The sequence below is a fragment of the Vombatus ursinus genome, unplaced genomic scaffold, assembly GCF_900497805.2.
Source record: "Vombatus ursinus unplaced genomic scaffold, bare-nosed wombat genome assembly UNPS02015255.1, whole genome shotgun sequence".
Lineage (NCBI taxonomy): Eukaryota > Metazoa > Chordata > Mammalia > Diprotodontia > Vombatidae > Vombatus > Vombatus ursinus.
Genome location: NW_020955033.1, coordinates 23,456,043 through 23,574,613, shown reverse-complemented (window position 1 = coordinate 23,574,613; position 118,571 = coordinate 23,456,043). Strand labels below are relative to the sequence as shown.

At 39.4% G+C, this 118,571-nt stretch overlaps 2 protein-coding genes across 4 annotated transcripts; one reads left to right on the top strand and one right to left on the bottom strand.

Annotated features, from left to right (window-relative positions):
* Positions 1 to 11,745: 11,745 nt before the first annotated feature.
* LOC114031703 (regulator of MON1-CCZ1 complex) lies at positions 11,746 to 44,804 on the top strand. Of its 2 annotated transcripts, XM_027846861.1 has the most exons (20): positions 11,746 to 11,943; positions 15,536 to 15,612; positions 18,361 to 18,445; positions 19,925 to 19,981; positions 22,840 to 22,926; positions 24,061 to 24,201; positions 24,561 to 24,664; positions 25,845 to 25,934; positions 26,029 to 26,134; positions 27,687 to 27,798; positions 29,615 to 29,659; positions 30,427 to 30,480; positions 31,126 to 31,254; positions 32,318 to 32,424; positions 41,964 to 42,083; positions 42,498 to 42,575; positions 42,842 to 42,946; positions 43,222 to 43,290; positions 43,387 to 43,612; positions 44,651 to 44,804. In XM_027846861.1, the coding sequence occupies exons 1-20, from the start codon at positions 11,839 to 11,841 to the stop codon at positions 44,728 to 44,730; spliced, it is 1,977 nt and encodes a 658-aa protein (XP_027702662.1). In that variant the 5' UTR covers positions 11,746 to 11,838; the 3' UTR covers positions 44,731 to 44,804. The 2 variants fall into 2 exon arrangements, with proteins under 2 accessions (XP_027702662.1, XP_027702661.1); XM_027846860.1 differs by lacking the exon at positions 15,536 to 15,612 and having other exon boundaries at positions 11,836 to 11,943.
* On the bottom strand, positions 44,485 to 96,449 carry LOC114031702 (NPC intracellular cholesterol transporter 1). Of its 2 annotated transcripts, none has more exons than XM_027846857.1 (25): positions 96,371 to 96,449; positions 84,752 to 84,874; positions 83,932 to 84,038; positions 74,872 to 75,047; positions 73,758 to 73,925; positions 69,958 to 70,207; positions 68,940 to 69,013; positions 68,222 to 68,643; positions 65,959 to 66,185; positions 64,011 to 64,111; positions 62,990 to 63,092; positions 61,985 to 62,174; positions 60,864 to 61,046; positions 59,535 to 59,649; positions 58,416 to 58,543; positions 58,173 to 58,313; positions 57,992 to 58,081; positions 57,064 to 57,254; positions 56,711 to 56,826; positions 53,637 to 53,766; positions 52,161 to 52,361; positions 50,060 to 50,291; positions 49,024 to 49,137; positions 46,413 to 46,575; positions 44,485 to 45,413 (listed from the first exon to the last, which is right to left on the bottom strand). In XM_027846857.1, the coding sequence occupies exons 1-25, from the start codon at positions 96,422 to 96,424 to the stop codon at positions 45,331 to 45,333; spliced, it is 3,882 nt and encodes a 1,293-aa protein (XP_027702658.1). In that variant the 5' UTR covers positions 96,425 to 96,449; the 3' UTR covers positions 44,485 to 45,330. The 2 variants fall into 2 exon arrangements, with proteins under 2 accessions (XP_027702658.1, XP_027702659.1); XM_027846858.1 differs by having other exon boundaries at positions 68,222 to 68,592.
* Between the last annotated feature and the right edge of the window lie 22,122 nt (positions 96,450 to 118,571).

Below are 118,571 nucleotides of genomic sequence, written 5' to 3'. Positions count from 1 at the left end.
TATCCAACAAGGAGGAACTAGTTGCTGAAATGTAAGTAGTAGGTAGAAACTTTGGGGACAAGCAAAGCTGGTGGTGTCTGACAAACTAGTCTTAATTTGAGGGAAAGCAGTTTTCAAAAGCCTCAGAGACTGGGGAGAGGTAATCCAACTCCCTAAAAATATATAGGGGAATTCATCCGGAAAAGGATGGGAAGCCCTCAAAAAATAAAACTTCAAAATATAAAAAGAAACGATTCCTAGGAGGAAAATGGAACTTGTCTAAAGAGGTCAGTATAGATTCACAGGGAGCACTTGGACTAACCTATTAAGAAAGTAACGGGGGGGGGGCAGCTAGGTGGCACAGTGGATAGAGCTCCAACCTTGGAGTCAGGAGGACATGAGTTCAAATGTGACTTCAGACACTTGACACTTACTAGGCTATGTGACCCTGGGCAAGTCACTTAACTCTGATTGCCTCACCAAAAAAGATAAATGAAAGAAAGAAAAAAGAAGATAGGGCAGGTAATGAATGCCAAGGAATGGCAAATTCTGTAAGAGAAGCAGCATGGAAGAAGCTGAGGCTGGTGATGGACACCAAAGGCACCAAAAAGGTCATTTTTTAATCTATGTTGGCTAAGAGGGAGCTCAGCAACATAGCAGAAAGGCAAAATAGTGTTTGTTAGCTTGTGTTTTCTCTGCAGAACTGAAGGAATGAAATAAAAAACAAAGGAAATGTTAGGGCAATATGCCCTCAGGGAGTTCTAAGACACTGGGCCCAGGAAAGCTCCATCAGAGGGTTCCGACAGAACTGATAGATGTGGTTGCTGAGCCCCTGATGTATGTCAGGCGCAGAGATTGGCAAATATCTACAAGCATGATCATAATTATAGCTAATATTTATATAGCATTATCAAAACACTACGATTACTGTTAAGATGTGGATGGATTGTGAGTGTGTAGAGAGAAACATTACTTAAGAACCAACATATCTGACAAGAACAAGTAATGCCAGGTTAGTTCATATGCATTTTTAAAAAATTCATACTTTTAAAAAAGTTTCTTTTCAGTTCCAAATTCTCTCCCTTTCTCCCTCACCCATTGATAAAAAAACAAAAACCTATTACAAGTAGATATAGTCATGTAAAACATGCCCACATTGACCTTGTCCAAAAAAAAAAAAGGAAAAGAACATAAACTTCTATCTGCACCTGGTCCTTCACTTCTCTATCTGGAGGTGGGCAGCATGTTTTATTTTAAGGCCTTTGAAACTGTGGGGTAATTGTGTTAATCAGAGTTGAACAAGGAGCATGTACTTTGTGCAAGGCATTGTACTGAGTGCTGGGTAGACAAAGGCAGTAACAAAGCCCCTTACATCAAGGGGTTCACCTAATGGAGTAGACAAATGGGGGGGAAATAGTATGTACGTATAAGACACCTGGGACAAATGGGAGGTAGTCTCAAAGGCACTGTCTGCTGTGAGGTGGGGGGACAGGAAGAGGAGCCAGGCAAAGCGTCTTGCAAAAAGGTGGGATTTGAGCTGAGACCTTAAGGAATCCAACTGAGGGAGAGCAAATCCAGGCATAAGGGACAGTGAAAATGGATGGAGTCAGGAGAATGGACTGTCATGTGGGAGATGATGCTGCATCACAGAGGGTGTGGTTTGTGTCTGACTTCATGATCTGGTGGACCACACTGTCTGTGGGGTCTTCTTGGCAAAGATACAGGAGTAGTTTTTCATTTCCTTCTTCAGTGGATTAAGGCAAACAGAAGTTAAGTGACTTGCCCAGAATCATACAGCTAGCAAGTGTCTGAGGTTGGATTTGAACTCAGTTCTTCCTGACTCCAGGCCCAATACACTATCCATTGAGCCACCTAGCTGCCTCCAAGGCAAACAGGTTAAGTGACTTGCCCAAGATCACACAATGTGTAAAGGGGAGTAAAGTATAAAAAGATTGGAAAGGGAGGAAGGGGCCAAATTGTGAAGGACTTATAAACCAAACCTGCATGTGAACAGGCCGTTTTCAGATGAAGAAATCGAAACTATAGTAATGGAAAAAAAAATGCTCCAAATCACTATTGAGTAGAGAAATGCAGTTAAAACAACTCTGAGGTACCACCTCAATGCCTTTGTGGGCCACAAAATTCCAATTTACAAAAGTCACTGACGTAGAGTTCTGAGCATGATCAAGGGATAATGCTTAGGGAAACCAGTGGTGCCTAAGCAGTTGTGTCCCAGACCTTCCTCACTGTCAAGGACCCTATGCTCAGGGGCCGAGGTGGTTTTATAGACCTTGGGGAGTCCTTGGAAAGTCCCCTGGTGGGGCAGCTAGGTGGCGCAGTGGATAGAGCACAGGCCCTGAAGTCAGGAGGACCTGAGTTCAAAGCTGGTCTCAGACCAAACACTTGACACTTAACTAGCTGTGTGACCCTGGGCAAGTCACTTAACCCCAATTGTCTTAAAAAAAAAAAAATCTCCTGGTCCTGGGGAGGTTCCTTCAGAAGCATGGAGACTCCTGATAGGCTAATCTTCAGAACTGGGGAACTCCCATTATTGGCTAAGGACAATGTCCATCAACCACAACTACTTTGTCAGCAGTCTTTTCTCAGGTCATCAGCTATAGGCTGTCTCAGCAGGGGCTTTTCATAGGCCATCAGACACTAATGTTTGACCAACAGTAATCCTAGAGCACCAAGGAAGTTAGAGCACTTAGAAGTGGCAGGAGTGATTCATAGGAGTGAGGGGGGATTGCTGAGGCTTATGAACCTTATTTCAAGCACAGTACATTTAGAAGGGCGAAGGAGGAGAGGTAGTACTAATCCTTTTAACAGTCCTAACTAAAAATGGTATGAATCTATCTGATAAATCCAATGCAATTAAAATAACCATCAATATATAGTGGATTAATGATAACTTATTGTAACAGCATTAATTAAAATAACTAACAAACTGAATTCTATTCTGATTAATTCACTATCACTGATACCAATTAAATCACAATGAACTGAAACAATACTGATTAAATTGAGTAGGGGTATCAAAATGATCTTCACACTATCAGATTAGTTAATATGACAGAAAAGGAAAATACCAAATATTGGAGGGAATGTGGTTAAACTGGGACACTAATGCACTGTTGGTAGAATTGTGAACTGATCCAACCACTCTGGAGAGCACTATGAAACTATGCCAAAGGACTATAAATCTGTGCATACCCTTTGATCCTGTAATACCATTAGTAAGTCTAAATCCCAAAGAGATTAAAAAAAAAAAAGGAAAAGTCATATATGTACAAAAACATTTATAGCATCTCTTTTTGTGATGGCAGAGAATTGGAAATTGAGGGGATACCCATCAATTGGGGAATGACTGAACAAGTTGTGTTTTATGATTGTGAGGGAATACTATTGTGCTATAAAATGACGAGCACAATACTTTGAAAAAAACTTAGAAAACTTACAAGAACTGATGCAGAGTGAAGTGAGCTGAATCAAAACATCATACACAGTGACAGCAATATTGTATGATGATCAGCTGTGAATGACTTAATTATCCTCAGCAATACAAAGATCCAAGACAATTCTGAAGGACCTATAATGAAAAATGCTATCTATCGCCAGAGGAAGAACTAATAAAGTCTGAATGCAGATTGAAGCATACTGTTTTTTACTTTTTGGGGATTTTTTTTTGTCTGTGTTTTACATGATTAGCATGGAAACATGTTTTGTAAGACTGCACATATATATCAAAATGCTTGCCGTCTCAGGGAGTGGAGAGGGGAGGTAAAAAGGGGGAGAATTTGGAACTCAAATTTTTTTTAAAAGAATGTTAAAATTGCTTTTACATGTAATTGGAAAATGTAAAATATTAAAAATAAAATTTAAAAACAGGATAGGTAGTTCATACAAAAAAAAAGCCAAGGGCAGCTAGGTAGTGTAGTGGATAGAGTCCTGGGCCTGGAGTCAGGAAGATATGAATTCAAATTTGGCCTCAGACACTAGTTGTGTGACCCTGGATATGTTACTTAACCTTGCTTGCCTCAGTTTCCTCCTCTCTAAAATGAGCTGGGGATGGAAATGGCAAACTAGTCCAGTATCTTTGCCAAGAAAACCTCAAAATGGGGTTACGTAACAGTTGGACATGTCTGAAAATGACTGAACAAAAAGATTTGATATTTGATCCTGGAAATAATGTGGAGCCATCTGTGTTTATTGACTAAAAAGATAATACGATCAGAGATATTTTAGGGAGAATATTTTTTTAAAAAATTATTTTTTTTATTTTATTAGATATTTCCTAATTACATGTAAAGTTTTTTTTTACAATCATTTTTAAAAATTTTGAGTTTCAAATTTTCTTCTTCCCTTGCTCCCCTTCCCTCTCCTTGAGAAGGCAAACAATTTCATTCCAAATATACATGGAAGGCCATGCAAAACATATTTCCATATTAGCCATGTTGCAAAAGAAAAAACAAAACACTAAAAATAAAGATAGCAAAAAGAAGTATACTTCAGTCTGTATTCAGAGTTCACTGATTCTCTTTTTGGAGGTGGGAGGAACATCATTTTGGCAGCTGAATAAAGATGGTCTGTAGTTTAGAGTGCTGTAAGCATGATATACTTGGACTTCAGCAGAGCACATGACAGAATCTCATCCTGTCATTGGTGATGAGGTGAAGAGTTACAGGTTTTATGATGGTATAGCTGGATGAATTCAGAGCAGGCTGAATGACCTGAACCAAAGCATAATAACTCACTTGGAGAGAGTTCTCCGGAGGGCACAGTCTGGGGATGTATTTTTATTCCTCTAAAATTCACATTTAAAAAAAAAAAAGCTGAAGGTCTTAGCAGTTTGCAAGCTCAATATAAGCATTATGACATGGCAAGAACAAAAAAATGTAATATGATATTAGGCTACCATTTCTAGAACCACCATTAGAAGCACCATTTCTAGAACAAGGGAGGTGATGGTCCCACTGTACTCTTACATGCCATATCTAAAGAGTTAGGGAGGCAGTGTGGTATAGTGATTATATGACTGGACTTGGAGTCAGGAAGACCTGGTTTCAAATTCTACCTCAAATACTTACCTGGGCAAGTTTGATTTGCAACAATTCATTTAACCTCTCTAGGCCTCAGTTTCTTTTCTATAAAATGGGGGGGTGTCTACACTTGGTTATCTCTAAGTTCCATTTCATCCACAAATCTGTAATACAATGTTTAGTGCAGGAAATGTGAATGTCAAAGACAGATCAGACTTTATTTTTCTTTTTTCCGTTGCTTCAGAAGGCAAAATTAGGGAAATGAGTTGAAGTTACAGAGGGGCAGATTTTGGTTTAATCTAAACTTTTTTTTTTTTTAAACGACTCCTAACAATTGTTCGGTTGTTTTTCAGTCATGTCCAACTCTTCACGACCCCATTTTGGGTTTTTTTTTGGCAAAGATTCTATGGTTTGCCATTTCCTTCTCCAGCTCATTTTACAGAGGAAACGGAGGCCAAAAGGCTGAAGTGACTTGCCCGGGCTCACACAGCCAGTAAGTGTGTGAAGCGACATTTGAACACAGGAAGATGAGTCTTCCTGACTTCAGGACCGGCACTCTGCACTACGGCGCCGCCTAGCAGTGGTTCCTTATTGTCTTTAGGACCTAATATAAACTCTTCTATTCGGTTTTTAAAGCCCCTCACATCCTGGCCCCAACCTACTTTTCCAGCCTCAATAGACATTCCTCATCTTCCTGGACTTTCTGTTCCATATATCTATAAAACTCTATCTCTGGACCTTTGCACTGACTCCCCATGCCTGGAATGCTTTCCTTTCACTCTGCCTTATGGATTCATCTTCCTTCCTTCAAGATGCAGCTGAAACATCACATTCTTTAAAAAGAAATTCCTTTATTTTAAAGATTTATTTAAAAATTTTTTGAGTTCCAAATTCTGTCCCTCCCCCCCACCCACTGAAAACTCAAGCAATAAAACATCACCTTGTGCATGAAGACTCAGCTGATTCTCCTATACTGTTTAGTGCCCTCTGTCCTAAACTATTTACGTAACTATTTGTATTTACTTATAGTTAACTATTATGTTAAATTCAACTATTTGTATTTACTTACATTTAGCTATCACATAAAATTAACTATTTGTATTTACCTATATTTAACTAGTACATCAAATTTAACTATTTATATTTACTTACATTTAACCATTATATTAAATTTAACTATTTTTATTTACTTATATTTAATTATTATGTTCAATTTAACTATTCACATTTACTTATATTTAACTATTACATTAAATTTAACTATTTGTATTTACTTATACTTAACTATTATATTAAATTTAACTATTTGTATTTACTTATATTTAGCTATCATATGAAATTTAACTATATTTGCCTATATTTAACTAGTATATTAAATTTAACCATATTTACTTATATTTAACTATTATATTAAATTTAACTATTCATATTTACTTATATTTATTAAATTTAACTATTTGTATTTACTTATATTCTCTTTACATTTATTCTTTATATACATATATATGTGTATCTATATATTTATTCATTTCTTTCTTTCATGTCTTCCCCATTAGAATATATGTTCCTTGTGAGTACACACACCATGTTGTCATTGCTTGTATTGGGTTTTGTTTTTCTTTTCTTTTTCAATGGTGGGATGGCAGAGAGAAATTTGATTTCTCCTAATTGAAAAAAAATAATTTAAAAATATTTTATAAATCAGTGCAGTTAGGTGGAACAGTGGATAGAGCTCTGGCCTTGGAGTCAGGAGGACCTGAGTTCAAATGTGGCCTCAGACACTTGACACACAAACTCCTGGCACATAGTCGAGACTTAACTATTTGTTGATTGATTGATTGACTGGATACAAGCAATGTATTGTGTATTGTATGCACACACATACACACATATCAGTGACTCAGAAGTTAGGGAAAATTGATAGAAAAGGATGACTAGGAGTATAAATGAGGGTGACCAGGAGGCTGACAGTGCCCTCAATAGAAATACGGGAGTTTGGAGAGGGATTTGTGAGGATGACAACAAATTCTATTTGGGGCATCTCAAGTTTGAGATGGGGATGTTGCATCCAGGTGGCAATGCCCTGCTGGCAGACAGAGATGTAAGGCTTGTTCAGGAGAGAGATGATTAGGGGTTCATATTTCAATTTGTGAGTCATCTGGGTAGAGTTAAATTGAACCCATAGGATCAGATGAAGTCACCAAAGTTAAAAGCATAGAAAGAGAGAGAAGATGATTTGGTTCAGAACCCTTAGGCTGGGGGTGCATGGATGCTGATCAGCAAAAGAAATGGAGAAGAATTAGTCAGAGAGGTAAGTGATGAGTCAGGACAGAGGGCCAGGGAAGTAGAAAGTAAACAGTATGACGTAATATTTGTAAAGCACTTTGCAAACCTTAAACTGTTATATAAATGTTGTTATCCACATAGCTCAATACTGGACATGGTCACCATTTTTATGTAATTTCCTCTAGTAGCAGTGGGTAGCTCAGGAGTAGGGTGGTTGTGGAAGAGTTAGGTGGTGAGGATAACTAATGGTTGTGGGGTGGTAGGGAGTTTGGCAGTAAGATAAAAGAGGAAGGGATTAAGTGGACAGAGGACAGTGAATAGTTGACCAGGTCTTGGTAGGGCCAAGACAGTGAAGGAAGAAAGTGAGTCAGAACAGACTCTTGAACTTTAAGAAAACTAGGAGGGACAGAGGGGCTGAAGGTCATGGTTAAGGCTAAAGAATGGGTTTCCGAGTAGCAAGGCAGAAGGAGACAAATGCACCTGAACTTCAGGAAATTGTTCCAGCCTAATGGCAAGAATGCTGAACTGGAAATTCAGGAGGGCCCTGTCTGAGTCCTTTCTCAGCCACTCATTTTCTGTGAAACCTTGAGCAAGTCTCATCTCCCTGAGCCTGAATTTCTTCATCTGTTAAAAAGAAACTGTGAAAGTCTGGAGAACTCAGATCAGATGCTCAATAACCAACCACTATTCCAGATGACTGATGATAAAGCATGTTACACCCACCTCCTGACAGAGAGGTGACAGACCACGGTACAATGCTGCATGAGACATAGAGTTCTTGGACACGGTCAGTGCAGGAATTTGTTTTGTTTGACTATGCATATTTGCTGCAAGGGTTTTGTTTTTCTGTTCTTTTTCAATGGTGGGGTGGCAGAGAGAAATCTGATTTCTGCTAATTGAAAAAAATTAATTTAAAAATATTTTATAAATCGGGGCAGTTAGGTGGCACAGTGAATAGAGCCTCTGGCCTTGGAGTCAGGAGGACCTGAGTTCAAATGTGACCTCAGACACTTGACACTTACTAGCTCTGTGACCCTGGGCAAGTCACTTAACTCAGATTACCTCACCAAAAAAAAAAAAAAGCAAAAAAAAATTTTATAAATCAACTTAAATTCTAAATTGGTGTTGCTCTTGGCTGCCATAACTAACTGCTTAGAGAAGAGATTAGGTGCTTGCTGGCTGAAGTAGTTTCTAGGTTCTTTGTCCTCATTGATACAACTGATTGACAATGGAAAAACTTCCTTAGAAAATTCTAATAGTGTTATCATCTGTTGTTAATCTATTTCTCATTTTTCAGTATTAATAACTTGTTTAACTAGGCCAGGTTTAAAATGCCATTATCTTCTCATGTATATTTATCTTTCATTTTAGTATTGACATTAGTTTTATTCTAATCATTCAGTGGTCTGAACTTACAAAAATGACTGCTTCCAAAATGATTCCCATGGGGCAGCTAGGTGGCACAGTGGATAGAGCACTGGCCCTAGAGTCAGGAAGATCTGAGTTCAAATCTAGCCTCAGACACAAAACACTAGCTGTGTGACCCTGGGTAAGGCACTTAATCCCATTGCCTAGCCAAAAAAAAAAAACCCAAAAACACATTCTACCAAAATAATTCCCACATCAGTAACAAGTCAATCCTTTCTGTTTCTGCTAAAATATACTCAGTTTCACATTTTTTTGGTGAAGTTATTTGTCATTTGTCATTCCAGATACCTTATAGTTCTCTTCTTGAAGGAAGTATTCCTAGGAGTCTATAAATATTTGGTTTCTTTTGTTTCTTAATCCTGAACGATGTTTTCCAACATATTTTGTCATCCTTCCCTGTGCCTACATTTTCATTAAAGTCTTTGAGTATTAATGTTAATTGACTTTGGAGAACCTTTTAGAGCCCATTGCATAATTCTTCTATCTCTTCATCCTCTGCAACAACTGTTGGCATAAAGCTGCTATTATTTTCATGTTGGTCTTTTGGCAAATGCTTATCACGAGCTTTTCTGCAATCCAAGATAACTAAATGTCCTATGGAATGAGGTTTCATGTTGCCCTTGGACACACTAGCGAGTCAATTTCCTTATTTGTCTTTCCAAAGAGCACCAGGGAGCCATCTTTCCATTTAGCATTTTTTCAGGATGGCTGAACACGAAGAGTTTATTGAGTAAGGGAATCACGTGGTCAGATCTTCACTTAAGGGAAACAACATTGACACTAGTGTGCAGAATGGATCGGAGCCGTGGGAAACGAAGCAGGGAAACCAATTAGGAGGCTGTTGTAATAACCTAAGCAAGAGGTGATGAGGGAGCTGTGTAAGGAGAGAGGAAGGGTCGGATGTTGGAGCGGTAGAAACACAGCAAGATCTGGCAACTGAGTAGGTTATGTGGGATGAGGGAGGGTAAGGAGTCGAGACTAATACCAAGGTTACAAACCTGAGAGCCTAGGAGAGTGGCATCTTTGACAGAAATAGGGAAGTTTTAGGGTAGCTAGGTGGCGAAGTGGGTGGAGCGCGGGCCCTGAAGTCAAGAGGACCTGAGTTCAAATCTAGCCGCAGACACCCTGGGCAAGTCATTTAACCCCGATTGCCTCACCACCACCAACAAAAAAATAAGGAAGTTTGGAATAGGGGAATGAGTTTGGTTTTGGATGTGTTATGAGATATTTGTTGGACATCCAGTTTGAAATGTCCGGTACACAACTGGTGATACAGGACTGGAATTTGGGGGAGAATAGACGCTAGACATATAGATATGTGAATCATCTTTTCTATTTAATTCAATAAACATTTATGAAAGGCTACTATGTGCCAGGCACTGTGCTGAGTGCTTTACAAATATTATCTTATGTGATCTTCACAACCCTCTCAGTCTCAGTTTGAGTAAACTGTAAAATAAGGATGCTATTAGCAACTACCTCCCAGGGTTATTGTAAGGATCAAATGAGATAACGTAGGTAAAGTGCTTTGCAAACCTTTAAGCTATATGTAAATGTTAGCTGCTATTATTATTAAGTGCAGGTTTGACCATGTCACCTCCCTTTTATTTAATAAATGTCACCTCCAGGATCAAATATAAAATCTTCTGTAATACCATATCTTTTTTTTTTTTTGGTGAGGCAATCGGGGTTAAGCGACTTGCCCAGAGTCACACGACTGTATTATGTGTCTGAGGTCAAATTTGAACTCAGGTCCTCCTGACTCCAGGGCCGGTGCTCTATCCACTGCTCCACTTTTTAAAGCTTTTAAAGCCCTTTCTAACCCGTCTCTCCCTACCTTTCCAGTCTTCTACCTTACTCTCTTCCTCTCTCCCTCCTCCCCCCCATACAGGTCTCCTTGCTGTTCCTTGCACAAGAAAACATCACTCTGGGCATTTTCACTATCTCCCTTTGCCTGCGGGGCCAGTGCCAAGCGTCTTGACTTAATGTCTCTCCACCGGACTCCAACGACTGAAGGAGAGAGCGAGGCTTATGACTTGGCATAGCTCTGCCTCACTTAAACCCAATTCACTTGTCACTCAAGACCTCACCCTGATGATGTCATCGGTCCTCTCCTGGAATAAAACAGCCCCTTTGTCAGAAACACTCTCCCTCTGTCTCTGCCTCCCGGCCTCCCTCAAATTCCCACTTGTACCAGAAGCCTTTCCCAAGTCCTCCCGGATGGTAGTGCCTTCGCTCTATTATCTCTGTATCTCACATATACACATATATCAATATGTGTGTCTATATCTACCTATCATGTGTATCTAGTTGTTGGCAGGTTGACTCCTCCCACCATTAGACTGGGCACTCATTGAGAGCCACAATGTCCTTCACCTTTCTTTGCATCCCCAGTGCTTAGCCCAGTGCCAGGCACTTAATAAATGCTTGTTGTTACTAATGTTGCTATTAATTCTTATTGTTAATCGAGGGATGGGCTGTTACTGTTGTATCATTGTTATCCTTGTTGTGGTTGTTCATACAGGGATGGGTTGTTGTTCACTGTCGCTGTGATTGTAATTGATCGTATTAATTGTATTGTTGTTAATCACATTATTTGTTGTATTATTGTTGTTATTAATTGTTTTCACTGTTGTTACTTGTAGTATTGTTATCATTAAACGATGTTTGTTCTGTTACTCTGTTACTGTCGGAGCCCCCTCCTTTCCGAGGACAGCAGATTCCTCCGTCGCATGCTGGGATTCCCGTCCGCAGCACGAGGAGGCCTCCGATGTTAGGGCAGAGCCTCTCAGCGGGTGGCCCCAGTGGCGTGCCGTCACGCCACGTCATCCGGGCGCTTGGTGGACCCCGCCACCGCCACCACTCCAGCGCTGGGGCCCTCGCCCTTTTAAGAGCAGAGGCGGCCCCGGGTCACGTGGCATAGAGGGGTGGGGCCGAGGCACCAGGAAGCGGCCTCCTGCTCCCGGAGCCGTAGCCGGGGCCGCCGCCGCCGCCGCAGCCCCTGCCGCCCCTCCTGCCCCTCACGCACCGCCCCGTGTGCTCGGCTGCACTCGAGGACGAGCCCCGGGTGCTCCGGGGGCTCGGAGCGGAGCTGCCGCCCGCCGAGATGAGCGAGGAGGAGGACTATTACCTGGAGCTCTGCGAGCGGCCGGTGCACTTTGAAAAGGCGAATCCCGTCAACTGCGTCTTTTTCGATGAGGCCAACAAGCAGGTCCGGGCGGGTTGGGGGGAGGGGAGCGCGCCGGGGGGGAGGGGCCGGAGCGGCGGGGGGGGGCGGGGCGCGCCTTCGGGGAGTCCGACCGCGGGGGCGGGGAGCTCCAGCCCGGTGCTAGTCACTCCCTACGGACTGATTTAAATATCAAGGGCTTTCCTTGCATAGTTTCCACCCGGACCTATGGAGGGAAACTGAGGCTCAGAGAGGCGGGGCGATTGGCCGGTGCCCACACAGCCTGAATGAACAGACCTCGGAAACAGTCACCTCCATCGCTGATCTGGACCGGAACCCCGGTATCAGCGTGTACTCCCAGCCGAATCTGCTTGAAGACCTTGAGGGACGGGGAGCTCACTACCTTCCGAAAGCAGACCGTTCTGCTTTGGGATAGCTCGAAAGTTTTTTCCCCTTGGAACTTTCCACCTGTTCCTCTTTCTGAGTGGGGCAAGAGGAGCGAGTTTTCCAAGGGATAGCCCTTCAGAGACTCGGAGACAGCTCATAGGATCCTAAACTTAAAGCACAAGCTACTGTAGAAGTGATCCTGTCCCAGCCAGTCATTTTACAAATGAGGAAACTGAGCCTGAGGGAGGTTAAGTGATTTGCCCAGGGGCATACAACTACCAAGTGTCTAAGGCAGGATTTGAACTCGGTTCTTAGTGACCCCACTCATTTCTATCTACTATGTTACCTACCCGTCTTCCAAAATAAAGGCAGTCTGGCTCCTTCTCTAGGGTAAATCTCCGGTTCTTTCATCTGATCCGTATCGGATTTAAGCTCTCTGTAGACCCTCTAGCTTATCACTGCCCTTCCTAAAATGTGACAACCGGAACTGAACACAGTACTCCAGGTATTGTCTGGCCAGGTGTGAATAAATGGGGTGATCATCACTGTCCTAGTCCTGTACCCTGTGCTCCTCCTAGTGAAGTTTAAACTTGCCTTAGTTGTCTGCTTGCCATATGAAAGTGTTGATTCCTTTTGAACTTAAAACTCCACAACCCTCATTTTTTTTTCAAACTATCTCTCCCCTCAGGTACTTGTAAGGTTGATTATTTGAACCCAAACATAAGAATTTATATTTATCCCTTTTAGATTTTTATCTTACTAGATTTATGGCTCAGTATTGTAGCTGCTTTTTTTTTTGAATCTTGACTTTCTTACTCTGTGTAAACCCCAACCTTTCTAGCTCTATGGTGTCAGCAAAACTGATAATATACCATCTCCTGCTTTATCCAAGTCACTGATAAAAATTTCAAACATTGCAGGAAGAAACAGAGGTTTTTAGGTCACTTCATTGGATTCTTCCTTTCAGACTGTCAACAACTACTGCTCTTTAACTACCACTACTCTTTGGGTTTGGCCATTCAGCCGGTTCTGAATCCATCTAAATCTCTCCCACATCTCCATTTTTTTCTACAAGAATAGCATGAAAGACTTTATTAAATGATTTGCTCAAATTTAGATAAACTTTAGTATTTTTCTTGTCTGTCAGATTAGTGGCTCTGTCAAAGAAGGAAATGAGTCTAAAGATGGGCAGTGGTTTAACAATCTTACTTGCCAGTTTTCTTGCCCCCAGGACATAGTTGATCTAGACAAACTACTCTCTTACTATCTTCCAGCTTAGTTTGGGCATCATCTCCCTATTTTCGACTTTTGGGCATGCTTTGTGTCCTAGGCTTAACTCCAGAAGCTTAGGTTCTTTGGGGGAAAACAGGATGTACGTAGAAATTTAAACAATTTCACTGGATTTGATTTTGTGTATTTGGAATTTTATTCTTGAGAGCTTCCCAGCCCCATAAACTGACATCCCCTGTAGAATTTCAGTCAGTGGGATTCTAATGATTTTTATTCAAACCCCTTGAAATCTGCTTTCCTGAAATCTAGGGTGCAAATAAGACTATTCCTAATTTCATCTCCTCTCTTACAAACTCTTAAGATGGAGTAGTTACCTCCTCTCAAGGTTCCCATCATTTTCACCTTTGCAGTGAAATCCAGGTCTCTTGACAAGTCTAGGGTTGTTTCTACTATATACAGTACTCTCAGATTTGCAGGGTGGTTGTGTGGGTTGTGAATGTGGAGATCAGTGGCTTTATTGACCTGAATTTGGGGGTACATTGAGGAGTTGTGAATTGAGGGGGAGGGTCAGAGATCTGGCCTGGGCAGGAATGAGAATAAGTAAAGCAAAAAAGATAGAAGATGAGGATCAGAACCCATTGGAATAGGTATGTGGGAGAAGGTACACAGAGGAAGGCTACAGCTGTATTGGGCTACTCATAGTGGTTGAGTGCTAGGATCTTAAGACAAATTCTGTAGGGGAGAATCGAGGCGTTTCTGTTCCACTTGCTTGTTTCTTGACAAGCCTGCCCTGGTTGGGTCAAACCTAATAGAATGTGCTGAAAGAGATCTTAAAGATCATATAATAATAACCAATTCCTCATTTTACAAATGAAGAAACTGGATTATGAGTATCATTTCTTACCCTCTTGTTCTTTTCAAAGTCTTCAATTCCGTCTACTCCCATTGGAAAAAAAAATCTGACCATATTTCATGTCTGCCAGGAAGAGGCTTGGAGGAGGCAGTATGGGAAGAAGCCTGGGGCTAAACATTCTTAGTTTTCTATATGCTGACCCTGCATGGCTCCATCTTTTCCAGAGTCTTAATATCAATTTGTTTCTTCTAGTAAACAAGTGGGGGGAAATGATTTCCTGTGATAAGGGATCTAATTTCATCACTGTCCAAACTGAGCAACACAGATCTAGCTCACTTTTAATTTTTTGCGAAGCTGCTGCTTTCATAGAAGTTAGAGAGGGGACTCATAAGTAATTTTTAGCTATGTTTTGTTAGTAATGATGATTTTTATTAGTTTAAGTCCTACTTTGGTGCCTCTAAATTATGTAGATGTGACCCTGGTCTCAGAGGATATACCAGAGAAGAGCAAGCTCAGACAGATCCTATCAAACTTGAAAGGCTTTGAGGACTGGCCCTTTCATGGCCAAGGACCAACCAAGCTAAATTCCGAAGGAGTTATCACCAAGTTGACTCTGGAGCAATGAATTTTTTCAACCACAACAACTTTTGAAGACCAACAATTGTATCATCATGGGGTTTCAACCAGCATCCATGGAGGGAGGACCCATACCCATGAAACCATGGGTATCTGAAGTACAGAAGTAATGGCTTTTGGTTAAACTTTCAATCAGGGATTTTAAAATTCAAACTTGTTCTATTATCTGTTTTACAAAGGGAAACAAAATCTAGGGAAATCCTATTCTGTGTTCAAGTCTGCAGGAGAAACCAGTGATGGATCATCCTTCATTTCTCATCATCTTGTGTCATATGGGATGTTAACATTATGGTTGTGATATTTTGAGCCGACGTACTCATTTCCCAAAACACATTTGAAATCACCCACCTATCAGTACGTGCACTTTGTCTAATTTAGAAACATTTTAGGTTAGTTCTATGTCAGAAACCTCAAACTGGGTAAAAACACACTTAAAACTAGTAAGTATGAAATAAAACTGAAATAGCACTTTTGACTATGGAATAGCCTTTGGAAGGTCAGATACTAAAATGAACTTCAAACCTTTTTCAGGTTTTTGCTGTCCGATCTGGTGGGGCTACTGGAGTGGTTGTTAAAGGACCAGAGGATAGGAATCCCATCTCATTTAGGTAATAGCGCCAACTGCATTATGGGCTTTTTCAAAATTTAAGCAAAATGTGGTGATTCCCCCTGCCCCCCATTCAATAATATAGTTCAGATTTTCTGTCCTTCTCTGTCTTCTTTTCCCCTCCTCTCCCGGGATGACCTGTTACTAGAATTGCAGCAGTCATTGGGACAAGGGAGTAGAATGGGGAATTTGGGTCTAATATCCTACCATTCAGGTAATAATGCTGGAAGTTAGTGTCCCTGGGGACACCCATTGGTGGATTTATTGACCTCCAAAGAACTCTTCTCTCTGCTTCCTTATCTGGCTTAGGTCTTCCCACAGCATTTGGTCTGTGAGGAATATTGGCTGACATTTATATAGCAATTTAAATTTCACAAAGGGCTTTACATACATTATCTCCTCTGATTCTCACAGCAGCCCTGTCAGGTAGGTATGACAATTTTTTTTCCAGTTTTACAGATTAGGAAACTGTGAAGGAGGTTTCTATGCCAGTGTTTCTCATGTAACAGCATAGTAAGAGAAAAGTGTTTCCTCCCTACAACATAAAGAGAATATGACTGTGATTATTGTAGGAAAAAAAAACTATTCTTATTTCTCCCACTCTGGACTTTCAGTCTACCTCCTTGGGATGGAGATGGGAGACTTGGATCTGGGGCTGGGTTGTGTAGGTTAAGAACTTGAAGGCAGGAATGTTGTCTTACTCATCTGTTTGACATACTGTCTTCTACAGTATTGGTCAGGATGTAGGACATCCTTGAATATGGGCTGTATCTCTTTAAAAGGAGAAACTTCTTTTAGTCAGAAATTCAGGCAACTATTCAGAAGCACTTATTAAGCACTATGCTGACTGCTGAGGATACAGATACAAAGAATGAAACAATCCCTACTTGCAAGGGCTTATGCTTTAATGGAATTATTAAAAAATGATCTTGATCACAGGCTTGAGTTGGTTTTCAACAGATTAAAGTGATGCCTTAAAAAGTCTTGCATTGCGTATCTGTTAATAGGAGATAACTTTTGAATTAGAAAAATTAACTTTCCATTGCTTGGGTTCTGCTAACAATTGCATAAAGATGTTTGGCTAACAAAAAAATGCAATCTCAAATGTAGTTTTTGAGTTACATTGATGCCTTTTGTTTTTCATACCTTAGTCTTCCTGATAATAACCCTGTACCTCAATAGAAGCTTCTCTTGTAACAACAAAAATCAGTCTGGCAAAACCAACTGATGTAGCAGCCATGTTTGACTGTATGTGCAACATTTCCTACCCTTAATCCCCAGTTTCTCGGGGGCATGGAGTATGTTCCATTATCCACCCTCTGGAACCAAGATTGGTCATTACCTTTTATCTGAGTGCATTTGCATTTTAGTGTTATTTTTATTTGAATTAGTAAAGTCATTATGGGTATTGTTTTCATGACCTTTTTCCCCCATATAATGGTTCATTTAAGTCTTCCAACATTTCTCTGAATTTCTCATGTTTCTCATTTCTTACAGTATGATAATAAGACATTACATTTATGTATCACATTTGTTCAGCCATTCCCTAACTGATGGACACCTATCTTGTTTCCGGTTTTTTGCAATCAAAGAAAGTGTTGCTACAAATATTTTAGTGTATGTGATACCCTTCTTTCAGTCTTTGATTTTGTTGGTGTATCTTACTGGTAAGGAGATCCCTGGGCCACAAGGAATGAACAGTTTGGTGTCTTTTCTTGCATAATTCCAAATTGTTTTCCAGAACAATTAGACCAATTCATAGTTCCACCAGTATTGTGTTAATGTGCCAGCCTTCCCATAATCTCTCTGACATTGACTATTTCCATCTTTTATCTCCTTGGTCAGTTTGAGGGACAAGCAGTAAAACCTCAGAGTCATCTTAATTTACATTTGCTTTTTAGTGATTTGAAGCATTTCTTCTCATAGTTATTGATAATTTTAATTTCTTTTGAAAATTCTGTATTCATATCCTTTGACCACTTACCTATTGGGGAATTACTCTTAATCTAATAGGTTTGTGACAGTTCTCTATATTTACACGGCATAGTAAATTTTTATTGGAGATATTTGTTGAAAAGATTTGCTCCCACTCAGCAGCTTCATTTCTATCTTAGCTATACTGATTTTGTTAACACATAAGTTCTGATCTTATATAATCAAAATTATGTTTTATTCTTTGTGATTTTTTTTCTATCCTCTGCTTATGAATTCTCCACCTAACCATAGTTCTGAAAAGTACCACCTTAATTTCTCCTCTAATTTTTGTAATGATGTGACCTTATGTTTAGGCTGCTTATCCATTTGGAACTTCCTGTGGATATGTTGTGAAAGCTGGTCCAGCCTTTATATCTGTGAAATTGCTTTTCAGTTTCCTCATAAATTCTTGTAGTATACAAGTTTATATACAAGTATACAGGCTCCTAAAAGTTTGCATTTTGGGGTTTATTGAATACGGGGCGAAAGAGACCTTTTGCTTTTAGGTATTGTTTGTCTGATCTGTTGCATTGGTCTACTTTTCTATCCCTTTAGTTACTTGTATTCTATAATAGAATCTGTTTTCACATTATTGCCAGTTAGATTGTTTGAAAAATGATTCTACTGTGAATCTGGTGGTTATCCTAAATATAATTTTAATTTTAAATTAAAGCACTGTTTTTTTCCTGAATATCTCTCATGTCTTCTGAGACATTGATAATCCCAAGAATTCTCTGCTTCCACTGAAGTCTTCCTGTATCCTTTCCTTTCAAAGGATGGAAGACAAAGGGGAAGTGAAATGTATCAAGTTCTCCTTGGGAAATAAGATATTGGCTGTTCAACGAACCTCAAAGACTGTGGTAAGAATCCTTCTTGAGTCCTGTATGAAGTAAAGTACATTATTGAAATTTTGGAATAGGATGAATTGTAAAAATCAAATGTTATGGGGACCTTTACCTTTTTGGTGAAATATATATATTTATGTTGCATGATTTTGGTTCCTATGAATCTTCTAGAGATTAGAGAGGCATTTGGTTAAACAGAAGCCTATGGCTTAAATAATTAGTCATTTTATGACTTCTCAGCATTCTTTTTTAGTAATTTAGACTTCCTGCATGTTATGTTGGTGTCTAATGACAAGCACAAATGTCACACATATGCTTTTTTTGATTGGATAACATGAGTGAGTTACTTTAGCATTCTTTCTCTGACTAGAAACTGACTTTAACCAGGACAGGAGATCTAAGTTAAGGGTACCTAATGGCACACCCTTAGGGGTAAAAATTCATAATTTGGAATAATAGGAAGAACTTTCCATTGATGTGTAAATATTAATTCATTAACTTTGTTGCTGGTGGCTGTGTATTACCTCTTCTAGTAAAAATCAACTGTAAGAAACCACTTTTCAAAACTAGATTATTCCAGGTAGCAATGGGAAGATTGTATGAACACTATTTTGTTGAATTGGATACTTGGGAATGTAATTTTCCATATTATTTCCATTCCATTTTTCATATATGAGCCATCTGAATTGACTTGGGTCCATATATTAATTAATAAATGTGTGTGGTAGTTTTTTCAAAGTGAAAATACAGGTAAGTTCCTTCCACCTCTAAAATACCTGAGGTTAGTAATTTATTGAACATTTTCCATTAACATAAGTGCTTTAGAATATTAAAGAATGAATGTGATTTAAAAGTTATTTTATTTTCTCTTAAATTTTACCTGGGAAGAATGGATCTGTACTTTTTTCAAAATCCTGTAGTAATCTTAAAACATAATTCACTTCAGCAAACACTCAAATGCCCAAACTCCATCGTACAGTGAGAAGATCCCTGGCCCTGTCAGGCGTCAGAGGGCTGCCTCTGTCACTTAACTGCCATTTTGTCCTTGGGCATGTCACTTAACTGCTCCTGGCCTTAGTTTCCACATCTATAAAATGAAGGAGTTGGCCTAGATGAGTTGTCGAGGTCCTTTTCAACTCTAAATCTGTGATTCTCTGGAATGAACTCACTCTCTGAAAAGCCTTTTAATGAGAGAAATCCAGGCTTAAATAAGACACAATCCTGATCCCTGTTGTTATTGAACTTTACATACTCATAGAATGGAGACTGTTTATCACTCAGATTTTTGTTTTGTTTCCATTTTCTTGAATGTCACACTCTTTCAGTTGCTGAGTGAGTATTGTCAAAATTTTTAAGTATCTGAATTTGTTATCAGTGTTGTCACATTGTCTTTTTCTTCAGTAAGACAGTAAGAGCACTTCTGACCTTGGTCTTACTGCTGGTATTCCCAAGACTTTGCTTTAGAGAATTAACTGTGCATTTTTTCTCTTTCAGGATTTTTTGAACTTTATCCCTGATTGTCCTCAATTGGAATACACACAAGAATGCAAGGTACATGCATGTGTTTTCAATTTGTTAGCCTTGGGCAGGACAGTTCCTTGAGTCTGCCTTTTTAGAGTGATCTGTGGTAAAATGTTCTTTATAATGTAATTGGCTAGAGATTTTTAGAAGTTATTTTTCACCTGTGTCTGTACTCCTGCATTCCAGTTAAAGCCCCCCAAATTTGACTTTTACTTCGTTTTTATCTTATTCTGGTTTTTGTTCCCTGGTTCAGCTTCACTAGCTGGTAGCTGGTTTTATTGATAGAAGAGTTGTAGGATCCTTAGCCAGCAGTGGTAAAGTGGCATGTGCCTGGAATGCATTTTTAGGGGCGGGGGTTACCTCCAGTAAACCTTACAGCAGGATAGGAATTCTTCCTTCATTAAATCAGAGACAGAGTAGGCTCCCCCACAAGAAGGGAGGATTTACTCAGTGACTGAATCCCCTCAGCCAAGATCCTCTATAGAGAACCAAGAGCTTTTTTTTTTTAAGAATAGAACCATTTAATCATATTGTTCCTGTGCACCTTTCTTCACCCTAGTCTGATTCTGACTGACTATTAACTTAATTTCCTTTTTTTTTTTAAATGAGTTTCTAGACTGGTAGACTAAGGAAATGTTATTGAAAGAGTGAATTTTTACTTTAACAAAACATTTGGCAGAATCATTCTTGAGATCCTGTTAACAAGATGGAGAAATGTTTCAAATGGTTGTACATTTAGGAAAAATTCATAACTGGTTGAGTATGTCCCCCAAGAATATGGGTTGTTATTTCTAGTATTGTGCCACAGGGCTTTGTCTTCAGCCCTCACCTATTCAGCTTTTTCTTTTGGCATTTTTTTAATCAGCTTGGATGAGGAATTAGACTGCTTATCCAGTTTATGGTTGATAACACAATTAGAAGGGATAATTAATATATACATATATAGTGTAATAAAATAAGGGTATAGAATAGGATTTCTTAACTTTTTTGTGTGTTGTGGACTTCTGTGAATTTCTGGGGAGGCCTTTGGATCCCTTTTCAGAGTAGTGCTTTTTAAATGTATAAAGTAATACTTATTATTACAAAAAAATCCAAAACTATGTTGAAATATAGCTATCAAAATATTTAAAAAAAAATAAAGATCCCTAACTAAGAACCCCTATTTGGAAAGATCTTGAAAGACTCGAAGGGAAGGCCCAATCTAACAAGATAAAATTTAATCAGAAAATGTAAAATCTTATACGTTACAATTTTAGTTGTATAGTCAGTCGAAAAGCACTTATTAACATCTGCTCTCTGCTAGGTATAGTGCTAAGCGCTGGGAATACAAATACAAAAGCAAAGAGAATCTCTGCCCTCCTGGAGTTTACATTATACTAGAAAGATGCGGCATTTTCAACAATAAGTAAACACAGAATGCCCTCAAAAGTCTACTGGATCTTGGATCTCAGTAATTTGGGTATTCCTTCAGTGATGCAGGACATAGACAAATAATTGCAAAGTAATGGGAGGAATATGACCCACTTGGGGAATCAGAAAATGTGACCCTTGAATGAGGTAGCCCTTGAGCAGAGCCCAGCTAGTTAGGACTGTGCCTGCATGTAACATGCACTTGAAAAATGCTTTGTTGAATAATTGGATGAATAAATGGGACCTCTGCTTAAATAATAACATAAGAACAATAACAGCAGTAAGAGTAGCTAACATTTATATAGCACTTACTGTGTGCCAGGCACCTTACAGTTAGTGTCTCAGTCTAGCGCTTTATCTATTGCTTCCAGTGCATACAAGATACACAGCTTATAGGAAAGAAGGTATGTGTACAAACAGCTAATACAGAATAGACTATGGGAAGTGTGTAAGAGAGATACAAAGTACTCGGGGAATTTGGAGGAGGGAGAGAGATGACTCCTTGTTTGGGGGGTGTCAAGGAAGTTTTCAAGGGAAAAGGGCTTCTATCCTAGATTTTGGAGGTTTGGGGTTTGGTTCTGAAAGTTCATAAGTTACAAGTTAATGGGATTTTTTTTTTTAAAGCAAAGATTGAGGGGAGGGTTTTATGGGATGAGAGAATAGTATGGGGGGGGTAGGGAGCCTGCAGCCTCGAGGCCACATGTGTCCCTCTAGGTCCTCAAGTGCTGCTCTTTGACTGAATCCAAACTTCATTTCTGTGAACTCAGAATGTATGTAAGAAGTATTTAATAAGTGTTTGTTGAAATAATGAGTTCCATTATGGTCACAGATATGGTAAGAGGAGTCATTCTTGTGCTTTAGCAGTGGTTGTGTAAAGCTGAGGTGTCAAATACGGGGTCCTCCACACTTCTGAGTGTGGCCTGAACCAGATTAAAATATAATTGGAAAATATTTAACAGAATAAATAAAAACCCATTAAAACACAGATAATTTTACATTTTACAACTAAGATTATATGTGGCTTGTAAGGATTCTCATGTGTGGTTTAGTAGTCCCCTTTTCTATCTGAGTTTGGCCCCACGGATGGATTTAGCAGCAGTGATCATCTCTAGTAGAAGTCAGGGTTATTGCATTCTGCTCAGTCATCATCTGAAGTGAAGCTTAGATCTGTCCACGGTTATCATCTATGAATCCAAGACTCTGATTTTGGATGAGGTGTTTTGAATGAAAGAAAAGATTCTATTACAAATAATGTAGTATGATAATTAACAATTACATTTGAAATATTTTCATGACATTATAGTTCTGTTACGCTAAAGGGCCAGTAATAAACTATATAGTGTTTTGAGCCTTTGATAAAAGTTGTAAGTTAATTTCTAGGCTTAATAGTTGCATTTTGTGGGAAGCTTTAAAATGTATTTCAGTTTTTAAAAATTTATTTTTAATTATTTAAATTTTAAATATGTCATTTTATCAAGACGAAGAATGCTAACATACTAGGATTCTGCTGGACCAGCTCCACTGAAATAGTCTTCATAACAGATCAAGGAATTGAATTTTATCAGGTAATAATGACTGTCAGTGAAAGGATAAGTTTGGCAGCTTTGTAAATGGAATAATGGATATGTTAAAATTCCAAAGTTACAATATTAGCAATAAGTCTGTTGCTTAATTTTCAATTCAGATTGAATGTCTTAAACCTTCCTATGCTGGGCATTTTAATCATTTTTAAAAATGAGTTTTTATTGATGTCTTGGTTTTTTACATCAACATAATTCCCCCCAGTATCCTTCCCCTTCCTTTTCCTAGAAAGCCATCCCATGTAACAAATGTTATTTTTTAATGACAAAAAAAGAGGGAACATAGCAGCATGGCTAATCAGTACATTGAAAAAAATCTGAAAATGTGTGCGGTATACAGCACTCATATGTCTTCTTCTCATATGTCTTCTTTGGAGACATGCTTAATCTTTATAATTTTGCCAAGTGTTTCCTTTTGATTTTTTTTTGCAGTTCTTTTTAATCATTTTCAAAGTCATATCTTAGGTAGTACTGACTGTATCAGATGAAGAGGAGGGAATAAACATTTACATAGCACATACTGTGTGCCAAGCACCATGCTTAATGCTTTTTACAAATATTATCTCATTTGATTCTCACAATAACCCTGAGAGGCAGGGGCTATCTCATCCCCATTTTACAGTTGAGGAAACTGAGGCAAACAGCTGGTAAATGTCTGAGGCCGAATTAAAACTCAGGTCTTCCTGACTCTCCTGCACCACTAGCTGCTTTAGGAAGGAAAAGAAGATTTTTTTTTAACCTATGCATGTATTGTGGCCTAGTTTTAGGAGAGAGAGATTAGAACTCAGAAGCTCTAGGATTTGAATCCTGGTTTGACCCTTTCTAGCTGTATGACCATGAGCAAGTCACTTAACCTCTTAAATCAGAACGTCCCTCCATGTCTATGTTAGGGTTAATCATAGTTACACTGTATGCCTCACAGATTGTTGTAAGGATCTAATAAGATAAGGAATATGAAAATATGTGTATGTAAGCATTTTATAACTATAAAGTGCTATGGATAAGCTTTTATTATATAACCTGTATGTCTAACTTCTATTCTTTATCAGTCTATTAAATCAATCTTCTAATACTTAATGATTCTTTAAAGAAAACTGTAATCCTTGAATTTTGTTTCAGGTCTTACCAGAGAAACGAAGCTTGAAACTCCTGAAAAGTCAGAATATCAATGTAAATTGGTACATGTCTTGTCCCGAGAGTTCAGTCATTTTGCTGTCTACCACTGTCCTTGGAAATGTTCTCCAACCTTTTTATTTCCGAGTAAGCATGGCATTGTGTTATAGTTTAAAAAAAAAAAAGTTAACGATTTCTCCCCATCCCCAAATCATGTCATATTACTGAAGCACTTTGTTTCAAAGGGTGTTTGTAGTTCAATAGCAGTATGATTTTGTGCCTCTTGGGGGCATTACTCCAGCTGTGGTTTCCAGGAAAGCTTTAATTAATAATTATTTACATTCTGCTGTGAGCACAACACAGTAGCAGATGCCATAGGGAGTTGCAAAGTAAGTGAAAGACACAATTAGTTATCTGTCCTTGAGAATCTTAAAGTAAGAGTGTTAAGATATAGGAGGTTAAAAAAAAAAACTTTTCTAAAAATTATTTGTGTTTTTCTAAAATAGGCTGGAACTATGTCGAAGCTATCCAAGTTTGAAATTGAATTGCCAGCAGCACCTAAGTCAACTAAACTCAGCCTTTCTGAAAGAGATATTGCAATGGCTACAATGTATGTCTGTCTGATGAGAATTCCTTTTTATAATTGTTTCTGGTGATTTAAATTATAGAAGAAGTATACCCCGGTGCAGAGCACTCAAGTGATTTTCAGATTCTAGCCCTGCCACATAGCTAGTTTCTGCGGGTAGCATGTTCAGGAAGATACTTGCCAGCTGTGTGACCAGGACTATCACTTAACCTCTTGGAGTCTCAGTTTCCTTATCTCTAAAATGGGGATATTATTCTGTCACTACCTACCTCACAGGGTTGTTGTGAGGATCAGTTGAAAAGATGTCTATAAAGTACTTTTCAGACTTCAGAGTGCTATGTACAATGTCACCTAGGCTGTATCACTGTGGCATAGCAGAAAGAGACCAGGACTTGAGAGTTAGCCTGGCTTGGAGTAAATAAATAACGGGCTTAAAAAAGATGTGAACTCCACCAAAGTCTGATTCTGTTGCCTTATGGTGTCATGGAGGTGACCCTGTGTTCTTGAAGGCCATGACAAGGCCTGTCAAACTGGAAGAAAGTGAGTTTGGACCCAGGGGTAGGCTTAGATGTCTCTTGGCCCAGGATTGATCTCTAAATGCAGAGAGTCTCCTCACCAGGTTAGCCACAAGGCCATTTTTTTGGCCACAGAAGTTCTTGAAGATCATCTTTTGAGTTGAAGAGGGGCACAGATGCTCCCACATCGAGGAAATCATAGGTCTTTGACATTTTATGATGATTATCAATATCATCTTGATCATCATAATCATCTTGTGATTCCCTCATTCCCCTGTAAATACCACTTGTTCTTTATAAATACGGAAAATGCTATTGTCTCTTCAAAACCATTTGCTAGTCTCAGAAATTTTTTTTAAAAATATCCAAGGAGATAGGATAATTGTTCTTTTCATCATAACAATAAGTGTATCCTTTATTCTCTTGAGTCTAAATGTCATGCTTAATTTTCATAAATAAGAAAGTAAACTAAGTTCTGTAATCTGTCATGGAAGAAAACTATTCTCTATTTTAAAAAAAAAAGTCCCTACTTCCATTTGGAAAAACCACCTATCACTTAGTTGACTTCTCTTTTTTTCTCTAAGTTCTTACTATACCAAACACTCAATAATCTAAAGAAAAGTTTGTGAAATGGTGGCTTCCTAAAGTGTGAGATGTGATTGACCATGGTCTCGTTCTTCCCTGACCAGCTACGGGCAGCTCCACGTGCTCTTCCTGAGGCATCACTCCCGGACCTCAAACAGTGCTGGCGCAGAGGTTGTGCTCTATCACCTGCCTCGGTGAGGCTGGCCCTCCTCTCTACTTTGGCTTTTAAACTATAGGGAGAGAAAAAGAGTATGTTGATCTGATTTTTTATCTTTCATTGTTCCATAGAGAAGGTGTCTGTAAAAAGACCCATATATTGAAGCTGAAGAGAACAGGGAAGTTTGCATTGAATGTGGTGGATAACCTGGTGGTAGTTCATCATCAGGATACGGAGGTATGATGTGGACGCTGTGGAGACGTGAATTTAACTTGGGTTCCTGAGAGCCAGTAGTGGATTTTTTGTGCTTAAAAAAGCTTTGGACATCTGTAGTGGGTAAATAGTCCTCATTAAAAAAAAAGAAGTTATTGGGGCAGCTAGGTGGCACAGTGGATAGACCTCTGGCCCTGGAATCAGGAGGACCTGAGTTCAAATCCAGCCTCAGACACTTGACACTTAACTAGCTGTGTGACCCTGGGCAAGTCACTTAACCCCATTGCCTAGCCAAAAAAAGAAAAACAAAACAGAAAAGTTCTTTTTGCTATCCTTATGTTAAAAATGTTGACCTTACAGATGCAAATTTGGGATGAGTGGTTTGATTTCCTCCTCTATGAAGCAGAAGGAAATAATAACGATTTCATAAAATGATATACATGAGCTTTAATACATAAAATATTGTAATACAGCTATTCATAATACATAATAATACATAAAATATTGTAATACAGTTATTTAGAGTAGATGGTCATGTGAGTGGTCAAGTGACGCAGTAGTTGGGGTGCTGGACTTGAAATCAGGAAGACCTGAATTCAAATTCTGCCTCTGATACTTGCCAGCTATGACACTGGGCAAAGCACCTAACTGCTATCTGCCTCATTTTCCTTATCTGTAAAATCCTCATTTTACATAATCATAGCACCTACCTCCCTGGGGAAGTTGTGGGGATCAAATGAGATGTTTGTAAAGTGCTTTGCAAACTTTAAAGTGCCATATAAATGCCAGCTACTATTGTTGTTTATCCTTCATTCTCGAAGAGGACCATGATATCAGGAAGGTGATGCCATGACTTGTAAGTAAATTGGATTTAAGTCAGGGAGGGCTGTGGAAAGTCACTGGGTCCAGTGGCCAGATACAGATCAGGATGACTGGAGATGGCCCTGTAAATGCTAGCTACTATTAAAATGATGAAGGTCATATAATCTCATGGTTGTACTGTATTTCTGAAGTATTAAACTGTGTCATTATGAAGCAGCCTCTTCAGATTAAATATACATTTGTAGGTAATAATGATTATGAAGCAGTAGTACGCAGACTTAGCACATTAATCATGAGCTCTTAAGTCCCATTTGGTCATTGACTAATTTGGGGACTTTAAGCAAACCATTTATTCTTTATTCCCCGTTTTTCTTATTTTTAAGGTGTGCATGATAACAGCAACACTTCTTTCTTGCCAGGGATGCTGTGAATGATACACATGAGAATGCATTGAGGTCTTCAGTGGAGGATGTGTATAAATGCAAGATATATTATTTATGAGAACAATGAATAATTAAAATGAGGACTTTGGATTCTAGAAAGGCAGCAATATTCACATATTGTGGCTAATTCTTAAATCAGAAAGAGCCTGCTTAATTTGAGGGTAGGGTGCTTGTACTCATCAATGGTCTTTAAGTTTAATTGTAATAATATTCATTGAAGTGTGTCTAGGTGCTGTAGAATAATACAGGCAGCTTTCAGCTATATCTGTTTTGGTGTCAACAATCTTCTTTTTCTCTTCTTCCCACTTTAGACATCTGTAATATTTGACATCAAGTTAAGAGGAGAATTTGATGGCACAATTACCCTCCATCACCCTGTACTTCCAGCTCGATCAATACAGCCCTATCAGATTCCTATGGCAGGTAGAATTATTAAAATTCTATAGAGAAGCATTTCGTATTTGCTAAAGGTTGTGTATAGTTGTATTATAGCAGATGTTATGTGTTTACCCTGACCCTTTGGGGTGCTTATTCAAGGTAGTAATGAATAGATATGTATACATTGTCACCCTTCTTATTGGATTGGTATGAGTTTTTTTTTTCTTCTTTAAAAACAGTGGTTCTGTATTTACCAAAGTATAGTGTCTAGAATGGCCAGGTGTCAGTCTGTTTATCCCCAGTCTCTAATACTTTGTTCATTTCTTAGTGCCATGTTTTAAGAGAAACGTTGTCAATGCCAGGAGGGGGAGGGGAACTGAAACCATTTTTCATGAAGAACAATGTAGGGGAGAATGTTAGGTTTTTTATCTGGAGAAGAGAGAACTGGAGAAGCTTTCTTTTTTTTTTAAATATCATTTTTATTTCATTAAATATTTCCCAATTACATGTAAAAACCTTTTTAACATTCATTTTTTAAAAATTTTGAGTTCCAAATTCTCTCTCCCTCTGATCCCTCCCCCATCCACTAAGAAGGCTAGTGATATGTCAGTCATACATGTAAAATCATGCAAAATGTTTCCATATTAATCATATTGCAATAGAAAACACACACACGCAGAAATACCCCTACCCCCCGCAATGAGGAAAGTTTAAAAAAAGTCTGCTTCAGTCTGCATGCAGAATTCATCAGTTCTCTCTGGAGGTGGACAGCATTTTTCATCAGGGTCCTTTTGAATTAGAAGCAGGACAGCTTTCTTCAAATATTCAAAGGACTGATGTGTAGAAGAATTAAGCTTATTATTCTTTTCTTTCTGAAAATACTACCTTTTGGAGTTGCACATCTCCCTTCTGCAAGCAGATTAAATCTCAGGATGAGAAATAGCTTCCTAGTAACTAGAGCTATCCACAAGTTGAACAGAATGCCCCATGGGACAGAGTCCTCCTCGCTGGAGGTATCCACACTGAATCTGTGGTCAGCTATACTGCAGAGGGGATTCCTGCATTGGGAAGATGATTAGACTTGGTGGATCTCGAAGGTTCCTTTTATTGTCTCTGAGATCTTTTGAGTCTCCACGTTTGGAGTGTCAGACCTTCATGAGGCCAAGCTGTCCACTGTTTTCAGTGTAGCTGATTGCTCCCCACAGCTTCTCGATTTTCTAGAACACCATTTACTCTGCTAGTTTGTTGCATCTTTGGGTAACATCAAAGAGCTTTACTGTCTGCACAGTTGGACCATTAAAGGAAGTGGGAGAAGAGAAGAGTTCTGCTTTCAGGAATTGTCTTTCCCACTTCACAGAGATTTGTGTTAATGCCATATGACCAGTAAAGCTGGTGCTTTGGGTTCTTTGGCCCATGACTTAGCTGCAGGAAAAAAAGGGCATAATGAATGAAGCCAGTCTAGCTTTTTGGTGTAGTCCTTTTTAACCCATGGTCATGGGTGCTTTGTAGAGAGACAGCTTACTAAAGTGAAGAATGGGGCAGTTATTTAGATAATTCAGTCTACAGAACTCTCACTTTTGATGTCCAAATCATCTAGAATATCTGAACTTGGTTTGTCTTCATTTTCTCAGTCCTCTCCATATGTTTTGTAGGACATGTAAATGCTGATTTCTTAATCTTCCTGTATACTAAACACACCACAGCAGGTCTGAATTGTTTTCTAATGGTGGGGATAGATACATGCTAATCCATCCTCATGGGGCTCTGTTTTGCTCATGTGTCTTTAATCTTCAGTAGGTGGAATTGTGTTTTTGGGAAGCATGTTTTCAGCTTTTCTATATTTTTACTTTCAAAAATACAGGCCCTGCTTCTGTGACCAGCCAGTCTCCTGTTCCCTGTAAACTCTGTATCCTTTGAAAAGAGCAGTTGACAAAGTGACCATGGAAGTGAAGTATCTCTCTCTTTTCATCTCTCTGCCTTATCTTCCTGCTTAAATTAGCCAACATGTAACCTCCCAAAATGATATGAATCTTTGTAAAATAAAATTTTAAAAAGTGCCATTTTCTGAAAGCTGTCATTACACATGTCATTAAGGAATCCTCTTAGCTCTCTCAGGCATTTTGGAGGGGGCCTGTTTTTAAACATACACAAGGGGTAGATGTGTGATAGCTGTTAAAAGACTAAAAAAGCATTTATTAAGTGCTTACCATGTATGAGATGTGCTAAGCCCTAAGGACATAGATAAAAAATCACAACAGTCACTGCCCTCGAGGAGAGACAACATATGGGAGGGTTCTGCTTCAAGACAGCAGAAAAGGTCCAGAGGGACCAAGGGTCTAGTGGATGGCAGGTAGAAAGGCCCAGGTCTTATTAGGCTATATCAGTAGATCAGATAGCTGTGCCCAGGGGTCTGGAGTGTGTATAGTAACAGGGCAGATAATAAGACAGCCCAGAAGACTCAAGGATGCACTTGCAGAACAGACAGTGATGCCTCGTACGAGGCCATCTTACGCAAGGATTATAATTGATAACTTCCTGCTCGTCAAACACTGTGAACCCCCACATGGTGGTGGTGGTGGGTCCAGGGGGATCTGGCCCACCCACCGCTGGAGAGGGAGGGGCTCAAAATAAGCATGTATTCCTTCACTTTTTGGAACTTCCCTTGACATTCAGATTCATCATCCTGGATCGTCTTTCAGCCTGACATCATCATCAGTGCAAGTCAGGGTAGGTCAGAAGGCACAGTCTTCCGTCATAATGTGTATGAATTTCAGAAGGCAATAAGACAATGTCTAATGAATTATGTCTAGATAAAATTTTTAGAAATGTCTCGATCAATCTGTTTTACTTCATTGGGAAATCTTAATGAAGTTTTTACAGAGTGACCTTATTAGAGTAATAGTAGTAGAAGAGATACCAAAATATGTTATTTGGGATTAGTGTTATTTATTAAGGACCTTTTTCAACTCTCCAGGCTCTTCCCTGGAAAGTGTTCGATAAGTGATGGGAAATCAACGCTATGATTGATTGAGTACTGCCCAGCCCCCTGCGTTGGAAAAAAGGCATCAGTAGTATACAGAGTGTAGAAGCATTCAGTCCTGTTGACCTTTCTCTAGTCTCTTGGTTGACCTAGTTTTAGGAGTTTTCAAAACATTCAGAAGTAGGTCAGATGTGCTGTGTTAAAATTTAAACCCTAAGGTCAATAGGTATTGTTCGGAATAACTGAGATTGCTCTTTCAATGACAAAAAAAACATGGTTATCGTTGTTATTTTGAGGATTTGTCACAAGAATTCAATGAGATCTGGTTATGTGTTTGTTGTGTTAGCTCTGGTTTGGATCAAATTGTTAAACCTACTGCTTCTTAAATCTAGGTTACCTCTGGACTCTTCAGGTAAAACTTCAGCCTGTAGTAAATCTCTTGCTAGATAAAGGAAGGCTGATGGACTTTCTTCTCCAGAGAAAGGATTGCAAGATGGTCATTTTGTCTGTCTGTTCACAGAGTAAGTTTGTGCTTACTAATTTCTTTAAAGGCTTTAAAGTCAAGAACAAATACTGCCTACTGTGTGCAGGGAATTGTATTCTGCAACACAGTTGCTGTCCTTGAGAATTTCTAATTGTGTGCATATGACATCTGTACAAATAATTATAATAGAAATGAATATTACTAAGTACATTGGAGAGTAAGGTAGTTTGGCATAAGATATTTGAGGATAGAAAAATAATTTGTCTTAGGGATGTGGGAAGGCTTGCTTGAGTTGGGCCTTGAATAGAAAGAGCTTCAAAAGCCAGAGATAGGGAGGGTAGACTGTTCTGTGCATGGAGAGCAGCATGAATAAATGCCAGGGGTGGGAGGCTAAGATGAGGTTGGGGAACAACAGCAAATGGTCCACTTTGCATAGAACATTGAAGGGGAGTCTTATCACAAAAAGACTTTCAAGGAAAATTAGACCCAGAATGCGGAAGGGCCTGCAAGTGATAGGGAATCCTTATTGTAGAGTAGAAAAATTGGAAAAGCTGATGAATTCAGGTTTGGATGTGGATTGTGTGAGATGTTGGTAGGACATCCATTAGTATCCATTTTTGTTTTCCCAGGGTTGAGGTTTTTGCCACCTGCCGCCTGTATTTGGGTACTGGGCCACATTTTTGTACCTTGTCACCTCTTGGCAATAAAGGTACAGAAGAGACTCCCCAGAAGTATTTGGTCTTAGAGTAGTTAAACAGGCATTAACTGGAATGGTTCCAGACTGAGAACAGTAAGGAAACCCTGAATCTGGTCACGTTTGCCTATAGTGAATAGAGCTGTTACTCAGCTCTAAAGCAGTAAGACTGTTTTTAAGACATTCTGGATGAAGATAATTATACTGGAGCCACCCCTTGCAATGTGATTGAATGAATGTTATCCAGGCATCTTCTCTGGATTATATTTCAGCTATCTACTCTATTTGCCATTAGGAGATTTGAGAATTTAAAAATATATCATGAGTGGGAGTGGTCTTTAAGATTAGATTTTTATTAATTTTGTTTATAGAGTTTACATGTGTATGAATGTTGCATTTCTTCTAGTGTTAAGTGAATCAGACAGAGGAACATTACCTGTGATTGCCACTGTTTTTGATAAACTCAATCATGAATATAAAAAATATTTGGAAGCTGAGCAGAGTTACACAATGGTAAGTTTTTTATACTATGGTGAAGAGATTTCCCCTATTAAATATGGCCATGTCTAATTTAAATAAAATTCACATGAGTTAATAGTTTTTAAATGTAATATTTAATCTTATTTAAATTAATGAAATGCCTACAATTACATTGACTTTTCTGGTCCAAATGTTACAGTTAGGTTGTTGGACTACATGCCATCTTACTTTATGTAAAAATATGTGATTCTGTATCGAAACCAAAAGGGAAAGCTATTATTGATAATAATAGTCTAGGGAGGCTGAAACACCTAAGTATTTAAATTAGTTCAATTTATTTTATTTCAAATATATTTGTGATTTTTTGCATACTGTCTTCCACCAAAATAAAAGTTGTAACAATAAACTAAACTACTATTCTTATCATCCAAACTGGAGAGTTATGAGCCTGGCACATCATAGATCCTTGAAATATTGAAGTGGATCTCATTTTATTTAGTAACCTCTCCCCCTCTAGATTTTTTATATAGTTATATATTATTCCAATTTTATAGAACATGAAGCTGAGATTTTGATTCTTTTATTATAGCATGCCTCTATCTTGCACGGCCAGAATGGACGGATATTTGATAAATTAGAAAAGAAAATGTCACCTTTTTCTCCTCACTCCTATTTTCAGTTGATAGTCTATTAAAATAAAAGATCCATCACAGAATTTAATATCCTGTTGTTGTGATCGATAATAGCTAGAAGGCTGTCTTTTTCCATTTACTTGTTAATTTGAGAGAAATGTCTTAACAAATTTACTTTAATAGCACATTTATATTGTGTATTTTTTTTACACCAGCTTTCACTGATGTTTCTTCTCAAAGCCCTAGTGTTCTTTCTTTTGTAGAAATTGTAGTTGCTATGTGTATCCTCTTTAAATTTATTTTTATTTTTATTTGTTTTAATTAATTAATTTATTTATTAAGGCATGGTCAGGTGAAAGCAGGATCTCAGAGTACCCATACATATTCCTCTGCCTAGTGTGACCTATCTCCTTATGGTGTCTTCTAAACTCCTTCTTTACTTGACAAAGGGTCAGACAGTTGACACTTTCCAGTTGTTTGAGTGAGATCATGAAAGGGACTTCCCATCCTTTACTTGGCTCCAGACATTGCAAGTGTTTCCCAGTAGGTTGTATTGAGGGGCAACTTTCTGTTCTGAATAGTGTAAGACACCTTTCCCTGGCTTCGAAACTGTGATCCCCAATAAGTCAAGTGAACTGGAAGGAAGAGATGGCTTTCTGTCTATTAAAAGGATGACATTTCTTTGATTCACAACTGACTCCATTGGCAGAGCTTGTAACGGATGACTGAATGAATAAATGAATGAAAATCACTTTTGAGCTTACTAAAGAAATGGAGGAACAAATACAAGAATGGAGAGAGTCCCTCACAGAGTTTACATTCTAATACAGGAGACAACACATATGAAAGAGCGGTGGTCAAGGGAAGAGAGTTGTAGTCTGTGAAGTCCAAAAAGACAAGTGGGACGATAGGACAGTCCACAGCTCTACCCTTTCCGGAGGCAATGTTAGTGTTGATTTGGTTGGGGCTGGACAGTAAGCATGCTTTGGCCAGGCAGAAAATGGTCAGGGAGAAGATGAGAACACATGGTCTTAAGGATGACAGAACCCAGTGACTCTAACTGGTCCAGTTTGGAGTGTGGACCAGTGGTAGCGGCAGAGCAGAAAGGAAAAAATAGAAACAATATTACACCGCTCCCTGGGGAAGAAGAAGTGGAGATCAGGGCAGCGGCCTCGGGAGTTTAGCTTATTCCATATATATTTGTTATCGAATTGATCCTTTCCCCTATGGCCTGTGTGCTGACAATTCCTTCTTGGTCAGAGTTGTGAATTTATTTTGAGTGTGCTGTGTATGGAAAAACGTGGAAAAATGCCCAGAACCACCAACAAATGTGAAGTGCAGGCAGGATCAACAGGAGCCGAGAATGCAGGGAGTGCCTGCCTCCCTCTCCCATCAGCCATGGGAACATCTTCCTCTCCAGGACAAGAAGGCTCCACCAGCCCCAGCCATCCTCAGGTCCCCTGCCTTGTTGTGCCTGTAGCTGGTAGGATAAAACTCCATTGGACTCTGAAGAGGGCAGCAGGTGCTTCAGCTACTTCCCTGAAGACTAGTTTTTAACATCGATTTCAAAGTCAAGGAAATCAAGGTTTCCAAGATGCTCCTCGACTGACGTCAGTGACTCCAGTGGGGCTGTCTTGGTTCGTTCCAAACAGCGGCTTTCTTAAAAGCCACTCTCAGCAACTGCATTCATAACAAGAGGCTGCTTCCAGAAAAAGGGGGCAGGTGGGAGTGATGTACAGAGTCTTTGCTCTTCCCAAACCTCTAAGGTCAGATGAAGCCAGCTATGGGCCTTCACTCATGTCTAAAATGAAATTCTGTGTACAAAGTCTTCCTTTCTCAGTGAACACAGGTTAGGGGTGGTCAGCCCTGAGGAGAACCCACAGGGATGAGTCTCTTCTTATAGCTGCCTTTGGGGGAGGGTCACTGCTAGTCTCCTGCCTTGTCATTGCTGACTTTCTCGCCTCCACCCAGACAGCCAGGACAAGGCAACTTGGACAAACTGTTGATGCTATGTTTCCCGTATCTTCCCAGTCAAAAGTGAAATCAGTCTTCAGGGCTGCTTCTCTTCATGTTTCTCTTGAGTCTTGTATCTAAAAGTCAGATTTTCTATTCAGCTCTGGTCTTTTCATCAAGAATGCTTGAAAGTCCTCTATTTTACCGAATGTCCATTTTTTTCCCCTGAAGGATTATGCTCAGTTTTGCTGGGTAGATGATTCTTGGTTGTAATCCTATCTCTTTTGCCCTCTGGATTATTATATTCCAAGCCTTGTGGTCCCTTAACGTAGAAGCTGTCAAATCTTGTGTTATCCTGATTGTGTTTCAGCAATACTTAAATTATTTTTTTCTGACTGCTTGCAATATTTTCTTCTTGACCTGGGAACTCTGGAATTTGGCTACAATATTCCTAGGAGTTTTCCTTTGGGGATCTCTTTCAGGAGGTGATCGGTGGATTCTTTCAATTTCTATTTTGCCCTCTGGTTCTAAAATATCAGGGCAGTTTTCCTTGATAATTTCTTGAAAGATGATGTCTAGGCTCTTTTTTTGATCATGGCTTTCAGATAGTCCAATAATTTTTTAAATTATCTCTCCTGGTTCTATTTTCCAGGTCAGTTGTTTTTCCAATGAGATATTTCACATTGTTTTCTATTTTTTCATTCTTTTGAATTTGTTTTACAGTGTCTTGATTTCTCATAAAGTCACTAGCTTCCAATTGCTCCATTCTAATTTTTAAGGAAGTATTTTCTTCAGTAAGCTTTTGGACTTCCTTTTCCATTTGGCCAATTTTGCTTTTTTTTTTTTTGTAGTTTTTAGGCAGTTGGGGTTAAGTGACTTGCCCAGGGTCACACAGCTAGTAAGTGTCAAGTGTTTGATCTGAGGGCAGATTTGAACTCAGGTCCTCCTGACTTCAGGGCCAGTGCTCTATCCACTGTGCCACCTAGCTGCCCCCAGTTTTGCTTTTTAAGGCATTCTTCTCCTCATTGGCTTTTTGGACCTCTTTTGCCATTTGGCTTATGCTATTTTTTAAGGTGTTATATTCTTCAATATTTTTTTGGGTCTCCTTTAGCAAGCTGCTGACTTGTTTTTCATGATTTTCTTGCATAACTCTCGGTTATTCCTCTACTTCTCTTCTCAGAATCCTTTTTGAGCTCTTCTATGGCCTGGGACCAATTCATATTTTTCTTGGAGGCTTTGGATGTAGGAACTTTGACTTTGTTGTCTTATTCTGGTTATATGTTTTGATCTTCTTTGTTACCAGAGAAAGATTCTGTGGTCTGACTTTTTTTGCAAGATTTGGTCATGATCCCAGCCAATTACTTGAGTTTTAAACTCTTTGTTTAAGGTAGGGATCTGTTTCCAGTGTGGAGAATGTGCTGTCCCAAGCTTCAGGAGTTTTGTGTCGCTGTTTTTAGAGATACTTCTAGGGAACTGTAAATTTCCAGTTCTTTTAAGGTGCTATGATCAAGGGCGAGGTGTTTACTCATTTCCTGGCCCGTGTTCTGGTCTATGAGTGACCATAAGCACTCTTTTCTGTCTTGGAACTGTGAGGAGAATTTCCTCTCCACAGTCACTACAAGCTCCACCATGCCAGTGCTCCACTTTGCCCCAGGACTGCCACCCAGAACTGTGACCCAGATCCAGGCATGGGTAAAGCAAGAGAATCCTGCACTAGCAAAGAGATCCCTGCAGTCCACCTTTGATCAGCCACTCGTCTCCCCCTCAATCTGGGCTGGAAGCTCTGGAGGCAGTCGCCGCTCCGAGGCTGGGCGTGGGGACTGGGGCTGGGACCAGGACGGTGCTTCTCTCTCATCGCAGACACAGACTTTTCCTACTGACCTTCTAAGTTGTCTTTGGCGTTCATGGGTTGAGAAGTCTGGAAACCACCACAGCTGCCTGTGATTCAGTCCTCTGAGGCCTGCTCCAGGTTTGCTGCGACCTGTGCGCCCAATGCCAAACTGTGCTCCTCTCCCCACCTGGCGAGATATACCTTTCTGATCAACCATCTAGGTTATCTTGGGCTGGATATTTGTTTCACTCTGTCTTTTTGTGGGTTCTACTGCTTTAGAATTTGTTTAGAGCCATTTTTTACAGGTATTTGGAGGGGTTTGGGGGAGAGCTCAAGCAAGTCACTTCTTTTACTCTGCCATCTTGGCTCCACCCCCAAAATATTTTTATTTTTATATTTTGTATTTTTCAGATAAATATTCTCTTCAGATTATTTAACCCAGTTTATAATTTTGAAGCAGTTTACCTTCTGTGTAGATGGAATTGTTTGCTGCAAATACTACTCATTTTACAAAGCACTTCAAGGATTGCAGAGTGCTTTCGTCACAACAACCCTTTGGGATAAATAATCCAAGTTTCTCATCCTCATTTTACAGATGAAGAAACTGAGGCCCAGAGAGGTTAAATAGCTTGCTTATGGTCACATGAGTCACATTAATAAGTGAGTGTCTGAGAGCACACCAGGGGAAAGGACTAGTATGAGGCTGCAAGTGGCGCCAGATGGCCCAATACAAAGTGTGTCGTCACCCCCGCCCCCGCATATAGGACTCTTAGTCCAGTGCCTGGCGAAGTCTGGCCCAGAGAAGTTAGCTGAGGCATTGAGGGGCGCCTCCCGTGTTGTAGTTTCACAGTATCTTCTTGTTCTCTTCTTTGAGTCTCGTGGACATTAAAGACAAAAACACTTTGAAGTAACTGGTGTCACTTAAAGGAAGTTTCCTTTTGTTTCTTCACCCATCTTAGTGTCATACTCCCTATTTTTGGCTACAGAAATCTTAGCCTGTATTGTGAGTAAATTCTTTCCCTCTGTTCTTCCTAAGGAAGATGTTAAAGAAATCTCTGTAAAGGAGAGAGCAGGAACAACTTTCACAATGAAACTCCAAAGCTCCTTTCTCAGAGGGTTTCTTCCAGTCCTCACCACAAAGTCACCAGACAATTCTCCTTTTTCCCCAGGGGACTTTGAATGCCTTCCTCTTTTCTTTCTTCTGGACTGTCTGGGCCAGGCATCAGCAACTTCTTTCCATAAGACAAAGAGTTTTAAAACTTAATTAGGCTATTCACATGAATTGACACTCCTACATAGAAACAGACCTGTTGTTATTTAAGCCATCTCTTTTTCTGGGCCTGCAGGCTAGTTCTAGATAAAATTGGTTTTTCTTTTAGTGAATTTAGGCCTCATGATCTTAAACGGTTGCTCTAGTTTCTTCTTTTTAAAAAACTTTTTTTTTCTTTATAAAAATTTAGTTTTTCTTTTTCCCACCACCCCCACGTCCATTGAAAAAGAATGAAAAAACAATTGTGACAAATAGGATTAATAGTCAGGCAAAACAAGTTCAATTCGTTTGCCAAGTCCAAAAAAAATATGTCTCATGCACCAAGTCCATCACCTCTTTGTCAGGAGGTGGGTGGCTTGTTTCTTCATGAATCCTCTGGAATTATGGTTGGTCATTGCATTGATCAGAGTTCTTGAGTCTTATTTTTTTTTTGTTTGTTTTTTGGTGAGGCAGTCAGGGTGAAGTGACTTGCCCAGGGTCACACAGCTAGTAAGTGTCATGTGTCTGAGGCTGGAGTCTTGTTTTCAAGTCCTGAGGTGTGTTCCCTTTGGGGCAGGGACTGACTTTTGCCTTTCTTTGTATCCCCATCGCTTAGCACAGTGTCTGTTTTTGAGTGATTCTTTGTAATTAGTCATCTGTATAGCCCTAGGGACTAAGCTTCCCTTTCTGGTTTCAGAGCTAGCTTGTATCTTCCACCAACTTTGAGCTTCCTGTGGTCATTAAGACAAAGTCTACACAGCTGAAGAGACCCCTGGGTCTAAATAACTGTTGGAGGGGAAAGAACAGGACTAGATAATTGGGATAGACTTGGTACTCTTCCCACTTCTAACATTGACTCAGTGTGCATGTGTGATGTTGGTCAAATATCTCCCTGGCCTCTGTTTGCTTATCTGCAAAATGAGTGGATTAAAATAGTTAATCTATAAGATCTCTTCTTTCTCTGACAATTTATGATGGATTTTCTTATTATCCAGCTCCCAAGTCAATCTGCTTCCTTCCATTGACAGATAGATGAGTCAGCTTACTCAAGGCAAATGAATATCCAAAGTCCCATCTTAGGTTTACAGTATTGTAATACAGTAAGTCAGTCAATGAGCATTAACTAAGAACCTACTATGTGCCAGACACTGGTACTACAAAGACAAAAATGAAATGGAATTACATTCTATTGGGGAAACATACATAAGCCGCTGGGGGGAAATCTGGGAAGACTTCACAGAGGTCTTGCTGGAGCAGTTTGATGGAACTGAGGATAGGAAACAGGGGTTAGGGGAAAGTTCACCAGGCTGGGGGAGGGGAATGGTCAGTGCTAATGCAGTATATGGTGTCATGTGAAAACAGCAAGGCCAGTTTGACTACACCACAGAACAGAGGAAGCGGGTATAATACGACTAAAAATGGTGGCTGGGTACAAATTGTGAAGAGCTTTAAAGGCCAAATAGAGGGGCTTAGATTTGAACTTAGGGGCATTTGGGAAACATTGGAGTTTATGGAGTATAGGGAGGCGACACAGTCAGACCTGCATTTTCAGAAAATCACTTTAGCAGCCATGTAGTTTGGAGAGGGTGAGCGAGAGGCTGGAGGCCATGGAAGAGGGTATTGCATTAGTCCAGGTGAGAGGTGCTGAGGAACTTGGGTCATGGCTGTGCAAGCAGAAATGGGCAAATGTGAGAACTGTCATGGAGACAAATGATAGGCGGTGGCAGCGAGTCAGGCTATGTAGGATGAAGGAGAGTAACAAGGGTAATGGCTAAGATTGCAAACCTGGAGAGGAATAGGGGAATTTGGAATTGTGGTCGGGGTGGGGATTGAGTTCTGGTTTGGACACATGTACCTATGGGACATCCATTCTGAAATCTGTAGTAGGCAGTAGATGTGCAAATGGAGCTCAAGATAGATCTGGGAAATAGATACATAGAGATAATTGAACCCATGGGAGAGCGGATGAGGTCACTGAGCGAGAAGAAAAGTGAGCTCACGACAGAGCCTTAGGGTACGTCCACAGTTATAAGGGGCAGTGTGGATGATGAACCAGCAAAGCAGTCATGAGGGTAGGAGAAAAGAGAGCAGATGTCAGCACAAGTAGCTCCCCAACATGGTTTTTTCAGTGGTTTCATTAGAATTCCTAGTCCCAAAATCTTTTCAGAAGGAGAATATACGTAATAGCAAATGCACAAGTTTTTCTGGTGCTAATTGACAAAATAAGATGAGGGCCACCCAAAAGAAGGAAGTCTGAGGTCAAATTATGAAGCTTGGTCAAAATGTTACTAGTAGCCGCAGTGCTGGGGGAGTGTTAGAGAGTCAGGTTATCCTCATCAAAAGGTCAGATCAAAGCACTTAAAATAGAACCTCCTTGGAGGAAAAGGAAATGCAGCTTCAATGAGGGGATGTCCGGTGAGGGGAGTTAGTGTGATCTGATCGACATGGAAGGCCTGTGCTGAGGTGCCACCTGAGACATGGGCTCAGTAGGAGGGAAGGAGACCATGAGACATGGTAATGTAGCACCAGCTCCAGGCTAGGAATGATTTTACTCCATATTTATATTAACTACCTAGAAGTGAAGCCCACACTGAAATCTTCAGGTTTATAGACATTGCTGCTGAGGCAGTAATTCAGACTTTGGAGTGTGGTTGTGAAACAATGAGACCTCATAACCCACACATGGAAACCTGCCTCATGACTTAATGTCTTACATTCTTCCTCTGCAGTCTCTCACATTCATTCCCACCTTCTGTTTTCGCTGCCTTAGAACAAACAAGTCCTCTTTGCTTCTCACTGGCCTGTTGTAGTAGGCTCCTAAAGTAGGTCTTTGCACCATCTACCTCCTTTCCTTCCCACTTCCACCAAATTTACCTTTTTTATCTGTAGTTTAGATACAATTTTATCTTTAGCCCGGAGTGCTTCATCAGTTCCTCCCTGCCTACATAGGGAATAGGGACGACTTGTAATTTGTTGGTACAGGGTACTCTCCGGTCAAGGAGACTCCTCTACCAATGGAGGTTGGCACCTTCTCTGCTTTGAGTTGCCTGGAGTAATGAGGGGTTAAAGTAACTTGCCCAGGATCACAGAGTCAATATGCATCAGAAGCAAGACTGAAGTCTGGTCTGCCTGGCTTTAACAAAGCCAGTTGTCTCCTGTGTCTTGCTGCTTACATACAAAATATCAATGTGTGCCTGGTATTCCAGGCCCTGCACTCTGGCACTAACCTACCTTTCCAACCTTACCTCATACCCTTACTGTGTGTTCTAGCTAAACCTGATGGCCATTGTCCACAAAACTTTCAGTGATCCAGTCAGTACTGCGTGACCTTGCCCCTGGACCTCCCATTTTCCTAATTTTTTTTTTTTTTTTGGTTTTTGGTGAGGCAGTTGGAATTAAGTGACTTGCCCAGGGTCACAAAGCTAGTAAGTGTCAAGTGTTTGAGGTCGGATTTGAAATCAGGTACTCCAGACTCCAAGGCCGGGGCTCTATCTACTGTGCCACCTAGCTGCCCCGCCTACAGTATTTTTATGATAGTCCTCTACCACAGTATGAGTGACCTTAGGAAGGGTAGGAAAGCTTAACTACACTTTGGGCCTAAGGCTTGCTTTCTGAAATCTTTACCCAGCCATACAGTTCTGGAGCTGGAAGGAACCTCAAAGGTCATCTAGTTCAACCCTCTCATGAAGAAGCAGTGTCAGGGAAGCTCAGTGACTCGCTCAGTGTCCCACAGCCAAGAAGACTGACTGGAAGGAGGATAGAAGCCTGGCAGGCACTTCCTCCTGGCTCTGACTCCAGCCCTCTTCCTAGTGCACCAGGCTGCCCGGCATACTGTCCTATCTCTGCATCTTGAGCTTGCTCTGAACTCGTGGGCTGGTTGTCAACTATTCTCTTCCTTCTACTTTAGGTAGTGGAGACAGGGCAGAGCCGAAGCAATCCCCTCCTAAAAAGACCTGTTCGGACCCAGGCTGTTATTGATCAGTCTGATATGTACACTCATGTTCTCTCAGTATTCACAGAAAAGAAGGTTGGTAAAGAAATTTTTCATTTAGTTTATCCATTGCTCAGTGAATAGTATTTCAGGAAATAAAAGAATTAAGTTGGTAGTATAACTCATGTTTCTAATACCTTGAGTTAATCATGAGAAAGAATCTAGAGTGGTTTTCCTGTACAAGGTGATTTAGCAGAACCCAAAAAGTAGTCCCCTGACAAAATGGTCACCTGTGTCATCCACTCTGAGGGGTGGGGGGAATGGAACTAGAGGGTCATGATCAATAACCTTGATAGCAAAATCAGATTTTAATTGACAGAACCCAATGAACAAGATGACACTATTGACTTTCTCCTTATTTTACTGTGATCCAGACCTATAATTTTATAGCTCTCCCTTAGTTCTATTAACATGAAATCCACATTAGTAAATTTTTGTTCTTGTTTCTAGGAGATGCCGCATAAGTTTGTGATAGCAGTCCTAATGGAATATATTCGCTCTCTCAACCAGTTTCAGATCCCTGTTCAGGTATTTTTAAAGCAATATTTATTGCCAAATTTTTAAAAATAATTTTGTAACTTTAAGTGTCACATTTAAAATTTAAGACTGTTAGTCTTAAATAGTCTTTTTCTCTTTTAATCTCCCTTCTGGATATACTAAAGGAGCATCAAACATGCCTCAAGAATGCTAAGACCAACTCCCCTAAAAAGAACAGGGCGTTCTCCCCCTCTCTTGTAGTCATTGCCCTGCACAAGGTGAGGCAAAACAGCCTGTAACCTTTTTCTCTTCCTCAGCATTACCTACATGAACTTGTCATCAAGACACTGGTTCAACACAACCTCTTTTACATGCTCCATCAGTTCCTGCAGTACCATGTCCTCAGTGACTCAAAGCCTTTGGTAGGTGTCATATAACCTAATTTCTTTATTGTTAACTTTTTTTTTTTTTTGGCGGCTAGGCAATGGGGTTAAGTGACTTGCCCAGGGTCACACAGCTAGTACGTGTTATGTGTCTGAAGCTGGATTTGAACTCAGGTCCTCCTGAGTCCAGGGCCAGTGCTCTATCCACTGTGCCACCTAGCTGCCCCTATTGTTAACTTTTGATTTCAAGTATTTCTTAGTCACATTTGTGTTTTTCTTTAAAGTTGAAAATTATCTGAAAAACTCTCTTCCAGGCTTGTCTGTTGTTGTCCCTAGAGAGTATTTATCCCCCTGCTCATCAGTTGTCTCTGGACATGCTGAAGGTAAGGGTGACTGTGCTGTGTCAGTCAGTGCTGTGGGGAGTTTCTAGCGGGGAATCAGATCTGCTTGTATTTCTACCATCTCTTTTCTCCTTTCAGAGGCTTTCCACGGCCAATGATGAAATAGTAGAAGTTCTTCTTTCTAAGCACCAGGTGTTAGCTGCCTTAAGGTTTATCCGAGGTATTGGGGGACATGACAACATCTCTGCTCGAAAGTTTCTGGATGCTGCAAAACAAACTGAAGATAATATGCTTTTCTATACCATATTCCGCTTTTTTGAACAGCGAAATCAGCGTTTACGAGGGAGCCCAAATTTCACGCCAGGTGAGTAATGAAGAGCAACAGAATTTGAAAACTCTGGGTTTTGGTTTTTGTTTCTAAGTAGCTGGTTGAGAAGTTATATATACATCATGCCTCTTAATAAAAGAAAAAAGGCCTCCTTGAAAATTAATTAGTAGCCAAGTTTTAGTCCTATTCTCTTATGAGAGAACACAGTCTCCATCCAACAAATCTATCCAAGGCTTAGCCAGTAATTCACTTAAAAAAAAAAAAAGATTCTAATCTAATAAAGAGCTTATAAGGAGAACTGAATAATGGATTTTTTTTTTTAATGGGCCCAAGAAATTCAGCTAGACTTGAGATTACCCATTATGGCAAAACACCTAGATATGAAGAACCTAAAGAAGATAGTTAAAATAGCAAATTATATGGTGGTCTGTTTCCTTAGTTCTAATTGATTGCTCAAACTTCATCCCATTTCCTTTAGTTCCATACTCAGTGGTAAACAGCTTCTCAGTACTCTCATACCAAACTGAAAGCTCTCTTTTCTCTAGGTCCTTTAACATTTCAGACTCTTAGCTTCTGTTAGTTCACAAGCCTGTGAGCCTTTGATCAGCAACAGCATTCTAGGTTAATTTCTGAAAACTAACTGTGTAGGCCTTCATTCTTTTCTAAGATGGATAAAGTAGTCGAAGACTTTACTTTTACTTGCAAGTCAAGGCACAAAGTTAAAAACAAGCGTGCTTTTTCGGTGGTGATAGGTTAAGTCTTGCATTTCTCCTTTCCTCTCCAAGTAGAAAAGAAGGGTTATATACTTATCTAATTGTCTCTCTTTACTGACAGGAGGTTTTTATATTAAGTAGTTGTGAAGTTACGGTAAAGATACTAGTGTCTTGTAGAGAAAAGGAAGCTCAAAGCCTAAGAAAAACATAGCATTTTATTAAAGAAAATAAGTTAAAACCCCTCATACATATGTACCAACTGCAAGTGTTCATTCTAGGCTCATTTTTCCCCATCTATTTTTAATCTGTGAAATTCCTTTAAATAGTGACCTAACAGACTTTATTTTATTTTCCTTTACAGGAGAACACTGTGATGAACATGTTGCTTTTTTCAAACAGGTTTTTGGAGACCAAGCTCTAATGAAGCCTACAACTTTTTGAAGTCATTTGCTAGTTTTTACAAAAATTGTACAAAGTTAATTTATTGCATTAATAAAGCTCTTTGAACTATAAAATGTTATAAAGTATATATATGTATATATATATATATATATACACACATATATATATATATACACACACACACAATATTCTGGAAGGTTACTAAAAATATGGTACAGAATCTGTTTGAATGGCTTTTTCCCTAAAAGTAGAGAGAGAAAAAAACTGCATTGATTTGCTTTTTCTTTAAAAAAAAAAAAAAGAAAGAAAGAAAGAAAAAAGAAGTGGCAGTGAGCAGTCTATTTTCTCATACCCACCAATATTGGCCATCACTTTTGGCTTGCTGAGAAGTTAGATGTTTCTTCTAGCTTCTTCAAAGTGTCTCAATGTCCTATTGATGCACTCAGATTTAGTAATGCTGCTTCACCAGTCCAAGTTGAGCATTCCTGAGTTTAAAAACCATATCTGAAGCTGTTGGTGTTAAATAGTGGTGGTATTCAGTGATGTTCAGTGCACAAACTAGTCACGCGGACACCACAGTTCCCAGAACATCATGACTGTCCCATGCTGAACCACATGACCTTTCAGCCGCCCAAAGGACTAGAAGTTGAGGAGCCGTTCTCGTTCAGTTCCTTTGTTTCGTTCTTGAGCAGCCTGACTTTTAGCTTTATTTACTGATGGCCCTGTAGGGGGAGGAAAATAAGTAAGTTACTGGTTTTTCCCCATTGTCATCAACTGAGTGTTTCTTCTTAGCAGAACCATTTTAATAATAAAAGGTAGGTGCTACTATTATCCCCATTTTACAGATGAGGAAAGTGAAGCAAAAAGAGGTGAAGTGACTTGCTCAGGATCACTAGTAAGTGTCTTGAGGCCAGATTTAAACTTGTGTTTCCCTGACTGCAGGCTGAGTTTCCTCTCCTGCACTACCAACTATTGAATGCTAAGGCTGAAGGGTTCTGAGTTGACCAATTTCATCTCTTGTTTTCCCTGGTCACTAGGCAGTTAAATGTAACCTCACATAGAAGGTGAAGAACATGTCAGTAGAAGAAAATTGTCTTCCAGCCTCATTTCAGTCTTTAGGAAAATGCTATCAAGTAAACTAGTAATCTTCCTTTTTATCCTCTTCACTCATGCTTTGCTGAGGCTGGTTCACACAGGGATTTGGTCCAGACTCATAGCTGACTCAGTTTAAGCCCCTATATCTGAAAACAGTTAAAGGTAGGGGTAATGAGGCCTCTACTTCAGTGTTCTTATTCTCATCCCCAAAAAGTAAAGCTAATTTACCAGTACAGCATTTGTTAACACCATGAATGATCTGGCTGCTTATTTATTCTTCACCACTCATTTACTCAAGAACATTAAATGCTAGTAGAGACTCAAGTGGCATTGAGCCAGAATTTGAACAATGTCTCATCTAGGGGCCCTTCTGCTTCCCAGAGGACCAGCCAAAGGAGGGGAATTAATAGGAATTCTTACTTTAAGATCGTGTATAATTACTGGGTTTGGCACTGTAACAAGTAACAGTTGTGGCAACAAATCCTTCATGTAAAAATGAGAATTCCTTAAAGTGAATACTGAAAATCAAAAGCCACTGGTAAAAACTTTGAATATGTTTGTAAATGCTTCTGTAGCACCAAGTTCTTCCCATTTTATGCCCATAAAAACAATTTAAGAAACCTTACCTATGTAACTAAGTAAGACTGGAAGGAATATTAAGCCATGGGCGGCTCCCAACAAGACCATAGCTAAATACATCCGAAAGTAAAATATCTGGAAAATTTGAGATCTGGCAAAGGCCAACACCACAATCCCTCCAAATTTTGTTAGTGTAATTCCACTAAAAACCTAAGAGGAAATATGGAAATGTTAGAAACAAGTTATATTATATCAGTGTAAACAACTGTACCCCTTCTCCAGTCTCAAAATCACATATCCCTTAGAGTAATAATTTAAGAGCAAGAGCTCAATTTAATATATTCTACTCAATGATCAAAGGCAATGGGGCAAGAACAGCATGGTCAATTACAAGCCACTGATAATCCCAACTCTAAGCCAGTAGTTTTAAATCCCCCCTACCCTCAGTTAAAACTACCAAAGTAATGTCATAGACTGATTTTTTTATTTATTATGTGTCCAGCTTCAATACTTAATGAGCACTAGAATAGATAAAACAGTGTGACAGAATTTAAAGTCAACAGAAACATATGAAGCATCGATGATGCACAATTGCTTCGTGCTAGGTATACAAAGATAAAACAGTCCTTAGTAACCAAAAGCAGAATCTAATGCTGTGTAGTTAAGGGGTGCGGGAGAGGAGAGTAGCAAGTGACACAAACAATACAAATCATACTAAACTAAGTACCTAGGAGAGTTAGAAACAGTGGTATGAAAGAATCAAGACGGGAGAGATCACTTAGAACTGGAAGAGTTTAGGGAATACTTTCTGGAGAAGGGGCCACATGAAATCTTCCTTTCTTCCAACTCAACAGGCAGCAATTTGGAGCGGACCATCCAGGCATGAGAAATGGTATACATAGAGGCATGCATGTAGCAAAGGGCAGGATGGAAAGAATAGCCAGGCTGGATTGCCTGGGGTTTGGAGTGTATTAAGAATAACATGCAGTAAGAATGAAAAGGTAGGCCCATGAGATATAAAACTAAAAGGAACTTTAAAGGACTGTCTGCTCTCTAATCCCAACATTTTACAGATGAGGAAACTCAAACCCACAGGTAAAAATGATTTGCCCAAGATCACACGCAGTAGTTAAGTAGCAGTGCTGGAATTTGAACCAAAGTCCTATGACTCCAAAACCTAGCGCTCATGGGATCATGCTTTTGGGAATCAGATTGTGGCCTGACCTTTAATGCCTGGCTAAGGAAGTTGGGGGTGGGGTGTGAGAATGGGGGTAAGCAATGGGAAATCACCTAAATTTTTAGGAAAGGAGAATGATGTGATAGGAATTGTGCATTAGGAAACTGCTGACAGCAGTGTGGTGTATGGAATGGACAGGACAGACCGAAGGCAGGCTGACCAATTAGGTAGTTATTAAAATAAGGAAAAGGTAATGAAAGAGGCAATGGGGTTCAATGGAAAGAACATGCAGGGGCAGCTGGGTGGCGCAGTGGATAGAGCACCGACCCTGGAATCAGGAGGACCTGAGTTCAAATCCAGCCTCAGACACTTGACATTAGCTGTGTGACCCTGGGCAAGTCATTTAACCCCACTGCCTAGCCAAACAACAACAACAACAACAAAAAAAACAAAAACCATGGAGTTGAGTCAGAAGACATGAGTTTAGATCACGTTCCTCACCTGTAAAGAGAGAGAGTCTCTGGTACCACATCACTTGTAAGGACCCTTCCAGTTCCTATTTGTGGTCTCATGCCAGAACTCAGCTGGCAGAAGGGGCAGAAGAGCGGCAGTGGGAAGTGTTACAAACGTCACTATATCCAAAGGCCTTTTTTCTGTCCTTATCTTCTTTGTACTCTGTAGCACTGGACATCGTAGACACCACCCTGCCCCAACTTCTGAGACACTGCAGCCTTATGTTTGGACCATGTCTCCTCTTTCCTCATCTCCTCCATTTCTTTAAACATGGAGGCTCCAAGGTTCTGACTAGGCCCTCTTTGCTCTACATTTTCCCCTTGGTGATCACACTTACTCCCATGGCTTCAATGATCACTTTTATATAACTGACTTCCAAATAAAAAGGGAGTAATGCCCTTTTTCTTGTTTGAAAATTTTTACTTTATTCCCAAATCAATTATGTTCCCATTTTATCCAAACTCTAGATAGAAAAGAACTGACCTATCAACCAAGCATCTATTGGGCACTTAAAATACTTAGCCCCATCACCTGAAAATGACCTGTAACTCATATTTTCTAGTCATGGGATGAATTCCAAAGTTCTGTTTCAATACTGAATTATGAATTACCTTCTTTCAACCAAGCTGTGGTGTCTTATTAGCCATGTTAAAAAAAAAATGAAGCATCTACTGTGAGTAAGCACTGAAATTTTTTTCAATCAACAAGCATTTATTAAATATATATAGTATTTGCCAGGACCTGTGCTACGTGGTGTGGATATAAAGGGAAAAACAATCCCTAACCTCGAGGAGCTCATGTTCTAACGTGGAAGACAACAAGTAAACAACTAGGTACAAAACCAAACCTATATATACTAGACGGAAAGTAATCTGAGAAGGGAAGGCACTAGCAGGTGCTGTAGTCAGTGAGGAGCACAGCATCCCCTGCCCGCCTTTGTTGTCCTAAGGGCTACTCAGAATACTTACACAACTGCCCATGTGGGACAGCGCCTCCTCAGCACGCGCTACCCGACTCCTCTTCCTGCTCATGGTAAATGCTCTGGTTATGTGACTACAGAACTCCACAGAGATACCACAACTCTGAAACAAAAAACAACTTTAATGATGGGTAGCCTGAAAATGGCCAGTCTTATGCACACACTACTCTATTCCTTAATCTGGAGCTTGAATGAGGTTTTCAGAGCATTGGGGTGGCAAATTTGATCATCATCATCAGAATCATCATCTTTCTCACACACACCACCACCACCACCAATCACATCATTACTTTGGGAAAATCACAATGCCCAGTTTGGCATTAGGTTTGCCTTTGCTAAGAGGCCAGCGTAGACCCCAGAAAAAAACCACTGAGAGACATAATAGAAATGGCCTACTCCAGGCTTAAACCTTTTTCTATGTGCTTTATTACCAACCACTAGAAGCAGTGAAGATATAAGTGCTTAGGTACTTTTCCTATTCGTTATTTGATCCATTTCTGAATAATGATGTATTTGCTATATCTTAATCTTATTCTGAGGTGGGCCAAACAAGCATGGGATGAGTCCTTTCCTGAGCTTTATATTAGGATGCTGGAACTATTAACAGGGATCTCAAATCTCTCCCTTACACTGCACCCTGTTAAAGAGTACATAACTGTAGAGCAAGAACTACTACATTTACCACTGTATGCTGAAACATTTGACAATGTTAAGAATGATTCACAAATGTAGCCACAGAACGGACTGGATGTGCCCATGTATTCATCAGTTTACTATGGCTACACATTAATACTTCAGCAGCATCTTTACAGGGAGGAATAAAGAGGGAAAAGAAAAAAAAGTCGTATTTCCAAGTAGCTCTTTTCAAGGATTCCTCTGTTGGCCAACCTTAATGTCCTCATTAACTTTCTCTACAATTACTAAGACCACGTAGCAGTTTTTTCCTCTTACCTATTTTAAGACTTATAAGGCATCCTTAAAAAATAATCTCTGGGTACCAAGGTACAGGGGGTCACAAAACTCACCATTACCAAGTTGACCAAGGAAACAGCATTCAGACTGATGCCCCAGAGCCACATAACTCCAAACATGTTGACCAAAATCATAGCAATTGTAACACACATGATCATTGCAGACCACAGATCACAGCCTAGGAGTACTGTAGTCACCAAGAATATTGCTCCCAGGGATACACCAAGGTTAAAGATTGTGTCCTCCACGATGGTCAGGTACTGCTCATAGAAGACGTAAAATACACTGTGTGGAGAAGACAAGGAGCTTGAGTGGAGGCATAGCTAAGTTTTACTTTGTTCAATCATTCTTGGTTGACTATCTCGAATGTTACAAAAGAAGTATAATGAAGAAAAACTTACCATTTAAATTTTTTGGCCTTTTTTGACATATCGTTTTGACATAACTTCCTAATTCCTCAACAAAGTACATTTCAGAGAAAGTAAGCAAAACATGCAAAAGCCTAATAGTGACTGACCAATGCATTTTCCATTTTTGCAGTTTACTGACCGTTAACAGAATGACAGATTATTCTTACTTCAAATAAAAAGGTTTGAGGTGTTTAAGGCAATTAAGTTGCAACTTCAATCTTTTAAGAGAACTGATCTGACACCCGTTGAATATGTTTGTTTTAAAGTGAACATGAGAGAAGCAACATGGGTCAGCGGCTAGAAGACCGGTCGTGGAGTCGGTCATTACGCGATTCCCAGATAGCTCTAAGAAGATACAGAGTAGTTACCCATCTGTACGGGAGAAGGGATTCTCAAACTGGGGGTTCTCCTTGCTCATAAAATTACAGGTTTGGAAACCCCCCACGCCCCTAAAAAAACCCCCAAATTAACTCACACTATTCTTGGAAAAGGGCATCCTTATAGTGCTTCTCCTGATACGTTACAGTCTATTTTGGACCCCACTTGAAGTGTCCTGGTACTGAGCTGTGGCTACCAAAGTTTCCCAGAATACTACCTTTTCTCCCAAACCACCTGCCAGCAATGAATACTTTTAAAGACACGCCAAAGCAGGCTGGTCTGCTGCTCAGAAAGGAACCCAAGCCAGTAAACATGAGCTTAACGTGGTTTATGTGCCACTGAAGGGGGAAAGTCTATGGCCCACAGGCCGATGGACTGAGGACCTATGGAGAGGCCAGGGTTTTATTTATTTCTCTGATATGAACTATACGACCCTGGGCAGCTCACCTCCCCGGGCCTTAGTCTCTTTATCTGTAACTTGGGTTTAATTCACTACCTCACCGGGCTATTGCAACAAAAGCACTTTGTAAATCTTAAAGCACCATTATATACACGTGAACTACTAGGCTGCTGTGTGTGAGGGGTTTGGGTCACTCCTACTACTACCTCTAAGGGCTTACAGGATCACAGAGGGACCTAAGGGACCTTATTTTATACAGGAGGTAAATGAGGATCAGAGGGGTGAAGTGATTTGCCCATGGTCACACAGCATGAGAGCTGAACACAGGCCCTCTCACACCGAAAAACTTGGCCAGGGAAATGCAGTCTGTTTCCCTCATTCAGAAAGGCCAGGATCCCCTAGGTGGAGGTTATAAAAAAATCCAAGCCAAATAAAACCCAGCCCTTCACATCTGTGCAACACTTTATATTTTTTCAAATCCCTTCCACATGTATCATTTCATTAGATTCTTGCAATAACCTAGGCCAGGTGGACACAGTGAATATTAATATACACTCTCCATTTGCTAAAAAACTTGCTTGTCATCCAAAAGCTAGTGAGTGGCAGAACTCCTCCCATCCACTTGCACTTTGCTGTCTGTCATTCAAACGGAGTAAAACAGCAACAATCCAAATACAGGATATATCCTGCATTTAGAGCTGGGAGAAGCCTTGGAGACCACCAAGCCCAATCCTCTCTTTCCTTCTCTACAAAAGAGGAAACTGAGGCCCAGAGAGGTTGAGGGACTTGATGGTCAAGTCAAAAGGACAGCAGAACTAGGCATCAAAGCCAGGTCCTGGGATGAGCTCTTTCCACACCATACCATCTCCTGACACCCCAAGATACAGCACTCATCCCTAACAGAATATGATTTAAGAAATGCACAAATTGTGGCTTGTGGAGCGACAGAGGTCCAACCTTACTTACCTGTATGGGAACACCCGGTAGTTTTTGTCCTGGAGGCCCATGGTTTCAGTGATATTAGTGGCCACTATCCTTGCTTTTCTCATGGCATCAATATAGTCAGAGGAAGTATGAAGCACAGTGTGAAAAGTCATAAAGTAGGTGGCTCCGATTTTAGTGTAATTGTTTTTCATGTTAACGGCACCACTATAAGATGCATGCCCCCTGGAAGGGAAAGAGCACAGATCATCACTAGGGTAGACAAGCATCATTCCCTACATCCTGGATGGAGAATTATCCAGAACACTGAATAAGCCATGTCTAGTCTAACCCCCTGAGCGGTCAATAAAAGCTGAAGGCTGGAAGTCCTACCGAAGGAGGAGCAAATGAGTGTTTAAGTATATATTCCTTCTGCTAACTAGCTCTTCTTTGTTGTTTTGGGGTTTCAGACAAGTATATAGGTAAACAGATAGGAGAATTAAAATACTACGTTGGAATCTAGGGCAGCTCGTGATAATGCTTTCCTTACCTCCAAAAAAAAGTGAGAAGGAGCAAGGTTAAAGTTCCATAAAAGGCCTATCTTTCCTAATGATAATTCAGAGCACACATACATACACTGTTGGGATCTAGAAAGTGTTTGTGTGTATATACACACATATACATATATATGCACACACACATATATATGCATACACATATACATACACCCCTACTTTGAAAGACAGTATGTAAAAATGGTTTTAGCAAGGAATTGCAAACTTCCAATATGAATAATAATAGTAGTAGTAGCAGTAGTAACAATACTAATAGTAACTAGCATTTATTTTCTGTTTTTATACTCTGAGCTGGGTGCTATTATTATTCTCAGAGGCAGCGAGGTGGTGCAGAGGATAGAGTGCCAGGCTTGGAACCAGACTTAAGTTCAAATCCAGCATCAGACACACACTAGCTTTGTGACCCTGTACAAGTCACTTAACCTCTATGTGCCTTCTTTTCCCCTGTAAAATGGAGATAATAATAGCACAGCCTTCTCAGGGTTGTTGTGAGGATAAAATAAGATTAGATTTGTAATGCACTTTGCACACCTTAAAGCAATAAGTAAATGTTGGCCATTATTATTCATTATTATTTTTTATTCTAGACAAACAAGTTTAAATTTTGACTTTCCACCTCTTATGTACCCTCATTTTCACAGGGGAGAGGTACAGGAGAGTTGAGGGAGAAAAGGAAGACTACTACCACAAAGCTGTCCAGACTAAAATGTTAATTTCACGTTTTCTATTAAAACTGGAGGAAACAGACCAGTAGGAGGTTCTCAAGACACTTCTAAGGGGTCCATGAGGTCAAACCTATTTTTATAGTCATACTTAGACATTTAAATTTCTGAGATGGTAAATAATGATTGATACAGCCCAAGTAAACAAAAAATGCATAATTTTAAAGTGTTAAGTGTAAAGGAATCCTGAAACCAAAAAACGTGACTCACTGAAGGGCACTCACCCTTTGCCACATTTAGGATTGGGGTTATCAGAAAGAAACATAGGCAGAAATTTCATGAAGTCTTCGCCCTGAGGCCTTCTTTTGCCCTCTGGAGTCAAAGGCCGACAATGAATACAGGAAGGGTCAACAACTAGAACCAACATTAAATAAAGCAAGGTTTAGGAGTAAAGTTTTGCAGATTTTATTGTAAAATACATTTATACACCACATAATACTGATTATATACACACACACGTATACAGAGCGCGCGCACACACGCACACACACACACACACACAGAGCATTTTGTTAAGTTATGTTCAGTCGTATCTGACTCTTTGTGACTCCATCTGGGATTTTCTTGGCAAAGATACTAGAGTGGTTTGCCACTGACTTCTCCAGATCATTTTACAGATAAGCACACTGTGGCAAAGAAGGTTAAGTGACTTGCCCAGTATCACACAGCTAGTGTCTGAGACTGGATTTGAATTCAGGTCTTCCTTACTCTAGGCCAGGAACTCTATCCATTGCGCCACCTGGCCGCCCTATATACACAGCATACATATACACATATTCATATACACACAAGATATATATATATATATACATACACACACATATACATATAGTAGAGCCAGTGAAGAAGCTCAAAGAAAATTCTCTCTTCCCCTTCTATGTGTGATATTTTTCAGTCCAATGTTCTAAATTAATAGGGGGGAGGAGAAGAGAAGGGGGTATGTCATTAACAACAGCTACAGTAAAAAGTGCCAGATTGAGCAGAGATCTGTCTTCTACTCCTATACACAAGCTAGATGCTGTAGCAGGTAGAGAACTGGACTTCAATCAGAAAGACTTGAGTTCCAGTCCTGCCTGAGACACTCACTAGCTGTGTGATCCTGGGCAAGTCACTTGACCTTTCTCAATCCATTTCTTCATCAATAAAATGTGGGTAATAATAGCACTACCTCCCAGGGTTGTTGTGGGGATCAAGAGATAACATGAAAAGCGCTTTGCAAACCTTAAAGCACTATGTAAATACTTATTATTTTTATCATCAATCCTTTAGCCTCTCTAAGTTTCAACAGCCTCATCTGCAATATTGAAAGGATGGGGTAAACAAGCTCTTCTATCTCTAAAACGTTCACAGACTTCTGTCCTTCAAAATATGCCCTTCTCCCCTGCTACTGGAAAGGACCTCAAATGCCAGTTACCAGAATCTAATCTCTAGATTTTTCTTTTTAAACTATGAGTGTCTATAGTAATGGTTCAATTAATTCTTAAAACAAACATAAAGGGAACAGTGAAAAGAAAACTGGAAAGCAACCCAAACAGAGACTCACCTGGGCCCTCAGACAGTCATGCCGGCCATTGGCCCTGCCACTCACTACTCCTTGTAGTACTCCTTGTACTCACTACTACACGACTTGACCATTTCATTTTTGGAACTCGCCCTCTGGGGTCCCCACACTATCCTCACTGGTCAGTACCTGTGTGCCTCGGTGGCCCAGATCGTGTTCCATGTTACTCCCTACTCCTCCTCCTGCCACCTGCTGTGGTACCACAGGCAGCTCCTTCATCCCCACCGCCTGCCCCTGCCCCTGCCCATTCCAGCTCTAAATAGCAACAGGAACTGGGCCTGTGATTTCCAGCAGCTGTGATTCCCACTGGTCTAGGGCACTAAATGAGGAACATCCTCTGCCCACACAGGTCAGTGCCTGAAATTCATGGTCTCATAGTTACACAACACTGAGAGGTTAAAGTACTTGCCAAGGATCATAAAAGCTAAATCTCTGGAACAATAATCTAATTTAATTAATACCATCCCACTACTGGAAAGAGTATGCCAATTTCCTTATGGCGTCACTTGCTAGCTCCACAATTTTCCAAACCAAAATACCTCACCTTTGGCCACTATTCCCCTCTATGCAATGTCTCCCTCCATTAAAGGTAAGCTTCTTGAGGGCGTGCATGGTTTCATTTTTACATCTAAAGCTACTAAGCATAGTGCTTAGCACGCAGTTACACTTAATAAATGCTTTTTCATTTCATTTCATTCATAGAGTCCTAGATTTAGAGCTAAAAGGGATCTTTGAAATATTTTAGACTAACTTTCCCTATACTACATACAACTAAGGGAAACTGAGGTCGAGAGAAGTTAAATGACTTGCCCAAAAATCACAGAGAAAGTAAAAGTGGCAGAATCAGGCGTGACTCCACAATCTGGAATCTCTTACTACTGTAATATAATGTCTCCCAGTAAGTTAAGCTACACTCCAAGGAATAACGAATTTACTCTTCTTATTTTTTTAGGCAACTGGGGTTAAAGTGACTTGCCCAGGGTCACACAGCTAGTAAGTGTCAAGTGTCTGAGGCCAGATTTGAACTCAGGTCCTTCTGATTCCAGGGCTGGTGCTCTATCTACTGCGTCAACTAGCTGCCCCCTTCTTATTTCAAACCAATGGAATGAATTAGTAGCTTTAGATGTAAAAATGAAACCATGCATGCCCTCAAGGAGCTTACCTTTAATGGAGGGAGACATTGCATAGAGGGGAATAGTGGCCAAAGGTGAGGTATTTTGGTTTGGAAAATTGTGGAGCTAGCAAGTGAAGCCATAAGGAAATTGGCATACTCTTTCCAGTAGTGGGATGGTATTAATTAAATTAGATTATTGTTCCGGAGATTTAGCTTTTATGATCCTTGGCAAGTACTTTAACCTCTCAGTGTTGTGTAACTATGAGACCATGAATTTCAGGCACTGACCTGTGTGGGCAGAGGATGTTCCTCATTTAGTGCCCTAGACCAGTGGGAATCACAGCTGCGGGAAATCACAGGCCTATCTGACTTATGATCCACTGAAGATAGCTTTTTGGGATGGCAGTCAAGAAATAAGCCATAATTGTCTAATTTTAGCCCATGAAATATTCAAAATCTCCAAAATCTCCACAGGAAATTATAAACTGGTTGAAAGCTGTCACTCTAAGCTAGTTCAATTTCAATAGGTTATGCAAAACTTTTCATTTAATAAAAATTTAATTTAAATTTAATAAAAGTTTTAAGATGCTCAAAGGAAAGGGCAGACTTTAAGGGGCTCTTACCTGAAGCATTACAAAACTGGTCTGTCATATTATAAATCCGGCAGCAAGAAGACTGGGGTTTAATCCAATCAAAATAATCATCAATCCAGGAAGAGGGGGCAAAGCCTATCTTTGTGCTATGGGACACAAGACAAAGACAAATTAATGGCTAGGACGACTCAACATCAACTCTTCCATATTATTTTATCACTGACTTAAAATAAAAATCATTTTTGGGCTAAATTAACTTCTGAAAGTTCTGGTCCATGACAGCTGAAACTGAGCACACATTTTGCCTTCTAATCACCCAAGGAAATGTAGAAAGAGTTTTAAGTTTGTTCTATTGCAGCGATGGAGAAGAATGCAGTACTTACTAATTCTCTAGTTCTGCAGCATTAAAAATTTGCTGCACAAGTGAATTGTTGTTACATCCCATTCCACCACACACCATGTTCTGTCCTTCTAGAGAGGTATAGTCATGTCCTTCTTCTAGCACAAAATATAAAGGGGGTCCTGTATTTAGGTACTGGTTCATGGACTTGAAATAATCCAGTACATAGGAGTCCTTTTAAAAAAAAACAAAACCACACAACAGATTAAAGCAGAGAAAAGGCAAGGTAAACCTCAGGTAAGAAAATTGTTAAAAGATCAAAGGAATGCTGCAAAATAAAATCATAATGATCAAACTTGGTGCCAAAGAAGAGAGGAGAAGCAACTCCACCCCCAAACTTTTCTGCAGAGGTGGTGGACTATGATGATATGGGGAACATTGCATATATTATGCTTTTTTAAATATGTTGGTTAGTTTTGCTAAACTGTTTTTCTATTTTTTATTCTGTAGAAGAGAAGGGGGAAGGATATACTGAGAAATGTAGGTGATGTGAAATCATCTAGAAATTTTTTGATACAAAGAAGTATCAATAAAAACGTACTTTACAAAAAGAAATTTTTTTCTTAAAAAAAAAAAAAGATCATCAGGAAGTTGTTGAATGAAGCCTCTTTTGGCAAAGATGCTTGAGAGAGATGGGAAGAACATCTTATCTACATTCAAGCGATAGGTTCCTCCTTTAAACCCTGCTACAAGCTGAAAAACTGGTTCCTCACACTACGGTTCTGGGTCTAAAGGAGAAGGCAGAGTGAACAATGGGGGTAACCCAAGTTTGCAGATCTTTAGAGTGATACCCTTAACAGCAGTAAAGGCTGCCCGTAACTGTACATATCAGTTGGCATTTTCCCTGAACACCTCTATATAAAATTTTTTGGTTAACCAATCAAATCGAGTCAAAATAAAACAAATCTTACATAGGGCATTGAAAGAGATTGATCCAAGCCAATTTCCACTTTGTTGAGAACTGCCATACTGAATGACAGAATACCCACAAACAGAGATATCTGCAAGAGAAAAAAAGAAGGGGAAGGACTTGAGGTTTCTGCACAGTTTCTCCACAATTACAAAAGCAAACATTTGCAGAAGGCTTCATACCACAATGGGCCGCATCCAGTCCTTCAGCAGAAGTGGAGAGAAGGCATTTTTGGAAAACTGAAACAAATAACTGTCTGATGGCTGGGAGTCAGTTCTGTCTTCAGCAATTCTGACGCAACACAGAATGTCCAATTTATTTTTCTGATTGAGTGAAAACAAACATGTCATAGTATGAACATTATCTGACCATTGTCATTTAGAGAGACATAAATGGGGATCACTCCCCACAAGTAGATACCTTACCTCTTGACGCTTAATGTCCAGTCCCAAGAGACTCACAAAACATGTAATTTGAAGGAGGAAGTCAATGAAAACAGCCATTCCAGCAAACAGAGAAAAAGTTCGAACAGCTGGCATGGTTGACAAAGCCCCTACAGGACAATGGGAAAGGAAACTGGTCATTCTTGGCCCATGTGTACTACTAGTTTTACAATTAACCAGTTACTTGCCATTTCTGATGTGACTGTGGCAAAGGAAGCTGACATACCAATAAGAAAGTTCCCCCAAGAAGTGAGAAAGATGGTAAAATGAAGAAAGGGGTGTTTGAGGGTGTGAGGGGCATACATTATTAAGCTTTCACAGTGACTATATTTCAATTCAAAAAGAGCCTCCAAGGGTCTTTACTACCTTGTATTAGCTCAATTTCATTAAAAAATATTTTTCAAATCTCAGATTCTATTTGGGTGCTCCTACACCAAAAATCTTACCTAAAAATGATTGGAGAAGTTTCATTTATATTCGGGGAGTCAGGCAGAAAGCTGTAGACTTAACATGTATAGAGCTCTCCCACTGCTAGGGTCAAGAAACATTACAACACAAGCTTACAAGCTTGCTCTGTACCACGCCCCCCCCCCCGCCAATACACTCTTAGTAGCAGTTGACGGAGAAAGTTTTTTTCAAGGGGGAAAAATGTGTAGCATGAATACAAGCGTGTGATCATTGGACTACTTCTCCTATTTAACTCAGTCCAACAGGTAGCTGAATGACCTCAAGCAAGCTGCCCCCAAAGGCTCTGAAATGTTTGTAGAACAAGGTGACTCAATGGGGAACATACTTTGTAAACGTCAAATGCCACAGAAATATAAGACAGTTATTACAAGTGGGAGAAGGATATACTTTATATACGAGATCCCTCTAGTCCCAAAACGGATGCTCATGAGGTGATGCTTAACTGCAAGGAAAGGTAGTTAAGTAATTCTTTTGAACCCCCCCCAACTCCATCCCAATAAAATATTTTGATCACATGATGAATGTTAGAAGGAGGCAACGAGAAGGGCATCCAGACGCCCACTTGCAAACCTCTTATACCATACCACTCAGGCGCAATGAAAGCAAGGTCACAGATGGAGGAGGAGTAATTACCTAAGAAAAAGGCCACAGTTTCTGAAAACGATGACAAGGACATGCTAGGAGCCACCTCCCCCAGGATCCTGCCCAGTTGTTTATCCAGTGTTTCCCCTTGAAAGCGTTCATCTCTCTGAAAGATGAAAAAAAGATCATTTCCACCCAATTGACTACAATTTCTCTTTCCACAACTCCTTAAAGAGACAAGGCCGACTTTAAAAGGAATGAAAAAAATCCTTAAATTTAATTCACAATGAGGATTTAAAAAGCTAAATTTCCTATTTCCCCCTCCAAAGTAGAATATTAAAAGTAATTCAACCTAAGAGATTCCTGGTGACCCTTCCCCCTTAGTACACAGATGAGAAATACAAGAAGATGACAGGATCCCCAAAGTGAAACAGGAAGGCCCTCAGAAGTCAATCAGTTCAACCCCTTCATCTGACATGAAAAGTGAAATGACCAGAGGACACACGGGTAGTTAATGGCACTGATGGGATCTAAGCGTGTCACTGGATAAAATCAGGATCTCAACAAGAAGAAAGGAAATAGACCCAAAGTCTCCAGCCCCTATAGCAAGCACATCTCTCTTATTCTCTCTCCTGTCCCCATGCTGGTAATGACTTTCCTTCTTCAGATCATATGTAGCTTATATCTCTCATACACTTATGTATTACTTTATTTTACAATCACCTGGGTATATGCAATATGTGCTGTAAATTTCACAAGAAGGCAAAGGCTTCTTAACTAAACGCTTATCTTCCACAGCGCTCTGCACAATGAGTACTTAAAAAACATGCATTAAATCAAACCTACCTCAAGCTTCTTTAACTCGGCTACCTTGAGAGATTTAGGGCAAAGGGAACTTGTGGCATGTTGGCCACCGGGTAGAAAACAATCTTTGTAATAAAGGTTTATTCTGTATGAAGGCAAGAGGCAGTACGGTAAGCTGGACAGACTGACAACCTGAAGTCAGGAAGACCTAGGTTCAAATCCTGCCTCTGACACTTACGATCTGAATGACAAAGGGCAAGTTATAATTCACTTTTGAGCCCTGGTTTCCTTATCTGTAAAATGGGACTAATGCCTATATCTCACATTATATGTCTCACATGAAGTAATGTGTAAAATCCTTGCAAACTTTAAAATGCATTGTTATTGTTATTGACCCCTTTCCCTGGCGCTAACAAACCTACCCTAGTAACCATTACAGTCCAAATAGAGTAGAATTTATAGACATATGATGAAATTGCAGTAAGTTTCAACTAAGGCATTCTTCCTCTTTTCAATGTGCTTTCAAATAATTTCAAAAATGGAACCAAATGGTAAGATTGGTACAAATGTGTATACCTGAAAGGTCTGAACTAGAATAAAGATGTTGTCTACTCCAACTGCAAGCACCAGGAATGGGATGACTTCAATGACAATCAGGGTGAGAGGAATTCCAATATAGCTGAAGAGACCTAGAGTGCACACTACTGAACTAAGCACCATGAGGATACCTGCAATGCCCAGGGAGATTTTAGAATCTACCTGAAAACATTAATAAAAGAAAAACGGTTAGTTTAGATTTTGCTACATCAGATTGGACATACCCAAATAAAGAAGATTTCAATGAATATACTAGTCCTCTACCAGTAGTAGATGGAAGATAATTAATAACAATTATGTTTTATAAAAGTACAAGCTGGAGTGGTAAAGAGATACATCTATAATTTTTCCTTATTTATAAACACACTATTTATACTTATCCCAATTTTTAAAAAAATTACCAACATGAAGATAGAGAAGTGATGTGCCAAACAACTTTTGTTCTTTACAAAAATGAAATTAATTTTATCTACTTTAAATATAAAGATGAATGTATAAGAAATACCTTAGGGAGATTTTTAAAAGAAAATATCGAGAACTATATGAAAATTCAATGATATCACATATCAAGCAAACTACGACAGTTTTTGATTTCAATGAATACACTAGTCCTCTACCAATGGTAGATGGTAACAGTAACAGTTACATTTTATAACAGGACAAGCTGAGGTGGTAAGAGACATGTCTGGGGGCAGCTAGGTGGTGCAGTGGATAGAGCACCGGCCCTGGAGTCAGGAGGACCTGAGTTCAAATCCAGCCTCAGACCAAACACTTGACACTTACTAGCTGTGTGACCCTGGGCAAGTCACTTAACCCCAACTGGCTAAAAAATAAAAAAAATAAAATAAAATAAAAAAAGAGACATGTCTGTAAGTTTCCTTATTTATAAATGCACTATTTACTCACATTCCAATTTTTAAAAAAATTTAACAAAATGAAGAAAGATAAGTGATGTGCCAAAGAACTTTGTTTTTAAAAACACAAAACTAACTTTATCCGCTTTAAATATAAAGATTAATGCATAAGAAATACCTTGGAGATATTTTTAAAAAGTCTCAATTACACTAAGAACTGTATGAAAACTCATTGATATCACATACCAGGAACCTACGACAGCTTTTGATGTGTCCCAAGGCAATGGAAATATACAAAAACATGACAGCGTAGCTAATTAGAACAGTGACAACATCACCGTTACTTTCTCGATTTATCTCATCTTCAATACTGCGTTCAGCAGAGAAAGAAATAGTCAGGTTTGGATTTTTGTAGTTTTTTACAAAGTTGATAAATCTAAAAAGTAAATAAAATGCATGTCAGAGAAAAACACCAGCAAAAGTGAAGATTCTTAGGATCACTGATTTAGAGCTAGAAAAGACTCGGGGGGTGGTCCAATGTAACCCCTTCACTTGACAGATCAGGAACCTGAGAACCACAGAGATTCAATCTAAGATCTCACTAGTAAATGACAGAGCTCAGATAAAAATACAGGTTCTAGGAATTACAAATCTATCCCTCTTTCCACTATACCAACACAATGTTTAAACTTTCTTCTATACTGGGTTGTGAGTTAAAAGGCAGCTACTTTCAACTTGGTCGATTTTTTCATTTAAAAAATATTCAGGGGCAGCTAGATGGCACAGTGGATACAGCACTAGCCCTGGAGTCAAGAGAACCTGAGTTCAAATCCAGCCTCAGATACTTGAACTAGCTGTGTGACCTTGGGCAAGTCACTTAACCCCGACTGCCTCACCCAAAAAACTAACTAAAAAATAAATATTCAAAACGAGTTCAATTGGATTTCTTAATAAAAAAAAAAAAAAAGCTCCCTCTCCTTCCTATTTGGTAAAAGCTGGGATTTTAAAGTCTGCCATGTTGAAAAATAAAAAAAAAAAATGTGATTTTGAAATGAGTCATCATTTGGATCAAGAATTTAGAACTTCAAGTGTAGATATTTTCCCCCAATCTACCTAATAGCACCTTACCGAATAAGGGGAAAAAGAGGATCTAAAGTTATCTGCTCACTGACTCAGAAATGCTGAGAACAGAATAGCAAAGTCACTATCCAGAGATACAAGGAGCTTACTTAAACATGGCAAGAAACTTACTCTTTTTCCCAGGCTAGGACTCTCTGTAGCTTTTCAGTGTTGTTGTAGTAATTATTGACAGGAAGGGAAATCACAAGGGCAGTAGCATTATTATAGTTTTGATCTATAAAGGAAAAATGCAGTAACACAAAAATTACAAGCTTGAAACCGTGGAGACTCCTAACCAGAGAGCTCATAACCTAATCACATAACTGGGGGAGTTTACTGACAAGAATGGGACAATTTACTAGACAAGGCTAGAGTGCTGCTTGTGAATTAAGACTCATCTACTTAAAAGGAGCCAAGTCCTCATTTAGCAGATACATATTTAAGACTGTAGGTCAATCTCTCCTCACTCACAGCGGGGATGCCCAAGAACTGTCATCGGCTGCCTCCCTCTGCAGAGGAAAACCTTGTCAAACCTCTTATAATTAAACCTCAGGCACCAAAGACGCTACGACCTTTGCACACCAGGTAATCTGCTGTGATGTGCTATGGGATCTAGCAAAGAGAAATTAAAGCTGTAGTTTCTGTATTTAAAAGTCCTGAGTGGCATACACATATGGCTGAATTTCTTCATCAGCCAACTCAGAAAAAGATGAGATAACTTACTGCTTCAGTACTGAACTGCACAGTTTTAAGAGATGATTGAGGCTAAAAACTAAAATCTCACTCTATCTGGTCTTATAAACATGTGAAGTTTTAAAAGAATCTAATTCATCAGAGGAAAAGATAACGAGAAGGAATGGAAAAAGATTGTAAAGTTACGATGAAATTTTATGCGCTGATATTAATTTAAACATAAGTAATCGTAAACAAGTTGGTTGTGCTGACATAATACTAAGGTCTGTTAATAACTCATTAAAATGGAAAACTAAAAAAAAATTTTTTTCAAGGTAAAGAAAAAATAAAACATATGCTCTGAATTCATGAGACAAGAAATTAAGCTTTGATATGGGCACTTCAGAGGTCCTAAACTAATAGCTGCTTCTGGGATCAATCCTAGGTAACTTAAACTGTGCCCCCTCCCAAAAGTACTTACCATCATAGCCTCCTAAGACAAGCCAAGGGAGAATAGGTCCACCATATGTTCCCAAACAAGAATCATGCAGCAAACTTGTATCATTCACAGAGGCTGGAGCCCTGCCAAAAAAAATTCAAAAAGAATTACTATGCATTTGAACAAGAAATACTTTAGGGACCCAATGACATGACAGTAAGACCGAGAAAAAACCCAGGTAACGTCACAGGAAACACACAAGTGGAGCTATAAATTAAATGAGCCCAGGTAAGACAAATACATCCTCAATTATGTAATATAACAGATTCAGATTCTGCAAACAAATACATAAATGCTAGGGAAATGTTCCATTGTTAAGTCTTTGCTGTAGCAGTGGCCTCTGCTAAAATATTTGGAAAATGCTGGTGACATGTAATTCAGGTGTTTCTTTGAGGGGCAAAAGCTTTTGAGGGAGCTTCAAGGTAAGCTCAAGACGCGTATTCACCATTTTAGCTTAATTTAGTGGAGGCTCTCAGTTGCCAAGTAATCTGAAGCAAGCCTTGAGGTAGCCAAGGGACCTCAAAAGACAACGACTGGCACTGACAGCGGGTCTGAAAGTTCACAAAGCACTTTACATACATGAGGTCCTACCAGATTTTCATACCTATTTTACAGAGGTAGGAAGAAGATGAGGGATTCATTGGTTTGCTCAAGGTCCCACACAGCTGGGCCTAGGGCTGTCCTAGAAGTGCTATTTCTACCTACACAGGGTCAACTGTCTCTGCTACTTCATCATATCTGATAAAGGATTTTGAAAATACATGGCAGCAGTGCACATGCTAAGACATTCCAGGCATGTTAGCAGGCACAAACCCAAGCTTAGAGAATAAAGCTGTCATTATCTTTTTTAGATGAGAACTTCCTTGAAAAACAGGTGAAGAAAATTGGAAGTCACTGAGAAACCCAAGGTGTGTGTTTCTCACACACACACACACACACACACACACACACACACTCACACACACACACACACACACACTCTCTCTCTCTCTCTCTCTCTAGCACAAAGAATAAAGAACGTATGCTTCAGCAAAACGTGACTAAATCTTATAACTAAGTTCTTGGGAGACTAATTTCTAAGCAGAAACACATTCAGAGATGACCAGGTCTATGTTTCCTTGTCTTCACCCTGAAAACGTCATAACTATCATGACTCAAGAAGCACAGTTTTCAGAGCCAGCAGGTAAATTCAATGCTACCTCTTCCCTTCACCCCATTAAAGTTCAAATATCAAGTTTATCCTACAGGTCACCAGGCATTGCCGAGCATCTCTCTGGAATGTTCCAAATCTAGAAAGTTCGTTGAAAAGCTGACCCAACAAGTATTTATGTACTCATTCAATACCACTAGCCATCCTTTTTACTTGAAAGAGCCTTAAAAAGTCACTTCTTTAAAATAGGTCTTTTCTAGGGCCAATTCATTCATTTTCCTCCTTTAAAAACTGACCCAACAATTCTCTATACTTACAGATTCACTTGACATAACTGCACATTCTTCTTACTTAAAAGGGTCTGAAAAGCTGTTGTTTTGTGGGTTGTTGTTGTTTTTTTTGGGGGGGGGCTGACAACGGAGACTAGTTCTCTCTATCTTAAAGCCCAAGTTAGAAGTATAACAGATACTCCTGACCCAATCCCAATCCCAAGTGTCACGGAAACCTCATCCTGCTGTTTTTCTGACCTTGCCTGGTTCACTCCTCCTTCAGCAGCCCGGTGGTCCCTCTGCTCCAGGGGGTTCACCATATTAGTTTCAGGCTTAGTGAATACTCGATTGGCTTTAGCCCTACAGCAGCTCAGAACTCCTGAGCTCAAACAAACCATCATTCTCAGCCTCCCCAGAAGCAGGGACTGCAGGCATGCATGTGCCACCACTGCCCAGTAATTCTTAAAAAGTCATTTTCTCAACGGCCAATTCCAACCATACTCTTGCTTACCGTACACAGTATAAGAAGTGGGTGTGATAATCTGCATAGACAAAGAATTCATCTCCTATTTCATGGTCCAAAACAGAATGGCTGTTCTGAAAGTAATTGAGTACACTCAAAATGCTACAGTTGTTGTTGAAAGGAGATAAGGGGGTCAAACAGATGTCCTGAAGTGTCACAGTTTCATTGTTGTAAGAAGCAGTAATGTTCTCAATGGCTGTCTGTAAGTCTAGCACCTAGAAGAACAGAACCACATTTACATTAGATAGTTAACTAACAGTTGACTAACATTTTGATAATTAGGGTCAGAAGATGGGAGGCATAAGTCCCCCAATCTAGGGGTTTTTTAACTTTTTTTTAATAATGGATATTATATGCACCCTTTTCTCACAAAATGTTTTTCTTTTTCTTTTTTTTTTTTTAAGGCAATTGGGGTTAAGTGACTTGCCCAGGGTCACAAAGCTAGTAAGTGGCAAGTGTTTGGTCTGAGGCTGGATTTGAACTCAGGTCCTCCTGACTTCAGGGCCAGTGCTCTATCCACTGCGCCACCTAACTGCCCCTCACAAAATGTTTTTAAATGCATATAATAAAATATATGGAATTACAAAAGAAACTAATTATAGTAAATACTCTGATCAAAAGGTCCAAAAAAAAAAAAATTTCACACAACCCCTGTCCCAATCTCTAAGAGGAGGATTATACCTGAAGCAGAACTCTCCTAAGTATGTAAACTAAAGCCCAGAGTGATCCTTAAAATATGGACAATTAGGCTGCCTTCCTAGACCTCACACTTTAGGGAACCATGAGTGGCTATCAGAAGGACCAAATGGCTGAAGGTACACAATTTCTCAGGATAACAAAAAGTTAGAGAAGACAACATCAGCAAAAATAAGGTAAAACCCCCAGTGGCCCTTAAAAAAAACCCTCTTCTGATAAACTCAAAACCTTCCAAAACTACCTGGGGCAAGGCAGTGTGGAGATACTACCAACACCCCATCATTCTGGTTCTTTGATCTTGCTAATGCAGACAGGAGAAGTATGCACGTACACAATCTGTATTCAACAAAGTAGGAAAGGGGGATGTGGAAGACTAAACATCCTACTTTCTGAAATCAGGCTCTAGACTTTTTTGCTGCCCTCTCCTTGAAGCTTTATAAAACATTTCCCAAGGGATCAGACTGGCCAGTACCTCTCCCCCACCTCCCCCCACAATTACTTCGTATTTACTTTATGTTCAAATCTACTTCTGTATATAAATGTTTTGTCCTGTCCCCTTGAGAAGCAGGGAGAGACACAACTTTTATCTCTATATAACCAGCCCCTAGAACAGGGCCTGGCACACAGGATCATGCTTCAGAAATGCTGGTTTAATCTGAAGGAATTTACAATCAGGAATCATGTTTGAGAAGATTAAAAAAACCTGGAACTGTATAAAAGGGAGTTGGATGACGTATCCACGGCCACAGGGTAGTACAGGACAGTATGGGATGGTTTTAAAAACCTTCCTGAGAAGCTGGGAGGCATCTCTCATTAAATATGATGGAAGCCAAAATACAAGGATTTCAGGATAATTACTGCCAACGTGATCAATATGAAATAAGTTTCCTTCCCAACCAGCTAAGGATTAAGTCTTAGAAGGCTCATCACTCTGAGAAGCCATTTAACCAATGACTAAAAAAAAAAAATCTGTCATTTTGAGAAAATCCACGATGTAAAGTTTTAGTAAATAAGTTCTTGATGAGGAAGGTATTACTGGTAAAGTCTCCCCTTTGTTTAGACGCATTTTCCCATCCAACCTCAATAAAAAGGCAGGTTTTGCCACAAGAAGTACTGAAGAGTGGGAGCTACCATAAAACTTTTTTTTTTTTAAATCTTCTAGGTTTTTTAAATCTTCTAGGAGAAAGGCTGTATGTTTATTCAAGAATCTTGAAATACAATAATGTCTTTGCTAAGGTATGGTCTGGATGAGGAGGACTGGCCTGCCATGCTCTCAAGTAAAGGACAGAGAAGAGGTCTCCAAGCCAGGAGGAACCAGGGTCCAAGTCCTACCTCAGACATATAGCAGCTGTGTGACCCTGGGCAAGTCCCTTAACTACTTAATGCTCCAAGCAACTCTTCATTTGCAGAGAAGGTGCTGTGGGAATTCTTCAACGGGAGCTAATGAAATTACAAGTCCAGTCTTTCCCCACTCCCCTGAAAAGTGCCTTCCTATAGGATGTATCACAAATGTAGTATGTACCTCCTGGACTGACATTATCGAATGGCAGATTACCTGGTGCAGGATGCCTTTGTCCAGAGGGGGCCCAAAGGGAACATCTGCTCCAGAAGGATACGGCTGGTAAGTGTGCTGTTTAGTGTGTGGAGCCTGGATTATAAGCTGTTCAGTACGGAAGAAAGGCCCAAAGTTGGTTTCAAAGTATTCTTTCTCCAGGTGAGCTTGGCTGTCAGGGGCTGACCAAAGATCCACTGGATTGGTAGTGAGTCTCATAAACACCAGACCTGAACAGCACGCTGTGATGAAGACCAGGGAGCAGAAGATGACGGGCCCTGGGTTTCTAACACAGAAGGATCCCCACCAGGTAAAGCCTTTGGTCAAGCAGCCCTCAAATGCCGCACCAAGCCGATCACAACAGTAGGCCTCCCCTGGAAGAGCATGAGAGGAAGGGAGGTTGGAGGTTAAGAGCCAAGCCATTCCTGAAATTTTCAACAGGAAATAAGTTAACAAACTTCATACAGCAGTGACTGGATTCAGAGCTTACAGGTGGGTGGGAAAAATCTTTGACTAGCCTAAGGTCTGTGATGATGGACACAAAATCCATGCTCTCCCTCCCAGAGGTGGGTGATTCATACCCTCACCCAGGAGAGGAATAAACTGAGCATGTAAGGAGTCCCTTCCCCCATACTAAAAATTATTTTTTCATAACCATGATGCATGTTTACCTCTAAAGCTCCAACCCCCTCTTTCTTTTTCAAATCTCAAATACACGTACCTCGATCACTGGCATTAACAGAAAATGCTATATTGCCATCAATAGGTGTGTACTCAGAGACAAAATACCGTTTTCTGGGGAAAAAAGTATAAGCAATATTAATAAACTTTTAATTATGCTGTGATTCTGAAAAGATTACTCTGAAATCATTATAATCCCACAGAAAGCTTTTCCCCTGTTTCTTCTTCTTAGTTCAAGAGTATTCATCTTTTGATGATGATGATGGTGGTGGTGATGACCTGGTCCTAACACCAGAACAAGCATAAGTTTTACATGTCAACTAGCTATCCACCAGGGCCACTTCTTATAATTTTTCCCTATATGTGTTGTCTTCTATTATAATTTAAGCTCCCGGTGAATGCAGACTTTCCCTTTTTTAATCTTTGTATCTTCAGTCCTTAGCAAAATGTCGAGCACATAGTAAGGGCTTAATAAATGCTTTTTCATTCAAAAGATTATGAAATCTTCTGAAAAAATAAAGTATATTTTTAAAGCAAAAAAAAAAAAAAGAGTATTCATCTTTCCTCCACACTCATCCTGAAAAAAAAATCTGCTTTTTTTTTTTGCATGTGTTCTTTAAACAGTTAACAAAATCAAAGTGTCTTTTCGAAGTCTTCATCTTAAAGTCTGCATCTCACATATTTTAGGCTCAAAAAAGTATTATTCCAGATTAACGACAAAGTAAACACTTATTCAGAAACTCAGAGGGGACAAAAAAGGATCTGAACTGATTTAATTCTGATGATTGGATAGTTTAAGCAAATAATAGCCAGTTAGAAAAGAAACACTCATATGAATTATACATAATTCAGAAAAAATTGGCTGAGTGTTTCAACAAGCCTCAGACTGGCTGCTTGCTTTTAAAAAAATTCACATTCTGTATTAATAACTCAGAAAACTGTTTCCTACACCAATTACTATGATGGGCACTTAATAGCCAAAAGAAAATTAACAATGTCACATACAAGTTTGCTTTTTTCCCCTCCTCTAAGGAGACGAAAAACTCGTAAGTCCTTACCTGTAGCACCATACTATAAAAAACATTCCAAAAAACACAAGCAAGAATCCCATGTAGAAGATCCACATAATGACATACATGGCATCCAAGCCAAGTATCAGCCAAGGAGCAGGAGGAGGTGGGGGCTGGGGTTTGGGCCCACAAGTAATGGAACAATCCTGACAGCTACAAGGTCCAGTTACATAATCCACTGACTCGTTACAGCCTTTGGTGGCATTGTTCATTGGTTCCATTCCATGAACAGGGATATCTAAGAGATTAAATAATGTTGAGTTAATACATTTTAACAAATTCACAGATTAACAAATTAACACCACATCTTAACAGAATGAGAACTTGATTTTATTTGAGAAGTTGGTTTAAATGACAAGAACTATTTGTAATATTCATTTTATATATATACTCACATACATATGTGTGTGTGTGTGTATGTGTATCTATATATAGTAAAAAGAAACCAAAGGAATAACCATATAGCAAAAAGAAAAAAAGTCTCCCTCTTCCTCTTCAACTTGATTTACCTCTCACCATCTCTTCCTGTCTCCCCTTGCCCCACCCACAACTTCTGATTCACAAGTACAGGCAATTTCCAGGGGGAGATTCCCTTCTAAGGACCAGCAATGAATTCATTTCCCATCTTAGACACATACTAGCCATGGGACTCCAGGCAAGTTCCTTAATTTTCTGGTGTACTAGATGGTTTTCTATTTCTCTATCAACAAGCATTCATTAAGACTCTACTATGTGCAGTCATTCTGGAAAGCTATTTGAAACTGTGCCCCAAAAGTTCCTAATAGTGCATACCCTTTGACTGAGCAATACTACCACCACTAGGACCACACACCAAAGAAATCAAAGTCTCTATATTTACAAAAATATCTATAGCAGCAATTTTTGTGGTGGCAAAGAAGAGGCAATTAAGGGAGTATCCATCAAATAGGGAATAGCTGAACACAATGTGGTATATGAATGTAATGGGATACTGCCGTAAGAAATTACAAAAGGGACAGTTTCAGACAAACTTGGGAAGGCTCGTATTACCTGATGCAGAATGAAATGACAAAACCAGTTGAACAATTTACAGAATAGCTACAACAAACAACTCTGAAAGACTTAAGAACTCTGATCAGCGTCATGGCAGATGGTAATTTCAGGAGCCCAATGATGAAGAAAAGAGGCAGCTAGATGGTGCAGCGGAGAGAGCGCCCGGCCCGGTGATAATCAGGAAGACTCATCTTCCTGAGTTCAATCCGGCCTCAGACATTACTAGCTGAGTGACCCTGGACAAGTCACTTACGCCCGTCTGTCTCAGTTTCTCATCTGTCAAACGAGCTGGGAGAAGGAAATGGTAAACCACTCCAGCATCTTACTACCTACCTTCTCAGACAGAGAAGTGACGGAGTCAAGCAAAATGAGATACAGATTTCTGGACATGGCTAATGCAAGAATGTTGTGTTCTACTATGGATATCTGTTATAAAGGTCTTTGGTTTTGTTTTCTTTCTCAATGGGAGAAATAGAGAGAAAATAAATGCTTGCTAACTGAAAAAAATTTTTAATTAAAAAAAGCTACAGCACTATAGAAAGGCAAGGAGCTCCTATTTTTTAATTTGAAATTAGAAATGGACAAATCTTTAATTTGTTTTCTCTTATTTGAGGTTTACTGAATATTATGATTTCTGACACACAGGCCAAAGAAGAAAGAGAGAAAAAGCCTCCTATGGGCAAGGCACATGCTAAGCACTAAAGATGCAAAGAAAAAAAGTGAAAATAGTCCCTACCCTCAAGGAACGTACATTCAAAAGGATAAAACAACATGTATACAGAAGACATATATGTAGTAAGTGGAAAGTAATGTTATGAGGGAAGGCATCAGCAATCGGGGGGTGAGGGTAGAAACCCCAGTAATGGAAAAATTAACACATCTAAGATAAGAAGGGAGGTGGTCTAAGGAAGGAAAGGTGGTTTTTTTTTTTTTTATCAAATTTCTCTAATAAAGGTCTGGTATCCAAAAGATGTGTCTGTGTGTATGTATATGTATACATATACTGGAAACAAAGCAGATGCCCATCAATGTAATGGAATATTACTGTACTGTAAGAAATGGTGTGTGTGAGATAAATATACACAGAAAGATCTATGTGAACTGATGCAAAATGAAATAAAAGCAATCAAGAAAACAATATACACAGTGACTACAACAATGTAAATGCAAAGAATGACATAAAAAAAGTAAATGTAACAAAATTATAAAGAGCAAACAGAATTCAAATGAAGATATATGAGAGGACACCCTCAACTCAACCTTTCATGCAGATGGGAAGTCCACAGGTGTTATACACTGCACGTTTTTGGACTTTTTCAATGCATTTATTAGTGGTTCTGATTTTTTTTCCTCCTAAAAAATACTATTTGTCATATGGGATGGTTCTCTGGGAGGAAGGAATACTTGGGATAACTATAATGATAAAAGAAGATAGTATTAAAAACAATTAAAAAAAAACCAGGAATGGAGAGGCTCAGAAGAGGAGTGGGTTTATCAGGGAAGACAATGAATTCTGATTTGGATGTGTTGAGTGTGAGATGTCTACATGACATTAATCTGAAATGTCACATAGGCAGCTTGCGACACTGGACTGGACTCAGAAACCAGATTAAAGAAAGTTCAGAAGCAAGTGAGAAGAGATGAAGGAGAGCCCTGAGAACTGACAATATTTTCAAATTTAGCTGAAAAGAGGGAGAGAGATAAAAGCCCGAGGCTGTCAGGAATGGCAGGGTGTGGTTTCTGTTTTTTTTTTTTGTTTTTCAAAGGATGGGAGAGCCCTGGTTTGCCTTTAGGCAACAGAGAAGAAACTAACAGATAAGGAGAGATTCAAGTCTGAAGGTGGGGAATGGTGGGGACAGCCCCTGGGAGAAGATGGGAGGGCATGGAATCAAGGGTACTACTAATATTCTCTAATTACAAATTGCTATAAGCACCATCCTGTCCTCCATAAACTATGTATTACTGTACATGATGTGCAATTAAGCTTGGGACCAGGATTCTATCATTGCCCATATTCTTTATCAGTTTCCAAATGCCACTGAGGCTTTCTCTGGTTCACTTTCACCTAATTTATAGTATAAGGCCTCATTACTACCCACCTGGAAAGGTGGAAACAGGTGGAAACAACAGTTTCCTAGTAGATCTCAGTGCTCTACTTTTCTCTGTAATTCATCTACTGCCAGACAAACCCTCTTAAAGCACACATCTTCTCATGTCATTCCTCTGCTCAAGTCATCAGTAGCTCCCTACTGTCTCAAAGTTTTGACTCTTCTGTTTGATATTCAAGGCCCACCCTAAACTGGCACTCCTCTATCTGCCCACACAGCCCTCTCTCATACTCCTGCCCGTGACATTAGTCCTGTGAAAAACAAAACTAACTAATGCTATCTTATTTTACTTCTAAAGAGTTAGTATAGGGGCTGACTACAGTAGTGCCACTAGCAAGGTGCCCCTCTCTTGTTTATTAGTAGCAAACTATTTTAGTTGTAGTCATCAATTTCATTTTAATTATATGCCTTTTGTTTCCAAATCAGAAGCAAGACATTTGTTTTGGAAATCACTTTAGAGTTCACATCATCATAGGGCCCTTTGAGGCCATCTAGTTCAACCTCCTTGTCTCACACTACAGAATATAGGTATGAGGAACCAAATTCATATAATGTCCACCCTGCCCACCCCTCAATCCAGTCAGTTTATTATCTGGCATTAAAACAACAGATTTTGAACATAATTGACAAAGAACAACTTTCCCCTACCTGAAAAAATAGGTGTGATGGTGAAAGGCGCTTGTCCATTATCTTTATTGAACATGTACTCAATCCAGTTGGTAGCATTGCAGTCTTTAGCATCTTTCCCACAAAGAAGTCCCAGTGCTTTATCATTACTTGAGGGGGCCTCAACATCCCGGCAGGCATTATACATGGCTAAAAACCAAAAACGGGGAGAAAAGGTGAAATGGAATATACTTGCTTTAGTTCCCCTGTCTCTTCGCATAAAGTTGACTCCCTCTGCCCCAAAGAGGTGTTCGAAGGCAGCCAGCTCCTGGAATTCTACAGCCCGTGCAAACTGGAGAGAAGACAAAGACTGAAGCATATAGCACAGTGAACCTGCACAACTTATCTTAGGCAGAGCCAAAGTACATCAAAAGAAAGGGAGAAACCAGGTGGGAAAGTTTGGGCTTTCTCTTCTCTGGGCAGTAGGGGTAAACTCTTCCCCTGACTCATTTTGTGCCTCCAAATACCAAGAAGAGAGTCAAAGAAAAGCAGAGCCCACTAAATACCAGAGGTGGAAGAGAAATAACCAGACTAGCAGTCTGTGTCATCTCCGGAAGTGCTTCAGGCTGAGAATGTGCAGAGAAAGGACCCCAGCTCAATTTCAATAGAGGGTTTTCCAAGCACCACAAACCTGACAGTGCCACATAAATGCCAATTATTATTTCTACACCACAAAATAATAAGAACTTGACTTATTTCCAATCTGTTCTTTTCTATTAGAGGCAGCTAGGCAGTACTGTACATAGAGTGCTAGATCTGAAGACTTCAGTTTGAATTCTGCCTCAGATACTTACTGTGTGACCCTGGGATAAGATAATGAACCTCTCTGTGACTGTTTCTTCCTCTATAAAATGGGGATAATAATAGTACCTACCTCACAGGGTTGTTCTAAGGATCAAATGAGATAACACATGCGAACTTTGAAGCACCAGAGAAATGCTAGCGGTTATTATTACTGTGGTGGTGGTGTTTATCCTGTAATAATCCTTTAACTCAAAGGACAAAAGTAATACACAATTCAGACGGCACTTAAGCAGAGGTCTTCCAACTCATCAGGTGCTCTTACCCTACACACATACACTCTATGTTAACTGACCATCAACAAAGCTCTGTCCAATGTAGTACTGTAGTCCTTCTACACTTCTTTTGGTCTCATTTGTGGTAGGGTCAATATCGTCATGGGTATCTGTAACATTCAGAAACAAGCTTTGTCGAGGGCTGCAAGTTAGCTCACAAAACAGGTTCATCAGGTTGTAAAAACAGGATGGACACCTGAAGAAAAAGTCAAAAGGAGGTCATGTTAACCAAATGATGTGGTACACAAATGGAGCTGTGATGAGAACGTATCCGATTCCAAATCCCTACTGGTTTTCTGAACACAAAGTTTCATGGAAAGAAAAATACTTCTCTGTACTTTTCAATTCATCGAGAGATGTAGTCTGTCTTAAAGCGAGAGGGACTTAGAATCATCTTACTACAAATGTCAAACAAAGAACATAAACAGCAAAAAGAGGTTTAATCTAGTAGGTTCTTAAATTTTTGTCCCATAACCATCTAATGGCACTAATAATTTTGGTTTCCCCATGTCCCACTTCACCTAAGCCTCCCTCAAAAGTGTGGTAGGGCTTCCAAGTTGTTTAAACAAAAACAATCTCTTCAGATCATATAAATGTTTCACTTTTCACTAAAGATTTCCATGCACAGGAACAAAGAGTTTTTAACTAATTTTTTGAGGCCCAGTTTAGGTGAGGGTCTCCCCCACCCCACCCTTAGATAGTAAAACCAGCCTTGCTTTACCTCTCTCAATTTATTAGTAACTAGGTTTGAAGAATAAAGCCGTGGAGTTGCCTGGGTGGACATAAAAACCCACATGCAGCAGAGAAGTTTATCTATACTGTGCATGTGACGGTCCTTTGGTCTGCCGCTGCCGCAACTGCAGATGCCTGCCGGCTCCAGGGTGCTGAGTCAGCAGTAATTGCCTTCACTCAAGATTTGCTTTGCAGGACTCTGGAGTTTACCCCATCATCTAAATACATTATTCTCCAGGACTTAAAGAACTATTTCTGCTTAACACCCGCTGCCCCCCACCCCCACTTTCCTTGGCTTCTACCACTCTCTTTGGCCTGCTCCCTGGTTAGAGGGCCTGCCATCATATAAACTGTCTCTAAAGTAATGCTGTGGTTTCTAATCCAAGACCCTTTAAAAAATATTCAAACATTTATCAAGTGCTTTCAGGGTACAGAACACTGTACAAGGCACTCTGGTAGGTACGAAATCTATACAGAATGAAATTCTTATGCACAGAAAATGATATATAGAAGGTGAAGTGGGGGAAGGAAGTGGGAAGTCCAGTAATGACTGGGAAGATGAAGAAAGGCTTCATGTAGAAGCAGGCATCTGAATTGCACTTTAAAAGGATGAGTAGGAACTCAACAAGTAGAGAAGGGAGGGCATCCTAACCAGAGGAAACAATCAGTCAACAAGCATTTATTCATGCTTATTAATGAGGCACTGTATTGGAAACACAAAGATAAGCAAAAACAGTCCATGCCCAGGGAAGGGAAATGATGTGAATTATTATAGAATATATCACGGGGGAGATGTACTAGTACACACCTAGGTACATAGTGTATGTGTTTATGTGTGTATATATATAAGCACACATATGCATGTATGTATGTACATACAAACACATAAACACAAACACACAGAGGAAGAAATCTAAAGGGGAAGACAGCAGCAAGGGAAACAAAGAAAAGGTCTGCTTCAGAAAGTGAGATTTGAGCTGAGTCTTGAAAGAAGCCATGGATTCTAATAGAGGTGAGGAGGGAAAGCATTCTGGGCATGGGGGACAACCAGTGCAAATGCACAGTCAGGAAACAAAGAATCCTCTGTGATGAACAGCAAGTAAGCTGGTGTAGCTGACCACAAGAAGTGTTTGTTGCAGGGTTCAAAAAGAATTGTCCAGATGGGCTGGAAAGCCTTATATGTGGAAGAGAGCAATAGAAGATGTGGCTGAACAAGTATGAAGGGGGGTGCCAGATTATATAGGGCCTTGAATATCACACAAAGGGTTGTGTGACTTAATTCAACAGGCAAGAGGGAACAATTATTGACAATCTTTAACAGAGGACTGATGGGACTACTGGATCAATGTACAAGAAGAGGCTGCAGCAGGTAAAAGAGAATGGAGACTCCATTTCACTAGGAGAGTGACAATGAAGGCTCATAGTAGAGGGGCAGCGGTGGCAATATAGAGAAAGGTACAGGCACAAGCAGGACAGGGACAGCAGGGAAAGGGATCAGAGATAGAAGGATCAAGTAAGTGAGGGTTTTCTGGAGGATGGGAGAGACATGGGCATGTTTGTAGGCAGTAGGGAGTGAGTCAGTAGTAAGACAGAGATTGAAAATATGTGATAGAATGGGGATGACAGAGGGGGTAATCTGTTGGAGGGGATGGGATGGAATGGGATTGTTTGAACAGGTAGAGAGGTTAGCCTTGGTAAGGAGTAAGGCAACTTCATCATGTGAGACAGGGTTTGTGAAGGAGGAAATGGTGGCAGAAGGCATCTGAGTGATACGAGATGAGGAAGTGGGGAAGAGGGAGTTCACACGAATGGCCTCAATATTTTTTGTAAAATATGAAGCAAAGTTCTCAGCTGAGAGAGTGTGGGGCAGGGAACGGCAGGAGGTTTAAGGAGGGATGAGGTCTGGAAGAGCTGCTGTGGAAAATGGGATTGTGAGTTGATAAGGGAGCAACAGGAAGACTGCTTAGCAACAGTCACTCAATTCAAATAAACATTAAGTGCCAATATGTGCCATATTGGAGATTCAAAGACTAAAATAGCCCTGCCTCAAGGATTTTGGTTAATAAAGAGGTGAGAGTTGAAGCTCATCTGCCTAAAAACACATGTTGAGCAACAACTAAGTAGGAAGAAGGCAAGGAGTCAAAGGGAATAAGGGGGAAAGGAATGTACAAGGGAAAACCAGGCCGGTGTGATCTCTGAATGAAGCAAGGCAGAAGGGGCACACTCAGGAATGGGGGGTGGGGCAGAGAGGGCGGAGTCAGTGTTCAATGCTGCAGAGATGTCAGAAAGAAGAGATCTGAACCAAGGTCACTGGATTTGGCAATGAGGAAATTACTGGTGACCTTGGAGAGAGTAGCTTCAATAGAATGGTAGAGACAGAAATAAGATTAAAAGGGATTAAGAAAGAGTGAACGGTGAAAAAGTGCCCTCCACATCAGTCATAGCATTTTCAACTTATTTAAAGTTTGACAGTGACTGAAGGGACAGAAATGGGAGAACAGGAAAATGGGGTAGAAGGACCAGGTGAAGGATTCTTTTTGACTAAGAAGACCCTGTTTGTTGGCAGACGGGAAAGACAGGGAGATTGAAGACTGGCTATGCAGAAAGAATGACTGCTGAAACAAAGTCCTAGGAGAGACAGCAGGAGAGTCTGCGACACTGGCCTACTTGCAGATCCTCAAATGCAAAATTGCTCTCCTTCTCCTTGTCAAAAGGAGATTCTGTGTCTGCCCTGGCTGTGCCTCATGCCAGGAATGCCCTGCCCCCCTCAACTCCACCTCTTGGTTTTCCCTTCCTTCAAGACTTGGGTCAGAATTCCACTTTTCTGCAGACCTTTCTAGGTCCCTCAAGCTATTTAGGCTTTCTTTCAGATTACCTTGCATTTATTCTGTATATCCTGTATGTACCTAGACATGTTCCCCCCCTTTCAATATACGATTGAGGGATTGTTTTTTTGAGGTTCTTTGTATCCCCAGAGTGGATGCAAAGTGGATGCAAATTTATTAAATGCACAATGCATTTAATAAATGTTTGCAAAAATGACTGTATTAGCTTTAGAGTAGGAATTACTCCTCTTCTCAGGTCAGGGGATTAATGAGATAAGTGAGGAATCGAAAGGATAAGAACAGAAGGAGCCACTTAGAATGGACTCAATCTTCTCAGGAAAGTTCAGTCATCCCTTTAAGGGAGAAGCATAAAGATTTGATAGAAGGCCTTGGCAGAAAAGAAATTTTAAATAGTTGCTATTATTGGGAAGTGATATAGGGAGCCAATAAGAATAAGACTGCTCAACAGAGGTGAGGACAGATCTAAATTAAAGTACCATAAATTAACAGTCCTTCCTTGCCATTCTCAAGGCAACTAAGAAGATTCTAAGCAAATCAATTAGCCATTATTTACTGAGTACCCACGTGCCAGGTATTATATTGGGCACTGGTGACAGAAGTACAAAGAGCAAAACAATCCTTATAATAAGCTCATATTCTAATGGGAGAAAACAAATGTATATAAAATATATATGGTCTACATATAAATATATGTGTATAAAATCAACACGGCACACACACACAAATACGTAGAGTTAATAAATACAAACATATTAAAAAAGTGGTTAAATACAAGGTAGTTTGAGAAGGGAAGCTATTAGCAGATGGAGGATAAAGGAGGAGATTAGGAAAGGCTTCATGCAAAAGGCATGTTAAAGGAAAAGAAGCAGAAGAAAGGAAGGAATACATTCTAGAAATGGGGAATGGCCAGGGAAAGGAGGATAGTTTGGCTGGATCTCAAAACATGCTAATGTCCAATAAGCTCAGAAAAGTAAGTTATGACCAGGATGTGTAAGGCTTTAAAAGCTAAACTGAGGAGTTTATTTTTGATCATAGAAGAAATAGGAAGCCAAAGGAAATGGCTGAATAGGGGAATCATATGGCACTTAAAGAGAATTACTTTGGCAGCAATATGTGGGAAGGACTCCCATGTGTGGGAGACTGTTTCAGTGAGCAAGGTGAGAGGTGATAAAGAAGTTGTGTGAGTAAAGGGATTCTGTGCAAAGATGTGAAGGTACAAAGGCCAAGATTTCCCATCTGTTTGAAATGGGGGGTAAGGGAGAGTAAGGTGTCCAGAATGAGGCAAAGGTTACTGTTCGTTTTTGCGTTGTTTCTTTTTTTTGAGGCAGAGATTATGAACCTGAGAAACTTCAAGGCTGGTGATATCCTTGCCAATAGGGAAGTTTCAAAAAGGACAGGTTTTGGGGGAAAGATGCTAAGTTCGGTTTTAGATATACTGAAAGCTGAAGATGTCTCTGGGATATCCAATTTGAAATGCCCAATATGTAGTTAATGACTGGGGACCAAAGGTGGGCAGCATGATGGCAGGAGACTGAGGCTGGATACATTCATTTGAAAGTCATCTGCATAGATATGATAGTTAAACCCACTAGAGTCAATGAGATTAGGGCCCAGGCTACAACACTGAGGAAAAACTCCCATAGTAAAAGGGTACGATGTAGATGAAAAAGCAGCAGAAGATACTGCTAAAGAGTAGTCAAGCAAGTAGGAAAAGAACCAGGAGAGAGTAGCATCATAAAAACCCAGAGTAGAGTAGCTAGGAAGAGAGGGTGGTCAACAACGTCAAAGTAGCAGAGGCCAAGAATTAGAACTGAGAAAAGATGAGCACATTTGGTAGGTTTGGAAACAGCCGTTTTGATTGAGTGAGAGAAATGGATGCATGCCACTAAGGAAGGGAGAAGAGATATAGGGAAACATGAAGACCCAAGTTCAAATCCCAGATCAGATACTTTCTTAGCTGTGTGACAATTAGCCCTACCTCCCAAAGTGCTATTGGAAGGATCAAATGAAATAACATGTACAGCAAACCTTTGTAAATCTCAAAGAACTATATAAACACTAGTTATGTTGACGCTGATGACGATATCTTGAGGGGATAGTAGGGTCTATCAAAATAAAATTTATTTCAGAAACACAGAAGAAGTGCACATATTTTATACTGTAGAAAACTATATTTGAACACAACAGTTAAAGTATGCAATAGTATGGACATTAGGAATAGGAAGTAACACCCAAAAAGAAAAAAATGGCAGCCTAAGGGGGTGGAAGGACATATAAGAAATCAGACCTTGGCCACTGTATTATCGAAATTTGCATAATTATTTTTCTTTGCTACACAGGAAAGATTCTGGGGTAGGTTGGGGAGGGGGAAAGGGGCAGGGTGAACAGAGGGACAAAAGGAAATAATTGCAGTAGTACTAAATAAAACAAAAAAGTCAGTAAAATATTTTTTAGAAGTGAGTTCACAAGTTGTGGTATATGAATATAATGGAATACTACTGTGCTATAAAAAATGATGAACAGGCTGACTTCAGAAAAACCTGGAAAGACTTGTATGGTCTGATCCTGAGTGAAATGAGCAGAACCAGGAGAACGTTGTACACAGTAACAGCCACAGTGTGAGATGACTAATATTGACAGACTTAATCCTTCTCAGCAATACAAGGATCTAAGACATCTCCAAAGGCCTCATGATAGAAAATGCTATCCACATCCAAAGGAAAAACTATGGAGTTTGAATGCAGATGGAAGCATATTATTTGCTACTTTTTTCCTACTGTTGTGTTTTGTTTCCTCTTTCTGGTGGTTCCTCCTATTGGTTCTAATTCTTACTTACAACATGACTAATGTGAAAATATGTTTATTAGGAATGTATATGTATAGCCTATATCAGATTGTGTGCCATCTTGGAAAGGGAGGTGGGGAGGGAGGGGGAGAAAAATTTAAAACTCAAAAAGCTTATGGAAGTGATTGTTGATAATTCAAAATAAATTAATTTTAAAAAAAGTGAGTTCACCCTCTTTATTGTTTTTCTTTCCCTGTGGGCAGTGACCTCTTTGTTATCTCTCACAACACTTTGTATATCACTTTGCTCAACTCAGGTCCTCAGCTATCTCATGGGTGTCAGTTTGCCAATCTCTCTGATTGATCTGTTAATAGAGATCTGTAATGGTGAAAAAGCTAGTGAAATGAGCACCGGATTTTGATGTAAAGGACCTGAACTCAATGACTGGCTCTAGTAACTGCTACATGTTTGACTATGGACCAGTCACTTCTTCTGTGTCCCAGTGGCTAGACTACATGACCTCACAGGTCCCTTTAAGGGTTAAGATGTTTCTACAATTGGATTTTAGAATGCTGATTAACAACTCTGTGAAGATCTCAGGCTTCCCTGATACAGTAGAACAATTAATCTGGTTTTTCATCCTCAAATAACTAACTACAAATGACCCAGGATCTTGGGAAGAAATTATTAATTACTTCCAATACAATTATACCAATATACAGAAGCCACTCTATGATAGGGATTAGAGGACCTTCATGTTGTTGGTAGCTTGCTGCACTGGAAGAATAACATTAGTTTCCATATACATTGATGCATACTTTATTGGAACTTTACTGGTTAAAAAAGACTGAACCCTGAAACCCTACTTTACACACTAGGTCAAAGGAACAAATCAATCAGGAACCTTTGGCTTTCACATGACCAAACAACCACACATCAGCATCACAATCTTTGGGATCTTAGTAAAAAATTCCAAGACAAAATTGATTACAATTATCAAAGTTCAACTTTACTTAAGGATTAGAAGCACAGAATAGAGATCCAAATCTAAAACAGAGTGAAAGAGAACAATGAGTTCTTAAGGAGAGGAAAGCAGTTGAGCATAAAAGGAAATGAGTCATGGCTACAAGGAGAAAATATCTAATGTGGCTGTTTAAGGTTCAAGGACCACCCGGAAGCCATCTCTCTACCCCTCAAGCAGGTACAACCACTAGTTTGAAATCCAACAATCCTTAAATTGTCAAGGGCAAAGTGTAGCCAATATTATTCAGCAAGCATTTGTAAAATGCCTATTCTGTATTCAGCATTGTGCCCTGCCTTCAAGAAGCTGTCCTATGGACAGCTAGATGGCAGAGTAGAAAGAATGCTGGGCTTAGAGTCAGGAAGACCTAAGTCCAGACATTTACTACCTGTGTGACCTGAACAAGTCACTTAAATCACTTCCTGCCTCAGTTTCCTCATCTGCAAAAGAATAAAAAAAATGAGGATAATAATAGCACCTGCCTCCCCCGCACTGTTGGAAGGATCAAATGAGATAATATTTGTAAGATGCTTCACAAACCTTAATGTACTATAAAAATGCTATTTATAATGCTATATAAATGCTGTTGTAAAGAAACTCAAAATATAGACAAAAATTAAATATAAAATATATTCAAAGCAGATACATAGTCATTTCGATGAGAGGGTTCTAAAAACTAGTGGAGTTCAGAAAAAGACTTAAAGAGGAGCTGGCAACTGAGCTGAGCTATGAATGGAGACAGGGATTCTAAAAAGCAGAAGGGAGGAAAGAGAGCTGGGGAACCGAAGTAAGCCAATGTGGCTGAAATGCTGGGCACATTGGGAAAGCAATATAAAACATACCTTGAAAGGCAGGCTAGAGCCAGCTCATAATACAGGGTTTTAAATGCCAAGGGGAACAGATTATGTTTTGTCTTAAAGGCAACAGGAAGCCACTGAAAATTCTTGAGCAAGGGAGTGATACTGTTAGTCATGGGTTTATGGAATATTAAAATTGTCAGCCATGTGGATGATGGATTGGAAAGGCAAATGACTAAGAGAAAGGAGACCAATTAAGAGGCTATTTCAACAGTCTGGGTGCAATATAATAAGGGTCTGAACTAAAGTGGTTGTCATCTGAGTGGAAAAAAAGGAAGGGATATAACCGCTGAGTAATCAGATATGGGGGAAAAGAGGAAGAGTGAATAGAATGAATGAAGCAAATGAGTAAGTGGAAGGAGAATGGGGATACCCTTAATAGAAATGGGAAAGTTTGGAGGGAAGTTTTTAGACATAAGTTCAAGAAATCTATGGGGCATTCAGGTGGGGATATCTAACAGGCAGTTAGCAATACAAAACCGGAGCTCAGGGTTGAGATTAAGGCTAGAAAGATTTAAGAGTCATTTGTATAAAGGTAATAACAGAATGCATGGGCTGATGAAATAACGAAAGGAAAAAATGTAGAGAAAGTAAAACCAAAAACCAAAAACCTAAAGTAAATTGGAGAACTCAAAATTTAAACTCTATCAAAACACCCTTCAAAAATCTAACAACTACTAGTTAATCTTCCTTTCCAATCAGTCATGACAAAAATTGCTTTCCTATATGTTCTGTGACTTGCCACCCTTCTCAAGTGGATCCACATGATAGTTCAATGGTTCATAAAAACCTTATTGTGAGGTGTTTGTCTTCCCTACTTGCCAGGATCATCCACTTACCTGGACAGAAACTGTAGAGGCAGTTGCAAATTATTTTTCAGTGTCTGAAGTTGCTGTATGTCACAACAAAGACTGACATTATCATAGAAGAACCCTGGACAGAGTTCCTTTTAGAGGAGAGAAAGCAAACAAAGGCACATAGGGTCAGTACAGTTAAAACAGAGGTACCAAATGATGGTTCTAAAAAAAAAAGCTTTTTTATAAATGATTCTCCTAAGGGTAAAACTACACATCAATAAAACACTTTTTAAAAGCTTCCTAATAACTTTAAAAATGAACCAAAGTGTGTTAGAAGCATTTCAGGGAGAGAATCTGTTGTAAAGCAGAGGCCTCTGGACCTGGAGTCAGCAGATCTGGGTTCAAATCCTGACTCTGATACTCTGTGTGAACTTGGGCACTTAATCTCTTTTGGCCTCAGATTCCTATCTAATGAAACTTATTCCCATCTTCCATTAAAATATCTGTTGTTACCCACACATTGTATAGTATAGTGTGACCGATGCTCTGAATATTCGTAACAATAATAATGATAATGAGGATGACAACTATCACTGACAAAGCACTTTAAAGTCCCAAAAGTATTTTATAAATATTATCTCTTTTTATCTTCACAACAACCCTGGAAGGTAGGTGTTATTATTATCCTCATTTTACAGAAGAGGAAACTGAAAGACAGATGTTTAGTGACTTGTCCTTGGTCACAGAGCTTGTAAGTATCTGAGCCTGGATTTGAACTAAGGCTTTCCTGACTCCAGGTCCTGGGCTCTATCTACTGTGTTATTCAGCTTCCTATTTCAAAATATAAACATAATAAACTCACCTGCACTAAGTCATATCCATCCTTTGACAATGGTTTTGGTGGCCCTGAATATTCACAGTTGTATCTCTTACCTTCGGATGTCATGCCACACTCTCCATACCAAACACATGATTGTGAAAATACCTAAACAAAGAACCCAAAATTCTATAACCAAAACAAATACAAACAATCTTAATGCCAAAAAACATTTCAACAATAAGAACCTAAAGTCTCTCTATATGTACTATGATCTATTTTTTTCTTTTTTTGGCTAGGCAATGGGGTTAAGTGACTTGCCCAGGGTCACACAGCTAGTAAGTGTTAAGTGTCTGAGGTCTGATTTGAACTCAGGTCTTCCTGAACCCAGGGCTGGTGCTCTATCCACTGCACCACCTAGCTGCCCCCATGTACTATGATCTAAAGCAGAGGTTATTCACCTAGGTTCTGTGAACTTGTTTTAAAAAATGTTTTAATCACTATATTTCAATATAATCAGTTTCCTTTGTAATCCTATATATTTAATTTTATGCATTTTATAAACATCATTCTGAGAAGGGGTCCACGACATAAAAAGATTAAGAACCTCTGATACAAAGGTTGCCTGTGCTCTAAGCATGACATCTCCCTCCCTCAAACCAAGGATTAGAAGGACAGATACCTTTAAAAAGGAGGTCCTCTGGGGTTTTTTAATCCCCTTAGGCAAACATTTATTGAAGTACTCACAATCAGAATTCTGGTCTCCCATATCTAGCAGTGGTGCACACAAATGGAAATCTATTTTAAGGAAGTGATCTTTGCTGACTTTTCTAGGTACGGCTTTCTTAAGTACTGACAGGGGGAATAGGTAGTTTCAGGTGTGAAGAAAGAAGATTTGCTAGCAGGAACAAAGCAGCCAGGTATGGGAAGATGGGGACAAGGGATTAATCTCTTATCCACAGGCTCAGGACATAATGCTACCCAATCCTTCCATCCCTCTTCACACCAGGAACTAAGGGACGTTTTAGATATATTTGGATTAGCTGGAATAAACCAAGAGTAGAAAGAATGCAGAGTGCCTAGGTCTAGGGACTTAAGATCAGAATAAATAAAGATTATGTTAATGTCAGCAGCCTCAAGGGTATCACTTAATCAACAAATCTCTTACTTAAAAGATGCTCAAGAGCCACTCATATTCCTCATGTGACAGTCACAAGATTATAAATAAATAAATAAATAAATATATATATATATATATATATATATATCAGAAGGAAGAGGGTATAGTTTGAAACAGTCCAGTGAAGTTTCAATTCTAGGTTATGGTGGCAGCACCAGTTACCAAAAGTAACCTCAGTGATAAGACCGACAGTGAGGATTAACCACAAATGTTCTACACTAAGTATTCTTAAAGCACATCTGACCATTTTTTTTTAAGGTAACTAAAGAAAAACTGTAACAATCTGCTTGAAGCAACTTCAGGGAAGTACACTCAATCTATCAGTTTCTTCATTCTACAGACATTTTTTTTTCGTGAGGCAATCAGGGTTAAGTGACTTACCCAGGGTCACACAGCTAGTTAAGTATCAAGTGTCTCATTCTACAGACATTAAAGGCAGAGGATTGTGCTGAATGGCGGGGGAAACAAAGGTCCTTGTCCTCATCATGCTCACAATCAAAAGGATATAATTTGTGCAAATTCACTATAGTATGAAATAATACAGAAGTGATGCACGAAATGACTAATATGGAAATATTTTACATGACTGTACATGTATAACCTATATCTGATTGCTTACCATCTTGGGGGGTTGGAGGGGAGAGGAAGGGAGGGATAGAATTTGAAACTCAAAACTTAAAAAAAAATGCGTTAAAATTGTTTTTACATGTAATTGGGGGAAAAACAAAATACTATTTTAAAAGCATATAAAATAATATATAAGTAAATTACAGCAACACATTTGCAGACTTTTTTAATGTATTGATCAGTTTTACTGATTTCATTTCTTTTATTATCTTTAAAATGTTATTATATGAGATAGCTCTCTGGGACGATCTCATATATTAGGAGGAAATCTTGGTAACGTATAAAAATGAAAAACATCAACAAAAACTTATTTTAAAAGGTGTTTGTATGTAGTTATGTACATGTGTATTTATATGTGTGTGCATACACAAACATGTATGTATATCCATAATATATATACAAAGTAGATACAAAGGAGAGGCAATAGTAGCTGGGAAAACCAAAGAAAGGCTTCCTCCAAACAATCACTGAGCTCTGTTCTGAAGGAGGCCAAGGACTCCATGGGACAGAGGCTGGGGGACAAAGCATTTCAGACAGGGTCATGGAGGTGGGAGATGGAGTCTCCACATGAGGAACAGCAAGTAGCCCGCAACGGCTGGACTATGTTGTTGTTCAGTCATTTTTCAGTCGTGTCTGACTCTCTCTTACCCCATTTAAGGTTTTCTTGGCAAAAACTGGAGTGGTTTGCTATTTCCTCCTCCAGCTCATTTACAGATGACGAAACTGAGGCAAATAGGCATAAGTGGCTTGCCCAGGGTCACACTGCTAATAAATGTGTCTGAGGCTGAATTTGAACTCAGGTCTTTCTGACTCTGGACCTGGCACTCTATCTACTGTGCCATCTAGTTGCTCTATAGATTGCGTGAAAGGGAATAATGTATAAACGTGTAAAGATATGAAGGGGCCAGGTTATGAGAACCTCTAGATCAGTGCTTCTCCCCATATGGGGTCGTGACCCACAGTTTAAGAAGCACTGAAGGGTTCACAAGTAGAAAAAGTTTAATAAATCCTGCTCTAGATGACAAAGGGATTTATATTTGATCTTAGAAGTGATAGGGAGCCACTGGGGTTTGAAAGCAAATAGAGTGAGCTCAGCAAACTTAATTTCTTCCTTTAGCCTGGAAAACAGACCTGACAAACTGTCTTCAAATACCCAAAGGGCTGCCGTGGGGAAGACAGACTAGAGAGCACTTACACTGTAGGGCTCCACAAAGGACAAAAAAAAGATCACTGGGTAAAAATTACACAAAGGAAAACAAACTCTGACTTGTCTAAAAATAGGATGGTAGTCCCTCATATAGCAGTGAATTCTCTACTGCTAGAAGGCCTCAAGGGGCAGGCACCACCTTACACAACGAAAGGCCAAGTGACCACTATCAGGCACACTGCAAAGCAGACTCCTGTTTATTGGAAAGACTTGCACGAACTGATGCTGAGTAAAGTGAGCAGGAACCAGGAGAACACTGTACACAGTAACAGCCGCACTGTGTGCTGACTCACTTTGATAGACTTGGCTCTTCTCAGCAATGCAAAGATCTAAGACATCTCCAAAGGTCCCATGATGGAAAGTGCTATCCACATCCAGAGAAAGAACTACGGAGTCTGAAGGCAGATGGAAGCACACTACTTTCTCTTTTTTGTTTGCTTGTTTTTTTCTTTCTTGTGTTCTGATTCTTTCCCCCTTTGTTCTGACTCTTCTTTCACAACATGACTAATGTGGAAATATGTTCAATATGATTGTACATCATAACCTACATCAGACTGCATGCTGTCTTGGGGAGGGGGGAAGGAAAAGTGAATGCTGAAAATTTAAAAAAAAAACAATTAAAAAAAACTGGAAGATTAAAAAGAAAGACTCCTGTTTAAGGTACGAGGCTGAATCAGACCACTAGATTCTCTTTCTACTCTAAGACATCAGGAGCTCAAAATATAACTTTTCTTCTCTGACATTTTAAATTCTGAGCTACACTTTCTGTGGTTCACATGACAGCTAAGTTCACTTTTCTGCATGTTCCACACCCCTGATACCCCCCCTCAAGTCTAGGAAACACCTGTGGTATACAACAGCCTTACTAAGACGCTCTCACCTAGTTTTAGAAGAAAAGAACTCTCCGATAGTTCTTTCAAGGGATCATATATACATGAAGCATCGTGAAAGCAAACTCGAGTAAGACATGGATCCTAGAACTTGCATTCCAATAAGATAAACAGACATCCAGGGCTACGATATTTTAGAGGAAGGAGAGATTATTTCTAAATCTGTTCTAGATTAAGCCTTTGTAGTTATTGTTTTAAGTAAGAATGAGGCTAGCTATCCATATGGAGGCAGTGCTCGCCAGACAACTCAGATTCACAACCTCTATCTCTCACGTAATCCCTAACCCTCATATCCAATCAATTGTCAAATCGTGTGATTCTGCCTCCATAATAGCTCTCATATTCACTTCCTTTCAACTCAAATATCCAGTTCAGGCTTTTGTTACCTCTTGCCTGGACACTTTTTGTTTTTAGGATGCAGCTATAGATCCTCCAATCTCCAATCCATCCTTGCTCCAATCTATCATCTATACAGCCACCAAACTGATTCCTAAGGTGCAGCTCTGCCTGCACCATTCTAAACACTGAGGATACAAAGAAAGGCAAAAGACAGGCCATGCTCTCAAGGAGCTCACAGTCAAATGGAAGAGACAAACAAGATATACAGGATAAATTAGAGATACAACAGAGGGAAACTTTAGAAGCTTCTTACCACCTCTAGGATGCAATACGCATATTCTTTCTTTTGGCATTGAAAACCCACAACATAGTTCTAGGCTCTATTTCCTGACTGATTTCATTAACATCATTCACCCTTATACTTTCTATATTTTAGCCAAACTGGCCCACTTACCTACATATAACATTCAATATGCAACCTCCAAGCATTTGCACACACTACTCTCCTTTCCAGAAGGTACCCCCTCCTCACCTCTGCCTCCTGGAATCTTTAGCTTTCTTCAAAGACCTGCTCAAGAGCCACTTTCTACAAAAGACCTTTCCTGATATCCCAGATTTTCATGTTCCACCCCACATGTGTCTTGTATATATTTTGTATTGATATGTCTATCTATTTTTTGTTTATCCCCAGGAGAATTAAGCAACTTGAAGGCAGGGACCATTTAATTTTTCCTTGCATCTGTTGCACCTATAACAGTGCCTTGCCTGTAGAGGTGCTCAAAAAAAATGGCTGTTTAATGAATTAATGCTAGAATGAGGAAAAGTCATCTACAAAAGTTTCACAAACAACAATGTCTCCAAGAATTATTGAAGAACCATCTTTTCGGATATTATTTTCTAAGCAATATTACAAGTTATTTTGGGTATTCAATAATACTAATGTCTACTAAGTTAAAAGGTCATACAGCTCCTAAGGAGCACATTAATATGACAATAGTTCTCCAACTTCTCAGTGGAACTTCACTTTGAACAAAAATTCGGTGGAGCTGGATCAGTAAAATCTTTCAAGGTAACTTGTTAAAATGTCTACTATATTAATGGTACCAGATAAACCAAAGCTGATTAGAAAACAAAAACTCCTAAGTTCTTAAAGCAAAACTGTGATTAGCTGAGGACCTGGTTGCAAGTCCTAACTATGATACTCTTTACATATATTTGGAAAAGTCACTTAACCCCTCTTAACCCAGTTTCTTCATCATCTTAATAATAGCTAACATTTATACAGCATTTACTATGTGCCAGGTACTATGCTAAGCACTTTTCAATTATTGTCTCATTTAATCCTCACAACAATCCTGGGATCTAAGTATCATTATTATCCCCATTTTACAGATGAGGAAACTGAGGCAAACAGGGGTTAAGTGATTTGTCCAAGGTCACACAGCTAGTATGTATCTAAGAGCACATTTGAACTCAGGTCTTCCTGACTCAAGGCCTGTGCTCCATCCACTGTTCTACCTAGCTGTCTCATCTGTAAAATAAGGGGGCCAAAGCTTCTAAGATTCCTTGAAGCTTCCAATCTATGATCCTTCAATTGCTATTAGATACTGGCTTATGAAAGTAAACAGAAAAAAAAGAACTGCTCTGAAGCACCTTACAAAATCCAATCGGACAGTTTCCAATTACTAAACATGTAATGATAATAAACTTCTACATCACACCAAGTCATCTGTAATGTTGCTGAATCCAAATTAAAATGGATCTAAAAAAATGAGGGTTTAAATGGTTTTTTTTTGTAATTCCAAATGCCACTTTAGTTTTTTGTCAATACCATGAAACTATTTTTTTTTAATTTTCTAACAAAACGGCCTATGATCAACCCCAAGTAGACTATAATACAATGCTCGCTATGTGAAGTGAGATACCTGAGAAATGAAATAAAAAACTAGACTTAGTACAAGGTCAAGAACACAGGACTACGGGACTTCAACATTTAAATTGCTAAAGAAATGTCAATTATTACTATGACTGGAGCAAACGGAGAAAACTCCACGCAGAAATCAAATCATCAATCTGATCTCTCTTTGTCTTGAAGAATAGGGAGGATTTCAAAAGAGGATCATTCAGGGAGAGGCAGGGGAGAGGAGCACTCCAGCAATGATGGGAGAGTAAGGAGACGGAATGGACTAGGAGTCTAGGGAATAAGAACTGAGTAGTTCAGTTGTAGGAAAATTGGGGAAAATAAGGTTGCAAAAGTAGGCTGGATGTGGATTTAGAAAATTTGGCTAAATGGTAACCCACCTCCGGAAAATGATGACAGAGAGCTGGGTCTATGTCCAATGTGTATGTGTGAAAACATTTGAAGCTGCTGTTGAATACATGCTCATGGGAGACTTGAGAGTTAATTAAGAAAAAAAAGTGTGGAGAGACAACATGGATACACTCTGAATGTCAAGCTAAAGGTGGTTTCTAGACCTGAATCAGTAGGTGCTGATTTTCTTTAAGGTGACACCCATCCTACTTCACAAATAACAAGCCAGAACTTCTGACAAATATCCCTAAATTTTATTCAATGGGGCAAGGTCTCAGAAACAGAGATTATGTTGTTTGGATTACAATGAGGGATTCTTTGTTCCGTGTAATACAACAGTGGAGTATCACAAAGACCTATTCAGCCTGTCTCTAACCATTTGCATCTAAGAAAAGATCATTTTCTTTGAATTACTAATATATGATATTAACCTCCTCCCCTCTCCACAAAAAAGGAAAATAAGGCACAGTCTATCAAAGTATTAAGAAAAAATGTTGCCCTGTTTTAGTGTTTCCTCACCTCCCACCTTCCCAAGTCAAAAGGTTAAGTAGTCTAACTTTCTGCCTAATACCTATTCAACTAGCTCAACTATCAACTTTGCTAAATCCGATTCTCCTGAAGAGCCCGTGAAAGCTATGTGGAACTATGTCCAAAGTTACTAAATTGTGAATACCCTTTGACCCTTCAATACCATTACTACGTCTATAACCCCAAACAGATTAAAGAGGAAAAGCACTCATGTGTACAAAAATATTTTTTAGCAGCTTTTTGTTTTTTTTGGCAGCTAGGTGATACAGGATAGAGTGCTTGGCTTCAAGTTCCATTATACCTGAGTTCAAACCCTCTCTTAGACACTTACTAGCTGTGTGATCCTGGACAAACCGTTTGCCTCAGTGTTTTCTCACTGTAAAATGGGGGTAATAATAGGACCTACCTCTCAGCATTGTTATGAAGGTCAAATGAGATATTTATAAAGTGCCTGGCACATAGTAAGAGCTATAGGAATGTTAGCTATTATCTTTGTAGTATCAAAGAATTGAAAACCTAGTGAGTGCCCATCAACTTGGGGAATGACTGAACAAACTAAGGTACATGAATGTAAAGGAATATTATTGTACCATAAAAAAATTATGAAAGGGAGCAGCGAGGTGGCACAGTGGATAGAGCACCGGCCCTGGAGTCAGGAGGACCTGAGTTCAAATCCAGCCTCAGACACTTGACCCCTGTGTGACCCTGGGCAAGTCATTTAACTCCATTGCCCAGACCCCCCCCCGAAAAAACCCCAAAAATTTATTAAAGAGGCAGTTTCCTTGAAACCTGGGAAGACTTGTATAAACTGATGGGGTAAAAAGAACCAAGAAAGCAATGTATAAAATAACAACACTGCAAAAATAATAACTGAAAAACTTTAATCAACACCATGAACATCTTGTCAGAGGTGATAAAACTCAGGTGCAGCATGAAACATTTCTTGGACATGGTCAATATGAAAATCTTCGTATGTTACAGAGGCCTTGTCCCCCCCTTCCCCTGTGAGTGGGGGGGGGGCAATGGAAGGGAGAGAAAACTGATTTTTGTTCACTGAAACAATTTTTCATTTAAAAAAAAAGGGGGCTCATGATCACTTACAGACAGGAGAACAGGGATTCCTCAACTTTCCAAAATGTTATAGAATTATTCTGGCCAACTACAAGCCTTAGAAATGCACTAATTTTTGCTGGAGTTCTAAAGGTATCCAACTACTCAGGACAGCAATCTGGAATTATCCCAAAAGAGCTAAAAAAAACTGTGCATACTTCCAGGGCTATATCCCAAAGAGATCATACAAATGGGAAAAGGACCCACATGTACAAAAATATTTATAGCAGCTCTTTTTTTTGGTGGCAAAGAATTGGAAATTGAGGATGCCCATCAACTGAGGAATGGCTGAACAAGTTGTGGTATATGAATGTAATGGAATACTATTGTGCTTTATGAAAGGCTAGCAGGCAGACTTCAGAAAAACCTGGAAAGACTTGTATGGTCTGATGCTGAGGGAAGTAAGCAGAACTAAGAGAACGTTGTACACAGTAACAGCCACATTGTTCGATTACTAATATTGATAAACTTAACCCTTCCCAGCAATACAAGGATTTAAGACATATCCAAAGGCCTCATGATAGAAAATGCTATCCACATCCAAACAAAGAATTTCGGAGTTTGAATACAGATGGAAGTATACTATTCGCTATTCTTTTTTCTTCTGTTGAGTGTTGTTTCCTCTTTCTAGTGGTTCCTCCTATTGGTTCTAATTCTTACTTACAACATCACTAATGTGAAAATATGTTTAATAGGAATGCATATGTATAGCCTATATCAGACTGTGCGCCGTCTTGGGGAGGGTAATTGGGAGGGAGGGGGAGAAAAATTTAAAACTCAAAAGCATATGGAAGTGATTGTTGATAAATCAAAATAAAAAAAATTTAAAAAAAATTAAAAAACAAAAACAAAAAACCAAACTGTGCATACCGTTTAACCCAGCAGTACCACTACTAGGTCTATATCCCAAAGAGATCAAGATGGGGCAGCTAGGTGGCACAGTGGATAAAGCTCTGGTCTTGGAGTCAGGAGGACCTGAGTTCAAATCTGGCCTCAAACACTTTATGCTTGCTAGCTGTGTGACCCTGGGCAAGTCACTTAACCCCCGACTGCCTCACCAAAAAAGAAAAAAAATCAAAGGAAAAGGACTTATATGCACAAAAAATGTTTATAGCAGCTCTTTTTGTGGTGGCAAAGAACTGGAAATTGAGAGGATGCCCATCCATTGCGGAATGGCTGAACAAGTTATGGTACATGATTGTGATGGAATACTATTATGCTAAAAGAAACAACAAGCAGATGGTTTCAGAAAAACCTGAGAAGAGTTATATGAGCTGATACAAAGTGAAGTAAGCAGAACCAGAAGAACATTGTACACAGTAACAGCAATGTTATAAGATGATCAACTGTGAATGACTTAGCTACTCTGATCAACACAATGATCCAAGGCAATTCTTAAGAACTTAAGATGAAAAATACCACCTACCTCCAGAGAAAGAACTGATGGAGTCTGAATGCAGACTGAATCATAATTTTTTCACTTTCTTGATTTTCTTGGCTTTTTTTTTGTAACATGGCTAATATGGACATATGTTTTACATAATTTCACATGTATAACTGATATCACATTTCTTGCTTTCACAATGGGTAGAGAAAGGGTGAGAGGGAAAGAATTCAAAACTCAACTTTAAAAAAAATGAACATTAAAAATAATTTTTAAAAAAATAGCTCCAGGCCAAATGCTATCATTTTGTTTGCTTATCAGCTATTTAAAAAAAATTAAAAGTTGGGTAAGAGCAGCCTTTTTTCCTCTCTCCCCCCACCTTCCAAAGTCAAGGACAGATTTATTGCCAGGGAAATTAACTTATCATTTCCAAAACTGTCATATACCACTCCTAAACAGAAGTGAGGCTTTATCTGTGAAGATTTTACTGGCAATAACTACCAAACCTTAATTTAATTAGTAAGCCATTCCATTGGACCAAAAGCCACCAAAGCAATAGCCAAGTTGTTTCATAACAAAAAGAATGCTGTATGGACTATCATTATGTTAGGATTTAGACCTTGGGAAAGGCTTCAAGGTATTTTGCTATAACTAGTTTTAATCAATGACCTCCTTCTCAGAATGTTTTAGAGGGCTAAGTACCTAGGGGTGAAAAGCACTGGCACAGGATTATCCAAAATAAAGATCACCTTTTGAAAAAACGATCATAAACCCCCCCCAAAAAATAAAAAATGATCATAGCAGTAGCACAACTGGCCAATGTAATGCCACTTAGTGAGATGGATAATAGGCAAACTTCTTTCTCTTCCCTCCTTGATCTCTACCAGGATATTTGGCCCCTTGGAGATTCTACAGTGAGAAAAAAAAAACCCAAAAAACTTTCTTCACTTTTCTTGATTAGCATAGTATGAGTGTGTTAAAAGCCTTATTTAAAAAAACAAAACAAAATAAAACAAAATAAAGACAGTTCTTTATGGTATACAAATCCTCCCAATCAGGTATAGTATCAAATGGATAACGGCTGGAGTGTGCTACACCTGGATGTACCCTTTAGTAGAAATGTACCAGTATGTAGCATTCTCAAGAAAGGGCAAACCACAACACTTAGAAGTTACACCTGCTAGGAGGAAGTTCCCACTTGACTCTCCAGTTTTTCAGCTTTTGTAGAGGCTGATATCAACCCCAATCTTCAGGAACTCCCCCCAAAAGTCAACACGGGGGGGTACTTAATACATTTTTCATCTAATACTTTAGCTGTCTCCAACTGTGACCTCATAAATGGCATTTTTATTAAAAAGCGTGTACCTGTTTTCAATTGTCACCTTAAACTTCATGGCTGGGTGATCCTAGATGCTGCTCTGGGCAACTCTCAAATTACTGCACATAAGGTGCAAACATTCACTGCTAAAGGCAGTTAAGGTTCCAGTACCAATAAAATCACAGGTCCAATACCTGTGGGTGGGGTGGGGATGTTCTCACGATAACTGTCAAAAAAGGGACAAGAACAGAGAAATCATATCCACCTGCTTTAGGATACTTCTCCATTTTACTAGGTTCAGAGGTGCTTAGCACCCCCTCTTAGTAAGCTGGGATTCAAGAGTCACTCCTCACCCCTTAAGAGGATAGAAAAATCCTTAGAAGTGTAATGAAGCTTTCACAGCAAGCACCTGGTGTGATGTTACTTGACAAATATATGGGCAATGCCTCAGGTTAACTGTGGCCTGGGAACCAATCAAAAGAATAAGGTTCTGGGGGCAGCTAGGTGGCGCAGTGGATAGAGCTCCGGCCTTGGAGTCTGGAGGACCTAAACTCAAATCCGACCTCAGACACTTGACACTAGCTGTGTGACCCTGGCCCAGTCACTTAACCCCGATTGCCTTCCTAAAAAGCAAAAAAAAAAACCCACCACCAACAACAAGAATAAGGTTCTGGATCTCGGGCGCCAGCGACACAACCGTCGGCCACGAGCCCCCAGAGCCTCCCTCCCCCCGCCCCGAGTCGGTGCCAGGTCGCGGGAAGGGTGCTCACCTGCACGGGACAAAGCAGCGCCAGGCCGACGGCCAACAGCAGCCGGGGGCTCATGGTCCGGCCGTCGAGGTAGCCGGCTGCGGTCAGCGGGGCCCGCGGGCCGGAAGGGGCGCAGGGCAGGGGCTCGCGCGCCGGGCGGAGCTGGGCTGTGCCGTGCCGCGCTGTGCTGGAGGGAGCCGGAGCCGGCCAGTCCACGTCCCAAACGACGCCGCCCTCACTCGCACCAATAGAATTTTGTGAGCCGGCGCAGGAGCCGGGAGGGACCGTAACGCGCAAGTCAGGAAGGAGGGGGGGAATGGGCGGGGCGTCGTGCCCCCTCCTCTTTCTGGGTGGGGCTACGCACGCGACCCGCCCCTTGGGTGGTGGCTGCAGCGGCTGCGGCGCCCAGCGACCGGGATGTGGGGCTCGCTCACGCCCCGCCTCCTCTTCCCCCCCTCCCCCAAGGGGGCGGAGCCTCGTGCCGCCAGGCGCCGCGCGCTCCTCCTCCCCCCGCCCCTCCCCCAGACCAGCGTCTGCCCGCAGCTGCTGCAGCCCCAGCAGGGCGCCGGAGGACCGCGGCTTCCTTTCCCTAACCTCGTCTCGGGCGCCGTCCTCTACAAAGAGCTAAAAATGATCTTCCTCTCCGCCAGTGCCCCTGCATCTCCTCAGGTGCCTCCTTGGCCGCCATCGCACTCTCTCCTTGCACTATGATAATTCTCTGTGCAGGCCCCACTTACTCCCTCCTTGCTGTTTTTAGTCGACTGAATACTAGCAATGCCCCCCTCCCCCCACTCTCCACCCTATTCTTCACCTTGAATCTTCTGGTTTCCTACAAACTTAGGGATCTCCATCCAGCCCCCTCCCTTTTTTTCTGGGATGATTTAGGGGAGGAGAATGTTCCTAGGGACTTCAATCATTTTTCCTTATCTATAGTGAGTGACAGTTCACCTTTGCTCGGGAGAGCGAGACCAGCTATTCCGAGGGGACCAAGGGTCCAGATACAGCCTTTTTACTAATAGAATTGGAGGGTGGGTGGTGTGGAGTCTCCTCCAAATGATATCTTGCTGCAGTTGTTTTGAAAACAAAAACCGCATCCACCTAAGGGAAATTAAGTTGTCCGGGTTTAGGAGCGGTGTAGTTATAAGTGTAAGACCACTGATGTGAGCTAGGAGACCTGGGATCAAATTCCGACTCTGAGCGACCTTTAACGAATCATTTTCACTTCCCTTCAATTCAATCAACATTTATTAAGCACCTATCGCGCTAGCTGCTGTGCTAAGCGCTGGGGAAACAAAAAAAGAAGCAAGAGACAGTCCCCGCTCCCAAGGAGTTTACAGTCTAACGGGAGGGGTTGACAACATGCAAGCAAATATATACAAAGCAAGCTATACATAGGATATATAGGAAATCATTAACACAAGACACTACAATTAAGAGGGGTTGGAGAAGGCTTCCTGCAGGACACGGGATTTAAGTTGGGCCTTAAAGGACCCAGCGAGGTCAGTAGGCACTGTGGAGGAGGGAGAGGGGTGGGTATAGGCATAGAAAGGAAGGGGAAAGGGAGGAGGAGAGGAAGGAAGAGGGGAGAGGAAGGGAGAGATGCACTCAGTTTTCTCATCTGTAAAATAAGGAGACCTAACTAGATCTCTAATGGGCTGTCTAGCTAGGGACGCTCTGATCCTGGCCGCACCACGCAGCTTTATTTGCTAATGCAGCAACACAAACACAACACAACTCCAAGCAGCAGTGGGAACACTCCCAGGGAGCTTGACGCGTGGTGGCCTGACCCGTGACGGGAGGTTATCAGACAAACCCAAAGCCAGAGAGGACTTAGTCACTGGCCGAAGGCAGGGGAAGGGAGGGGCGACGTGGAGAGACGGTGACTGTGTCCTGGAGTGACGCTTTTGATTCTCATCGCCAAATATCTAATCGTCACAGAACCTGTTTACAGCTGACTCTGCCAAAACTTCTCGACAGCTTGAAAACCCACACCATCTTTCAGTAAAAGTTTGCATTGCTGTTTGCAAGTACCTACAACTAACTGGGGAGCTTGAAAAAAGAGCTGCAAACTTTTCGCTGGTTGACCCTTCTGGTTTGAGGAGCGAGGAGATTGTCTGCCACTGAATCATTGTGTTAGAGAATAAGGACCCTTTGCGGCCATCTGGTCCAATCCTCTTTCTTTTTTTTTTATTAAAAAAAAATTGAACTTTAAATAAACACCAAGTAAAATGATGTTATATCTATATAAATAGCAGAACAGAAAAAGGATTGTGTATGAAACTGTGAATCTGTATTATGTACAGATAGCTTTAAAATATATTAAAAATTCAACATGTAACTACTGTTCTACTTTATGATTCCTTCTGGCCTTTCTGTTCTTTCTTATGATATTTTTTTAAATGCCTCAATGACTTTCTTTTTTCTTTTTTGCTATTCTGTACTTCCCTTTCTGTTCCTTCCCCTACCCTTTTCCCCACAGGAGGAGGAAAAAAAAAAAAAGAGAAAATCTTTGTGGCAAAAGTTCAAATTCAAGCAAATCAAATTCCCACATTGGCCATGTCCATCACCTCTATTTAAGGAAGTATCAACTGGCTCATTTTATAGTTAAGGAAATAGTCCCAGAGAGCTAAAATTACTTGACTAAGATTTTTTTAAAAAAAAGTTAGCATTTCTTTACAACGTAGAGGTTAATTGACTTGTCCAGAGTCCCATATCCTAACAAGTATCGGAATCTGGACTTGAATTCCCCTTCCTGGTTCCAAGTCCAGCATGCTATCCAATACTCCACTTACCAGATCCAAGATGTGCATTTGTGTTACAGTGATATCAATGTAAAAACATTCTAACCTACATTTTGCATCCTTGTGGTGACACTTTTTGTCCCCAGATTTCAAACAAATTGTTTCTTGAAGCAGTTAAAATTATTAGTGATTTGCTTTTTGTAGTTAAGGACATTAAAGCAAGGTTGGCTTTTCCCAACAGCAGAAGGCCAGAGTACAATGAGGTCAGGTTATGCTACTATAACACTCACTGTGGGCCCAATTTGCCACCTCCCATCAAACTTGCAGTCTTAAGTCCTCAGTAGGGAATAACTACTTTTCTCTTCAGGGTTCTTAGGGTAACCTTGAATGGTTGTGACTTCTAACATTTTCACTCCTAAACTCCCTTTGATTGTTTCCCATTACCAATCAGCCTGGTGAACCATGGTAGCTTTAGAAAAGATATTTACTAAGAAGATATGGCAGGAACATAATACATTGTATCTCTTATATTACCATCATTCTTTAAGTTTGAATAAATTCTCCCTAGGGACTTTGCACTGGTGCATTCTCCCCTTATACATGTAATGTCCTTTGGGAGAGAGAGTGTGTTGTCTGAAGGAAGATGATAACACATGTATAAAGGACACATTTGGCCACCTCCCAGCTACTGGCCCTGAAAGTCTTATCTCCCTGTATGGAATCCTCATGAAGTTCGCCTTAGGTACACATCTGTGCTGGGCTCTAAAGATCAATGCCTTTCTCAAGTGCATAGCCAACACTTCTCTCTATCATAAGAGTCATTATCCTTGAAGCTACCACCATCCTCAGATGATTGTTTTCCATCTATCTGCAGGTGCATCCTTTGTTATCAGCCTTTACCATTCCAGTGGCCACTGATATTGACTCTAGTCACTGGTGGAAATTCTGCTGGAACCTCAAGATATCCTAAATGTTCCAGTTCACCTAGTGACTCTCCTCTTGGAATACTTTTTTTTAACCTAAGATCAGGAAAGAAAAAAATTAAACAAAACAAAAATGAGAGTGAGGTCTCTGATGGCTAGGGGAGAGATAGGCCTTTCTCCTACCCCAGCAGCTCAGAGTAATCCTTCCTTCACACACCATCACATATCACTGGAAACAGGCTTCTAAATCTTTACATTGGATTGGAGGCAAGTAAGGAGTATTTCACAGTGCTTTGCATAAGCAGGAATAGAGTGGAGTCAGGAAGTTCAGTGGCACAGTGCAAGGCTTGGAGTCAGGAAGACTCATCTTCCTGAGTTCAAATGTAGCCTCAGACGCTTACTAGCTGTGTGACCCTGAGCAAGTTGTTTAACCCTGTTTGCCTCAGTCCCTTATCTGTAAAATGAGCTGGAGAAGGAAATGGCGAACTATTCCAGTATCTTTGCCAAGAAAACTGCAAATAGGGTCAAAAAGAATCTGAAATGACTAAGCAGTAACAAACAGTGGAATCAGCTTTAATTGGCTCAAGCCTATTGTTAAATTTTTATTGCAAATATTTATACCTCAGAAGCTGGCAAATACTACAAATTGGCTTGAGTTATTGCTTTTGTTGATTGTCTAGATTTAGGAAAGTGATGGCAAAATATTAATGAAGCAAATTAAACTTAAAAGTGTGTTGGGCATACGTTTCATTTATTTATCTGTCTATCTATCCATCCATTTATTTATTTATTTATGGAAAATCATCTATTAAACATTTATTAGCACACCACTATATCTATGTCTATATCTGTCTATCTGTCTGTCTATATACTACACACACACACACACACACACACACACACACACACACATACATATAACCACCAGGAAGGGAAGATCTCAACATGCTCTAAGGACTGGGCCCTATTTGGTCAGAACTCCTAGCAGTAATCAGACCAGGCCTAGGCAAAAAGGTACAAGAGATGAAAGTTTGTATTCAGGGTCCTTTGCAAGAAGTATTTCAGCAATCCTCTTCCTGCCAGACCTCAAGCTATGCATTGTAATCTTCCCTATTCATTGTTCCACTGAGCTGGAGCAAAGAGATAGCATAGTGTAGTAGAAATAATATGTGCCATATGTTGTTGTTTTAGGATACAGAGTATCCCAAGAAGTCTTAATGCAATTTTAAGTTTTATGCCTTAAAACTGCACTAAGACTTTTGGGACTCCCTATGTAATGACAGTATTTTAAGATTTGCAAACCATTTTACCTGTGCCCATCTCATTTGACCCTCCCAAAAGTCTTGTAATGTAGGTACTGCAAGTATTATCACTCCCAAGAAACTGAGCTTCAAAGTCTTTCTACAGAGGCATTTAGGTGGTCTGGAGGATAAAGCACTGGACATGGAATCAGGAAGACCTGAGTTCAAATCCTGCCTGAGATACTTACTTGTTTAAACCAGGGAAAATCATATAACCTCTCTCAGCTTCAGATTTCACCTGTGTAAAATGGGAATAATCATAGCACCTCCCTCCCAGAGTTGTTGTGAGGATGAAATGAGATAAAATAATGGAAAATGCTTTGCAAATCTTTAAGAGCTATACAAGTGTAGGATATTTTAAGTCCAGCATCCTATACACATCATGTCTCTAAATTAGGAAGCAGAGGATCTGAATTTGAATCCCAGCTCTTCATTATAATAACTGTGTGGCCTTGAGCAAGTCTCTTTACTTCTTTTGACTCAAATTTCTTGACAGCAAAATGAGGAAATTGTACTAGATAATGTTATAAAACAGAAATGAAAAACTCTTACTTTTTCCACATGAAAAAAACAGTTATTTCCCCAAACCATAAAAACACTGCTGGCCTTCAAGAATGTTTTTGAAGTTTTTTATTTATATCTTTTGTTTTTACGTCATCTTCATTTTAAAAATACATTTTTTGTCATCCTACTCAGGGATACATATATTGCATTATATTATATTATATTATATTAAGGATTATATAATAAAGAATAAAAGAAAGAGAGGAAAAAAAAGGCAGGTTAGCAAAATCATCTCATTAACTGAGATTCCCCAACAGCTGTCCTCCACCTCTCTAGAGAAGGGAGGGAAATACGTTTTCTCATCCCCTATCCAGGGCCAAAATTATTGGTTATTTAATTACACATTCAGATTTCGGTTTTTTTGTTCTTCTCATTCACCTTTTTGTGGGTCATTATGTAAATTGCTTTCCAGGTTCTGTTTCCTTCCACCATTTGCTGAATTCCTCATATTCATTGGTTTTTATAGCACAATAATATTCCATTATTTTCCTGCGCCACAATTTGTTTATCAATTCTCTAATCAATGGACATCTAATTGGTTTCTGGTTGTTTTCTTCTGCAAAAATAAAGTTACAATGAATATTTTGAAGTATATGGGAACTTTCTTTCTGTCTTTGACCTCCTTGGAGTATAACGTAGGAGAGGGATCTCTGGGTCAAAGGGTATGGACATTTTAGTCATTTTTTTCAGCATAATTCCAAATTGCTTCACAGAAATGGTTGGGCCAATTCACAGCTCTACCAACAATGTGTTATGATGCTTAGATGATTTTTAAGGTCCCTACTGATTCGAAATCATATGAACTTGCCTGATTTCCCTCTATTTCCACTCCTCCAACATCATCATCATCATCATCAGACACATTTGTGATTCATAATGTATGTTCCTGATCACAACCTTGTGAGGTGTAGAGTACTATCCCCCCTTCTCATTACAATTTACTTTTCCTCTGTTGCTATTCCCTCAGAGTCCTGTGATCTGCCAATTGATTTGATAGAGCAAGTAACTCTATACTACTATATCAATGGATCCTAATAATGAAATACTTTATCTTTCCCAGGTAGCTTATTTGGAATTTAACATAGCGGAGTGTAAATATTTCTCGAAGTCAGGAATTTCCTCAGTCCACAAGAAATCCTTGACCTTATAAAGTTGTTGTAAGAATCAAATGAGATAGTGTATACCTGGTGTCCCAAGAGTCTTAGTTCAGGTTTAGGATTTAACAGGTAATAACTAGCTTGCAAACCTTAAGTACCAGTTGTTATTTAAAATAATCCTATAACAAGTTGTGGTATATGAATGTAATGGAATGCTATTGTGCTATAAAAAATGATGAGCAAGAGGACTTCAGAAAAACCTGGAAAGACTTGTATGGACTGATGCTGAGTGAAATGAGCAGAACAAGGAGAAAGTTGTACACAGTAACAGCCACATTGTTCGATGACTGGCTTTGATAGACTTAGCCATTCTCAGCAATGCAAGGATCTAAGACATCTCCAAAGGTCTCATGATAGAAAATGCTATCCACATCCAAAGAAAGAACTATGGAGTTTGAACGCAGATCGAAGCAAACTATTTGCTCTTTTTTTTTCCTTCTGTTTTGTTTTGTTTCCTCTTTCTTGTGGTTCCTTCTATTGGTTCTAATTCTTCCTTACAACATGACTAGTGTGAAAATATGTTTAATAGGAATGTATATGTATAGCCTATATCAGATTGCACTCCATCTTGGGGATGGAGGGGAGGAGGGAGAGGAAGAAAAATTTAAAACTCAAAAGCTTATGGAAATGATTGTTGATAAATCAAAATAAATTAATTAATAAAAAAAATAACCGTATATAAAGGAAAACCATTGCTTGCTTCTCAGATGAATAAAACTACAAATATTTATTCCCTCCTAAAATAATGGAGACTAATTATATTTAATTTATGTTCACTCTATGTACTGTCTCACACTAGCAATATTTTATATATTTATAAAATATATATATATATATAAAATCTCATTCTCATCTTTTTTATGGGGTTCAAGTCAAAGTAATCCATGAATAAGTTAATATCACACTATATGACATGTTCTACAGTCTCTTGCACAAGTGGATCAAATAACTGGATTTATAATTAGATATAAGACCACCTTCTGTTGGCTCACTGAAATCATCTTCAGGGTAACTGTCGTAGCTACCAGCACAATGACAATGTGGTTAAGTACCTTATCTACCATTTCACATGATTTTGATTTCTTCTGCTGGGGGTCTATTTTGAAAGTTTTTCACTCCACAAAGCTTGGGGATTATGTGTATTTTGGTGTGGGGCTGTTCAGTAAAGGTTAGTCCTTAAATTTTTATGGATCAAGGTGATGATGTCTGGGCATACAAAGTTTCATCTGTGATAATGCTCCATTTCCAATACAGTTGATTAAATCCTCAAGAATTTTTTGATATCTGTACTATAGCATGGGTATTTGTTACCTATCAGTCCATAGAATCTGTTGAACTTCTGATGTCTAATTCTAGCCACCAAGTCATTCTTGCTAGGTATTTGTTAGGAACAAAAATTTTACATTCTGAAGTGAGTTGTGTGGTTTCTATCATTTCCCTGTATAATCCTCATTGATCATTGAGCTCCTTAAGTATAAACTGTCTGTAATTTCTGGTATTTCTGACCTGGCACTGAATTACTGCCATAAACTCTTCTTTTACCATAAACAAATGCTTATGACTCAACTATTTGTTCAGCTCTTCCTTACTGATGCATTGTTGGCCAAGTTCAATGTGCCGTGAGTGACACATGCTTAAGCTTTTGATTTCTCTAAGATCTTGGCAGATTTGTGGACTCTACTCCCAAGTAAATTACTTTGAGTCACAAATGATGATGATGATGTTTTTCTCTTTCTCAAAGGGGTTCAGATAGAAATGGTCCTGGAACATGTGCTTAATGTTCTATCGACTTTGCACAGATGATAAAATGACTGCTTTTTAGAGTTAAATCAACTACTCCATTAATCAACATATTTTCTTGGAGGATTTTGCTTGGTTCTCTCCTCTACCTCTTTCAACTCCTCCCCTTTCTCTTAACATAAACATATACTCTCTCAACCTACATATCTCTGTGCATATATTTTCCTTCCACTCAATAGAATGTAAGGTCTTTGAAGGCAGAGACTGTCTTTTTTCCCTTTATATCCCCAGAATTTAACATAATGCCTTAGAAATAGAAGATTCTTCATAAATGTTTGCGTATTTGAATTACACGAGACAAATATGTATTAAGCAACAACTATGTACAAGACACTATGTGCTAAGTACTGGAGATATAAAAAAAAAAATGGCAGTCTCTGCCCTCAAGGAAGTTACATTCTACTAGAGGTGAAGGTAGGGATGATGCGTTGTGACTGAAACTTGTAAACTTACTGGACTATAAACTCCATGAGAATAGGAACCATAAGATCATAGATTTAGAACAGGAAACAACCTTCATAAAACTGGATTCACAGGGCCCCTTTCCAATACTATATTAAACTTACAGCATAGTCAAAAAGGTCACTAAAGATCTTTTTATTTTTAATTATTTTTTATTTTTAAAAATTTTATTTTATTTTTTTAATTTAAAAAATTTTTAAATTATTTTAAAAAAGAAAATAGTTGCTTTAAAAGCCAAATAGAGGATTTTATATGTGATCCTAGAGGCAATAGGGAACCACTGGAGTTAATTGAATAGGAGCTGTCCTCTTTAATCTTAGTGCCTTTTCTCTGAGATTATCTCCAATTTATCTTGTATACATCTTTTTTTGAATATAGTTGTTTGAATATTGTCCCCTGGATTAGACTATTAATTCCTTGAGCCCGGGGACTGGGCTGGATTTTTTGTTTTTTGCCTTTCTTTGTATCACCAAAGCTTCTCACAGTTCTTGGAATATGTTGGTGTTCAGTGGTTCAGTCATGTTTGACCCTTCATGGCCATGTGGACCATACTGTCCATGGGGTTTTCTTGGCAGCTCATGGACCTATACGAAGGAAATGGTGATTTATCTATTTGCTGCACAACCTCTAAGTAATTAACTATGTGTTCAGAAGTTTTTCCATCCTGTTAGAATCTTTGTGACATTTGGGGTTTTCTTGGCAAAGATACTGGAGTGGCTTGCCATTTCCTTCTTCAGCTCATTTTACAGATGAGGAAACTTAGGTAAACAGGGTTAAGCGACTTACCCAGGATCACATTAGTACAGGTGTCTGAGGCCAGATTTGAACTCAGAATGACGAGTCTTCCTGACTCCAGGCCCGACACTGTACCCACTGTGCCACCTAGTTGCCCCAAAGCAAAAATAGACCCAATAAAAAGAAATAAACAAACTACATTTTGATGAAAAGTTGTCATAGACAATGAATTAATAAATACTAAAATGATATGCACTAAGTGGTATAGCATCTAAATTCTTAGGAGAAGTTAATTGAGTTATAGTGAGAAATAGGCAATGAAACTATAGTAGTGTGGAACCCTAATTTATTCCTCTTAGATCTAGATAAATCTAACCAGAAAATAAAAAAAAAGAAAGTAATGAAGGACCTGAATAGAATTTTAGAAAAATTAGAGATGATAGACCTCTGGAAAATATTGAATGAGAAGAGAAAGGAGTATACCTACTTAACTGTGCATGGTACCTTCACAAAAATTGACCATTTACTAGGGCATAAAAAACAAATGAATATATGCAGAAAAGCAGAAATATTAAATCTATCTTTTCCTGATCCTAATGCAACATTTAATAGCATTCAATAAAGTGCTTTTGAAGCAAAGATTAAAAATTAATTGAAAAATAATAACTTAATTGTAAAGAATAACAAGAACAAATCACAGAAACAATGAATAATTTCACTAAATAAAACAACAACAATAGGACAACATACCAAAATTTGGGGGATGTAGCCAAAGCAATGCTTAGGGGAAAATTCATATCTCTAAACATTTTTATTCAATAAAACAGAAAGAGTAAATCAATAAATTGGGCATATAACTAAAAAAAACCCTAGAAAACCAATTAATTAACTCCCCCCAATTAAACATCAAAATAGAAATTCTGAAAATCAAAGGAGAGATTAAAAGTGTGTTAGTGTACCCATTTTTCCATAGCTCTTCCAACATTTGTCATTTTCTTCTTATCTTCTTTGCCAGTTTGATAGATATGGGATGGAACTTCAAAGTCTCTTTAATTTGAGTTTTGCTATTTATTAGTGATTTAGAGAATTTTTTCAACTAGCTTGGACTTCTTCCTTTGAAAATTTCCTATTCATGTCATTTGACAATGTATTGAGGAATGGTTCTTAGTCTTATAAATTTGAATCAGTTCCTTATATATTTTGGTTATGAGACGTTTATCAGGCAAACTTGTTGCAAAGACTTCCTGCCCCCAGTTACTGGTTTCCCTTCTGAATTTTTACTACATTAGATTTGTTTGTGCAATGTGCAAAAAAAATATAATTTGTATGTAATCAATATTATCCTGTGTGATTCTATCACTTGTTTAGTCATGAACTCTTCCCTTATCCATAAATCCAAAAGGTAATTTCTTCCTTACTCCTTTAATTTGTTTGCAATATGATATTTTACATATAGGTTATTAGTCCATTTGGAACTTACATTGGTGTATTGTGAGAGGTGTTGATCTAAAGTCTAAAGCCAATTTCTGCTGGAGTACTCTATAATAGTTTTCCCAGCAGTTTTTTTGTAAAAGATGAGTAATTCCTCCAGTAACTAGATTCTTGAGTTTCTTGAACACTGTGTTACTATGTTTGTTTCTGTATGCTGTACCTAATCTATTCCACTGATCAATTTATCTCTCTTTTTATTTTAACCAGGACCAAATCATTTTTAAAGATTGCTGCTTTGTAGTATCGGTTATTATTTACCATTTATTAATATTGTTTTAACCTAATTTTATATGACTAGAGATTGTTTGAACTCAGAATGTTATTCTGACCTCAGTAATTCTCCAGGAATGGCAGAGATGGCTACAAGAAATTTTGAGTACCCTACAGGTTTCATTTAGGGGTCTGGCAAAGCTTGTGTTTTGGGTTTCCTTGTGTTTTCGCTTCACCCGAATTTTATTTATTGTTTACATTTACTGATATCCATCTCAATCTATCTTGCTTTCAAGTTGCCGTCTCAGCAAAATTGTTTAACTATATACATGTGGTTCATGTGGGGTACCCTTGTCTAAATCCTATATAATGTTTCTAATTATATTCTAATAGAATATAATAATAATAGAATATATTAATTATATTCTAATATATCTCCTTTCTAACTTTCGCTCCTCTATCAAATGACCTAATAAATTTCTTTCTAAAACTATTTCATGATCTAACCATTTGGGAGAGCAATTTGGAACTATGCCCAAAGGGCTATAAAAATGTTCATACCCTTTGACCCAGCAATGGCACTTCTAGGGCTATATCCCAAAGAGATCATACAAATGGGAAAAGGACCCACATGTACAAAAATATTCATAGCAGCTCTTTTTGTGGTGGCAAAGAATTGGAAATTGAAAGGATGCCCACCATTTGGGGAATGGCTGAACAGGTTGTGGTATATGAATGTAATGGAATACTATTGTGCTATAAGAAATGATGAACAGACTGACTTCAGAAAAACCTGGAAAGACTTGTATGGTCTGATGGTGAGTGAAATGAGCAGAACCAAGAGAACATTGTACACAGTTAACAGCCACGTTGTGTGATGACTAATATTGATAGACTTATTAACCCTTTTAACCCTATTAACCCTTTTCAGCAGTACAAGGATCTAAGACATCTCCAAAGGCCTCATGATAGAAAATACTATCCCCATCCAAAGAAAGAACTATGGAGTTTGAATGCAGATCGAAGCATACTATTTGCTATTTTTTTTCTTCCGTTGAGTTTTGTTTCTTCTTTCTGGTGGTTCCTCCTATTGGTTCTAATTCTTACTTACAACATCACTAATGTGAAAATATGTTTAATAGGAATGATATGTACAGCCTATATCAGATTGTGCACCATCTTGGGGAGGGTGGTAGGGAGGAACAGAGAGAAAAATTTTAAACTCAAAAGCATATGGAAGTGATTGTTGATAAATCCAAATAAAGTAATTAAAAAAACTATTTCAGATTTTGCTTTTGCAAACAACAGTATTATGATTTTTGATTTAAATATATATCCCTTTCCTTATTACTTAAAAACAATTATTATCTTTGAGTTTCTTGATCTTTTGTTCCTCCCTATGAATTTTGTTATTATTTTTTCTAGGTCCATAAAATATTTGACATTTTGATTGAATATTTACTCAAACTGTATTTTTACATTTTAAGATCGTTTCTTTGTTCAGTGTTTCTATAAATGTTACTATCATCTTGAGGCCAAATTGTTGAATATCAAATATACATTTATCTCATTCTGTCCATTCCTCCTGAGCCTGAAGTAAGCAAAGGGACCTCTTCCCTTCCACTAACATTTTTAGTGTAAATAGTATTTTGTTTTTTCTAATTATATGTAAAGACAATTTTCAACATTCATATTTTATAAGATTTTGAGTTCCAAATTTTTTTCACCCTCTCTTCCCTGCTCCTTCCCAAGATGGCAAGCAATCTGATATAGGTTATACATGTGTTATCATGTAAAACATATTTCCACATTAGTCATGTTGTGAAAGAAAACATAGACTGAAGAAAAAAAAACTCAAGAAGAATAAAGTAAGTAAAAACAAGTTTGCTTCAATCTTCATTCAGACTCCATCAGTTTTTCATTTTTATCATGAGTCCTTTGGAATTTTCTTAGTTCATTGATTTGCCGAGAATAGCTAAGTCATTCACATCTGATCATCATGCAATATTGCTTTTACTATGTGCAATGTTCTCTTAGTTGTGCTCACTTTACTTTGCATCAGTTCATGTAAGTCTTTCCAGGTTTTTCCTGAAACCATTTTGCTCATCATTTCTTATGGCACAATAGTATTCCACATATACCACAACATATGGCACAATAGTATTTCATCACATATACCACAACTTTTTCAGCCATTTCCCAATTGATGGACATCCCCTCAATTTACAATTCTTTGCCATCACAAAAAGAGTTGCTATAAATACTTTTGTACAAATAAGTTCTTTCTCCTTTTAAAAAATCTCTTTGGGTTACAGACCCAATTTTCCCTATCATCCCCCACTCAACTCTTCAACCTCTGCCTATCTACTGACCGCTTCCTTGCTACCTACAAATATGTCCATTATTTAGCTATCCTTGAAACTCCCTCATTTGATTCTACCATCTCTGCTAGCTGTGCTCTTCACTTCTCAGTTAAATACCATGGAAAGCCATCTTCACTGGCTAATGCTACCACTTGGGCCCCTCTTCTAGACATTCTGTAATGTAACTTCTGACCTCATAATTCAACTGAAACTGCCTTCTTCAAAGTTATCAAAGATCACTTTTCCAAATCTTTCTCAATCCTCCTCATTCTTGACCTCTCTGCAACATTTAACATTATTGATCACTTCCTCCTGAATTGTATCTCCTTTCTAGGTTTTTGTGACACTGCTCTCTTGGTTCTGTTCCCACCTGTCTTATTGTTCCTTTTCAATCCCCTTCATCTATGTCATATCCACTTACTGGGGATGTCCCCCAAAGCTCTGTCTTGATCCTTCTCTTTTCTTTATGCACTCACTATTTCACTTGGTGATGTCAATAGCTTCCATGGATTCAATTATCATCTCTATGCTAATGATTGCCAGGTCTATACATCAATTGATCAACAAGTATTTATTAAATACTTGCTATATGCTAGGCATTGCACTAAGCACTGGGAATAAAAAAAGAAAGCAAAAAAGAATCCCTTCCCTTAAGGAGCTCATTTTAAAAAATTATATTTTATTTATTTCAATAAGCAAAAATTTGCCTTCTCTCCTTGTCACTGTGATTATTTCCCTTAACTGGGAATGAAAGAAAAACAACTCCCCTGACACAAACATGTATAGTTAAGCAAAACAAATTTCTACATTGGCTATGTCTAAATATATATAAAATCTTATTCTACACTGAGTCCTTCACCTTTCTATCAGGAGATGGGTAGTATATTTCATTATTAGTTCTCTGGAATCATGACTGATCAGAGCTTCTAACTCTTATAAATTTGTTTGTTTTTACCATATTGTAGTCATCATATCAACTGTTCTCCTGGTTCTGTTTACTTCACTCTGAATTGGTTCATACAAGTGTTCCAAGGTTTCCCTGAAACCATTCCCTTCATCATTTGTTGCAGCACAATAGCATTTCATCACATTTATATATCCTAATTTGTTCAGCCACTCCTTAGTTTATGGGAACTCCCTTAGATTCCCATTCTTTGCCACCTCAAAAAGAACTATAAATATTTTTGTAGTTATCCTTATTTAATATGTTTTGCTTAGGACTAGTCCATCCCTTAAAATCTACCCTTCAAATTCCAGAATTATTATTTTATTAATAACAAACATTTTAAACTTTTTTTTGTACTCTTGTTTCATCTCTTCTAGAAATTCTAGTTGAATTTTTGCCCAAGCTGTATTTTTCTTTAAGGCTTTGCTTGTAGATGTTTTGGAGTCATTCTCTTTTTCTGGGTTCGGGTCTTGAGTATCCCTGTCACCATAATAACTTTTTATGGTGGGGCTCTTTTCCTGTCCTCATTCTTCCAGCCTATTTCCTGGCTTCCAATTTAATGTTAGGGCTGGACTCTGCACATATCTAGAGGGAAGGTCTGGGCTGGTCCTGCCTCTGCTTTCTTGGGGTATTGAGTATTGCAGTATTCCAGAATCTCAGGGACAGGATTCAGTTCTGCAAGTTTTCTGTGCTCCCAAAATGGTCTGATCCTGGGCAAAGTCTGATGGCTGCCCCCGAGTCTGAACTCTGCAAGTTCCTGACCTGGGTTTGTATCTGAGTAACTATAGACCGATGATGGCCTTAGCCTTTGTCAGCCAGCTGAGAAGCTCTGCCAGTATTCCCTTTGGTCTCGATTACTTCATTGGTTGTTTCTCTGTAAGCTTCAAACTGGCCAGAAGCTGGAACTGAGACCCTGCTCCGTCCCTGTGGTCAGATTCACACTACTGCTATTTGATGCTGAACTTGCTCCTTTTGGGCTAGGGTCTATGGCAGCTTCTTACCTTAGAAGGCCATCCGTGGACACATGTCCCCTTCTGCAGTCCTGTGACCTAGATTTGAATAATGAGCAACAAAGCTGTCAGTTGGCACCTGTTTGTTGCATGGTGGGTCTGAGAATACCCTACATGTGTTTTGAACCTTGTGTGTGCTAGTTTTCCATTCATGTTGTTCTTCTAGCCAAACTTTTTTCTCCATGTCCACAGACCTCACTGTCTGTCTCCCTCTGCTGACTTGTTCTGGGAAAATGACTCATTGTGACTTTTTCTTGGAGTTCCTCATCAAGATTTGATCTGGTGCATTTTCTAGATCTGTTTGGAAATGCTGGTTTTTAAAAAAATTTTTGAGGGAGGTAGGGGGTGTTGGCTGCCCTGTTTCCTGCTATTTCACCATCTTTGCTCTGCCTTTTCATGCTTACTTTCTAATTGTGGAGACATGTACATAAATAGGTGTATGCAAGATAAATACAGGACTGTAGCTTTGGAGGTGAAAGCACAAACAGCCGGGGGCACCTAGCAGGCCTCCTCTGGAAGACAGTGCTTGAGCTGAGTTTTGCAGGTATGCAGAGATCTGCAGAGGTGGAGATGAGGGGGAGCATTCCAGGCACGAAGGGGCCGAGAGTATAACACACAGAGATCACAGTGGTTTCCTATTGGTTCTCTATTGCTGTCAGCATAAAATGTTTTGGTAAACAAGGAGTTTATTTAGTAATAAATGAGTAATAAATTTATATATATATATATATATGTATATACACACACATACACACACTATACTATACATATAGCCTATTATACATTGGCCTACTACAATATACTATATATATGTGTGTCTGCGTTTGTGTGTGTGTATATATATATTTGTGTGTGTGTATATATACATATATACATATATACATATATACACATATGAATTTTGAGCTGAACCTTACAGGGATCTCATTTGAACTGACTTTGGCCAGTCATGACTTCAGTTCCACTAGTTTAGAAGGAGTCAGAAATGAAGCTCCTTGTTTGGACCTATAGTAAGATATCATTCACCCTACTAAAAATATTTCAGTCAGTGACTAATTCAGTCATGAGTTGTGGTGATTTCCACACCACATGTGACACGCCCGGTGTAGTAATAACTTGTTTTTGGAGATGGGTGTTTAATCAATGGATCAGGTTGCCAAGCAAAGCTGTGGAATTCCTTTTTTCAGAGGATTTTAATGACAGAGACAATTCTCATGTGTTTGGAATGGTTTTAGTGTGATCCTGCCTGAAATCAGGGCAGGAAGGAGGGGAACAAGCATTTATTGAGCATGAGTGTGCCATTCATTGTGCTAAGCACTTTACAAATATCATCTCATTTTATCCTCACAACAAGTCTGTGAGGTAGGTGCTATTATTATCCCCATTTTGCAGTTGAAGAAACTGAGGCAGATAGAGGTTATGTGATTCAGGGCCACACAGTTAGAAAGTGTTTAAGGCTGAATTTGAACATAGGTCTTCCTGACTCCAGGACTAGCTCTCTGTGCACTGTGCTACCTAGTTGCCATTATAATTCTATTTCTGTAAAGGGATAGAGTAAATCAGATCCTGCTCTGAAACCAGAGCTGGGCTTCTGTGGCATCCAACAATTTCATTGTGGTATCTTTCTGGGGGTGCAGTCATAAGACTGGGAGTATAGTTCTTTCTATACATAGGCCTCCAAGTTTGACTATTTAAATGGAAATGGAGCTCCAGTATCTCCACTGTTGATGCAGTCTTGGGGTGTGTGGGAGGTTTCCATGCCTATTATACATAAGAAATATGCTAACCAAACCTGTTCAGTTTCTTCTTTGAGTATTCTTTGAGGGCCTTAGTGACCCTAAATTAGGGCAACTCATTGCAGTCGTTGGAACAAGGGTAGTTTGAATTCAAGGAGTTTAACAAGGGGGCGGAACTTGACCAGTGTCTCTCAAGCTTTTACATTCCTTTACTTGACCTCTCCAAATGAGTGGTTATGTGGTAATCCAGCATCCACATGAGGGAAGGAAAAAAGGAGGAAACACACCTACAAGAATTACATGTCCAGAAGAAATTTATTAAGGGGTATTCTTTATAGCTGCTTGGAGGAAGAGGGGAAGGAAAAAAAGAGGTTAGGATAGGAGTTGCTACAGTTATTCCAAATCTGTGTACAGATTGGGGTAATATTGTTGTTCAGTCGTTTTTCAGTCATGTCCAACTGTTTATGACCCCATTTGGGGTTTTCTTGGCAAAGATACTGACTGGAGTGGTTTGCCATTTCCTTCTCCAGCTCATTTTATAGATGAGGAAACTGAGGCAAACAGGGTTAAGTGACTTGCCCAAGGTCACACAGCTAGTAAGTGCCTGAGGCCAGATTTGAACTCAAGAAGATGAGTCTTCCTGACTCCAGGTCTGGCACTCTGTCCACTCTGTCCATTGTACCATCTAGATACCTGTGTCACCTAGATGGGGTGATATAATAGTGTAATAGCTCCTGATACAGCTTTATAGGTTTCTCTTTTTTATATAGGAAAAGTCTCAGTCCTTATTGAAATTAAAGGTACTCTTGTCTTTTCAGAGATGCCAAGATGGTGATTGAGGGATGGGAGGTGGTAAGGTATTGTCTGCTACTTCAACTTCTACATCTATGATTTGAGGTCTCTTAGCTCAGGCATAGGTTGAAGGCATTGAGAATATGAGATTTGAATGTTTCTTGATTTAGGTTAGCTAACAAGGGGAACGTGGAGGGTCTTATCCATGATGCCAAGTACTATAGAGAAGTTTGAGTCACTTATCCAAGAAATTATAATTTTGGAAAGAGGGATAGACTATCTTGGCTGGTTTTAGGAGCAAAAGCAAAAGAAAGCATGCAACACTTACCAGATATTAGCCAAGAGACGTGGGCATGAATTTTCCCAGAAAGTTCTCACTTAAATTACCTGATTGGCACCAGAAGAATCACTTTGCATAAGGAGACTTATGGGAATGTCTAAGCCTTTTTCCTCAGGGTTACACATGTGAATGACTACCTCAGAATGCATATGGAAGGAGGAAACTTTCACAAGGACTCTTATATTAAGAAGAAAAAAGCCTCACATACTAAGATACTAACTATGCATGCATATGTTATTCAGAAAGCACTATTGTTTATAGAATAAGGTTGGCACTTGCATTTGCAAAAAAAAAAAAAAATCCAAATAGCAGACATCCTTATATACATTCTTGACAGGGATACAGAGAATAAACTACAGAGACTAAACATCATTGTAGCATTTAAAATTTTGCTAGCGCTTCTACAGTCTCCTGACCTGCAACAAGCTGCTTCTAAAAAAGTTATTCCTCTTGTTTTTCTTTCCTTGAGAGGCAGCTAGGTGGCTCAGTGGATAGAGCACTGCACCTGGAGTCAAGAAGACCTGAATTCAAATTCAGCCTCAGACACCTACTAGCTGTATGACCCTGGGCAAGTCACTTAACCCTGTTTGCTACAATCCACTGGAGAAAGAAATATCAAACCACCCCAGGATCTTTGTCAAGAAAATCCCATGGACAGTATGGTCCTGTGAAAAATTATTTCTCTTGGTAATCTGTGTTTTGGAGACTGAGTTCCACTCTGCCAGCTTTCTGTCCAAAGTTGTTCAGAAGGACATCTCTGGTAACGAGATTGCATTGAATCTTCTTATCTTGGTCAGACTCCAACCCAGGCCTGAATTGATTTTATCCTACTCAAATTTGGGTGGAGACAGACTTCCAAGACTAGGGGGTGGTATTTCCTTTGAAGGCTGGCCCAGTGGACTGTGATCTAAAGCAGGTACTCAAAACCTCATTTTAATATGACTTATTTCCTAGTGTGTTGACCAATCATGGTTGATTGGCACCCCTTGGGAACACATACTCTTTGAAGGGCATGTAATGGTGTACCCCAAAATCTCAAACAGAGACAGTTCTGAACTGGCTTCCTTAGGAGGGCACAGTTTTGGAAGAAACTCCCATGCAATGCATGTCAAACCACTTTGAGAAATTAAACCGTGGACACATGTACCCCAATTTTGTTTGTCTCTTCCCTCATGTGGATGCTGGATTACCACATAACCACTCATTTGGAGAGGCCAAGTAAAAGAATGTAAAAGGTTAAGAGACACTGGTCAAGTTCCTCCCCCTTGTTAAACTCCTTGAACTCAAACCACCCATGTTCCAATGGCTGCAATGAGCTGCCATAATTTAGGGTTACTAAGGCACTAATTTTGATATGTACTGCCTCCTCACCTTTGCCTCCCAGAATCCCTAGCTTCCTTCAAAGCACAGCTCACATGAAGCCTTTCCTGACCTCCCAGGTGTCAACTGTCTTTCCCTGCTGCAGTTATGTTGATTTTCATTGTATTTACTTCTAGAAGAATGAAATTTCCTTGAGGACAGGACTTGTTTTATTTTTTTCTTTGTATCTCCAGTGTCTGGCAGTATTTTTTTTTTCCAACCAGACTTGTGATTTCAGTGTTGCAGGGAACTTCCTTTATCAATGCAGATTGTAGCAACTGGACAGCATTTAGTCTTAGAGAATGGCCTAGGGCCCTGATGTGCCATATGAAATACACAGGGTGCCAGCGAGGATGTGCCAGAAGTAGGACTTGACTCCATGACTTGTTGTTTCCCAAGCCAGCACTCTATCTGCTCTACAAAGCTACTCGACACATGTTGTTCAGTTGTTTCAGTCCTGTCTGACTCCTCATGACCCCATTTGGGGTTTTCTTGGCAAAGATACTAGACTGGTTTGCCATTTCCTTTTCCAGGCCATTTGAAGATGAGAAAACTGATGTAACAAAAGTTTTTCTTTTTTCCCCAATGGAGTGAGGAAAAGAGGGTGGAAAAGAAAGTAGATTTTTATTAATTGAAAGAAAATTACATTAAAAAAAAAGAATAATGTCAAGTCTAAGGATCTTCTACAGGAGCTGAGACCAGGAAATTCATAGAAATCAACAAAGGAACCAGGTCCAGGATAGGTCGGAGCTCACAATTCCTAGGAATATGAAAATCTTTAGTTGTCTTCATTCCAAGTCAGAACATGGATAAAATACTGTAGAGGTCATCAAGTCCAAATATTTCATTTTATAATAAGTAAACTAATTTGTAGGAAGGTTAAGCACTGCCTACTGGTTCATAGCAGAGGTAGGCCTAGAATGTATGTTTCCCATTGGACTAAGGTCTGGTGGTTTTTTTTTTTTATAGATTAAAAAGTTTTTTTTTTTAATCTGTCTGAGTTGAATTTAACCACTTAGCTAAAATTAATTTATGTCATTCAGTAGTTCAATTTTTTTTTCCTTTTGGAAAGATGTAAGAATAAATCTTTCACTAACTTAAAAAAAAAAAGATGAGAAAACTGCGGCAGGCAAGGTTAAGTGACTTGCTTAGGGTTTCACAGCTAGTGTCAGAGGCTAGATTTGAACTTAGATTTTCCTGACTCCAGGCTTAGCACTATACCCACTGAGTTAGCTAGCTATACCTCCCTGCCCCCCCCTACACATAGTAGGTGCTTAATAAATATTTGATCTGTTGAACTGAAGTGCCCTGAGGTCTCCAACCATAACATCATTAGCATCGTAGTCTAACCAAGCACTAGACAGCTAAATGGTTCCTATACAAATAAATGTGAATCTTAGCTAGGCTTTGACTGGTTTCAAGCTAGTCTTAGAAGAGAACTTTTCTACATCAGACTTTGAGTTCATTTTGCTGGTTTAGTTATGGTTGTTAAAACTTATCCTTGCATGATGGCTAGTTAGTGACTCTTGTGAATGTGGGGTCATTCCTTCTGGATTGCTGATCAAATTAGAAATTAACACAGTTAGGACTGTAAGCATTTTCTGCATAATTAAAAATGCAAGAATGGGTGAATTTTAGTGAGACCAGGACTTTCTTGTTTGCTGGCAGTGTGGGTTGTGAGCATTCTGTAGCTGGATCCAATGGATAGCCTAGAACGTGGGCTCCTCATGCTGACACGTGGGTGTCCTGGAATCATTTGTGGAAGGGAAGGGAGTCACAGTGACTGGGCTTTCCAGATTCTTGGGGAACCATACAGCGTATAATGCTGTTTCCTGACAAACAGGAAGTTCTGGCAAAGCACTGGTTTATTTCACAATGGAGAGCTACTGAAAAGGCCAAACATAATTAAAAGGCAGTCAGCAGTTTCGTTTTTCATGTCTTTTTAGGGGGGTGGGGGGGGGGGGGGGGGGATGGTGGGCCAGTATTTGAGTATCTCACTTAAAGGAGATGCTGAAGCTTAGAAGTGGGGAAAACGTTATGCTTGAATTTAAAACTGCTTAGGATCAATAGAAAGGTTAACCACAGTACATGTAATGAATTAACAGGCACATTCAAGTGTATAATGATGATAATAATGTCGAGGAAGTTGACAGTAATAATCAGCACTTATACAGGTCTTTAAGGTTTACAAAGCACTTTACACATAGTATCTCACTGGATCCTCACAACGCTGTGAGGTAGGTGTTATTATTAGGTCCAATTTACAGATGAGGAAACTGAGGCTAAGCCATT

What these genes read in the sequence shown, in the direction of transcription:
- LOC114031702 (XM_027846857.1), bottom strand. Translation starts at nt 96,424, where the DNA reads ATGAGCCCCCGGCTGCTGTTGGCCGTCGGCCTGGCGCTGCTTTGTCCC. An exon ending in TGGACAGAGCTTTGTTGATG is followed by an intron (nt 73,926 to 74,871) that starts GTCAGTTAACAT and finishes TTTGGTTTTTAG; the next exon opens with CCATGTATAATGCCTGCCGG. An exon ending in ACAAAGGCATCCTGCACCAG is followed by an intron (nt 66,186 to 68,221) that starts GTAATCTGCCAT and finishes CTGTTCTTCTAG; the next exon opens with GTGCTAGACTTACAGACAGC.
- LOC114031703 (XM_027846861.1), top strand. Translation starts at nt 11,839, where the DNA reads ATGAGCGAGGAGGAGGACTATTACCTGGAGCTCTGCGAGCGGCCGGTG. An exon ending in TCCAACCTTTTTATTTCCGA is followed by an intron (nt 24,202 to 24,560) that starts GTAAGCATGGCA and finishes TTTCTAAAATAG; the next exon opens with GCTGGAACTATGTCGAAGCT. An exon ending in GTGCTCTATCACCTGCCTCG is followed by an intron (nt 25,935 to 26,028) that starts GTGAGGCTGGCC and finishes ATTGTTCCATAG; the next exon opens with AGAAGGTGTCTGTAAAAAGA.